We start from the raw sequence: 144,179 nt of genomic DNA on the forward strand, positions 1-144,179 counted from the left end.
AGCTCCACCCATTCCAAGAAACTGAAGTTTTGTGCGTTTTGTTTTGATATTGACAAGTCTTTGACAATATTTCTTTGGTGGAAGTTCGGCTAAGCCATACAATGGGTAGCCTAATTTAGTATCGAATTTGTCATCCATAAGATTCGAACCTAAAACCTCTCACTTTTAAATGAAGAGGAATATCATTAGACCATAGTACTGAATGATGATATATGTCAAGTTTGAGTTCCACGTATAATACTTCTATGTTTTTTGGCAGATGCGCATGGAATAGTCTAATAAGAAATGTTAAGGAGACTCTCTCAAAGTGTAATTCTTCATGGACTCTTCGCCACTTCATGTTTTTTGCACAAATTTTTATAATGATGACACGAGAATTGTGCGAAAAACATGATGTGACGGAGAGTTCATGAAGAGTCTCATTACTTCTGAGAGAGTTTCTTTAGCATTTCTCTAGTTCAATTACCCCAAATATATATGTTAAAATAAAGTTTGTATTTTTATAGAAATTACGAGCCCAAATTTACATTGACTGGCTAGCACTCGTTTAAAGTCTAACATTCCAAATTTACATTGATTGACTGGCTAGCACTCGTTTAAAGTCTAACATTCCAAATTTACATTGACTGGCTAGCACTCTTTTCTCCAGTGGTACCTTAGATTGCGGGGCTCACTCTATTTCCAATGTCCTATTTTTTCTCTCTCTTGACCACGGAAAGTTAATTAAATTAAGCCTTCTCATAAACCTAAATGTACGATGCTGCTTTGTCTATTTTTTCTTATATAATGCATAAGTGAATGCTTAAGAACTAATTAGGATCTTAGTTCAAGGGACTAAAATTTTCTGTCATTTAGTTAGTAATTAACTTCAATATGTTCCATACATCTTGTCAACTTAATAATTTTGTCAAATGACTCAAATCTACATTCGATATACGTTTGCAAGTTACAATACTTATCATCAATTAGCCGTCATCTGTTGCAGGTTCAAGTTCAACGTCACGTGATTGGAAAATAGGTACGTACGATACATATACATGCATGTGATGAATAACAAATAATATACAAGTTTCTTTAGATTTTTTGTATTTATATGCTTTTCTGTGGTCGAATAATTCATGAAATCATAACTTCAACGATTTTTTAACGTAGGTTTTTCGGTTGGTGTTCCTGGGACCACAGTGCTAATTGTTTGTGTAATATGCTTAACGAGGAAAAGAATGGTAAAGCTCTTCAAGAAATACAAAAGGGAAAGATTTGATGTTGAGGCTTTATAAGGAACTATGGATCACTTACTCTAAACCGGTATAGTTATTCAGATGTGAAGAAAATGACAATCTCCTTCAGAGATACAATAGGTAAAGGAGGCTTTGGCACTGTATACAAAGGAAAACTACCCGACGATGGACGTATTGTTGCAGTGAAAGTCCTTAGCGAGTCCAAAGGTAACGGAGAAGAATTTATCAATGAAGTTGCTAGCATTGGTAGAACTTCCCATGTCAACATAGTCACTCTTTTCGGATTCTGTTACGAAAGGGACAGAAGAGCTTTGATTTACGAATTCATGCCTAACGGATCTCTTGATAGTTTCATACGTAAGCAAGGATCTGATATTGAAAAGTGTCGCTTAGGGTGGAAGACATTATCTGAAATAGCGGTTGGTGTTGCACGTGGACTAGAGTACTTGCACCGCGGTTGCAACACAAGAATTTTGCATTTTGACATAAAGCCGCAAAACATTCTTTTGGACAAAGACTTTTGCCCGAAAATTGCTGATTTCGGTCTTGCCAAACTATGCAAAGCGAAGGAGAGCATTGTGTCGATGTTGGGCACAAGAGGAACTGCAGGATACATCGCACCTGAAGTATTTAGTCGGAGTTTTGGAGGAGTGTCTCACAAGTCTGATGTGTACAGCTACGGAATGCTGGTTCTCGAAGTGGTTGGAGCAAGAAAGAATTTGGATTCTAGAGTGTCTCATACGAGTGAAATGTTTCCGCATTACGTTTATAAAATTCTAGAGCTAGAGAACAGTGAGAATGTTTTTGGGGCTATCAGTGAGGAGGAAAATGAAATAGCAAGAAGGATGGTGTTGATAAGCATGTGGTGCATTCAGACCATTCCTTCTGATCGGCCATCGATGAGCAAAGTGGTGGAGATGTTGGAGGGACCCCTTCAATCCTTGCAAATTGCCCCCAAGCCCTTCTTGTTTTCTCCTACAACAGCTGCAGTAGACTCCACGAGCACATCCCAACAGTCTGATGAAACAAACTAGGGCAACTAGATTTGTTAGCAGCTCTTTGGTAATTAGGAATTCCAGCTGAATTTGAATTGTACGAAAACTTTTCTTTGAGAAATGAAATCTCTTTTCATGTATTATATATGAACAACCTTTTCTTAACACAAAAACCACTTAATAAGGTTAGGGTCTAGCATGATATTTTTTTTATATGTATAACATGTTTCCTTCTAATTCTGCTCAATAAAGTACACTAACTAGCTAGTCGCGATACTTTTCTTCTTAATGTCGGAAGAGGTTCATCTGATCTCCCTCATTCATGATAGATCTAGCTTGAGTTTGACTCCGCTACCGAAACCAACTACACCAAACAGTAATTTCTGTGAACGGAGTGTGATAATAGCAATATAAAAGTTACTAACACAGAAAATGCCAAGTGGCAAATGTATGTGAAGACAAGTGTCATTAATATAGAGGAGGCTTAGAAAGTAAGCTAGGCATTTATAAGGTGTATTTCCTATAAATAGCAAATGTACGGTTTCATTGAAAGGTTAAGGATAATTAAAAACTTTCCTGCTCTCTTTCTCTCTCTCTTTAAACTGTTAACTGCCATACTTTAGCTTAATGTTTTCTTTGCTGCTAAGCTTCCAAGATTGTTATGATGGTATCAAGAGCTTGCGATTCACCTGTGGGATTACGTAGTTCTTGATTTACGAGCTCACGATTTGCTGCAACGTTGTAAGGTTTCTTTGTTCTCAGTCTTGTTCTTACGAAATTTACAATCTTTGCTCTTATCAAGGCCAATTGCCAGGAATTCTGTTTAATTAGTTGTTTGAATCAGTAATTGTTGATCAAGATTTGCTATATAGTGGTTATAAGATGCGTTCACAGTTCAAAGTTGACAGTATTTTGGGGATGTTAACAATTCAGCTTGGTGATACAAATTATTCCAAATGGCATATCAATTTCCATCTATACTCAGGGGATATAAGTTGTTTGATCATTTTGATGGGACTTCAGTGTGTCCTCCAAAATTACTCATTAATACTAATACTAGAGTTACTAAAGAAATCACAGTTGCTTATTAGGATTGGGAACAAACAGATTTGACACTACTTAGTCTTTTAATAGCTACACTGCCAGATGATGCTATTGATCAGGTTCTAGGATGTAGAATAGCTCAAGAAGCTTGGTCTATTCTTGAGGATAGGTATGCTACTGTGTCTAAGTTCAGGATTAACATGTTGAAGACTGAATTCCAGACATTACAAAAAGGGGCAGATACAATTGATAACTACTTATCTCGTCTTAAGTCAATTCGAGATGAACTTATTGCTGCTAGTGAAGCGATTTCAAATAATGACATGATCATTGCTGCACTAGAAGGGTTACCAAGGAAGTATGCGGTTCTAAGAACTGTTATTTTGGCGATGGAGACCACTATTTCTCTTAAAGAGTTTCGAGCACAACTTCTCAATATTGAAAGAGATATAGATAGTCTTGAAAATTATTTGTCTAGTACTATGGCAACAATGTATATGCAAGGCTCCTATTCACATATTGGATATTCTGGTGCTTCTCAGAATGGTTTTGCCGGTTCTTCTTCTCAAAAGGGTTATTCTGGTAATTCTCATAATGGATTTGCAGGCTCATCTCTTCGTCAACCATGTATCGTGAAACAAATCCATCAACAAGAATGTGGAGCCAAAAATAATCAAGAAAATCACAGAGGTAACACGTGGACTTTTGGGTAAAGAAGACAAAATTATCCTTAAGCCATATCACAACCCCATACACATGCAACGGACAATAACGGCTCAATCGAGGTCAAAGGTGATCAAAATGGTATTCTTTTAAACCCTCTCATCACTCCTCATCAAATCCTCACCCACAAGATAACTCCCAATCATCCTTTTCAAATTAGGATTAAGGGAGATGTATTCAATTGAGATTTTGAGGGATTTTAATTCTTTTAATGATCTAAGGGTATTCAATCAGGATTTTAAGTGATTCTTTGAAATTCAATGTGTATTCAATCAAGATTTTAAAATAGTTTATTAAAATCCTTATAAATCCTGGGGTATTCAATTAGAATTTTAGAGAAGTTTATAACATTCCAGGTGTATTCAATTAGAATTAGAATTTAAAGAATTTGGAAAAGTTGAGGAATTTGAGGGAATTTGAGAGATTTTGTAGTATATTTTAAGCATCCACAAATCTCACCTCTCCTCATGAGATTTCGAGGGAATTGAATCAAAATTTTACATGAAATCTCTACAAATCAGTTAAACTCCATAAGAATCCATGGATTTATAAATCTATTAAAATCTCTCAAATTCCCAGTACATCCCCCTAATTGTCAAAATCAATTGATTAATTTCCTAATTAATTGCCAAACTAATTGTAAGATATTATTTTACATAATATCTTGCAATCAATCCCACAAATCAACCAAATGTGGCCGGTCCCAATTCTCCTAATAGGGCTGGCCACACCCCTATATATAGCCACTCATTTTATCCAAAACCTAAGTCCAATTATCTTCTAAAATTCTCCAAATTTCTCTAAACACTTTCTCTCTCAAATTCTAACTTTGGCATCAGAGATTCTTTGGTCAAAGCTGCCCCCCCCCCCACCTCCCTAATTCATCGTGGGCGCGTGAGCCTCTTGGCCTTGACCTAAGATGTTAATTGTTTTGCAAATGCATTTTCGTCCAAGAAGAAGAAGGCGGAAATTTGCATCCACAAAGAACAACCGCCGTTAGTTAATTTGACAAACAAACATAGAGGCGAAGAGGGAAGAAACTAAGGAGGGTCTATTCAATTGAGAATTTGAGGGATTTTAATTCTTTTAATGAATTTAGGGGTATTCAATTAGGATTTTTAGTAATTCTCTAAAATTCAACGTGTATTCAATTATGATTTTAAGGTAGTTTGTTAAAATCCTTAGAAATCCGGGTGTATTCAATTAGGATTTCAAAGAAATTTATGACATTCTACGTGTATTCAATTAGGAATTTATTTTAAAGAATTTTAAAAAGTTGAGGAATTTGAGGGAATTGGAGAGATTTCGTAGTGCAATTTTAAGTATTCACAAATCTCACCTCTCCTCCTGAGATTTCGAGGAAATTGAATAAATTTTGTTTTTCGTGGAATCTCTACAAATCAATTAAACTCCCTTAAACTCCATAGATTTATAAATCGACGGATTTTTGTAGAGTTTAATTGATTTGTTGAGGTTCCATATAAAAAAATTTATTTGATTCCCTCAAAATCTCATGGGGAGAGGTGAGATTTGTGGGTGCTTAAAATATACTATGAAATCTCTTAAGTTTCCTCTAATTCCTCAACTTCTTCAAATTCTTTAAAATCAAAATCTAATTGAATACACCTGGAATGTTATAAACTTCTTAAAAATCCTAATTCAATACACCCGGATTTCCAAGTATTTTAATAAACTATCTGAAAATCTTGATTGAATACAATTTGAATTTCAGAGAATCACATAAAATCCTAATTGAAGACCCTAAATTCATTAAAAGAATTAAAATCCATCAAAATCTCAATTGAATACACCCCCCTAAAAAAGGGTCACGATTTATGAAATTGGGAATTTGACTTACTTCCAATTGCTTCTGAACGTTTCTTGGCGGTCTCTTTGGGCGACGGGGGAGGGCGGTGGCTAGGCATCGTCATGAAATCTTCCTTGATCTCCTTCTTGGTGAGTATCAATGGAAACTTAGGCTTCTCCTCCTCTTTTTTCTTCTCTGAACCTGAACCCGAACCCGAACCCAAAGCCCCTCTCACTAGCCTTGGCGACTTCACGCTATTGTTACCCTCACTCCTCAACGGCGAGTAATTCGCCTTCTCCTCCTTGATTCTCACCCCTTAGCACTGTCATCACCGCCAATTGGAGACTTGCACGCCGATCACAAGTATCAATGTATGTCGGCATCAAAGCTTTCATTTCGGCATGAACAGAGGGTTGAAGATGATATCAATTTATTATTTTTTTTTTTAATTTTTAATATCCGCGTGATGCCCAGTTACTATCCGCTTGGGTGTCACGTCATCAGTTAACGGAGGTTCTGACAGAAAACTTAATGGATGTATGAAATGTTGAAAACCAAGATTGAGATTAACCCTAAATTTAAAGAAAATTTTGACAAATACTTTAGTCAAACTCTATATCAATTTATCCCCACCATGAAAAGTCTTTTAATTATTTGCATTTAATCCTTTGAAGGATAATGCTGCCAGAAAGACTAATTTTTTTTGAACAAAATATTGTGAAACATATAACGTGGTTGTTGATAATTAAATTATGACTTAAGGTATTAGTCGGTTTGCCTCCTAAATTTGTATAGAGATGCCAATTTTCCCCATAAAGTGTTACAAATAGCCAATTTTCCCCCATCATTAGATTTTAAAATTTTCATCCCATTTTCATCCAACCAATTTTTTCATTCTTTTTGCCCCCATACAGCTGTCACGTGTTGTCTGTGTGATCATAATGGATAAAAAATTGGATGAAAATTTTTAAAATCTAGCGTCAAAGGGAAATTAGCTATTTATAAAAGTTCTGGAGGGTAATTGGCTAAAATTAAAGTTTAAGGGGGAAATTGGCTAATGATAAACGTTCAGGGGGTAATCGGCTAAAGTTAAAGTTCAATAGGGGAAATTAATAGCTTTATACAAGTTCTGGGGACAAATCGACAAATATGCCTATTATTTAAGTGTTGATTAACGTGCTCAAGTGTCTTTGAAGGGTAATGCTAGAGATACCAACTTTTTAAACCAAATTTTGTAAACAATATAACGTCGTTTTTTATAATTAGATTATTATTTTAAGCATTGATTAACATACTTATTTTCTTTTAATAATGCATCATATAATTTACAAATTTAATTTAAAAAATTGGTTTACCTAACATATAATTCAATGGTCTACCATTGAAAAGTTGGCGCACCAAAAATTAACAAAAAGAGAGACAAAAATTCATGAGTCGTTCCTTAGTGATTGTGACCTATAATTTCCTAGCGGCAATTGCTGGAGTGCTTCCCTTTTTTCTGCTTTTTACTTGGCCTTGCTTATCCCTAACTCTAAGCCTTCCCCAAAAACATGCATACCCTTCAGTTTTTGCTTCCTGTCGTTTTGCTTACTTCCTTTATTTCAATCAACTTTAAGTTAAGTCTATGTGCAGATAATGAAACATACTCTAACTGCAGCGAAGCCATCAACTGCGGAGGCATCTGGTCAGACGTCGTGAATCCGTTTTGGGGTGTAAACAGACCCTATTACTGTGGTAAACCTGGGTTTGAGGTCCAATACCTAGACAGCGTTCCCGTGTGCAGCATGTGGAATATCGACTACAGAATTCTCGAAATGAATTCGAATAGTAGTCCTTGGACTATTACAATTGCTGGGCAGGACTTTTGGCAAACTATCTGTCCTCCCACTTTTGTTTCCACCAACATCAACTTCTCTCTGTTTGATTATGCTTCCGGGCTTGAAGATGTGACCTTTTACTACGTATGCAGTACAAATACGGGTACTACTATCCCAGGATTTAATTTTAGTTCCCAATCCTGCAGTAATAACATGAGTGGAATCACTAATTCAAATATGACCATCCACGGCGGTCGCGGATTTGATACTAATACGTACGTCGCAAGAAATCCCGGATTTGATCTAGTTGCGATTGGCCTATGTACGTACAGGGTCAATGTTCCGGTTTTTACAACAGCTGTTCTCGCTCTAGAGTCCAATCGAACGACTATCCAAGGCGCGATGGATGGGGGTTTTGAATTGGAGATTAAGATTGATGATGGTCAATTCAACAGTTGTGAGGTATCAGGAGGAATGTGCGGGCTTAACACTACTAGTGGTGGATTCACTACAAAAAAAGAAAAGAGCATTGCACACAATAAATTATTTGTGCCCTTTGAGGCCAAAGAGCACCATTATATGTGCCTATAGACCAATGGCAACAGTGCAACAACTATTATATTGTCTGTGCCCTTTAGAGCAACTCTACCGTAGGTGGATGCTCAGGGGACAGGCCAGAGAAAAGGAGCTCGAGGCCCTGTGGACCGGCTCCAACGTGAAAGAGCCCGAGTGGAGGTGGAGGCCTGGGTTCCGGGCCAGTGAAGAATTGCCTAGCCCGAGAGCCCGAGTGGATGTGACGCTAGGGCTGACGTCAGGCCTTTTTTTATTTTTTTCTGTCAGGACGCGTGCACCCCACTCCCGCGTGGGGGCGCGTCGCCGACACAAATTCAGAAAAATCAGTCACTTTTTCAGTTACCGTTGGGAAGCCACGTGGCTTCCCACGGTTCGTTCGATCTCAACGGCTGGCTTCCCACGGTCCGTTGGATCTCAACGGCTCTTTAACTTGGACGGTTCGATCTCAACGGTAAAAAAAATGAAAAAAGTCTTATTTAATATCTACTGTTCGATCTGAGATCAACAGTCAATATTAATATGCTTTATAAATAAATAAATAAAAGAAAAAATAGTTTTAAAATTAAGAAAAGTTACTGTTGTGACATGTGGCACAATCTGGAGTGTTAGAATTCAAATTTTTTTATATCCAACGGCAGAGATTAATTAGTTGAATAAAAATAAAAAAAAATTGTAAAAAAATTGTAAAAAATCCGAAAAAAAATCTGAAATTGTTTTTAAAAAAATTGTTTTTACTTTTCTATAAATACATTCTCATTATCATCTACCTTACACCACAATTTCATATTTTCTCAACTACTTTCAATCACATTCCTTTCTTTCTCTCAAACTTTCAATCATTTTTTTTCAACAAAATGACTACTGATGCAGGTACGAATTGGTCGCTTCTTGAAGATGTTGCGTTGTGTACTAGCTGGCTTGAAGTTACTCATAGTTCGCTTACGGATAATGAGATGCAGTTGCGAGAAATGTGGAGTCTTATCCATACCAATTATCTTGAGAAATTTGGTGGGAAAAGAACCAAAAAATCGATGTCTAGTCGTTGAAAATTACTTAGTCAATCGTTTAGTACGTGGAGAGACGCATTGGCACAAGCTAGTAGTAATATTCGAAGTGGGGAAAATTACTCGGATCAAGTAACAATATATTATTTATTTGTTTGTACTATACCCAAATTTACATTATAATTATTTGTTCGTATTATTTATTTTTTACCTACTTACATTATAATTATTTGTTTGTATTATTTATTTGTTACCTACTTACATTATAATTATTTGTTTGTATTATTTATTTGTTACCTATTTTCATTATAATTATTTCTTCTCCCGCATTGTGTAGGAACTTCAAGCACAAGCTTGGTACAGTGCCAAAACCAAAAGCAAAAATAAATCATTCAACCAGTGGGAATGTTGGAATATTGTCAAAGATTGTCCTAAATTTAGAGTTGTGCCTGTCGGTCCAGAAGTTTTTATGAACAACACCCCTTTACACTCTACACCCGATCATGTCTCGCATGTTCATGAAGATAATGTAGAAGAAGTGCCTGAAACTCCCCTCCCTGAACAAGCGTCGGGTTTGACCCGTTATCCAATTAGGCCTCAAGGTAAGAAGGCTTCAAAGAGAAAAGGGAGCGCTTCCAAGAATGATTATGCAAAGTTCATGGAAGAACTTACTCGCCAAGGTGAATTGACTTTGGCGAAGGAAATGGCGAAATATGAGGCTGATAAGGCTAGAGAGGACGCAAAAACTGCAGCTATTGAGAGATAATTTCAGGCTAATGAGAGAGAAAGAGAGCTACTTAGGCAAGAAAAAGAATATGTTAGAGAAGAAAGACGAGCTCAACGAGATCGTGAGATTATGATCACGCCTTTAGAAGGGAAGTCTCCAAATTCTAAATTTTTTTGGAAGTCAAAGAAAGCGGACATGGTGCGAATGAGGCGTTCAAGAGAAGCGAGAGCAAACCAAGATGGTCCTAGCACCACAAGAGAAGATCATCCTAGCACCACAAATTTGTTAAGTGATGATGAATAGAGTAGTTTTTGTAATCGGAGCCCATAATTTCCAATCACTTTAGGGTTGTAATTTATTATTTATTGAATATAGTACTTTATGTTGTTTCCAATTTATTGAATATTTATTCAAATGAATTTGGTAAGTTATTTATACTAAGAGAATATTTATTCAAATGACAAAAATACACCAAATAAAATTACATAAGCATACCGAATAATAAAAAACCCACTAAAGCTAAACTAAAAAAATTATATAAACATACCAAATAATAAAACACACCAATTAAAATTACATAAACATATCAAATAATAAAACACACCAAATAAAATAACATAAACATACCAAATTCAAAAAAAACACACTAAATGAACTTAATTATCTTCAGCTTGTTTCAATGCCCACTGGTGCTCTATCAAGTCAATTTGTCGGGCATTGTGCATGTCTGGCATTTGAAATGCAGTATATCGTTGAATGAACCTTTCATTGTAACGTCCATCCCTTTGTAATGACTCATGTTGCATGGGCTCATCGGTGGCATCATGAGCACAATATATACATGTTCTTGAATTGTTCATCGTGTCTGGCTAATATTCATCAACGGCTTCATAATCGTACTCATCTTCCACAATCATGTTGTGAAGAATGATGCACGTCATCATGATGGATCGAAGCGACTCTACATCAAACAATCTGGCAGCACCTCTGACGATCGCCCAGCGAGCTTGGAAGATACCGAAACAACGCTCCACATCCTTCATGCACCCTTCTTGACAGCTTGCAAAGTGTTTTTCCTTTGCACTTCATGGACATGACATTGTTTTGACAAATGTTGACCACCTTGGGTAAATGCCGTTAGCTAAGTAATATGGCCCGTCGTACATACGTCCGTTGACCTCATACGTGACTTTTGGTGCCTTTCCTTGCAGGACATCGTTGAACACTGGGGATTGGGCAAGGACGTTGATGTCATTTTGAGCTCCCAAAATCCCGAAAAAGGCGTGCCAAATCCATGTATCAAAAGATGTCACCGCCTCCAAAATGATACTTTTTGCTCATTTTCTGTCCCCATAAACGCCTTGCCATGCACTTGGACAATTTTTCCACGTCCAGTGCATACAATCAATGCTTCCAATCATCCCAAGAAAACCATACATCTCGGCCTTCTTCAAAAGCCATTCCAAGTCCATGTTTGTTGGTTTCTGGAGGTACTCTGCGGTGTAGATAGATTTGATTGCTCCGCAAAACCTCATCAGAGACTCAAGAATGGTTGATTTCCTCATCCTCGTTATCTCATCCACTTGGTTTGCAGATACTCCATATGCAAGCATCCGCAAGGCAACAGTAATTTTTTGCTGAGGAAGGAGACCTATAGCACCAAAAACATCATTCTTTTGCACAAAGTAAGAATCATGGTTGCAAACAGCAATCATGATTTTGTTGAACAAATGTTGTTCCATTCTAAAACGACGTCTAAAGTACGTATCAGGGAATGCACTATTAGGGACAAAATAATCGTCCAAGAGTTCCATACCTCGTTGTTGCCTGCTTCTATCAAGGTTTCCGAAATGGCTGGACCCGCAGATTTGAGCCACAACTTGGATGACTCGACGGGAATGTGAGGCTCTGCCCATTCTTACTTCGTTATCTCTCCTTCTACGCTCCTCATCCTCTTCCCTCTTATTTTTTGCCACCTCGAGATTGAATATTCCTTTTGATTGGTTAAACAATTCTTCCTCTTCTTGATCGAGTTCCCACATCATCCTTGAGGAAGAAGAAGACATTGTAAGAAAGAAGCAGAAATTATGAATAATGATACAGATTTTTGTGAAGAAGGAAGTAGAAACTATGAATAATGATAGAGATCTTGAGAAAATTAGGTGTGAGATTTGTGAGGATGGATGGTGGATTATATGAAGGATTCAGAAAGGATTAGGTTGTAGATAATGCCACGTGGCATGCCATCATTCGTTAAAAATCTGATGGAAATCTATCCTCAAAGATTGTAAACCAACTATGACACATGGCACGACGTGATTAATTGCTAATCTCATCAGAAATCCATCACCAATAATTGTATTTTCAGATAATGACATGTGGCAAGCCGGCATTCGTTAAAAATCTGATGGAAATCTATCATCAAAGATTGTAAACAGATTATGACACATGACGCGTCGTGATTGGTTAATAATCTTATCAGAAATCCATCACCAATAATTGTATTTTCGGATAATGGCATATGGCGCAACGAGTACGATTAAAAATCTTATCGGAAATTCATCCCCAATAATTTTCTTTTCGGATTTTATGACAAGTGACGCAACGAGAACGATTAAAAATTTTATCCGAAATTACAAATAAAATTATTTTGTATTATTTAATAATACTTCAGATAATGACACGTGGCGCAATGAGAACGATTAAAAGTCTTATCCGAAATTACAATTAAAATTATTTTATATTATTTTATAAATAAAAAAAATATTAATATTTTATTGCCTATTACCAAAGTTATTGAAGTGTAACAGTGAAGATGCAAAAAGCGATTACTGTTCATTAATGGCAGTTACTGTTCACTAGGTAGATTGAATAGTGAATAGCTTGGGAGAATGACTCCAACATTAGAATTGCTCTTATAGACGGCACCTTTGACGAAAGGGCACAATATGACTTTTTGTGCTCAAACAGTTCAGCACAAAAATAGATGTCTTTTTGTGCCTACATTCTAACCGTCTGTCAGACAATCTTACACCCACCTGCCGGGCACTTTTTTGAAATTGTGCCTAATAATCTGTATTTAAAAATAAATCAAAAATCAAAATAGGCTACAAACTGAAATTTAAGCAAAACAAAAGATTAAAAATTTCATAAAATGAAAACCAACGGCTTCAGCTGTTAGAATGAACCAAACAGTAAAAGTGGAATATCGTTAATGAAAGTATACACGTATTCCTCATAAAAAAAGACATGTGTACTCCAGCTAGGCAAAACTGATCTATCCAACAGAACTTAAGCAATCCATGCATCTCTACATATAGCCAGGCAAAACTGATTTCACCTCTTTTTTCCAACTTGGTGGATAATGCAATCATCTTCCTGAAATCCAAACCAAAGGGAAAATGAAAATAAATTGTTAAGGACCTATTTCCAGTGATGTTCAAGGACCAAAACTTTCAATCGGCATTGAGAACTCACAAGCACTGACGCATTGCTACTTTGTTATACTAAATAACAACGAACAAAACATGCAACTTAAATGAGCAGTTTAACCATCATTACTAGCAAACAAGATGTACAAAACAATACAAGTTTGGACAATCATTTAGCTTAGGTCAAATGCAGTGAGATAAATCTCAATGTTATGACATTAATTTTTAAGAAAGATAGCAAATGCTAAAAGCCTTGTAGGATCTGCAAAGCAGAGTCTAATAAATAAGTATTTTGAAATCTAACGTTGCTTATATTCCCCAGTTTTGCATCTCATCCAATCTTTGCTCCACAAACGAACTAATCTGGATGATATGTGTGGTATTTGGACCCCTTGAATCCATGGGACCTTACAATGTGGGAACCCAACTGATTTTTTAGCAAAAGAAATGTCATTTCAAGGGGCATATGGAATGTGTCTCCCACCATTTCAATGACTTTTTTTAATATTATCTTTTACATCTCTCCTCTCGCTTCATGAATTTCATTTACAAATTTATCATTAACTAAGGCCTTTAGCATCATGCCCTTTTTTTTAGTAATCAGATATTACAATTTTACACTTGCTTAAATGATGAGTTTTATTATAGTACTTATAGTTATCTAAACCTACCACATGATGACTCATACTTTTGCCTAAAATCTGATAAGACTGCCTTAATATGTAAACTTGAGTGGAAGATTTCTGTAAAGTGAACTCACACATTTATCTTTTGTAGATGAAGGAATGAATGGAAGAAGATAACCAACTTCTGCACTACCTGTATGATTTGTTCATGTGATTGATCATGGGTAGTTTAGCTAGATCACAAAACTCAATCCATCGGAGTGACACTGGATTACAGTTTAGGCCTCCCCTTACACCCTCTGTCACAAGCTGGATGCTTGCATATGAACCTTTGCCTCATTGACTCCATGGGACCTCACATTGTGGGAGCCCAACTGAGTTTTTGGCATCTTTCATTAACTAGAAAATTAAAGAAAACAAAAAGCAAAAAAGAAAAGAAAAACACTGTAATTATCCTGTAATCGTATCTTAATCTCACTGGCATTTCAAATTAAGGCAAAAAAAAAAGTTGACAACCACCTGAGTCAACGAAATATCCTGTAATCATACGACAGGTACCGTTTGGTACGTGGGACGGGACGGAACAGTGTGGGACAAGGAATTCCGTCCCACGTTTGGTGCGCCTAAAACGGGTGGAACAAGCTGTTCCATGGAATGAGTTTTTGGTGAATTTACGTTCCACCTCACCCCCCTGGAACGATTCGTTCCACATCCGTGGAACACAAAATTATAACCTCTTCGTCTCCTTCTTCTTCCTCCTCGTTTCCATCCAAGGACATCTTTGCTTCCGCTCCGTTCCGTTCCGTTCCGTTCCGTCCTGTCTCATTCCGTTCCGTCTCGTCCTGTCTGCATACCAAACGATTCCACATGGAACTGAATTTAAATAATTAAATTAAATTCAACATTTTGGCTTGATTGATATTGGTTGAATATTTCCCATCTTTCTTTCCCGGGGAAACAAAAGCGACTACATGGAATTCTATTTTATTTATTTTCCTTCATCTTCTAGGCAACCAAAACAGAAAACTTAAAACAAAAAATGCCAGAAAAGTTGATGAAACAAACTACAATAAGCTATAAACATTAAAAATTAAATGACCAATTTAAGACAAGAATATTACATGCGACTAAACTTTGAAATTCCGAGCAGTCTCCAAGCGAGTAAACTTTGACATGCATACAGAAGGGAATTAAAATTCAAAATCTAAAATGGATCCCAAAACTGAAAGTTTTTATTTTAGAAAAGAACTTACACTGGAGGACAGCCCACTAAGAGATGATCATCTTTACCTCTAGGGTCGAGGTCCAATTCTACCAGGCTTGGCTGAAAACTGGCCAAACAATCTGCGGTCACCGTTTCTTAGATTTGAAATTGAGGAAATCCGGCTATGAATTTGTAGAAATTAACTTGGCGGTTGGAAAAAGGACAGAAAAAGGATTCTGGAGGTATAATTTGACGGTCGTTGGTGATCGGGGGACCGCAAGTAAATCTAAAGGATAAAAAAATAATATTTATTTAAATATATTAAATTAGAGGGCACAAAACCCTTTTATTGTGTGTTTGTAAATTAATAAAATAATATCTATCTCTGACATTATAAGGACACATGCAAGTTGGACACCAAATTTTGTGTTCAAATTTTAGTAGGCACAAATACATGGCACAAACTAATATTTTTTTTGTTAGAGGGTACAATTGAGATATTTGGGTGTTTAATGGACCTTATAAAGCACAATTATGTATTTGTGCTCAATGAAAATGAAAAGGGCACAAATCAATTGTGTTCTTAGCCCATTTTTCTTGTAGTGATTCAGTTGCTTTTGCCATGATCAGGATAACGCAAATGCAGCTACATGCAAATCAACTTCAACTGAGTCATCAGGTACATTATGTATGCCTTTAAAATTTAAATAAAAGTCCGTTGAATTAATCCAGGGGACTAATGGTACCTTATTTTAGGGTTGTAGAATATGCATATATATATATCTCATTGCAGCCGATTAGCTACAAGGAACCAAGCATGCATTAGATTATTTGCGTTGATAAAATTAGATGGAGTTATTAACCACATTGAAAAAGGTATGAAACTATCCAAATTACAATAAAAACGAGGAGAAGAAGATAAGGTTTAGAAGGAAGGAAAGCTTGTATTAATATCTTCTAACTTGAACTGATTAGAAAAAATTGAGTGAGAGTTTACAATTTAATTATACTAGCCTATAAAAAATAACTAACTCTACAACCTTCTAACAAACTTTTCTAATAGCTTTCATTAGCTAGACCAATCTCCACCGTTCAATTATAAAGTAATCCTCATCATGCATCTGTCAATCAGAGTAACCCATAATTAAAAGGGTGCATTTTTACTCACAACCCTCAAGTGGTGGTAATGCATATCACCCTCATGCGGTGGTAATGCTCACCATCATGCTAATTATTCTAGGAAAACTAACGACAAGTCCAAAAAAACTTTTCTTTTAATGAAAAGCTCTTTTTAAAGATATAGTGAATAGTACCAGGAAAAGATATAAATGTGGTTTTTCGTTAAAAGTGAACAGTATCGGAAGCGTTTTGTTAAACCTCCCGATTATTATTGGATGAGTTTAAATGTTTTGATTTGTGTCTACCTGTTACACATCTTTAAAATTTAAACCAATCTAACATGATAAATAAGATGGTGAACATTACCGATCATCATTTGAGGATGATGAGAAAAAATATTTTCCAATTAAAAAGCGTATAAATTTGAACTTTTATTACCTATCCAGAGCTCCACCCATTCCAAGAAACTGAGGTTTTGTGCGTTTTGTCATGATACTGATAAAAGTATTTTAACAATATTTCTTTAGTGGAAGTTGAACGATATATGTCAAGTTTGAGTTGCTCTTATAATACTTATGTTTCTTGGCAGACGCGTTTGGAATAGTCTAATTACCCTGAATATATATGTTAAAATAAAGTGTGTATTTTCTGTAGAAATTACAAGCCCAAATGTGCATTGACTGCCTAGCACTCTTGTAAAGTCTTACATTTAAAGTGTAATGCTAGGAAGATGAAATTTATAAATAAATGGTGAATCATCAATAAGAATGAATACGTTTATTAACGCTTAAGTAATAAATCAATCATCAATTTCCATATCTTTTAGTTTCTAAAATTTTGTCTAAAAATTTAGTCTCTTTAACATTATCCAAATGTAAAACAAAAATATTATTCTTATCATCGACCTTACCTTTATTAAAGAAATGATATAAAAGATAGTATAAATAGATAATAAATATAACACTACTCAACCTAAAATATCAAACATAACAACTCACCAACATGGTGGGCCTTAACAACTCACAAACTTAAAGTCTCCCTAATCTGTCCCGTCGATATACATGAGAAATTGATGAAGATGATTTGCACCTTCACCCTCTGCATTTTTCCAAATTTGAGTTCAGTTGAACTGCAGCGGTGACATCCAATAATCCATTAATACTTCCACCATAGATTCAAACCTTGTTGAATAATATGCTTCAAATGTCCAAGTTTGGGTTGGGGTATCCAACAACGTCATCTGTGAAGTCAGATGAGACCAAAGTACCGATAGTCTAATAGACGACTTGATTGGACACGAGACTCAGGTTTTTTCTCCAGTGGTACCTTTGATTGTTGGCCCACTCTATTTCCTTTCTCGTATATTTTTTAGAAAAATTAATGAAAAAAATTTGATAACTTTAAATTTTAACGATAAGAATAAAATAAAGGGTAAAATAAATAGTATTAGGATTGACTTTTTAATGTAAAAATATGGTTTTTCGTTAAAGTGAACAATATTGTGAGCTTTTCGTTAAAACTCTCATATTTGTCCTATATTTTTTTAGAAAAACTAATGAAAAGGGTTTGAAAATTTTGAGTTTTAACGATAACGATAAAATAAAAGGTAAAATAAATAATACCAGGATTGACTTTTTAGTGTTAAAATATGATTTTTTATTAAAATAAATAATACCGTGAGTTTTTCGTTAAAACTCTCATATTTTTTCCTCTCTTGACCACTGGAAGTTAACTAAATTAAGCCTCATCATAAACCTAAATCTACGATACTGCTTTGCTTTGTCATATTTCCCTATTAGAACACTAAGTCTATTTTTTCTTATATAATGCATCAGTGAATGCATTAAATGCTTGGGTTACAAGTTTATTGTAAGTACTAATTAGGATCTTAGTTCAAAAGACTATCCCAATATGCTATGAGTCCACGAAGAAATTGAGGCCTCATCATTAAAGTAATTGGTAATATGGGGAGTAGCTCAACCTCTTATAAGTCCATGCAAGATCCTTCCTTCCATCAATATGAGACTCATTCTCAACATGCTCCCTCATGTGTGGTGAATTTTCAAGTTTAACACGTGGACAATACAACGGGGTGAAGTGGAGTGCGTGAGGCCGTTTGACTTCACACGTGGAACAACCTACTTTGAAACCATGAAGAAAGTTAGGGTTCTACCATAAAGTCAATTCTTTATATGGTATCAGAGCAAGTTGTCCCACATGTGAAGCCAAATTGCCACACGTCATCCCGTTGTTTTGTCCACGTGTTAGACTTGAAAATACCCCACACGTGAGGGGGCGTGTTGAGAATTAATCCTACATTGATGAGTGGAGGGACCTTGCATAAACTTATAAGAGGTTGTGGTACTCTCTATATTACCAATTAGTTTTACAGAGGAACCCAACTTTCTTCACTATACATCTCGTCAATTTAATAAATTTTGTCAAATGACTCTAACCTACATTTGATATATGTTTGCAAGATACAATACTTATCATCGCTTAACCTTGATCTGTTTCAGGTTCAAGTTCATCGTCACGTGGTTGGAAAATAGGTATGTACTATACGTATACGTGCATGTGATGAATATCAAATAATATACAAGTTACTTTGGATTTTTTGTATTTGTATGCTTTTCTGTGGTCGAATATTTCATGAAATCATAACTTAACGTAGGTATTTCGGTTGCTGTTTCTAGGACCACATTGCTAGTTGTTTGCATAGTATGCATAACAAGGAAAAGAATCGCAATGCTCTTTGACGAGTCGATATTATATTATATATTTTATCTTAATATTAGTTATAATTTATTGGTTATTTTGGTAGAATTTTAATACTTTGTTATGTATTTTCAATGTAGGACATTCGATTTCCTTTGGAGCAAAAAGTGATCAAACAGATGAATTTTGGAGTGATTCCAATTGGAGGATGTTCGTGAGTCTTTCAAGATGATTGTGTCAAAATTCCAGATTTTTCTACCAAGCCGTTTGACCGTGGCGATGAAATAAAGGCCCAGCGCGCAACTTTCTCAGATTGATGTTTATGGACGTTTTAGGTATTTTGGAGGTTAAGATGGCATATTTTGAGAAAGATTCATTCTGGGGATTTGTAGGGGACGTCTTCAGCTTTAAAAAAGAGACCTTTTAGGACCAAATCGGAGTTGATTTGGTCAGTCAAAAGTATGATTGTCTGAGAACTCCAAATTCTAGTTCAAATAGGAAACATTTTATTTTCTATTTTATCATTTAATTATGTTTCCTAGTTTTCTTCTAAGGCATTTTCAAGGTAGGATTTTATTTTCTAGTGGTATGAATAAGGCTTGTTAGCCATTAGGGTTCTCTACGCAACATTGGGGGGAGAACGTACGTGGAGAATTTAGCTAGGCTTTGACGCTTTGTATTTTCAAGGTGTTTTCCATCCTTTTTCTATCTTAATAATATTTTGTTTTATTTTTGTTAGTAACTAGTTTCGTTTGCTAGGGCGAGGCCACAAGCCTTAGCAAAAATATGTAGTTTCTTTTTAATTTTCTTATGAATTTATGCATGCAAGTTTTGGATTGTTAATCACAGTGCTTTAAACTATCTATTTGTCTTAGTGATTCGTGACCATTAGGATATTTAGAAAAGTAATTTGATGCAATTTTGGCGGAGGGCTGTCCCTAAAATTGGCGCTGGCTCCTTGTGGTTAACATGTGTAACTACTTAGGATGGACGACATGTCTTAGGAGTTACATGGTTTTTCAAAAGGTTTTCACAAAACTTAATGAGTCTTGCATGTTCACATTCGATCTGGACACCACGGACAAGTTGCATGTTAGATATACGTTTTATGCTGGGGGTTCCAAGTAGGGCATACTTTAGGAAAACCTAACCTTCAAAATATACATGTGTAATTCATAAGGAATAAGAAGAACTATGTAGGATTGTTAAGGGAACAGCGGAACCCTAGGCTTTTACAATTTGGTTTTCAAAACATTTTCTTTTGTTTTCTTTACTTTGTCAATTTATTTAATTGTTTTATTTTAAAATTCGTTTTTATTATATTAAATTCTAGAATCAACATTTTCCAAACTTTGTTTTCAATAATTAATTAAGAGTTGGTTTTAAACATAAATTATTCATTTAATCCCTGTGGAAAACGACCTTACTTGAGCTGCTATACTACGACAACCTTGTACTCTTGCAAGTATTTTTAAGTGTTTTTATCCCTACTTTTGCAAGTGATAAAATCTCTATCAAGAAATTGGCGCTGTTGCCGGGGATTGTTTTAAATAATTTATGTTTATCATATTCTTAATTGATTATTTGTGTATACAAATTTTAATTTTAATATTTTATTAATTTTTGTTTTTCTTGCATATTGCTCAAATTTGGGTTTTGACTTTGTGAATAGCGATGTAATGGCTTTTCTCATACATGAAGTTGTCGAACCCATGAAGGAGTCATTAGCTGCAAGGGATTGGTTTAGATTCTCACAAGAAAACACCTTGTTACAATTTGTTGATTATGGGAGCAATTCAACGATGGGCTGGGAACCACCACTACCAGGAGGACCACCTTTATGGGTTTCTTTCGTAAAACAGGGTTTTTATGGATTTAAACCTACAATTTGTGCCTTTTGTTGTTCGAATACCCATGAAATTTTGCAATACCCTGATAGGAAATATTTTCCAGACTATTTGAAGGAGCATATTAATATGAGGAACGAGTCACTTTGGCATTAGAATGATCCCACTTTTGATTACTACGCTCCAGATTTGAAAAAGCATCCTAGTTTTAGATGGGTAGGTACTCAGCAATCTTTTGAGCAGCCTGATATGCCACAAGATTCAAAGGAATGGTGTGTAATTCAAACACCCCAATATGCAACAAGTTACGAGTACATGCAGGAAAATGCCAGAATTGAAGAGCAGTCTGTCAGTTACTCATGCCCAATGGAGGAAAAAGTCCATGTTGATCCTGAAATTCCCACGGAACCATTTACTGCCCAAGTTTATATGCCGCACATACCACATCAAGAGGCTGCAATGCAACCCACAAAGTTGCAAGAAAGCTTTGAAACTACCAGCACACACGGAAAGCAAATTATAATTGCAGAAATAGAGTACAAGTCCATCAAGCAGGCTAAGGCATATGAGAAGAAGAAAACATTTTGTGGCAGCCAAATTCCTCGTAGACAAATTCGGCCAAAGCACAAATTGTGGGTATTAAATACAAGGTGAAAGTTAGCTCGTCAAAAACGTAATCCTCGTAGGACATGAATCTATTTCATTGCGAAGATTCATTCAAATATAAGGGTGTATACGAAGAATTCAACCAATGAATTCAAATGCACAAATCAAGTCAATCCTTACCTACTATTGCCCGATGATGCTATTAAAGATTGGTTGACTCTACAAGAACAAGTGACGTGATCATCAATTCCTTCATCAACGTTTAGCTATAGACGCTAACTAAAGTGCTAATTAGGAGGCAACCCAATTTTTCACACTCTTTTCTTTTTATTTTGTTTATTTTATTTTCCTGTTTTTATTCCTAATTACAAAAAAAAAAAAAAAAAATCAGAAAATTGAAAAAAAAAATTACAATTTTTAATTCTTGTTATTTTTCTTTACTTATCTCATTAGGTTTTTGATTTGTGATTGCAGGCTGCATTCGGTACTGATTCCGTTTAATCTCAACTACTTTGTGGATCCAAACATGCATTCAAACATCCATTCATCACAACAAAATTCATCATCACATTCATAAGAAATTAAGAATATTCATGGGAGTCAAATTCAACACAAATGCAAGCAAAGGATACAAAAGGAGCACATGATGAGGTCCAGGGATACTCATAGTGGGGATGCTGAGACGACCTCTATGCTAATGGACCCTTTTTCACTCTCTCACACTTCATTCCAAATATAATTACATTGAAGTTTGGGGGTGGGGATCCAAGCAGCACAGAGAAGAACATTCATCAGGACCATCCATATGCTTATATTTTTGCTCAATATACATCATCAGGAAACATGCACAACATCCACAAGTATCAGATTAGAGAATTTCGTCATATCAATGAGCCCATGCATTAAGTGCAAAATGGAGTTCATGCAACTTCTGGTCATGAAATCCGTAAGAAAAATGGAGGTATTTACCTTGGTGTGCGCTGGGACATTGATTCGACGGATTGGAGCTTCGTTTTGCAGCGACACGGAGATTTGGGAATAAATGACAGGAATCCAGCTATTGAGGCATGGCTGGTATTCGTTTTTCAGTTAAACAAATCCAGGACCATAGGAAGATTTTGGAATGATGAAGGAGTGCACTCATGGTGTTGGGCTTGAGGTCAGAAAAAGTTTTTAGAGGGAAACGGCAGCTGGGATTGGAAATGAAGAATGAAGTTGTTGAGTTGGCTTATAAGCTCCAGGTGTTAGGGTTTTCACACAAGTGTTCCTGCACGTGCAAGGCTCAGAGCCTCACCTTGTTCCTCCACGTGACGAGTTCAAATCCAGCCCGTAGCACTTTTGGGTTTTTATTTTTCAGCACCTTCTTTGATGCTTTCATGTCCCAGGTTCAACCCCAGGTGTGTCCACTTCCATTCCCTTTATTTTATTTGTTTTATTTTCGTTTTTTTTTATTTTGATTTTTTTTATTTTTTTCGTCTTTCTATTTCTAGTCATTTAAGGTGGTTATTTATTTTTATTTAGTTGTGTTAGTTTATTTTTGCTTTTCTTCTATTTTCCACACATTGAGGACAATGTGTGATTTAAGTTTGGGGGTGGGAATTAGAATTTTTAGGTTTTTAATTTTTGAGTCAATAAAATAAAACTTTCATTCTTTTTAAGTTAATATCCATAGTTCATTTTAAAAGTTAGAACAAATGGACATGGTGAAGGTTAATCCCACAGTAGTTACTTAGACACTAATTCATGAGTTATACTTTGAAAATTTGCACATTCACATCAACATGGTTGGTGGGGAGTGAGATTGAAACACTTACTTTTAGTCTAAGTTTAATTTTAATTTTTGTTCTAAGTAAAGCTAGTTCTTGTTATGAATAAAGTAATAATTGTTCCACCCGAGGTTTTGCCTAGTAAACGGGCCAGTCCTGCCTGATCAACAGTAATTCTCGTGTCAAACGGTAGAGTTTTGGCATGGGGTAGGGTGGTTAGTTGGTTTTGTAGCCTTTTCAGCTCGAGTTAATAAGTCTTTAGGGGTGTTCTACACCTAGTGCCCTAAAGCCTTTGTGGTTTGGGAGTCATTGACCTAAAGCTCGCTACATGAGTTGGATCGAAAGCTTAAGTGAACTGACATTGCATGACCACTACTGTTACTGAAAAAAAAAAAAAAAAAAAAAGAGAGAAGAAAATTCGAAAAAGAGAAAAAAAATATGTAAAGTTAGTACGTTTGGAATAAAGAAGGACAAGAAGTAAGAGTTTTAGTTGAGTCTCCTTAGCCATGTTGGTTCACTTTACACCAAAGGAAGTTCATGAATTCTTTTCTAATTGATTCTAAATGGCTTAGACTCTGTGGTGGGATTCGTTGGAACTTTTGGAAATATGTTTTAATTTTTAACGTTTTCTATAGATTGCAACTTGAAGATGAAAATTTTGTCTTAGTTGAGTTTTAATAAAGTTTATAGCTTGTTAGTTTTTATATTTGTTTTGCTTGAGGACAAGAAAAAAGCTAAAAGGGAAAAAATTGATGTTGAGGCCATTATAAAGAACTACGGATCACTTACTCCAAACCGGTATAGTTATTCAGATGTGAAGAAAATTAGAGTCTCTTTCAGAGATACAATAGGTAATGGAGGATATGGCACAGTATACAAAGGAAAACTACCCTAAGGTAACGGAGAAGAGTTTATCAATGAACTAGCTAGCATTGGTAGAACTTCCCATGTCAACGTAGTCACCCTTTTCGGACTTTGTTATGAAAGGGACAAAAAAGCTTTGATTTATGAATTCATGCTGAACAGATCTCTTGATAGTTTCATACATAAGCAAGGATATGATATTGAAAATTGTCACTTGGGGTGGAAGACATTATTAGAAATAGCGGTCAGTGTTATGTGAGGACTAGAGTATTTGCACTGTGGTTGCAACACGAGAATTTTGCATTTCGACATAAAGCCGCAAAACATTCTTAAGACTTTTTGCCCGAAAATCACTGATTTCGGTCTTGCAAAACTATGCAAAACCAAGGAGAGCATTGTGTCGATGTTGGGCACAAAAGGAACTGCAGGATACATCGCACTTGAAGTATTTAGTTGGAACTTTGGAGGAGTGTCTCACAAGTCAGATGTGTACATCTATGGAATGCTGGTTCTCAAAATGGTTGGAGCAAGAAAGAATTTGGATTTCGAAGTGTCTCATACGAGTGAAATGTTTCCCCATTACATTTTGTTTATACCATACTTGACCAATCTCAAAGCTACCAAGCACCGGTTAACTTCATACCTTCAAGGATCCACTGAGGGGTTTATGCTGAGACACCTCTGCAGAAGCACAAGAGTTTCCCTCTAACCAGGAGGTCAATTACAACACGACACATGTCAACTTTAGAATAAAGCTCATAGAGTCCCACATCGACTGGGGACAAAAGCTGAAGACTCTCTTCAACTATAAAAAAAGACCATTCTCCTACAATGAATCCTTAATGTCATTATTGTACTTAAACTAATAATTCGAACTCACTAGTGATGATTATGCATGAACCTATGTATTTGTGTAAACCCTTCACTATTAATGAGAACTCCTCTACTCTGTGGATGTACCCAAACTTAGGGTGAACCACGTACATCTTGTGTTTGCTTCCCTATCTTCATCGCTTTACATATTTATCTTTACTAGTGACTGGAGCAACCAAGCGAAGGTCACAAACTTGACACTTTATGTTGTTCCAAAGTCTTCACTGATTTTGTGCATCAACATTTGGCACCGTCTGTGGGAACGACACTTATCCCTAGTCTCTCCAGCTTTGTTAAGCTAGTTTCTATCATTCGTACACTCTCTTTTGATCATGCATCATTCTCCAACATGGGAAGTGAAGGATACCACAGCACGCAGAATGATACCCCTTCGTGCTTAGTGTGAGACAACGAATGAAGGAAAGAAAGAAGTTTGCTCTTCAGGCTAAGGTCGAATAGCTTAAGGCTTAGAACAACAAGATAACAATGAAGAATAAGATCCTCTAAGAGCAGTATGAGAAACTTTTCGAGTTGCTCCACAAGGTTTGGCAGACTTAATCTCACAAGCCTATTACCCTTGTCGATGGTAACCATTACCCGTGTCCCCCCCAACATAGAAGGTTATCAGTCTTCAACATGGATACTTCTAATGAGGAATGAACTACCCATCAATGTGTTGGTCAATGTGAGACTTCTCTCAACCCAACTGCTTCGACCCAAAGCATGAGAAGTGGAGAGAGGCACTTCCTCACAGAAGAAGTGGAATAATGGAATACTGTTTATCGCAACTGTCGAGACTTCTTGAGGCAGTGTCGAGAAAACCCTATCCACATAAGCTCAAGGATAAAAAAAACCCAAAGGTCATTGAAGGGCTCAATCCCCTACCACAATGTAGGCCAGCCTTCATTCCGGGAAAAGAAAGACAAACCTTGGAAAAACAAGAAGGTGTAGGAGACTCGGAGGATTTCCAATAGGTACGTCCTGGAAACGAGTATGGTGAATCCAGGGAAAGGCCACATGCCTTTGACCAAACTTCCCTACTTCCAAAGGATGAGGGAAACTTACAAAGAAGTGTTCTAATGGTGCCTGACTCCACTCAAGACCCCCTTATCTTGCAGTTCTTCGAAGAAGTGAACAGGTTGAAGGCTAAGTGTCAGGCCAAAATACCTAACTAGAATCAGCAAAGGCTAGACCTTCTAACAAGTAGGATCCTTTGCACCCCTCTACAAGGAAAAACTAAACATAAACTTGGCTTACAATCGTATACTGGGATGAAAGATCCAAATGAGCATATCCACGTCTTTGAATCTACCATGGCATATCGAAGACACAATGATGAAGAACGATGTCTTATATTCCCCTCAACTTTCTCTGGTGGAGCTCTCAATTTGTATTATCGTCTTTAACCTTGGCTCAACACATCTTTCAAGTTGATTGCTTACACTCCGCTGATAAGTTATACACTATTCGTCTGAAGTTAGAGGAGTCATTGTGTGAATATACTGGTCGTTTTAGTCACGAGTACTCTCATTGTGCTGAGGCAGATGATAAAACAACACTTAGAGCCTTCACGGTAAGCATGCATGAATGCTTTTTCAAGTACATGATCAATGTTAACACTTGGAAGACTTACTCTGAGGTGATGATACAAGCTTACAATTATGCATTTGCCGAGGCAATGACATACCAAGGGAACCCTCCTATGATTAACCCATACCAACAAGTAGGAATGAAAGTTAAGTTCTACTAAGTAAGAAGGTTTTGGCCTATTTAGACACCCATTACATCCTCTTTTACCTCACTTAGCTACTCACTAAGTCACCAAACGTATTCTTCTATTGGCAAGAGAAATGATTTTTACTCTCAACAAGCTCATTACAACAAGAAGGATGAAGGTTCATATCAAGACAACTAGGGGTGAAAGTACCTTTAACTATTATGACTATGGGGTCAAGCCTCACTCTTTCAAAATGAGGGACTAGGTGCTGAAGGAAATGCTTTTACAAGAAGACATATGCGTCACAAATGTTTTGACCTTTAACTATTTGAGATCTTTTGTAACACAAGCCATTCAACAAATATTTAATGAAGAGGGAATTCAAACAACTTCATCTGAGTCTTTTACATTCCTAGCATTGGAACACTTGGTCTATGTTGACCTACCTCTATACTCTAACTTAAAGCTTCAGCATGTGTATTTAACATAAAGTAAGTGAAACTAAGTGTTACAACCAACATGATTCACATATCCAAACAATGGATTTCTTCATCCATAGCAAAACATTCATAAGCATCACTCATGTCAATCAACATAAACTTCATACATTTCAACACATTCATACATAAGCCAACTGAGCTTCGAAGGGGTGTCAACATACAATTTGCCATTCAACACTTGCTACAATGTACCCCAGTAACTTGCCCTTATTCTCACCAACCAGGTGACGAAGGAACTTACCTTCGTATCACCAACTAAGTAATGAAGAGTTCAATCCATACTCTAATATCCTTCGACAACTTGCCACTTTGTCCACCAACCAGGTGATGAAGGTACTCATCTTTGTATCACCAACTAGGTGATAAAGAGTACAACTAGTACTCTAAGAAACAATTTTGAGTTTCGGCAACTTGCCATTCTTCTTATCAACCAGGTTAGGAAGGAACTCACCTTCGTATCACTAACCAGGTAATGAAGAGCACAACCAGTACTTTAATAAACAATGTTGAGATTCGGCAACTTGTCACTCTTCTTACCAACTAGGTGATGAAGGAACTCACCTTCTATCACCAACCAGGTGGTGAAAGATACAACTAGTACTTTAATAAACATTTTAGCCTCAACAACTCACCACTTTTCATGAAAAAACTCACATTCGTATCATCAACCAGATGGTGGAAGATACAACTAATACTTTAATAAACATTTTTGCCTCGGCAATTCATCACTCTTCTCACCAAACGGATGATGAAAGAACTTACCTTCTTTTCACCAACTAGGGAAGAACAGTACATCATGCACCTGTGGATTCTTAGCATTCGTAAGCAGTCGAAAATTTTCAAGCCTTACAACTCGAAAAAGGCATATACAAACTCAACAAAGCCTTCAACACTCTTGCTCAAGAGTGTGGAAGCAAAATCGTATTATATGGTTCAATAAACCTTCAACAGCTACAACACGTAGATTGTTTTCTACACTCTTGCTCAAAAGTGTGGAAGCATAATCGTATTATATGGTTTAATAAACCTCCTTCAACAGCTACAACACATAGATTGTCTTCTACACTCTTACGCAAGAGTGTGGAAGCAAAATTGTATTATATGGTTTAACAAACCTCAAACAACTACAACATGTAGAATGTCTTCCACACTCTTACTCAAGAGTGGGGAAACAAAACCTATTTATAGTGTTCCTCCGAACTTTCAACTACTACAACATGTAGATTGCATTCCACACTCTTGCTCAAAAGTGTGGAAGAAAAATCTATATATGTGGTCTCTTCCGCATCTTCTTGTTCCTAGTTTAGAAAAAAAAATTGCCAAAAAAAATAAAAATTCTGTAAAAAAATTTATGCCAAAAAAAATCCAAAATTAATTTGATAATTATTAATTAATTAATTGTTAATTATTATTTAATTATTAATTATGACATGTGGAGAAGGCCAACAAAGCTTCAACACATAAGAGAAAACTACAACATGTAAATTGCATTCCACACTCTTGCTTAAGAGTGTGGAAGAAAAATCAATTTATGGAGTCCTATAAAAGGCTTCCCACACTTTGAAGGGAGGAAGTTTCCCACACCCTTGAAGGGAGGGAGCTTCCCACACTTTGATGGGAGGAAGCTTCCCACATTTTGAAAGGTTGAGCTTCCCACACCCTTGAAAGGAGGGTAGCTTCCCACATTTTGAAGGAAGGAAGTTTCCCACACTTTGAAGGGAGGAAGCTTCCCACTCCCTTGAAGGGAGAGAGCTTCCCACACCCAAGGGAGTAAGCTTCCCACACCCAAGAAGGGATGGAGCTTCCCACATTTTGAGGGAATAAAGCTTCCCACACTTTGAAGGGAGGAAGCTTCCCACACCCTTGAAAGAAGAGAGCTTCCCACATTTTGAGGGAAGGAAGCTTCCCACACTTTGAAGGGAGGAAACTTCCCACACCCTTGAAGGGAGAAAGCTTCCCACACCCTTGAAAGGAAAAAGCCTTCACACACTTTGAGAGAGGAAGCCTCCCACACCTTGAAAGGAGGAAGCTTCACACTTTGCCTAACTATAAAAAATTCAAAAAGCCTTCCACACTCTTGCTCAAGAGTGTGGAAGCAAAATTTATTTATGTGGTGGTTCAAAAAAACTTCAACCAAAAAGCTTCACCAACAAAGCTTCAACCAAAAAGCTTCACCAACAAAGCTTCAACCAAAAAGGCTTCACCTATAAAGCTTCAACCAAAAAGCTTCACCTACAAAGTTTTAACAAAAAAGCTTCACCTACAAAGCTTCAACCAAAAAGTTTCACCTACAAAGCTTCAACCACTCAAGCTATGTTCCCAAAGGAAAAAAACTTTAACCACTCAAGCTATATGCCTAAAGGAAAAAGCTTCAAAAATTCAAGGTATGTACACAAAGGAAAAAGTTTCAACCACATTTTCTTTTCTCACCAAAAAGAAAGAAGGAATTGGGCTTAAGAAAAAATATATATACTTGGGCTACTTTCAAAAAAAAAAAAAAAAAAAAAAAAAAACAAAACAAAACAAAAGAAGAAGAAGAAGAAGAAAAGGAGGAGAGAATTTTTGAAGTCTTTTTTCTAATGACTCAAGAATATCAAGCCACCTCCTTCTGCTATCCTCTTCACTTGGAAACTTGGGGGACTCCCACTATATGCTACTACACTTCGGTACTTAGAAGTTTCGTGATTACTTAGCAACTTAGATTTTTCAAGTCCCAAACTGAGAAGCTAACCTCACTCGGAAACTTAGGTGAGCATTATTTGTACCATACTTGACCAATCCTGAAACTACCAAGCACCGGTCAACTTCATACATTTAAGGATCCACTGAGGGGTTCATAATGAGGCACCCCTGCCGAAGCACAAGAGTTGTCCTCCAACCAAGAGGCCAATCACAGCACGACACATGTCAATGTCAGAATAAAGCTCATAGAGTCCCACATCGACCGAGACAAAAGCTTGAGACTCTCCTTAACTATAAAAAAAGACCATTCTCCTACAGTGAATCCCTAATGTCATTATTATACTTAACTAGTCATTAGAACTCAGTAATGATGATTATGCTTAAACCTATGTATTTGTGTAAACCCTTCACTATTAATGAGAACTCCTCTACTCCGTGGACATAGCCAAATTTAGGATGAACCACGTACATCTTGTGTTTGCTTCCCTATCTCTATCTCTTTACATATTTATCCTTACTAGTGACCGGAGCAACCGAACAAAGGTCACAAACTTGACAATTTACATTGTTCCAAAGTCTTCATTGATTTTGTGCATCAACACATTTAGATTGTTCCAAAGTCTTCATTGATTTTGTGCATCAACACATTTATAAAGTTCTCGAGCTAAAGAACAATGAGAACATTTTTAGGGCTATTAGTGAGGAGGAAAATGAAATAGCAAGAAAGATAGTGTTAATAAGTATGTGGTGCATTCAGACCATTCCATCTGATCAGCCATCGATGAGCAAAGTGGTGGAGATGTTGGAAGGACCCTTTCAATCATTGCAAATTGCACCCAAGCCTTTCTTGTTTTCTCCTACAACAATTGCTAAAAACTCTATGAGTACATCCCAACTGTTTGATGAAACAAGCTAGGGCAACTAGTTTTGTTAGCAGCTCTCTGGTAATTAGGAATTCCAGTTGAATTGTAAGAAAAGTTTGCTTTGTGAAATGAAAATTGTTTTCTTGAATCCTATAGAAATTATGAAAAATGTCTTCGTCTACACATTAAAAAATCAATGTCAGAAAAATGTCTTTGTTTGCTTCCTTTATTTGGTTGAATTGTTTTCTCATCATATATGTCATCACATTCTAAGAGCCAAAAGTTTATCCCAATTCGGAATGTCCACGTGTCCATCCGAATCGTGATGTGTTGGCCGACACCCAAAGGGTGACGAAGTCATAAAGTAAGGTTGATGTGTAAAAGTGAGGATAAATTTAAACTTTAAATAAATAAATCAGAGTCAACAGCGTGATTGGGTGGTAACCCTTATTACAAAACGTGGAGTTCAAAGCATTATGCAGAAAGATAAAAGTTGTCACATCCGTAAAGGATGATTAATTAATACATAAGCAACCTACTTTGACCGAAGAAGAGTCAGTTACTTCCATTGAAACCTCATACTCCCACGAGCTCAATCTTTACGTCCTGAGGGGCGAAAAATAAGGGTGAGTGGGCCTAGAAAATAAAGTGTTCTGAAACCTTTTTGAAAACGTGTAACTCCTCGCTGTAAAATAAGTATATGATTTCCCAAAGTAATAATATAATAATAGGTAGTAGGGAACCCTGCAACATAATTAAGTTAAAGGATATAGGGTGCTACTACGAAATGTCACATCAACAACTCAAAACACTGTCATAAAATCAGTCATGAAAATTATTAAAAATCACGGCTATGAAATTCACTGCTTATTATCTATATAGGCGCACAAGTCATATAGAAAATAGTTGCATGAACAAGTTGGGTGTAGGTTTTACGTTCTAGTACTACATCACGTGAAGTTGGCGCTATGCGTATCACATACAAGCCCAAACAACAAACTTGGGGACAAGCTGACACCTAACTCTAAATCTAAAGCAAATGTAAATAGTGCATGTGAACATACACATGAAGCTAGTCCTTGGCCCAGGATAGTACAAGTAACTAATAAACACCGTGCACACATGTAACAACGAGCATATATAATGAATAAAGATGTCATGCCACACTTTATACTCGCAGTTAATAAAAATATAAAGTGTAGAAAATCTAATAAGTAGATAAACATGGCATGTCACATCAATTATGTAAAGAAACAATTATGCAAAAAATCACACACACACACACATACATATTTAAAATCAAAAGGCCCACTCACTGATATATCGTAGCTACCCAACCTATTTTTCCCACCGTACTCCACTCTTATATGGGAAATTACTATACTAATTTTGTTGTAGTTTTTCGCCGGATTTTCTAGGGAAAATTCAAATGCTTCGTTCAAAGCCATTTCAACCCAAATTTTGCCCATAATATATCAAAACGAAGCTTAGGACGAGAGGAATAAGATTATACCTATTTCAAGGCCAAAAGTTGTCAGAGGTTGTCGGAAAATGACCTAAAAGTGATGGCCCGAGTTGGAGGTCTCCATTTTCGTCGGTTTCGAAGTGGATTTGGGTATGCAAGCTCAAACCAGTGGCCTAAGGGTTGTGGGAAGTCATCATACACCTTTAAACTCAACCACATCAACAAGGTTTCTTTGGGTTTAGCTTGGAAAAACCTACTACTCGCTAGAAAACAGGTGGGTTAGGAAATCATCTATGCATTCACCAAAACATGCATGCACGCATGAAACCTTGTTAGAACTTGAAGAAAACCTTGAGAAAGAAAGTCAAAGCTTACTAAGATAGAAGTAGTTTGGTTCGTCGGTTCCGTCGAGATACATAACGAAAAGTTCATATTTTTCCCAAGCTAGCCACAACCACAAGGTTTTGGATAAGTTGCCACAAGATGGAAAATATGAACAACTTTTTCTTTAACACAGAAAGCATGTAAAGGGTTTAGGGTTTAGCATGATACTATATATAAGAAACTGTTGTAGTCCTATTGGATTAGGAATATGATTATGTAAATTCTAGTGTATATATGAGTATCTTGTATATTCCTATTAGGAGTTGATTACGTATTAAGAGATGTGATCCTAAAAGGGTAAGGATTCTACCTATCCTACTACTATAAATAAAGGCATAATGGGGTGATACAAGACACACCTCAGAATTAAATATCTCTCTTTTCTCTTGTTGCCACCTACCCCTCTCTCTCTGTCCTTTATACAGTTAAGTTAAATAGGCCTACAACACGTTATCAGCACACTCTTGACAGAAACTAAGGAACTGAAGGATCGTAGGAGGAGGTTATCTTCTACAAATTCAAAGGCTTGCAATTGTTTTCTACCAATCAGGTTCTTCTAAAATAAATTAAGATATTTGAAAAAACCTTGAAGCATGAAAACATTCCCCATGATGCATGAACCCCCCATATTTATATTTTCCTTCCAATTATATATATCGTATATATGTTCATATATTTTGTCAATATATATAATTGTACGCATATATGCTATGTGGAATTGTGAGTTAAAGAATTGAAATTAATTTAGAAGCAATTAGCGTTTTTAACCCTAGAATTCAAAAACAAAAAAAAACAAAAATTTGAGATTTTTGCGGCATCGCCGTAGCATCACCATACTGGCCTGAAGCTTAGCCGTGTGGCAACAGACATTGGGACGACGTTGCTCCGATGTCCTGGACCTTGAGCGTAGCCCTCTGGCTTGCTGCCTCTCTCAAACTCAACCATGCCTCGGCCTGGGTTAGCTGCCACACGGGCTTGCAATCCTGGTCCAAACTCAACCCAAACCCATATTCCAGAAGCATGCTGGGCCTATCCATAACACGGGCCTGAAGCCCTGGCCTGTCTGCAGCAGCTTTCTTGGCTTGCTGGACTGGTTCTTATGTCTGGTTTGGTACTGAAGTGCTTTTATAAAAAGTGGGTATTTAAAAAAGCTAAGCTCAAAAAGTTGTTTGTTAAACACTTAGAAATAGCTTATTTTCACAATAAGCTTTGAAAAAAAGCTGAAGTAGCATAAATGTTGAATTATATGTTGATGTTGGATTATGATTTCTTGTTAAACGTTGGATTATATGTTTAAGATAAAGTTTATAAATATTTTTCTTTTAAATATAAAGTATATTTACTAATTCACCATTATTTGTTAAGAAAATTAAATTAATGCCACATCTAGTATTATACTTTTTTTGATCATTTCATACAATCACAGCTGTTTTACATAAAAGTTTACCAAACATTATAATATTGCCTTTTTTTTTCAAAAGCACTTTTACAAAAAAGTTTACCAAACACTCTGCTGCTTTATTTCACATCTGCTTATTTTCACAGCACAGCAAAAACGGTTTTTTTTTTCAAAGCATAGTAATACCAAACCAGCCCTTAGTCTCGGCCCACGCTAACAACTTTTCTACTGGGCTTAGCCTTAGCCACGGCCCGCAATACCATCAGCCAGCCCATGGGGCTGGGCTTGTCCCTGCAGCTTACACCTGAAACCCAGCTGCAGCAGGGGTTTCTTTGCACACCTGTATCTGACGTGGCCCACGAAATGCCAGCATTTACATGATTTAGGCTATTCCTAGCAGCTACGCGAGCCCATTAAACCTTATGGGCCTTGTCCTACTCACGACACCCATGCCCATCGTGTTTAGGCTATGGTTTTTCAAATCCAATGCTAATTTTTACATTCTAAATAATTTTAACCTGCATGTTATAATTATTTTTGTTTCTCTAATCGACCTTGAATGGTCTCAATCTATTGAATTAATTAAAGTGACCAACAGTCCACTAATGTGACAATTAATCCAAAATTATTGGCCTGAAACTCACTTTTTGGCAATTAACGATTCAATAAATTATATCATCTCTTTAAACTGTTGACTATCTTTCGATGTCCCGAAGCACACACATTTGGGTTCTTGAAGCAATCCACAAATCCACTACACTTTATTGTATTTTGTGTTCTTGCAGATACCTCTATATATGAACTAAACGTTCATAACTAAATCAAACCTGTAGTTTTGAATTTAGTGCCTTTGAAACCCGAAGTTTTCATTCAAAACTTACCACATGAAACCTGTAGCTTTCATGCATAAATTAAACCAATACATGTCAATAAAATCATAATGTTCTACAATGTACGTCTATGGCTTTCCATATGACTAACCACATTTTGTTGTACCCTCTATTTATGGACATGTCGAACTTGAACAAGCTCGATTTCACTGCTTTGGAAGTCTTCAGAAGAAACTACCTAAAGTGGGTTCAAAACTTGAAGCTCCATCTTACTATAAAAAGTTTTAGAGCTACCATCAAGGAGCCAACCGACGATGCACTCTTTGATGAAGCTCAAAAGGCTCCTACCTTGATCTTCATTCGAAGACACATCCATGATGCACTGTAGACCGAGTAACTCGCAGAGGAGGATCCCCGTACCCTCTGGCTAGCTTTAGCGAATCGCTTTGATCACCAGAAAAACATCTTCTTGCCTGAAGCAAGACACGACTAGTAGCATTTACGCTTCCAAGACTTTAAGTCTATAAATGAATACAACTCTGAAGTTTGCAGAATTCGATCACTGTTTAAGTTCTATAACGAGGATTTAATCGAACAGGATCTCTTGAAGAATACCTATTCGACCTTCAATGCCACCAATATTGTCCTGCAACAACAATATAAGGCACAAAAGTTTACCAAATTTATGGATTTGATATCTGTTTTACTTCTCGCTGAAAAGCAAAATCAGCTTTTGATGAAGAATTATCAAGCTCGACCTCCTGGCTCGCACGCTGCGCCTAAAGCACACGCAATAGCTTCTAGCAGCCATAACTGACTGAAATCCCGTTGTGGTCGTGGGAAAAAATGGCAAGCCCTACCACGGGCCTAAGTTCCACCAAACAGAGGCCTATCCAAGGGAGGAAACTTGACCCAGAAGCGTCAACCCCTTGCCCCGAAAGCCCTAAACTTCAGGAACAAGGGAAAAGCTACCATTCGATCGGATTTCACTTAACTTGACAGGTGCTACCGCTGTGGATCAAGAGATCATTGGTCACGCGTATGCTGAGCTACCCCCAAGGCCATTGCCAAGTATCATTCATGTTGCGAGTCCAACTTTGCGCATGTAACAATCCCCAAAACTGGTATTATAACTCTAGAGGTTTCAAATTTTCAGGAGGCATCCGCTCCTATGGAAGAATAAATTTTAGACATATTTTTGGGGTGTTATACCCCTAGTGGCTGAACCCACTAGGAGTGGTCGAACACCTCTATTTTCCAATTTTATGGTTTAATTTTCGGACAATTTTTCTAGGTCTTTGGAATTATTTGTTTGGTTTGATTTGTTTTGAACTTTGGATATTATTTTATGGATATTATTTCTCGAATTGATTAATTGAATGAATGGAATTATATTTATGCATGTAACCGATTCGATTAATTTATTTCTAGGTATAACTAGTTAGGAAGTTAGTTGTCTGGTTGATAGTGCAACTACGCACACCATATTGTGTGAGAAACACTATTTTACTAACTTCGTACCTAAGAATGCACCTCTGACAACCCTCTCAGGTCCATCCAACCTGATAGAAGGATACGGAAAGACCCGTATAATGTTATCCAATAGTACTGAATTAACCATTAAAGAATGCTACTGAGTTTTAGAGACATTTGAGATAATCAATATCATGTTTCTGAATTTCTTTGTATCACTTCTTATGAATATGGCCGGAAGCATATTCACGAGAAGTTGGAACATCTCTAGAGTAGGTTGTACATAACAACCATTCGAGTCATCGAGACACACCATGTGGCCGACCCTATGCTTAGGTTCTAAGACACTCTTCTGCTTTGGCAGGATCGAATGGGACACCCTAGACGAGATATGATGCGCTGTATCCTCAAAGCATCTTATGGGCATCACTTGAAATCTTATCCTCCCAGCCTAGGGAAGTTGAACATTCAACCCTCAGTTACAAAGATTATTCACGACCCCCTAAATTTCTTCAAAGGATTAAAGAGGATATTTGTAGACATATACAACTAATGTGCGGACCATTTAGATACTTTATGGTGTTGGTTGATGCATCGACACGATGGTCATATGTCTGTTTATTGTCCACATGCAATGTTGCATTTGTGAAACTTCTAGCACAAATTATTAAGCTTAGGGCTCACCACCCTAATTATCCGATCAAGTTGATTAAACTGGATAATGCTGGAGAATTTACGTCACAGACCTTTGACGATTATTGCATGTTTGTTGGGATAGAAGTTAAACATCATGTACCCCATGTTCACACCCAAAACAGCCTGGCACACCTCAGTCTGAAACTGAAGTGCGATGCATTCTAAATCTTCAAAGCATTGCTCAAAACATGCCGGATGCTTTTACTGATCTAGCAAAGATAACGAGATCACATATACCTACTGCAAACGCACATGTAAGGATGAACGTACTGATCGTATGCTATAACACCACCTTGAAAGGCCGAACCGTCTTCGAGGGTGGGGCAGCCGTACCTTCTACACGACAAGGTACAATGACGGCTAGCCAATCATCTGCTCCTACCTTGAAGCGTGGCAGGCCTCTTGTGTCACATCCCGGCCCGAGCCCCCACCACAACCCGGGCCCGCTCCATCATCGTAGCACGATATTGTTCGCTTTGGGCCCCGACCACACCCTCATGATTTTGTTTCTGGGAACTCACACGAGAACTTCCTAGTGGGTCACCCATAATGGGAGTGCTCTCGCGCGCTACTCGCTTAACATCGAAGTTCCTACGGAACTCGAAGCCAATGAGCTCCTAAAAGGCCTCGTGCTAGGTAGGGATGAGAATATACATATAAGGATCACTCCCCTGGGCGATGTGGGATCTTAGAGGTGGTAGATTTTCTGGGGGTCCTAAATTCCAAAGACAAGGGGATGCTAGTAGAGGAAAGGCTCTGTTGTGCCACAAATGTAACAATAGACATTTTAGGGAGTATAGGCAGGGACAGCAGTGGATGATTACTAGTGGACAGTGCATTTGGTGAAAGTTTTGTGGAGAAATCACTCGGTGGAAAATGCTACTTAGGAGACAGAAGACCGGATGAGAGAAATGTTTCCACGCTTGTTTTATGATTACTAGTGGTTTGTATTTATTGTGTGAATTTCGAGGAAGAAATTTTCTTATGGGGGGTAGATTGTGACAACCCGTCCTGAAACATAATCTTTTATCTTTGCTAGCATGGAATGACGATTTTGTCCTTGGACGATTGTGGGTGTCGTGGGTGATATGTTTTGGTTGTGGTCCAATTCCTAACTTTCCTATACTTTTGGAACTACTTAGGACTTAGGTTTTATTTTCTTTTGTTTTTGTTGGCTGTCATCTGGACCACACACACCCATACCTTTACCCGTTGACCTTCTCTCTCTCTCCTTCCCTTTCGGATTCCTTTCCATTTCGGTACAATTATACGGAAAACTTCTCAAACCACTTGAGCATTCACGGATCAAGGTTTTGGAAGCCATCTTCGTGTTCCTTGTGAGCTTAGGAACACATCTATACCATTTTTAGAACGTGAACCTTCGAAAACCCGAGAACCCAAAAATCCCATATTTTGAGCATTGTTCATGTGATTATGATCGTGGAATTTTCAAGGAATTTTGAGGTCCTAAGCAGCTTTAGAACATCTTCACGAAGCTCGAGGAAGAAAGTTGGAGTGTTTTAGACGTCGAGAAGCTTAGTTTTGGAGAGTTGAAGTGGTGGCCGGATTATCATGGGTTTTTCCGGTGAGATCCCTTTGGATTTAGGTCCTAAAAGTGGTAAGATTTTGTTCTACTCATTGTAAGCTTTATTTTGGCACAAATTTCATGGATTTTGGTTAAGAATTAAGAAACATATGAAGTTTTAAAGTTTTTCCAGAAACCGACGAAAATTCAAGTTGCAGATGGCGGCGTTGACGGCGGTGACCGGTGAGACTCGCCGGAGAAGGAAACGAATATTCCGTCAAAGTTAACGGAATATTCTAACGGCATTAGGTAACGCTGTTAATTTCTATTAGGGTTTTAACAGAATATTCCTAACGGCAGTTAAGTTTCCATCAGGGTTGGCGGCGCGTGGGGGCGCGTCTAGCCGTGTCTTGGCCAGTGTGTGGCGGCAGGTGGGTGGTCGGAAAATTTTCTAAAAATATGGGGATATTTGTGGTGTTGAGTAGATCACGTTGGTATATTCAAACACCTCATTTGAGCAATGTATGAGAAGTTATTAGCTAGTTTCGTTTATGTGCTTTAAATTAATGTTTATATAGTTACTTCGCATATAGGTGAGATCTATCCTCAGGACGAGCGCAGCCAATCGAGGCTTGGGGGCTACGACCCTTCCACATACCAGTGAGTGGGCTTTTGGTTTTCCTTATATACCTATATACTTGAGATTTTTCCCAGAAAATCGATTTAAATGAAATTATGTTTTAAATGCCATGTCTATTGATTTATGCTAAGACTATGAATTTGTATGATATGTGCATATTGTGATTTGATGCGGTGGACGCTCAGGTAAGTACTAAGTGAGTTGTAGACTGTTTATGTGAATTGATGATTATGTGAGATGCGTTGAGAGCTCATAAACCTACACCCCCGGTGTTAGTGCTCCCGCCCTTGGTTAGGGCAAAGTCCTTCACGTGATGTTCACCAACCGTACCATATGTTCACCTTGGATCCAAGTTATGTGCACAGTCCTGTCGTACGGACCACTATAGGTGGTTCCGCCTCGTAAGTGACCAGTGATTATTTGCACAGTCTTCACGTGATCGTAGCACTTGAGTGTATTTATTTAAACCAAATCCTGTCGTACAGACCACTTTAGGTGGTTCCGACTCGTGTGCATGTATATTTGATGAGATGTGGATTTGAGTCGTACAGGTCACGTTAGGTGACTCCGGCTAGATGGATGAGCTCTAGATTCAGCCATATAGGTCACGTTAGGTGACTCCAGCTGACATATCATTTGCATTTATTTATATCACCTGTCTTACATATTTTATTGTTGTGATATTCGACATGGTATATTTGTGAATTTTGTTATTCTGAGCATGGTTGTGGTATCGATATATATATATATATATATATATATATATATATTCTATTTTTTGGGAAATTATATAGGTTTTATGGCGAGAGGTTACTATCTTTGGTAATTGAAATGGTTTTGAAAAGCTTTGTTTTTGCCCACTCACACTTTCTGTTTTGTACCCCTCCATGTTCTAGTTAGGAGTGCTTTTTGGTGGCTTGCGAGGAATCCACGGTAGTTTTGACAGATTATCACTTGTAGGTTTACCTTTGGTGTTGTATAATTAGTAATCGTCATGCTGAACTGCACTTAGGCTACTTATGCTCTGGTTCTGAATTCACACTTATTTTGTCTTGCCCTTATCTTATCTAGTGCTCTAATTAGTTGGGTTTTTATTTATTCGCATTTCTTATATTAATATTGCTTCTGCACTGTGCACATGGCTACGTCACTTTCACGTGACGACCAGCACGCCCTGATTTTGGTCGGGGTGTGTCATCCTGGTTCAAAAGATTTACAATCCCAGAAGAGGAAAACGACACAAACTAGTGACTCGAGTCTGAGTCCGATCATTGCTTACTCATCTGTTCTAACACATAGGGCTATTCTAGATTACGATGATGTTTTAGATGAGACATGCTGACCCCCCGAGAATCGTGAGATTTCGATCCATTACACAGTATTGGATGAGGTTTGGAATCAGAATGAGCTGATTGTCGATGATGCATTTGTGTATACCTTTGCTTCCGACATCATGCTTAGCAATGACATTGAACCATAATCCGTTGATGAATGTTAACGTAGAACAGATTGGTCAAACTAGAAACAAGCAATCCAAGTCGAACTCGATTCACTCACGAAAGGAAAGGTGTTCGAGCCTGTATCTTCTACTTTACCACATGTGAAGCCTATGGGCTACAAGTGGGTTTTCATGAGGAAACATAATGAGAAAAATGAAATAGTGCAATACAAAGCACGCCTCATAGTGCAAGGCTTCCCTCAACGCCTTGGAATTAATTACGAGGAGATGTATTCTCCCGTAATTGACGTCATAACGTTCTGCTACCTTATCAGTTTGATAGTTTCCGAAAAACTGAATATGCAGCTTATGGACTTGGTAACCACATATCTCTGTGAGGATCTAGATACGGAAATGTACATGAAAGTTCCAAAAAGACTTCCATTGACTGGTTCAAATAGTTCTAGACCACGAAACACTTTCACGATTAGATTGAGGAGGTCACTCTACGGATTGAAGCAATTTGGGTGAATGTTGTATAACCGTTTAAGTGAGTATTTGACAAGTCAGGGTTCTGTGAACAATGAACTATGTCCATAAGTGTTTATTAAGAAGTCATATTCCAGAATTACAATCTTTATAGTTTATGTTGACGACATGAACCTCATTGGAACTCCTACAGAGCATGAGGAAATTGCCACACACTTGAAATCAGAATTTGAGATGAAAGATCTTTGGAAAACTTGATATTGTCTCGGCTCGAAAATTGAGCATTGTTCGGATGGAATCCTAGTACATCAATTGAACTACACCCAGAAGGTATTACGAGGTTTTAATTAGGATAAAGCGAAGCCTTCAAGTACTCATATGGTTATTCGAACTCTAGATGCTAAACGAGATCCCTTCCGTCCAAAGGAGGATGAGGAAGAGATTTTGGAGCTTGAAGTTCCATACCTAAATGCAATTAGTGCTTTATTATACTTGGCTCAATACCCTAGACCCGACATCTCATTCGCTGTTAATCTTTTTGGCTAGATACAGCAATGCACCTACACGCAGACACTAGAATGGTGTTAAAAAATATTTTCCGCTACCTCAAAGGTACAATGGATTTAGGCTTGTTTTACACCCATGAATCCTCAAGAGGAACCGCTGTCCCCCTCGATCCTCAGGTTGATTCCTATCTCGTTGGTTACGCAGATGCTGGTTATCTGTCTGACCTATATCAGGCACGTTCTCAAACGGGCTATGTCTTTACCGTTGAAGACACCGCTATATCTTGGAGCTCTACTAAATAAACGCTAGTTGTGACGTCTTCGAACCATGTTGAGATTCTCACCCTACATGAAGCCTCGCAAGAATTGTTTTAGCTTAAAGCTATTGTGGAACATATACGAAGCACTAGTGGTCTTTCTTCCGTCGTTAACCTTCCTACGACGATCTTTGAAGACAATGCAGTATGTATTGAGCAATTAAAGAAGGGATACATCAAGGGAGACAACACCAAGCACATAGCGCTGAAGTTATTTTATTCTCACCAGCAACAACAATATCAGAACATTGAAGTCAAGCAAATCTGTTCCCAGGACAACATGGCTGATCTTTTCACGAAGTCATTACCCAACTCTACTTTTCAAAAGCTTGTCCAAGGAATCGGTATGTGTAAATTATCTGAATTGAATTGCTTGTAGTTTTATTTGTAAGTTATGTTTAACTCAGGGGGAGTATCCTGAAGCATACACACTTGATCTTGATGTACTCTTTTTCCTACAATTAGGAGCATTTTTCCCACTGGGTTTTTGGTACCTAACGTGGTTGTAACGAGGCACTCATCCTGGGATGATTATACTCCATTGAGTTCACTATTTTCGTCCTGTTTGACATTTGTTTAAGACATTCTACATACTTCTCACTTTTCTCCTTAGTCTATGTGTTTTCCCCATGCCTTGGGCTTTACCATAGCAAGGTTTTGTGAGTTTTACTACTAATGCATACTTACTTACTTGTGTTTGAGACTCGTGTTCACCCATTATGCCGACGACTTAATCAACTGTTCTACCTCATCTGCTGAAGATCTGATGCAACATTTTGTTTGAGTATTTACAAACTCAAGGAGGAGTGTTGCAGTCCTATTGGATTAGGAATGTGATTGTGTAAATCCTATTGTAACTAGGAGTATCTTGTATATTCCTATTAGGAGTTGATTACTTATTAAGAGATGTAATCCTAAAAAAGTAAGGATTATATCTATTTTACTACTATAAATAAAGACATATTGGGAAGACACACCTCATAATTAAATCTCTCTCTTCTCTCTTGTTGTCGCCGGCCCCTCTCCCTCTCTGTTCTTTATACAGTTCAGTCAAATAAGCCTATAACAGAAACATGTTTCCTTATGATTCTATTCAATAAAGTACACCAACTAGCTAGTCTAGTGATACTTTTCTTCTTAATTTTGGAAGAGGTACGTAATCCGATCTCCCTCATCCATGGTAGATCTGGCTTGAGTTTGACTGCGCCATTGATACCCACGACAGTAGTTTATGTGGAAGAACTAAAAAAGTTTCCTTAAACAATTTCCTTAAACAATTTTTAATTTGATTAATTTTTCGTATGTATGACTTTAAAATGATTATTATGATTCAGATGAATTTTACTACATGTGTTTGGTCAGTTTTGCTGAATATTCATTTATTACAATTGGGTGGGCACATGAATTTTATGGAATGAGGATCCTCTAATTGTGTCCGTTCATCGTATATCGTGCGATCAAAAATTATTTTAAATATTTTTATTTAAAATTGAACATAAATAGTACCTAATAAAAATTGGCCGCACGATATACGATGAACGAACACGATTGGAGAATCCCCAGAATCCTCACAAAGAGGATCCTCATTCAATTTTATGGACAATAAATTGGATGACCTACGGGAAGCTTCCATATCAATTATCAACACCCAAGAGGCCACCTAACCTGAAAATCTTTTAATTATATATTATTAGGAACTGTTATTAGCACTACAAAAATATTAATCTACACTTCTCATAAGTGTATTTTTCTTTCTAATTGTAGAAAGTTTGAAGTGCCAATAACAGTTCCTTATCATTAATTCATTGAATGATTCTAGGTCCTAAACTTGAAAAGTGGTCCTAAACCCACAACCATGTAAAAAAAGAGACCAAAAAATTAAACAGAATTTACAAATAAAATGATATGTCACTAACAAGAAATAAGTACGTTAATCAACCCTTAGTAACAATTCAATCATCAACATCAACATCCACATCCACATCATTTAGTTTATAAAATTTAGTTTAAAATTTGATCTTCCAAGCATTACCCATTTAGAATTTTCTCACCTTGTAAACCCAACAGTCACGGAAAGAAATTAAAGAATCCTATTTCAAATTTGCTCTTTGTTAACCTAAAAGTCAGCCTAATTATTCTAGAGTTTTTTTTATTTGGAAAATATGATATTATCTACACTAAGGAGTAGGGGATGGGCTTAGCCTCATAATGAACAAGCAATAATGTAATTCAAATTCGCTTTTGGCGAAAATCGAACTTAACCTCTCACTTAAAAGTGAAGAGGAATACAACTAGACTATAGTATTAAGTGGTTATTCTGAAGTATTTTAAACTTTGAAATGTCAAATAGAAAAGTTAACAGAGTTATCTCTCAATAAGTTAGAAGACATATGTCAAAATATTCGTAAAGAGACACATAGGAGACATTAAAAAAAAAAAAAAAAAAAAAGAGGGATAACAGACATGGAGCCGCCTGGAGTCCGCCCTACAAGTCTTTTAATTATATGTCATTAACTCGTGGAATGTTTCAAAGGTCCTAAAACTTCAAAAGATGCCCAAATCCCGCAATCAGGGGAAAAAAAAGTGAAGAATCCTATTTACAATTTTCTCATCTTGTAAACCCAACAGCCACAGAAAGAAAGTAAAGAATCATTTCGGATTTGCTCAACTTGTTAACCTAAATTTCGGTCGGATTTGTCATATGATATTGTGATCTAGTGATATTTTTTTTTACTTATAAGTAAAAGATCTTATATTCAATTCTCGCCAAAGACAAATATGAATCACATTATTGTTAGCCCATTATAAGTTTAAGTTTACTCCCTCCTTTTAGCGTAGATAATATCATTTGTTCAATAAAAAATAAAAATAATCAAAACGGTTGGATTATTTTGGATTTTTTTTTTTTTTTTTTTTTAACTTTGAAATGTCAAATAGAAAATTTAATAGAGTTATCTCTCAATTAAGTTAGAATATATGTGTGAAAAGAGACATACACAAGGAGACAACAGACCTGGAGCCAACTGGAGGCCCCCCTGGAAGCCTTTATGCCATTAACACATTAAATGTTTCAAAAGTCCTACACTTGAAAAGTTGCCCTAAACCCACGACCACGGAAATGTATTTTGAATAGTCTCACCGTGTGAACCCAACTACTACAGAAAGAAAGTGAAGAATCCTTTTCGATTTGACCAACTTGTTAACATAAAAGTCGGTCTGATTATTTTGGATATTTTTTTTTTTCAACTTTACTACGGTTTAGTAATATTTATTTTCATTTATAAATGAGTGATCTTAAGTTCGATTCTCGTCAAAATCAAATTTGACCACATATTCTTAGCGCACTGTGAGGTTTAGCCCATTATGAGGTTTAACCCACTCCCCCATCCTCTCAGCGCAGAGAATATCGTTTGTTCAAAAAAAAAAAAAATTATCAAATAGAAAAAGGCTTTTTTCTGTTAGCACCCCCACATTAAAATTAAATATTAAATGACTCATTTGCCTTAATATGCAATAACTATTGCGACCTCATATGGTGATAAAAAAATTCTAAATACACCTCAAATCACACATTCCATGATTATTATCTTCTTCAACTCACAAAACTGCTTTCACTCTCAATTGTAGAACAAAATCATAACCAATAAAACTACAAAAACGTTGATTGAAAAAAAAAAAAAATATTCATAAGAGAATCTTAATCCAAAACCAAACACACTTCACATCGATAATTGATATTAATCAATTAACCCAACTTTTGTCCCCATTTTCGTACTCCTCCTTTGGCAATTTCCATCTTTCTGAACCTAATTCCTCCAATCAAATCAATTAACCTCTTAATTAGTCTGATTAGTTGGTTGTGCGGCTAAGAGAAGCAATACAAAGGCCCTCATCTGCAAACCTTGTTTCAAGGATGTCTGGTTTCCCACCTATTTTCGAGGAGAATAAATTACATTCCGGTGAATATTTAGAAAAAGGGAGCTCGGAAAGATTGTCCCTTTCTTTCGCGTTTCTTTCACATTTCGGAGCATTGTCCCGCTTATCCTGGGTTGAAGTCTAAACAAAAAGAAATAGAGGAACTGAAGCACTGTCTTTCCTTTAAATGTTGTGACCTCAAGTTTTTAACCAACGCAATGCTACTTCTTTAATCAACATTTGGCATGGCATGAAAGAAGAAGAAGAAGAACAATTGTGGTTGGTTCTTGTTGGAGAAGGTGGTGGGGCGGTGGGTTAAAATTTTTTTTTAAAAGGATAATGTTAGAGAGACTAAATTTGTAGACTAAAATTGCAAACTAAATGATATGTTATCAATAAGAATTAAGTACGTTAATCAACGTTTAAGTGATAATCCAATCATCAACTTCTATGTCATTTAGTTTACAAACTATATAGTCTCCCTAGCATTATCTATAAATATAAATAGTGTGGGGGTGTGTATAGAAAATGTTGGGTGTATATTGAGGTGTGGGGTGTGAGGGTATTATGAAAAGGTATATGGAGTGTATTAGATAAATTTTATTTAAAGTAGCAAATGTGGAGTGTATTAAGTATGTCAGATATATTCAACAATATGTGAAGTGTTAATAAAACAAGTCATAGAAAAAAGTTAACATAGTTATCTGTAAATTAAGTTGGAGGATATGTGCCAATATTAGCAAAAAGACAGAAATAAGACATGTACAAGGTCAGCAGACCTGGAGTCACTTGGAGCCCACCCTGAAGCTCTTTTAATTGTATGCCAGTGATCACAAACCCTTAATTTCCTAGTTGAAATAAATTATCCTGAGCTGGAATGCTTCCCTCTTTCTATTTAACTTGGTCTTACTTTGTCCCTCACCTCACCATCCTAAAATCATGCATTCCCTTCTGCTTCGGTCTTTGTTTCCTTTCCTTTTGGTCACTTCCTTTATCTCAATCAACTTTGAGTTATGTTTGTGTCAACCCTACTCAATCTGCAGCAAAGCTATTAGCTGTGGCGGAATCAGAGACATCTCGTACCCCTTTTGGGGTGTAAACAGACCCAAGTACTGTGGCCAACCTGGGTTCGAGCTCCGATGCCTAGATGATGTCCCGGTGATCAACATGTCGAATATCAACTACAGAATTCTCGAAATGAACTCAAGTAGTCCTCGGACTATTAAAGTTGCTAGGCAGGACTATTGGAATACTCTCTGTCCTTCGAGTTTTGCTAACACCAGGATCAACTTCTCTCTGTTTAATTATAGTTCCGGTCTTACGAACGTGACATTTTACTACGGGTGCGAGGTGGATGTTCCGAGAGTTAATTATAGTTCCGATATATGCAATGTAAACAACGGATCTGATCAAGTTGACACCCGCCTCTGTAAAGTCAATGTCACTGTTCCAATTTTTAGTACAGCTGCTTTCGAAAGCAATCCAACGACTCTCCAGGACGCGATAGACGGTGGTTTTAAATTGGAAATTAAGATTGATAATGATCAATGCAATAGTTGTGAGCGATCAGGAGGTCGCTGTGGGCTTAACACGACGACTGGTGGATTCACTTGCTATTGCAAAAATCAGGCGTCTGCAACCACATGCAATTCAACTTCAACTGAACCATCAGGTATGTCATGTATGCCCCTAACATGTTATTCTGAAATGATTTCTATGGATCACCTTTTCTTTTCATACACACCCATCTTTATTTCTAGCAGATCAGGATTGTGAATTAAAAAATGGCATACTGAATCCCGAACCTATCCGAAAACCTACACATAACCGAAATTTCGATTTTCCAAAAATTTTGTATTTCGATACAATTCGGGGCTAAGTCTTCAACCCAAATTGTTGGGTTTTTTTATATTTTTTTTATTTTGGATTTTGGGCTGAAATTTAGTCTGCTTATTATTTTGGGAAAGTGTAACAAATTGAAGACCAGTTTCAAATTTCAAATCCAATTCATAATTTTATACCAATTCATACTAAAGCCAAATTTATACTTCTATAGTACTATGAAACTACTTAAATTCCAAACCTAAAAGCAAAAAATTAGGATACAAACCAAAATTCTAAATGAATTTTACTTAAGTTACAAACCAAAAGCAAAAAATTAAGCTTAAGTTCATGAAGATTGCGCCCTTTTCCCTTGTTGATGGTTGACCCCTTCCCCTTGTTGTAATGCTCTTGCAATGGATGGTCGTAGAGGTAGTGATTAGGGGTGTGCACAGGTCGGTCCGAGCCCAAAATTGAAGGAACTGGACCGAACCTGTTTGTTAATAACACGGGGCAGGGCGGGGTGGGTTTTGGATTTTTCAAAATGAGATTCGGACCTAACCCCACCGTTTTGAAACGGGCTGGTTCTTACAATAGCGAGGTAACCCAAGAAGAACAAAGAGGCTGCTCATGGAGATTGACTGACCCCCGACGACTCATCGGCGCTACTAGTTGATAACAAGCAACTCGACTGCTACAACCACTACAACACCACCGACGGCTACGTCTACAACGGCGTCGCTTCCTCATGCCTCTTCTACCTCACATTCCGCTCCCTCCCTCCTTTCTACAACTCTCCCTTCTTCATCGCCTACCTTATCAACTCCTTCCCCACCCAGATCGCATCCACAAACAACGTGTCCAACGTCGGCCCCATCCCCACCGGCACTCCGGTCATCGTCCTCGTCAACTGCTTCTGCTTTTCCAACAATAATTACAGTTAGACAACCAAGCCCCTCATGCATAAACACTCAACGGCCAGTTAATAAATGGACGAAGCTAGGAGAATTCAAGATCAAGGTCGAGAGGAGTCAAGATTTGGAGGCTGCTGTGAATCAACCTCCATGACGCTCTTGAGCTTGGGAGCATAGAGAGAGTAAATAACAGCCTGCCGCTTGGCAACCTCCAGCTCCATCTGAGAACGCGGCGGAAATGGCAGACGAGTCTGAAAGGTTCCGATTCTGACAAAACGCTTCGACGGCTCTACGTTTCGTGTACTCCCTTATGTTTTAGTCGATGAATTTGCGAGCCACTCACCTCAGCCCGAGAAAGAACTTCGGCCGCTGCACTCATGGCGGTTGTTATAACGCCTCCTCTGAGTTTTCTCAAGAGCAGAAGAGAGGGCGAGAGAGACTTAGAGAAAGTTTGTGATCGAAGTCAGGATTTCTCTAGAAGTTTGGAGAATTCTACATAACCTAAGAAATAAACGGTGGAGATTTAATCTCCCTATAATGAACGGTGGAAATGGTTGGGGCCGGGGGCCCGTTTTCTCTTAAATTTGTACTCGCCCCGCCCCACTAATTAAATGGGCATGTACCGCCCTGCCCCGTTTTGAATTTACAATATATGTACCCGCCTCGTACTCGCCCCGACCTGTGAGTCTAAGACCCATTTGCCCTGCCCCAGTAGTGATTAGTGTTGTTGAACTTGAACTTGATGTGGTGGATGAGGTGGGCATTTCTTCTCCTTGAGTTGGATTCTCCTCACCTCCTAAAGTAGGCGTCCCTAAAACAATAAACCCTCAAATTATTTTGATAATTCAATACATAGAATAATAAATACTCAAGTGTTGATTAACGTGCTTATTTCTTAGTAGTGACACATCATTTAATTAGCAAATTTAGTCTACTTAGGATTACTCTATATTCTAAAACGATTTCTATAGATCATTTTTCTGCTCATACACACTTATCTTTATTTCTAGAGGATCGGGATCCTGAATCGAAAATGGCATACTGAATCTCGAACCGATCCTTTTCAAGCTGGAATTCCGAAAATCGAAACCGAACCGAAATTTCGGTATTCCCAAAAAATTTCGGTATTTTGATACAGTCGGGACTGCGCCTTTAGCCCAAATTGTTGGGTTTTTTTTGTTTTGTTTTTTTTTTTTTTTTTTTTTTGGGGATTTTGGGCTGAAATTTGGTCAGCCCAATTTTTTTGGAAAGTGTAAAAAATTGAAGGGATGACAATTCTAATTGTTAAACCTGATAACCGTGGATAACCGCCCGAATGGATTGGATTTTGGTACAAAAATTCGGGTATATTTGGGTATGGGGAAAGACTGTGAATATTATTCAGTTATGGTTTTGGATATAGTTATAAGGGTCCTCAATCCGTCTCTGTCCCCAAATCTGAACCGAGTTATATATATAAATAATATATATATGTATATTTATTATTCATCGAATCCATTACCTTGAGAATACAAAAATTGCATTGTGTGAGTTTCATTTTGTGGGAAAGTTCAAAAGTTTTGATATGAATCAATCTATGAGAATTCAATGGTACTTATGGGATTTCAAAGATAACATTATCAATGTTTAGCTTTAATTTTTATGCTCCACAAGATCCATTCATTAAATCATTTTATACATCAAATATTTAATTTTGAATTAATATTTACTAAATTATCATGCGTCAATTGAACGAATATATTTTTCGTATTGACGAAGATGGATATAACCGTTAACCAATGGAGAATCCGTTACCTGATGGGTATGGTTATGGATAAAACCCGATAGTTAATTTGTGATTATGAATATAGTTAATTTTCATGGTTATGCGAATGGATATAGCATTTCAGTCCCTAAACTGAACTGTTGCCATCCCTAAATTGAAACCTAGTTTCAAATTTCAATTCCTATTCATAATTTCATACCAATTCATACTAAAGCCAAATTTATACTTCTATAGTATTATCTAACTACTTATAATGCATACAATCAAATGAAATAAGTTACATTACAAACTCAAAAGCCAAATATTAGGGTACAAACCAAAATTCCAAATGAATTTAACTTAAGTTACAAACCAAAAACAAAAAGTTAAGCTTAAGTTCATGAAGATTGCCCGTTTCGGCCTTTGCCCTTGTTGATGGTTGAACCTTTCCCCTTGTTGTTGATGGTTAACTTCTGCCCCTTATTGTAGTGCTCTTAAAATGGGTGGTCATGGAGGTAGTGATTGGCGTTGTTGAACTTGAACTTGAGGTAGTGGAGGAGGTGGCATTTCTTCTCCTTGAGTTGGATTTTCCTCACCTCCCAAATTAGGTGTCCCTAAAACAATAAACCTCAAATTATTTGGAAAATTCAAAGTATAGAATAATAAATACAAAGAAAATAAAAACATAAAATTAAATACTTCCCTTACTCTTCTCTAAGTCTTCAAGTTCCTTGTCATGTGAGTTCATCGATTGTAGGCTCCTTATAGAAACAAATGTTGGATAAAAATCAACAATCAATGATAATTTATATATGCTAATAAATAATAAATGTGAAAAGATAAATTAACAAAGTATGAACAAAACAAAAAAAATATTAAACAGACAACTTGAAGATCAAGGCTTGCGTATCGCAACAGAAATTTCGTCCCTACTCAGTGCTTGTAGTTCTACGAATGTCTGCTTCACCAGGATTCAACGATCCAAGTCAGAATTCCAAAACCGGAAAACTTGACTTCTAGCGAATTTCGATGTGGTTCTCTCAGTAAGAATGTTTAGGATTGTAGAAGAAAATTTTGATTTTTCTGTGTTCTAAATGCCATGCAGATGGATGTATATATATAGTAGGTTTATACATGTTCGCAATATGTATGAGAATGGGGTGCGTTTGTTAGAAGACATCTTTCTCAAAAGGGTGCTTTGCTCTGCGTTCTTTCATCACTTTAGACTTCATCTAAAAAGCTGAGTTTGTTGATAATTAATTATATATATTAATTATCAATTAATTAGTACACCCCAAAGCCCAACTCCAAGGTTGAGCCCAATTTCATTCTACATGGTCCATCACTCCAATTACTATCTATAAGGACAAAACCTTATAAAGTGAGAGAACCTTTTGGCAGTGACCGATGTGGAACAATGAAATTTCTACTCAAAATTTCCTAATCCAATGACTAGTACACACTAAAGCCTCAACCATTGTAGGTGTTAATGATCAATGCTACAGTTGTGAGGAATCAGGTGGTAGGTGTGGGCTTAACACGACGAGCAGTGGATTCGCTTGCTTTTGCCAAGACCAATCGTACGCAACCATATGTGATTCAACTTCAATTGAACCATTAGGTATGTTATGTATCCCCTAACATGTTATTCTGAAATGATTTATATGGATCATTTTTTCTCCTCATACGCACCCATCTTTATTTCTAGGTGATAAGGATCCTAAATCGAAAATGGCATACTGAATCTCGAACCGATCCCTTTCGAGACGAGATTTCGAAAACCGAAATTTCAATATTCTCGAAAATTTTCAGTATTTTGATACATTTCAGGATTGGGCCTTTAGCCCAAATTGCCAGGGTTTTTTTTTTTTTTTTTTTTTTAAATTCTGGATTTTGGGCTGAACTTTGTTCAACCCAATTTTTTGGGAAAGTGTAACAAATTGAAGCCTAGTTTCAAATTTCAATTCCTATTCCTAATTTCTTACTAATTCATATTGAAGCCAAATTTATACTGCAATTGTACTATCTAACTACTTAAATTCAAATGCATGCAACCAAATGAAATAAGTTAAGTTACAAACCCAAAAGTAAAAAATTCGGGTACAAACCAAAATTTCAAATGAATTTTACTTAAGTTACAAACCAAAAGCAAAAAGTTAAGCTTAAGTTCATGATGATTGCCCGCTTCGACCCTTTGCCTTTGTTGATGGTTGACCCTCTCCCCTTGTTGTTGATGGTTAACCCTTTGCCTTTGTTGATGGTTAACCCTTGTTGTAGTGCTCTTGAAATGGGTGGTTGTGAAGGCAGTGATTGGCATTGTTGAACTTGAACTTGAGGTGGTGGAGGACACGGCATTTCTTCTCCTTAAGTTGGATTCTCCTCACCTTCCAAATTAGGCATCCCTAAGACAATAAACCATAAATGATTTAGAAAATTAAATGTATAGAATAATAAACACTGAAAAAATAAAAACATAAAATTAAATATTTCACTTACTCTTCTCTAAGTCTTCAAGTTCCTTGTAGAATGTGAGTTCATCGATCATAGGCACCTCATAGAAACAAAATCAACTCCCCCTAAGCCAACCACTAGTACACACTAAAGCCTTAACAAGACTAAAGGCATTCTCATTAGCATCCTTAGCAACCTTACTAAGAGTTGGATATGTACCACAATTCCTTTTCCACCAATCCAAAAGGTTGAAACCCTTATATGATAGGCTTTGATATGGATCGTTAAAGTACATATTGACTTCATTGGCTATCTCACCAAAACATCATCTACTACAACACTTGATCTTTTCTCCACACTTGTACTACTACTAGGGGTTGCTCCCTCCCTATATGCATTATACAACTCGGTTATATTTCTTTTAACATTTTCTTTCACCTACACTATTTTTTTTTCATCCATAGTCGAGTATCCCTAGGTTTGTTTCCACCATTTCGAATTTGTACCTCGAGTCGAGTGCTTGGGCTATAAAAAGTATAGGGTTAACCTCGTCAATGTCACCCAATATTTGCCAAATTTTAGTTTCATGGAAGTAGCACACTTTACAAAGTGACATTAGAGATGTTTAAAATTTGCTCTTGTATCTCCACTTGCATCGCAATCACCGTGCCGAGTATTAAGTTTGACATTGGAGTTAGGGTTGCATTAAGGGTCAAGGTAGCATCATAAAACTTTTTATGAAAGCAAGAAAAACTCACCAACCTCTCTTAATCATCCACCTCCGGAGGACCCACCCGCTAGGTCTTTGTTGTCACTCCCTTAACCTCTTCAAAGAACATTCTTTAAAGTAAGAGATAAAAGTGTCACACTCATTGGCCATTATAAAAGCACTTCCTTAAATTTGAAAGCACTACTAAGAATTTCGTAGGTTCGTTTTTTGTCAACTTTTTACGGATCGGTTTGTTGGCTTTTTATGGATTGGTTCATTTTTGGTTCAATTTTATTAGGTTCGGTTTGGGTGTTTTATTTTTTAATAAAATATGAAAATTGGTTATTTTATTTAATATAAAAAAAAATTAAAAAATGGAGATGAACTCAGCAACCGCAGATTAATTATCCAGCAAACATATATCTTAAATGTTAGAAACCTGGAAATTGGTTTGCCCTAATCTCAGAAAGCCCATCACCCTCAAATCTCAAAAAACTCAGCAACCTCTTCTTTCTTCTTATTCCTCCCCTTATACACCAAAACCACAACTTCCCAAATCCACTCACGTCACGGGCGACGTTTGATGCATCAAACTAGTGTGCTCGGGATCTGACAAAGGCACCGGCAACAGTATAAGTAGGGTGCACAATGACGAGGTTATGGAGAGAAGAGAGAAATAGAGAGAGAAAAGATGAGCGAGAAACGAGAGAGAGTAATTAAGAGGAGAAGTTGCAGAGAAAGATAAGAGAGAGAAAGAGGAGAAGTAGGGCGCACAATTACTTCACCTACAATTTTTTTTTTTTTTTTTGTATAAACTAATTAGAATCCTAGTTCAAGTGACTAAACTTTTCTGTCATTTATTTCATTATATGGTAATATAAACGTAACCTATGTTCTATGTACTTCTTGAGATGATTTAATAAATTTTGTCAAATGAATCTACGGATGTAGAATTACAGGTTTACAACACTTAACACATAACCTTTATCTGTTGCAGGTTCATTGTCGCCTAGTTGGAAAATTGGTAAGTACTACGTGCATGTGATGAATGGCAAATCGTAGAAGTTTTTTGGTCTTTTGCTCAGGAAATGATAATCATATAATACGCTTTTCTCTTTCGTACATCTTTCTAGATATCATGAGATTAATCTCCATCGTTGTTAGACTGTTGATGATTATGTGATAGTGCTAAAGGAGAAATAACACATCAAAAGAACGAAGAGATTATTTTCACGTCGGAGGAATGAATCTTTCATTTATAGACATTCATTTTACCCTTTCTAAAGAGTTATAAGACTTTTCTGGATTGTCTATCATTATCATTTATAGAAGAGTTTTAACATCCTATGATAAGTCATACTTTTTGGTTAAGTTTATATAAGTACACCAATCTTATAGTGCACCTCCGCATATCAAATACACACATAATAAAGTCAAGAGCATTATGATCATATTCGAACAGTTTAATTATGTTTATTATTTCTGTGAGCAAAGGAGAAAAAAGAGTGGTTATCATTTCCCTTCTTTTTAATATGCTTTTATGTGCTCGAATAATTTAGGAAATGCCTAACTTCAACAATTTTTTTAACATAGGTATTTCTGCTGGTGTTTCGGGGACTATAGTAGCAGTTATTTGCACAGTATGCATATCGAGGAAAAAAAAATTAATGTGCTTCTCAAAGAAGGATAAAACGGATGATTTTGATGTCGGGGCTTTTATAAGGAATTATGGATCACTTACTCCAAAGCGGTATAGTTATTCAGACGTGAAAAAAATGACAATCTCCTTCAGAGATAAAATAGGTAAAGGAGGATATGGCACTGTCTACAGAGGAAAACTACCCGACGGCTGTCTTGTTGCAGTGAAAGTCCTCAGCGATTCCAAAGGAAATGGAGAAGAATTTATCAATGAGGTTGCTAGCATTGGTAGAACTTCCCATGTCAATGTAGTCACGCTTTTCGGATTCTGTTACGAGAGGGACAAAAGAGCTCTGATTTACGAATTTATGCCTAACGGATCTCTTGATAATTTCATACATAAGCAAGGATCCGATATTGACAATTGTCGCTTGGGGTGGAAGACATTATCCGAAATAGCAGTCGGTGTTGCGCGAGGACTAGAGTACTTGCACCGCGGTTGCAACACGAGAATTTTGCATTTCGACATAAAGCCGCAAAACATTCTTTTGGACAAAGACTTTTGCCCGAAAATCGCTGATTTCGGTCTTGCAAAATTATGCAAAGCGAAGGAGAGCATTGTGTCGATGTTGGGCACAAGAGGAACTGCAGGATACATCGCACCTGAAGTATTTAGTCGGAGCTTTGGGGGAGTGTCTCACAAGTCTGATGTGTACAGCTACGGAATGCTGGTTCTCGAAATGGTTGGAGCAAGAAAGAATTTGGATTCCGGAGTGTCTCATACGAGTGAAATGTTTCCGCATTACATTTATAAAGATCTAGAGCTAGAGAACAATGCGAATGTTTTTGGGGCTAGCAGTGAGGAGGAAAATGAAATAGCAAGAAAGATGGTGTTAATAAGCATGTGGTGCATTCAGACCATTCCTTCCGATCGGCCATCGATGAGCAAAGTGGTGGAGATGTTGGAAGGACCCATTCAGTCCTTGCAAATTGCACCCAAGCCTTCCTTGTTTTCTCATACAACAGCTGCAGAAAACTCTATGAGTACAAACCAACAGTCTGATGAAACAAGCTAGGGCAACTAGATTTGTTAGCAGATCTTTGGTAATTAGGAATTCCTGATGAATTGTAAGAAAAGTTAGCTTTGTGAAATAAAATTTTTTTGCATGATATATATGAAACATGTTTCCTTCTAATTCTGTTCAATAAAGTACACTGACTAGCTAGTCTAGGGATACTTTCAAGAGGTTCGTCCGATCTCCTTCGTCCATCGTAGATCTGGCTAGAGTTTGACTGGGCCACCGAAACCCACCGCACCGAACAAAAGTTTCTGTGGACGGAATGTGATCGGTGTAGCTTCCATCGCGTTTTCTTATGTTTCCAGAGTGCTATAAACACGTGGATAGCGTACGGTAGCTCCAGCTGCAGAAGCAGACTACAAACCACCAAAAGGTTTTCCACGTGGGGCCTTCCAAGGTATATATTCTATACAAAAAATTAAGGAACAAAAAGAGGTCCTACCGGGAGTCGAACCCAGGTCGCTGGATTCAAAGTCCAGAGTGCTAACCACTACACCATAGAACCAATACGTTAGCGAAGGCCAAAACAAGCTAATTATCCTTCAGTACTATTATATTTGTAATATATTCAATTTTTTTTTTAGTCTCATTAAAAATAGTCAAATTCATAGCATATTCATCTTTATTTATAGGTAAGAAATTTTAGACTCTCGAATAACAAGCTAAATACCAAAAATAAGCTTGATGCATAAGAATTTTTAATTCACTAAAAGATAGGAAAAATCCTCAAAGTTTATTGAATAATTTAAAACCCTAAGACCATCTCCAATGGTTAGGCTAAAAGCCAAATTTTTTAGCCCAGAAAATTTAGCTTTTATTCCAGAAACAGCTTTTTTGTTCCAACCGTTCTAGCCTAAAATTTTAGCCCGAGATTATTAAAGAATGAACTTCGGCTATTTTTTTTTTGTTAAATTAAATGTTTTAAAAAAATAAATATGTAGACCATCGTAAATTAATTTTATAAACATTTTAGTCTAAAAAAATTTAAATTCTGATAAATATTGGGTGGAGTCCACTCCGATTTCTGGGCTAAATTTTGGGGAGAATTTGGCATTGGTTTAACATTTAGCATTTAGCCCAAAATTTCCCCTTGGGTTGGAGTGGGTTTGGGGGGAAATTTTGGGGGGTAATTTGACTTTTAGACCACCATTGGAGTTGGTCTAACACCACAAAAGAATATTTTTAGTCTACTACAACCCTAGGCTTTGTAGGAATCTATAGAAAGGAAAATGCCAAATGAAAATACGAAAAATACCCTCAAAAGTCAAGACTTAGAATGTTGTTTAGGGTTAGAAAACAAATTTATAATTCGGCTAAAATTGTCAATAGGATTGGACTAAGATTACAAAGGATTTGTTCGTAATGTCGTTCTTTTCGAAATGACAGCCATGAGTCAAAATCTACAAAAATTCAACTTTGTTATCGAATTTACGCCTTTCAATCTGATTCTTAATCCTCTCCTTCAACTGATTTAGATCAATAACTTTGTTCAATGATCCCTCCCAAAAAAGAAATAAAGGTACAAACTTAAGTGAAATTATGTATTGAGATTGAATTCCACATTAGGGAAAGGAGGAACCTTACATGTTCTTATAAGTAGTTGGACTACTCTTCATATTGTCAATTGATTTTATGTTTGAACCTCAACTTTCTTTATGGTATCAAAGCAGATTAGCCTACATGTGAAACCCAATGACCACACGTATTTCACGTCACTCAATTTGTGATGTCCAAGTGTTTAGCTTGAAACTTCATCTGGATGGGTTAGTTTAGTTTTACTTTGTAATCTACCATGCTTGAAGTACAAAGTTAAGTAAAATAAAATACATTACCCATATCTCGGGTAGATTTCTGTTTTTCCTTTTTTAGTAAAATAAAATACATTACCCATACATTACCCATATCATGATAATATCATCAAGTTCATAGTTAGCCAGCTAAGGTAGAGAAAAAGTTGGAAAGGATAAGAGGTCGTCATAGTTGGCAGTTGGTACATGATTTATATAATAGAAATCTACCTTAATCCAATTATTAATCCTAAAAGTGTATGACATAGGCGCATTGCAAATACAAGCCAAAAGCCCTCCTCTGATAACTCTCAAGCAACCATGTAGCTAAAGAAAGATAAACAGATAATGCATGCATCATGCAACCCCATAAACACATTTAAAACTTGAAACAAAATCAAATGATATAAAATATATCTAAAACAGCATTTTTATCCAGATTTTTGTCGAAGTCGGAGATTATGGATGGGGATCAGCTAAGAACTCTTCACGGCTCCTTGTTTACCCTAAAGCTAATTAATCACTCTTGGACCCTCAAATACTTAGTTGGAACACACCTCATAACGCACAACACCATCAATATCTTAATTTCAGTACTCCAAAAAATAACTAAAAAAAATAATTAAAATTAAAAAGAAGAAGAAGAAAAATAAGATATAGTACCAATTAACATTATCTATTGTCACAAAAAATGGAAATTAAATAGTATTATTGTTAACCATACAAGAATATTATTATCAACCGTATATGCATCAGTTGTTCAAGCAGTCCAACCTTTTATTGTTAACTATACAAGAAAAAGAAGGCACTTTTGTTAATCTTTATGATATTATAATTAGTGGTATTCTTGGAGGGGACCCCAAGTTTGGTATAATTTGTTGGCCGCAGGTGTCTCATTTTTACCATACAGATTATCTGCATATTGACGGCTATATAGTCAAAAACCAAAATCAATGCTCTGATCTGCTCGATTAGGTAATAAAAATTAGGTTTAAAAGTGAAAAAGAAACAAGGGTTCATTAGATATTGGTCTTGAAAAATCATGATTTCTAAACATAAACCCACATATAATTAAACATCTAATAAAAATCCAAAAGTCAAATAAACTACCACATAAGAATATAAGTAACTTACTAATACAAATTATTTACAATTTTTGCCACAACCCACACTTGAAAATTAGCTTCAATCAAGGGCCTTAAAATATAAGGCGTTTTTTCTATTTATTTATTTTTAATTTCTACAACAATCTAGTGCATTACTTTAAATAATGATTACATTATTATTCGGTGTAATTATTTTCCTTATATATAGTAGTTAAATGTCCCTACTTTACCTATATAAAGAATATCGCCCTAGAGTCTGTAATTTACCTACAGTATATAAACAAAATATTCTCATATTTCTTTTGGCAATTTACCTATGATACATGCAAATAATAGTCTCATGTTTTGTCTCTTCAACAAAAAAAAAATATTCTCATGTTTTGTTGGCATTATTCCTAAATTATGCAAGTAGGTAAATTAATATAATAGTAGGTAAATTATGCAAGTAGGTAAATTTCAATAATAGTAGGTAAATTATGCACACGTGGTTTACCTACATTTTTTATGTGAATCAAATACCTAGACTATATATGTAAATAATTTACCTATAGTTGGTTCTTTTCTTTTTCTTTGTCCTAAAATTAATTTACCTGGAATTTTTATCTCCTTTAATTTATATATTTTTAATTTGACAACAATTTTTTTATATATTTTAAAGTACAATAATTTACCTATATATAATATGGACATGTTGTAATGGTAAATTGGAATTTGAAAGCCAAACTAACCAACAAATGCCTACATTTATATGCAAAATATTATTTTTGTAAAATCATTAATTCTTCTTTACAATTTGCATAGAATTAATTGTGTACATTAAACATTCAATAAGGGTGTTTTAGGCATTCAAAAAAAAATTTAAATGGGTAAAGTCAAACATAATTAATGAATTTTCTTTTGTATAATCTAGTCAATGAGTTTTATTTGAACAAAAAATTTACGTTAAACTTTAGGTGGAGAAAATTAAGTTCTAGAAAATAAAGTCGTATAAGCAATACAGATAGAGGAATGGAAGAGGAAGGAAACTTGCACACTACTCGTTGAAATCGACATGCATGCGGCAAGTAAAAGCAACTTTTGGTAGATTTCACGGGATCTAATTATTTACTAATAATTTGGAATTAATCGTTCAGAAAAGCTCTATCTGTGTTTGACTTGTACAGGTGGCTTATTTTTGCGTGTCAAACTCAAAATTTCATGAAGGATATGGATTGCTCTTGTTATATAATTGACCAATCATATAGGAAACGAACATGCATGATTTGAAACCAGCTGTTTCCCTACAAACACAATATCAGATGAATTAAAATATTTATATATAAGACAGGTGGCATACCACTAGCTAGAGGTAAGACCAAGACGGTTTAGAGATTTTAATGTTTTAAGAACACGGTCTCCTTCAAATTGCGTTACAATTTTATACAAATTATAATATGTACAAATGTACAAATAAAAAGTATTTCATGTACATATAAAAATTTATCTAAAACTTTTTGCCTAATTAATCGTTCACACACAACGTACATCAAGCGAAATGCAATCAACCAGAGTTAGTGATATATAGCAGATTCTGTGGAATATTAGTAGACGTGCGGCATGCTTGCAGATTTGACCGATTACAGTGGCAAATTAAAGAACCAATTGTATAATTAGCTATTAATTAGGGTTTGGCTATGACGTGAGTTAAACGCTTAGTGCTTTGAAACGATGACGGATGCCCACGTATCAGTTTTTCAAGAACACGAAGATGACAGGAGTGGCCCCAGTTAAAGTGAGATTTTTTTAGTGTGTTTGGAACGAGACGAAACAACAAATGTCATTATATAATTGGAGAACAAATGTCATTATATAAAAGTGGTATTATACTCACCACACAACATTATTTTTCCACCCTCTTTTAGAGGAAAATACCATATTTAACCTTTTGTGAAATGACCGTCAACACCTAAACGTTAACCAACCTTATTTTGCCACATAAGTATTAATTAATTTCCTTTAAAAACACCAAAAATATAGTAAATGTAAAAAGGGCAAAAATAAGATACTCAGAATCCCGAAAACCCACACGCCATCCCTCACGCCGGCGGCCCCACCTCCTCTCTCACCCTCTTTTAAACTCATCTGTTCTCTCTCTCTCTCTCTCTCTCTCTCCTCTCTCTCTCAGTTTCTACTTTCCTCGCGACGCGTCAATACCGAATCTGGTAAGGAGAGAGATTGTGTAACGGGAGGTAGATCTGTGGAGGTGGAGCGTTTTATGGGCCATGGTGGTCCTCCGATGAGTAGAACTGGGGTAGGAAGTTTGGGTTTTCATGCGACTGGGATTTTAGGGGTGGTTTATGGCGGCTGAGTTTTGGGAGGTGCTTCACAGTTGTGCGGCTGGGTTTTAGAGGGAGATTCTGTTAATGTCGATAGTCTCCCAACCAAAGGAAGAAGTGGTCCGTCAATTAAAGTTTTTTTATTTGAAAATATATTTATTTAATGAATGAAAAAAACTAAAAGAAGAATTAAAAACGTGTAAGGCTATTTTAGGTATAATGGTGGGTGGACAAATAGTATTCTTACATTTTTAACTTTTGGTGGTGAGTGAAAATATAATGCGGGTAAGAAAATAGTATTGATGGGTAGGTCTATCACTACTCTTATATAACAAGAGAAAGAATTAAAATAAAACATTTTCTAATAATATAATAATAACATGTGGTATACACCTCTGTTTCTTTGCACACTGAAATATCTCTCTTAGCCAAGGTTAAATGCTGTCACACCCATTTTATCACCTCACCCCCATTTATATCTTTTGGGGAAATTATATTCAAGGAAAATATTAAAACAAAAACAAAAGTGAGTGCTATGGCCTTTGCAGACATGCATATAGAGATGGCAATTCTAACCGTTAAATTCGATAATCGTGGATAACGACTCGAATGAATTGGATTTTGGGTATGAAAATTTAGGTATATTTTAGATATGGGGAAAAAACGTGAATAATATTTGAATATGATTTTGGATATGGGGTTCCCAATCCGTATCCATTTCTAAATCCAAACCAAATTATATATAATATAATAGTATTTATATATAATTATATATAATATACATACATATAATATATATATATATATATATATATATATTATTCACTGAATCCATTACCTCGAGAATACAAAAGTTGAAATGTGTGAGTTGCATTTTGTGGGCAAGTAAAAAAGTTTTGATATGAATCAAAATATGTGAGAATCCAAACTAATAGTACTTATGGGCGATATCAAAGATCAACCAACATTATCAATGTTTAGCTTTAATTTTTATGCTCCCAAAATCCATTCATTAAATCATTTTATGCATCAAATATTTAATGACGAAATTAATATTTACTAAATTATCATGCATCAATTGAATGAATATATTTTTTGTATTGATGATGATGGGTATAACCGTTAACCGATGTGGAATCTGTTACCCGATGGTCATGGTTATGGATAATACCCGATGGTTAATTGGCAGTTATGAATATGGTTAATTTTCATGGCTATGAAGATGAATATAGCATTTCCATCCCCAAACCGAACCGTTGCCATGCATGCATCCATGGTGGAAAAAAACCCATCTATACACTATGTACGTACAATGTAGACATGATATTGTTATAGAAATCTACTTAAATTATAAGATGTGTACAATCAGTATTAACTAGGTATACTCTGGAAGATGAACTTTAAACTTGAGCATACCATATATATATATATATTAATTTATAATTGTACATGTGTTATCGACTATAAGTGAATCTTAACCATTTCACCAAATAATTCGCTCTAGCTTTGTGTTTTAAGATCTTGTAGGTTTTGAGTACATTTTTGCTCACCACCATTTATGTGGTGTATACTCATCATCATATTTATCACTGTTAGCTGAGTTTGAATTTTGAGATTTATGCTTATCCACTACATGAATATCGAAATTCAAACTCATCTAACGATGATAAATATGATGGAGAACATACACCACACTAAATGGTAGTGAGCAAAAATGTTCCCATAGATTTTCATATTTGTCTTTTTCGTACACAATGATCAAGGTACTAAGTTTAATTTGGATACGATTTGGAGTGTTATTCAAATCCATTTCGTCGGTGAACCCATAATTTGATTCATTGTGCATGCTTTACTAATTATGATGTACATACAATTAAAAATTACGTTCCATATCATGTTTTTTTTCTTTTTTTTTTTTTTTCAACAAGAAGCAATAGTGATTTTGTTAACAAACAAGAATAATTACAAGAGTTGCTACATGGATACTTTCTTCAGTGCTGAAGATAACTCGCATAAGCATAAAGATAATTCCTTAATTGACTACCACAACCACTACGGTACTAGCACAAGCGCACATGTTTAGATATGCCACAAATACGGCAAATGCAACGAGCCTAAACTAGGCACACGTAATTGTCGCCACGAACAAGTGAGACAACAACACTTGCTAAGTAAGACATTACCTGTTAGAGGTAGTTCCCAAAAATAAAAAATAAAAAATAAAAAAGAAAAAAAAGAAAAAAAACCTATACTAATCACAATTTGTATGTAGATTAGACAAGGAGGTCCATCAGAATTTGAAGATTGTGCTGAGGCACTGTTTATACTTCGCAAAAAAGGTACTCTTAAGGACTATGTTGCTGAGTGATGTAGATTAGCCAATCGAACTAGCGATGTGGAGCTATATTACTTAAGAGTTGTTTTCTGGGTGGATTAAAATGAAAATTAGAGTTTGATGTGAAGCTGTTACGCCCTGCAAATATGCATGAGGCTATAGCTATTGCAATCCAAGTAGATAATAAGTTCAATGACCTAAAGGCTAGTTACCCCAAACCACCTGCACCTTCCAAACCTCATTCTAATCTAATGGTTCCTCATTCTTATCCTGTCACTCGAACGGGTAATTTTCCTGTAAATAAACTTACTCCTGAGGAAATACAGCGCAAAAGAGATAGGGATGATTGTTGGTTATTATGTGATGAAAAATGAGTGAAGGCCATAAATTTAGACTTGGTTAACTTGATGACGAGGTTGAGGATTCTAATGATGAATTGTTGCTTTGTTACAACAAATGGAACTCAGTAAGTGTGCATTTTACGACACCAATGCTGAACAAACAGTGCAAACCATGAAAGTGGATATAGATTAGTTGGAAATCATCATGTGAGGATTTTACCGGACTCGGGAAGTACACACAACTCTGTTGACTCTAAATTGGTGAAAAGGTTGGGATGGCAGTTGCATGACTCCAAACCTTTTGATGTCATGATTGTTGATTGGGGTAAAGTTAGGAGCCAAGGGTGTTATAGAAATGGTTCTCTTGAGTTAGGAGGATATAAGTGTGCACTTGATTTATATTCTCTACCACTTGGGGGTTGTGGTGTGGTTCTAGAAGTGCAGTGGTTGTCCTCAGTTAGTCCAATGCTGTAGGATTTCAATTACTGACTATGAAGTTTGCAATAGGATCTGAGAAGTACATACTCACTCACAATGCTACTACACCACCACCTCTGCAAGAAATTTCATTCCACAAGCTGCAACCTAAGTTCTATGGTTCTTTTGAAGTTTTGGACAGAATTGGATAGGTTGCTTATGGACTGAAATTGCGTGATGGAAGCAAACTTCACCTTGTATTCCATGTCAATTGCCTTAAGAAGAATTTGGGATCAAATGTAACACCTGCGGCCACTCTGCCTACAGTCACAGATGATGGTTTAATCAGCAAAGTCCTTCATCAGTGCTTCAGAGGAGGATTTACAAGAAAAGCAATGTAGCGTGAGTTCAGTTGCTTGCTTGTACAATGGGAGGGCAGCAGCAAAGAGGAAGCTACTTGGATAGACTAGGATGACTTCATGGCTGTTCGATTCCCGGAATTTAAATTTTAAGTAAACCTTGAGGACAAGGTTGTCCTCTAAGAAGGGGAAAATGATATGAACTGTGATTATTTGAAGGGTCCCTTAGATATAAGCCCATGCAACACTTATTTCTTTGACAAAAACCAGCCTCATTTTAAACATCCAAATAAAACCCATATTTGAAGTAGACTGCCATGTAAAGAAATAAATACCTATTATTTTCAAACTGTCTACAATTGTGCCACAACACTCTAATTATGTTAATGAATTTCATTATCCACCATAATTGTGGGAAATAAGTGCCTTATTATTATAAAATTATCCACTTTATACTTCTCTTACCATCATATGTTTCATTTCTTTTATTTGTTTGACAATCATTGTAGGTAAATTATTTTGCTTGTATGTATTAGGCACATTGTCACATCCCCGCCCCACTACCGTAGCACGATATTGTTCACTTTGGGCTTACCATTCCCTCACGGTTTTGTTTTTGGGAACTCACAAGCAACTTCCTAGTGGGTCACCCATCATGGGATTGCTCTAGCCCTCTTCTCGCTTAACTTCGGAGTTCCTACGGAATCTGAAGCCAATGAGCTCCCAAAAGGCCTCATGCTAGGTAGAGATGGAAATATACATTTAAGGATCACTCCCCTAGGCGATGTGGAATGTTACAATCCACCCTCTTTAGGGGCCCGACATCCTCGTCGGCACACCACGACCAAGGTTAGGCTCTGATACCAATTGTCACATCCTGGCCCGAGGCGGATCACTTCCCGGGCCCGCTCCACCACCGTAGCACGATATTGTCCGCTTTGGGCTTACCATTCCCTCACGGTTTTGTTTTTGGAAACTCACGAGCAACTTCCCAATGGGTTACCCATCATGGGATTGCTCTAGCCCCCTTCTCGTTTAACTTCGGAGTTCCTACGGAACCCGAAGCCAGTGAGCTCCCAAAAGGCCTCGTGCTAGGTAGGAATGGGAATATACATTTAAGGATCACTCCCCTAGATGATGTGGGATGTCACAATCCACCCCCCTTAGGGGCCCGACGTCCTCATTGGCACACCACGACCAGGGTTAGGCTCTGATACCAAATTGTCACATCCCGGCCCGGGGGGGGACCACTTCCCGGGCCCGCTCCACCACCGTAGCACGATATTGTCCGCTTTGGGCTTACCATTCCCTCACGATTTTGTTTTTGAGAACTCACAAGCAACTTCCCAGTCACCCATCATGGGATTGCTCTAGCCCCCTTCTCACTTAACTTCGGAGTTCCTATGGAATCCGAAGCTAATGAGCTCCCAAAAGACCTTATGCTAGGTAGAGATGGAAATATACATTTAAGGATCACTCCCCTGGGCGATGTGGGATGTTACAATCCACCCCCCTTAGGGGCCCGACGTCCTCGTCGGCACACCACGACCACGGTTAGGCTCTAATACCAATTGTCACATCCCGGCTCGAGTCGGATCACTTCCCGGGCCCGCTCCACCACCGTAGCACGATATTGTCCGTTTTGGGCTTACCATTCCCTCACGGTTTTGTTTTTGGGAATTCACGAGCAACTTTCCAGTGGGTCATCCATCATGGGATTGCTCTAGCCCCCTTCTCGCTTAACTTCGGAGTTCCTACGGAACCCGAAGCGAGTGAGCTCCCAAAATACCTCGTGCTAGTTAGGAATGGGAATATACATTTAAGGATCACTCCCCTGGGTGATGTGGGATGTTACACACATTTTGTTAAAATTATTTATATGTGTGCAAATAATTTATCTATATTTTTATGTAAAATAATATGTAATTAATTAATTTTGAATCAATTGGCTAAAAAGATTTATTTATTTTGTAGGTAAATTATTTTTCATGTGATAATACATATATATACTAGCCATATTTTGTTATAATTATATAGAGTGTGCAATCAATCAACATTCTTTTATTTTGTAGGTAAATTATTTTGCATGTATCGTTACATAATTTACTAGGAACTTATATTGTTAATTTACCTATGTTATATTTAAAATATGGATAGTTTGAATAAAATAAATTTTTTATATTTGTAGGAAATACTAATTTACTTGGTAGCATCATGTGAAAACAACTATATAAGAAACATTGGTATCATGTAAATTTTTGTTATTAAATGCATAAGAATCATGACATTTAAATTTTTTTCCAAATCCCCATAAGTTATTTGAAGATATTTAATTGAATGAAATAATGTAAAATAAATGTAGATAATAAGTGAGAGATCCAAAGTAAGTGTTATTAAACATCCAAAAATACAAATTTTGCAAAGTCAAACTTAATTATGAATATTGCTTAGTTGGAGCCTAATCATTAGATTTTTTAAATAAAAATTTACCGTGATGAGTTTTAGTTAAAGAAAATTGAATTCCTAAGGTGTACTCATATTTTCAGTTATTTTAATTACAGTTAGAGGCTATTAGTTGTGTGGGTTTGTTTCTTGTCTTTTTGTGAGTTTCTAGTAGATTGCCAGCTGGCAAGTGATGTAAGGAGTGGCATAAGAGCACACTTTGGGCATGAAAGTTGTAACGGTCAATTTCATTAAAGAAATATTTTACAAAATTACGAAATGAAGCTCAGCTCCTTCATCATCATCTTCTTCTTCTTCTTCTTCTTCTTCTTCCTCCTCTATCCCTCTCGCCATTGATAACCTTGCAGCTCCTAGTTAAGGTCGAATTGGACCTTATCAAGGGGCCGGCGGCTGAGCTTGGTTGCAGATTTACGGTTTTCTTTTGTTGAATGCGTGAGCTTGGTTCCATATCATGTTTTTAGCAAAGCTAATGATGCGGCTCATCGTTTGGTTCATTAAGGTTTGCCACTGAACACTGATGAAGTGTGGCTAGCGGATCCTCATGCTTTTCTCCAGGACATTATGCTTGAGGATCTTAGTACAATTCAATAAGGTTCTTTAATAAAATTATCGTCTTTCAAAAACTTACACTCATGTGCAGTGCAAACAGCTAAGGTAAAACAGCGTTGTTCTTAATTGGGACCTTTTAACATCTCTCTCCTGTTCGTGCGTGCTCGTGTATGTATTACATTAGGATCTCGTTAAGGTTTGGGCCCTGGGACTGAAATTAGCTTGGAAAACCTAGTGCAGGTCAATTAGCGCAGTACTACTACCTCGGAATTTATCAAAGCATTGCTATAATTATAAATAATAAAAAGAGAAATTTTATTTGAACCCACTTAACCTCTTTCTACACCAAACTTAAATTATAAATGAAATTTTTTTTTTCCTCTATTGCATAATTATCATCAAGTAAAAGATGAAATTAACATTAAAACTAAATTTATCAATAAACGCGCCCCCAATAATCAAACCCTATCACCATTTTTACAAAACACTATCAATTAATATTGATAGTAAACATAGACAAAAACACTAAAAAGAACCTTCAAATGGTGGTCCATAAAGGATCTGAACTATTGAGCAAGTCAAAAGCCAAGCTAATCGATATCACGAGCCATGCAGATTTGATGTCCCAAAACCAGGCCACTCCATAATATACTAGGAGGGCAAAGGATAAGTTGAAGAGAGAGTTCTTTGTGAATGTTGTAGAAAAATGGATGCAACATTTTTGGATCATGGCTATATGGTCTCGAGGAGAAGCAATTCAATCCGGCCTCTTGAGCTTCGAATTGTGGAGAAGGGAACTTTCAAGAAAATTTTGGAATACTTCAAGTGAAAAACTGATCAATTTTTCAAATTATTAACATTCAATAAGCCAATAATATATAGAACATTTTTATATGTACCCAAATTCAAGCTAGTTATCTATAAGGGGATTTTTTTTTTTTTTTTTTTCTGTTAGGTCCAATTTAATTTGAGATTTTATTTTATAAATGGGTGTAAAGATAATTTTACACTTTGAATTGAGTTTGGAAGGGTAGTTTGGGTAATAAATTTGAGTTTAAAGAGATACTAATTCTTTAATTGCAAATAATATGGATGCAGAGAATAAATTAAATATACAAAGATATTACATAGGTTCAAATAAAATTCTCCTTATAAAAAATGACGATCATCTCACATCCTAGCAGCAACAGTAATCACCTGAACTTGTCATAAGATATCTTCATCAATATTTTATAAAAATTAATAACACGATGGGACAATAATTCTTTTACAAATCACAGATATAGGAGGTACAGTAAGCTAGCTAATCTTAATTAATTAACCGTACCAAACCATCATCGATATACTTGGAAATCTTATCCTTTATTAGGCGGACCATATTCTAAATCCCACACCTACCACTTCCCAGTGCTTCTTTACTATTTAAAACCACCAAAAAGCAATCACACAAACATCTTATTAAATCTAAATTTCCAATTTTTAGATTTTTTCTGTATTCAACCATTCACAAACCCGTACTTACAATAAGATTAAACCAAAGGAAGGAACTCAAAGGGGGTTTGTGGTTTTTTAGCAATATACTTATGTAAACAGGTAGATACATATACTTGTCATGGGATCAATGCTGCCATTTGTAGCAATCAAAACATGGTCACTTTGAATCCCCTGTTCACGCGTGATGGTCAAAAACTATATAAGATAGAGCGCAATACCCTTTTTTTTCTATGCTATAATCGCCCACCAAATATTAAGAAGTAAATTTTGCTTCACAGATGTCATGACTTGAACTCCTTAGGCTTGAATATTTCCCCAGCTGTGGATTTCTTGTATGATTAAATTATTATGAGTAGTTTTACATGTATCATATATATTTATTATTTATTTGTATGTAGCTTAATATTCTAGTAAATAGGGTATTGAGTTTTTACTCATGCGTTTCGGGTTTGAAACTCCCTCTTTTCTTAAATTATTGTAATTGTTTCGAATCATTCCCTCTTTTCTTACTAATAAACAAATAAAAAAGAGAGATGTATCATATCTATTTATTATTTAATAATAGATTACGTCTCTCGTCTAAATGTTGATAAAAATTTCTTTAAAAAGGCAAGTTCGCCTTTCTCACTTTTTTGAGAAGAGAACTGCTAGGGACTTACATCAAAACGTACAAAAATCTAAAATTTCATATTCCAAACTGTTATGATGGAAATAATTGATTTTTTTAGGAGATTTTAAACCTAAACTACATATTTAAATTACATATTAATAGAATATTTTTTGTCAACCAAAAGAAGGTAAAAAGATTATTTAGTGTTCTATCATATCAAAAAAATTAAGGGCAGTAATGTAATTTTGCAAAACAATTTCTTTTTTTTTTTTGTTAAAGCATCACCTACAAGTGATTTAATATCTTTAATTTTAAAAAATAAAAAATAAATATCTCTTCCTCTCTCTGTCTCTCGCCGCTCCTACGTTCTTTCTCATTGTCTTCTTCTCTCCTTCAATTTTAAAAATTAAATAAAAAATTTCACACACTTTGTGTGTGGGCATGTACTAGTTCTATTTATGACATGTACAGGGTGAAAATTTCACTCCCAATTCTACAATAGTTTTAATAAAAACCTTTCATTTGCTTCTCTTCGAAAGTTTGCGTATCATAATTAATTTTGCCATAATTCCTCTTTTGGTGATCGATTCAACCGCTGATAAAGAATATTATCTGTAATTTTGTTATATTTCATCTCTTCAATAAGTTCGATAATTAGCATAACAACCATATTGCTCCGATTGAGTGAAGAACTTATGATTTGCTTTTCGGAAATATCTAAATGAACAATTTTAGTGAAAACTACATCCATTCATATTTGGACATGATTACAACCTTCGTCACTGTTAACCAGATACAAATTTTTAATGTCATATTTCATATATAGTTAATCCATTAATGAATAAAACTTGAGAATCCTTTTGAGACCATTATATTACTACTATGAAAGATGCGATCAATATAGAATCAACAAGCATGATAGAAGAAAATTTATTGAGAAGTTTTTGGAAATATTGTTAGGGTTTGGGGTTGAACGAGCATGAAAGTACTGCCAAAGGCCAAAGAGCCGGGGGTACCCCAAAAGAAACAGCTAAAAGCAATAGAAAGTGATAAATCGAAAAAGGAAGTTGCTTAGGAAGGTTTCACGTGAAAGAGGTGCTAAGGAAGGCAATCTTTCTAAATATGTAACGTAAGTGTGTAAGTGTGTTGCACAATAGTTAAAAATACCGACTCACCTTTGCTGAGTTGGCACTCACATATATGCTTATTGTACCTAATGCCAAACGCTAATAAACTAATCATCACAATTCAGCCTTCATGCAACAACATAGCCCCAACTTCTTTCTATATAAATACCAAGGACTCTTTCTATTCATGATCTCGTGGCAAAGACTTGGAATATCAGAGATATAAAGAAAGAGGATATAGAGCTAAGCTATATAGCTTCGTATATAACCCTCTTCCTTCACTCTCAGTTTCAGTTTCATTTGCTACACATCTCCAAAGAGAGAACTCTAGCCAGCTACCATGTCTGCATCAACTTCTCACCATCCATTGGCTTTTGCCTTTGGCGTTCTAGGTATAACAATATATTAGCATTGTCATTGGTTTCGCAACTCTTTGTCTCTCCCTGCACGCCAAGCCCTACTTATCTATGATCTTTGAATTGAATAAGAGACGAAATAAACTGAATTGTGCAAAATCGTTTCCCTTTAGTTTTCCTGATTTTACTTTATTTGAAGAGAAACTAACTTTCTTTCTTCTTACCATTTTCAATTAAACAGGCAACATTGCCTCGTTCATCGTTTTTCTAGCTCCGCTGTAAGTTTCTTTTCTTATTAATTTATTTCAGGGATAATGAGGAATTACAATGAGGTTTTTTTTTTTTTTTTTTTTTTTTGGACTAATTTTTTGGGCGGTGCAGGCCGACATTTTGGAGGGTGTATAAGAAGAAATCGACGGAGGGATTTCAATCAGTTCCATATGTGTTTGCACTGTTCACTGCAACGATATGGATATACTATGCATTCCTCAAGTCTAATGAGATCCTTCTCATCACCATCAACTCATTCGGTTGTGTCATAGAGACCATTTATATTGCAATTTACCTTACATATGCAACTAAGCAAGCGAGGGTGAGTAGTGTTATCTTCTCTCTCTCTCTCTCTCTCTCTTGAACAAATCTGCATATTAAGTTTAAAGGAATTACTGCAGAGTTGCTAGAGCAGTGTGCGTTTTTCGCAGTTTGAATTCCCCTCCCATTAGTCTAGCTGAATTCAAGGTAGGATATGACTTGTATAAAGGACTTATTTAGAATTAATAAATCAAATTTGTGTTGCAGGTGTCCACTCTGAGGCTGCTTTTTCTGGTGAACTTTGGGGGATTTTGCTTTATTCTTCTACTGGCTCACTTCTTATCACAAGGGCCGACCCGCGTCGCAGTTCTAGGATGGGTTTGTGTGACTTTCTCTGTCAGTGTCTTTGCAGCACCTTTAAGCGTCATGGTAATTGATTAAGCAAGTACTGTTTTCAAATATTTAAAGGTTTAAACAAAATCTCAAATTTTCTATGCATTAAGATTTAATACATGCACGATTTTTTATTTTGTGTTGTGCAGAAAATGGTTATCCACACCAAGAGCGTGGAGTTCATGCCGTTTAATTTATCCTTCTTCCTCACCCTAAGTGCCGTTATGTGGCTCAGCTATGGCTTACTCCTCAAGGATCTCTACGTTGCAGTAAGTCATTTTATTTGTGTACGGCTATTTCTGTTTAACTAATTAGCTAGGTGTGTACGGTTAACCTGTCCTTAATTGTGGACTTTTCCTTTGCTGATTTTTAAAATAATAATAAATAAAAAAACTGGTAATTATATGTTAATGTGTGCTACGATGCGTTTTTATCACATCAACCTTTAATTGATTTATATTGTGGCGAAATAAAAATAAATCCATGAAGGTTAAAAGTTAATTAAATCATAGAATAATTCAATTAAAAAGCATGATTATAAGGAAATGGAAAAAATCATTTGTTATGCAAACACTATCCCCTAATGGACCACTCTCTTACGCCAAGTTTAATTTAGTGACATAAGAAAGCAACAAGAACTATTTAAGAAGCTCCAAAATATTGTTCGGAAAATTTTGGGCTCATCTAGAAGTACTTTTAAGATGACTGAAAATATTTTTAGATTCTAAAAGTACTTGAAGTGCTTTCTTCAAGAAGCACTTTTAAAATAAATGAAAGCGCTCCAAGATTTTCTTGCATTTTTACTAAAGATTAATTCCAAAAATATTTTCACCAAAACCACTTTCAGCCATTTTAAAAGCACTTACAAACTAGCTCTTAATTAGAATACGTTATGGCATTTATTTTGATATTTTGCATGGTTTAGCAGACTTGTCGGCTAGAGCAGTATGTGCTCTCATCTGCACTTAAGTTTGAATTTTACTCCTTACATAAATTTAATGTAGAATTTCCTCTGTATAAGAATATATTAGCTAGCCTTAATTAACTAATCACATGATCATTTCACTTGCAGACCCCAAACATTGTTGGTTTCTCCTTTGGGTTGGTTCAGATGGCCCTCTATGCAAAGTACAGGAATAACAAAACAAATGTGGAGAAGAAGCTACCAGAACAGAAAGCTGATGTTGTGAAGCAAATGACAATTTTGACTACTACGCCTGAGGTGGAGGTACAAGTCCAAGCAGCTGTAAGCTCCCATGACAATAGTACTGATGCTCATCCAAGCTCTGAGCATAACAATGACCAATATATGCATGCACAAACATGCCATAACGAGAAAATCATCGAACCCTCCATGCCCGGCCAACTTGTTACATGTGAAGTTTGAATATTTGGTCATCTGCTGCCTGCTTAATTGTACCTGAATCAGTCGAGATCGATCGCTCTATATAAATATTTTAGACGTCACGATGCATATGTAACGTAGTGTACATATGCCCTTTTGGTGCATATTTACTTTCCGTGATGTTTATTTTTCCTTATATTTGTGTAATCCTAATGAAGGTATAGACTAGCCTCCTCTTGTTCTTGCCCATTGTAATGGTTTCTAACACCTTTCGAGGGCATAACGGTCTTCAACAGTGTATATATATATATATATTGTCTCTAATTGTTTAATAACATATGACGTATTGTATCATATTCCGGACACATTAAAAAATCTCGAAGAGAAGAAGGGATTTTGGTTCATTCGCACATTAATTAAAACCTTGATTTTCATCATTTGGACAAGATTGCTTTACTATTTCGTTAATTGAAACAAAGCCTGAGATTGAATTTTGGTTTTAGTCCTTCGATTTGGTACATTAGTTTGAACAGGTACACAATTTTCACGAACAAAAATCCAATTTAACACTCAGTTTAAGAAAATAATTTTATTTAATTTAGGACGCAAATAATTTTTTAATCCCAAAAAACAAAAAAATAAATAAATAAATAAATAAAGTTTAGAGTTTTTGTAAAATATAATGAATTTATGGACCGGTTTATTCAAGCAGTATGTGCACTATTCTAAAAATCTCCTCCTAACACCGCCTAGGCACTGGGTCACCGCCCCGATTAGTCCCTAGGCATTGGAAAATTAAGAATGTGCTCCTAGACCCGCTTAGATGTCCGCCTAGCCTTCCTAGGCACCCACCTAAACCTAGTTTGCAAATCTCACATCAATAGAAAATCGATAACTTTTATTTTGCATTTTAATTTTTCAATAAAATGTAAGAAACTTGTTGAATAATTGGATGAACACTCATTATATGCTTATTCTCCATGTTTTCAATATGTTCTAATACTTTATAATTTATGTGTCATTTTATGATGTAACTTATGTATCTCAATATAATTATGTGTGTTTTATAAGTATAAATATGCACTTATTTATACAATATATAATAAATTTATTTACATCCGTCTAGTTCGCATAGGCCCCCGACTAATCGCCTAGGCACTAAGCCCAGCCCGTCACCCGACTAGCGTCGAGTTTTTTTTAGAACTTTGACTATGTGACAGTCAAATAATATTTTAGTAATTAACTTTCCTCAAATCATACAACCTAAATTCTAGTTTAACATGTATGCTAACCTATAATACAATTTAACATGTATATTTAAAGATCCAGATAAATCGAATCTCCTTTGCAATCTTTCTCGTTCTTTCGAATAAAAAAAAAACGTTTAGTTTAATCTAACGGATGCATCGAGACCAATTGAAGTTGCATAATAGAGGTAGCACTAGACTTTGTTTTTAGGTATGCTTATGTATGTGTATGCACATATTGGCATATATTGGTAGTGCTTGTTGCCACGTTTACGTGTGTGCTACCTAGTTCACCGCTATTCTTCCATTGACGACAAGTAAGACAATATGGTATTCTGCCTTGCATTACGTAAGAGGAAATTATAAACAATGGCTAAATACATATATAACAAAAAAATGGAACTTTTAGATTTTAAGTCTTTTTAATTAGATTTTAACCTGAGTGATTTTTAAAATATAATATAAGTCCTTATTTTTAAAACTTACCATATAAGTAATTATAGCACATCTATTATTTATGGTACCATTCTAAATTCTTTACCCATCCATAATAAATGTATTTTTTTGTGCTCCAATCATTTTAATAGATACAAATTTAATAAAAATTTAATTTCTTATTATTAAAAAAAATCAACAACAAAACAAAAACAATTTATACATAACTTTCAGTGCCTTATTTTATTCATAGGTACGGAAGTATCAGTACATAACTTTAAGTACCTTATTTTACTCTCAGGTATAGAAGTATCGGTACAAATGTATTTGTACATAACTTTTGGTACGAATGTGTCGGTACAAATATATCGATACATAACTATAGTATCTAAACATACGTATGTACGTAATATACATATACATAAATATTGAGAAATTTACGCACGATGAAAAATATATGACAAATAACATTTTTATTATTTATGGGAAATCAATGTATAACCCACAAACAAAATACCCAATAATTATCACAACCTATTTAATATTCAAAAATTACAATTAAATGCCAAGGATTAAAATTAGTTTTTAATCTTAGAAAAGGTTTTATTCAAAATGTAATCTTAGACAAGGATTAAAATAAAATTTTCTGTAAAAAATTGGCGACCGATAATCCTGGTTTCAAGTTGATTCTGATGGGTCTGTAATCTTGGATGGGTTTGTAATCGATCTGGTGATTGGCAATAACTATCGTAAGCATCTAATTGTGGGTTCGTAATTTGGGATCATGCTGGATTTCCGATTCTAGCTGGCGCTAGGAAGGGTTAGTGTTGTGAATGTGCTGGTTGCTGAAGGCCAAGCTCTGCTTGGTGGTCTTGAAGCAGCCTATCAGAAAAGTCTAAATATCCTGCAAGTGGAGGGAGATTCAAAGGCGCTTAACTATTGGTTCGATTACTGGAGTCATTTGTGCTCCTTGGAGGATACGCACAATCTTGGTCAATATTCAGAGGTTGGTCTGCAAGTCTCTTCCGTCTGAACTCTTCTAGAGATTTGAGGTGGATGCAGTCTCTTCCGTCTGAAGCTTGGTTAGCGTGGCGTTGCGATTGCTTCTCTTCTGTGTGTCCTAGAGGCTTTTTGTTGCCAGTTGTTTTTTCTTATCCAAGGAAAAAAAAAATAAAACCAATTGTTAAACTTCTGGAAATCTATATAGTTGTCTTCTTCGAAATATCTACTGTGCATAACGATATTGTACACTCTTGGGCATTTAACTCAATTTATACAATATTCGAAAGTTTTAATTTGAATTGTATTCTATAACTATATAAGATAGACAAGCATGCAATAACTATTTTAAAAAATAAAAAATTCCATCATTCTCAGTAAAAATAAAAAATAAACCATTTCATTTGGATAGGATCGAGAGTGGGATATTTTTGTAGTGGGATCTTTCCGTGTTTGGTTTTATCAATGCTTCCAGCATCCGAGCAATCGTGTCCTGGGTCTCTTTTAATTTGATAGTGTTTGAAAAAAAAGTTGAAACTGACCATAAAATAAAATTACAGTATGGGAGTAATGTAATTTATTAATAATCTTATGTAAGGTTTCTTTTTTTTATCAATTTGAGATTCATTTTCAACACATTTAAATGCAGCAATTTATCAAGTCAAACATGTAGATAACACAATAGGATGACGTGAAACACGTGTAATCATTAGGCTTCACACATGAGATAATATGCTCTGATACTATAGAGAAAATTGAGATTCTACTATAAAACTAATTGGCATATGAGGATGAACTCAAATATTGTTGAGAGTATGAATACCACATTGAGGATTTAAAGGATTTAAACTTCTATTTGCTTTGGTTTGTAACTTCCATTGGAAATTATGGTTACAATCCAAATAGAAGTTACAAACCAAATCAAAAGAATTTTACAATCCAAATATGGAAGTTAAAAGTTTCAAACCAAAAGAAAATTGAAATTGGATCTAAATTCTAAAAATAAAAATATATTGTATATTACTTCTTAAACACAAATTATGAGTTTTGTAAAATCAACTCAACGGTCTAGATTTTATTTTAAGTGTGATCAAATCTTAAAGGATAAATTAGATCATCATCCCTTATTTCGCCTTTTTATTAATTGAAACCTTATTCCTTTTTCATTTTTGATCAAGGTCTCTTAACTTTTCTTCATGTCATTGTTTTAATATTAAATTATTTACAATCATTATATGTAAATTTAAATATAATCTTTTTATTATATGCCTATTTGACTGAATTGTATTTAGAACTAGAGAGGGAGAGAGGTCGTCGGCAAGAGAGAGAAGAGAAAGATTTAATTGTGAAGTATGTGTTGTATCACCCCATTGTGCCCTTATTTATAGTAGTAGGATAGGTTAAATCATTACCCTAATAGGATTACAACTCTAATAAGATAATATCTACCAAGGAGAATATTTCAAGATATCCCAAGATACACTAAGATTTATACAATCACATTCCTATTCTAAATATGACTGCAACACTCCCCCTTGAGTGTGGAAATACTCAAACAAAACATTGCATCAGATCTTCAGCAGTTGAGATAGAACAGTTGATGAAGTCAGCGGCACAACGGGCAAATGCGAGTCTCAAATTTAAAGAAAGTATGCATTGGTAGTAAAACTTAGAAAACCTCACTATGGTAAAACCTAATGCAAGTGAAAACCCATAAACTAAGGAGAAAAGTGAGAAATATGCATAATGTCTAAAAACAAATGTCAAACAAGACGAAAGTAGTGAACTCAACGGAGTATGATCATCCCAGGATGGGTACCTCATCAAAACCTCGTTAGGTAGCAAAAACCCAGTGGAAAAAAGGCTCATAATCGTAGGAAAAATAAAACATAAAGATCAAGTGAGTATGCTTATCAAGATACTTCCCCTGAGTTAGACATAACTTCCAAATAAGAGAACTACAAGCAATTCAACTCAGATAATTTATGCATACCGATTCATTGGACGAGCTTCTGAAAAGTAGACTTGGGCAATGACTTGGTAAAGAGATTGGTTAGGTTGTCCTGGAAACGGATTTGCTTGACTTCAATGTTCTACTGTTGTTGTTGCTGGTGAGAATAAAAGAACTTCGGCGCTATGTGTTTGGTGTTGTCTTCCTTGATGTATCCCTTCTTTAACTGCTCGATACATGTAGCATTGTCTTCAAAGATCGTCGTAGGAAGGTCAATGACAGTAGTAAGACCACTAGTGCTTCGAATATGTTCCACGACTGCTCTCAACCAAAAACACTGATGAGATGCTTCATGCACGGCAAAGATCTCAGCATGGTTCGAAGAAGTTGCAACTAGCGCTTACTTGGTAGACCTCCAAGATATAGCGATGTCTCCAACAGTACAGACATAGCCCATTTAAGAACGTGTCTTGTGTGGGTCAGACAAATAACCAGCATCTGCATAACCAACAAGGTGGGAATCAACCCGAAGATTGAGAGGGGTGGCAGCTTCTCTCGAGGATTCATGGGTGTTGAATAAACCCAAATTCGTCGTACCCTTGCAGTAACAGAAATTATCTTTAACACTATTCTAGTATCTGCATGTAGGCGCATTGCTGTATCCAGCCAAAAGATTAATAGCAAATAAGATGTTAGGTCTAGTGCATTAAGCTAAGTATAATAAAGCACCAATTACACTTAGGTATGGAACTTCAGGCTTCAAAATCTCTTCCTTATCCTTCTTGGGACGGAAAGGATCTCGTTTAGCATTTAGAGTCCAAACGACCATAGGAGTACCCGAAAGCTTCGCTTTATCCTCATTAAAATGTCGCACCACCTTTTGGGTGTAGTTCGATTTATGTACTAGGATTCCATCCAAACAATGCTCGATCTCCAGGCTAAGACAATATCGAGTTTTCCCAAGATCTTTCATCTCAAATTTCAATTTCAAGTGAACGACAATTTTCTCAAGCTCTGCGGGAGTTCTGATGAGGTTCATGTCGCCGACATAAAATGAAACGACCACAAATCTGGAATGTGACTTCTTAATGAACACACATAGACATAGTCCGTTGTTCACATAACCCTAACTTGTTATATATTAACCCAGACGATTATACCACATTCGCCCGAATTATTTTGATCCGTAGAGTGATATCCTCAATCTAATAGAGAGAGTGTTCTGTGGTATAGAACTATTTGAACCAGTCAATGGAAGTCCTTATGGAACTTTCACGTAAATTTTCGTATCTAGATCCCCATAAAGATACATGGTTGCCATGTCCATAAGCTACATATTCAATTTTTTGGTGATAAGGTAGCGGAACGTTATGACATCCATTACGAGGGAATACATATCCTCGTAATCAATCTCACGGTGTTGAGAGAAGCCTTGCGCTACGAGGCGTGCTTTGTATCGCACTATTTCATTCTTCTCATTGCACTTCCTCACAAAAACCCACTTTTAGCCCACAAACTTTTCATGTGGTGGAGTAGAAGCTACAAGCCTAAACACCTTACGTTTCGTAAGCAAATCGAGTTCGACCTGGATTGCTTGTTTCCAGTTTGACCAATCTGTTCTATGTCCACATTCATCGACAGAACGGGGTTCAATATCATCGCTAAACATGATGTTAGTAGATATTATGTACGCAAATGCATCGTCGACGATCATATCATTCCAATTCTAAAACTCATCCAATACTGCATAGTGGACCGAAATCTCACGATTCTCAAGAGGCTGGGTTGTCTAATCTAAGACATCACTGTAATCTAGAATAACCTCATGCGTAGGAACAGATGAGTAAGTGATGGTCAGATTCAAACTAAGGTCACTAGTTTGTGCCGTTTTCCCCTTCCGGGGTTGTGATTCCTTTGAACCAGGGGGTCTGCCACGTTTCAGGGTAAGAGCAGAAGATTGGTTAGCTGCTAATGTACCGGGCCGCGTGGAAGGTGTGGTCGCCTCACCCTCAGGGACGTTCCTGCCTTCCCAGATGGTATTATGGCGTACTTTAGGTACATCGATCTTTGCAGGTGCGTTTGCAATGGGTATATGTGATATCGTCACCTTTGCTAGATCAGTAAAAGCATCCGGCATGCTTTAAACGATGTTCTGAAGATCTAGAATACATCGCACTTTAGTTTCAGATTGGGCAGTGCGGGGATGTAAATGAGACGTACTGAGAGCATACCACAACAAATCGCGGCGTTTTACATGAACGTTAGCGTTATTCTATCCCCCTAACAACGGGAAGATTGTCTCATCAAATTGGCAATCCACAAAATGTGTGGTAAAGAAATCTCCTGTCAAAGGCTCTAAGTAGCGAATAATTGATGGCTAATCATAACTACATAGATTCTCATTCTTCTCTGATGACCCATTTTGGTACGTAGTAGTGGCGCTATTGGCACATAGACTGCACATCCAAACACACGTAAATGGGAGACGTCAGGCTCATATCCAGTAACCAACTGTAACGATGAATAAGGTTGGTTAGAGTTGGGCTTCAGGTGAACCAACATAGCTGCGTGCAATATTGCAAAACTCCAGGTAGATACCGGCAGTTTGGTTCTCATAACCAAAGTACAAACTATCAATTAAAGGCTCTTTATAAATGCTTCTTCCAAGCCGTTTTGAGTGTGAACATTAGGTACGGGATATTCAACTTCAATCCCAACTAACATGCAATAGTCGTCAAAATTCTATGACGTAAACTATTCAGCAGTATCCAGTCAAATCGACTTGATCGGATAATCAAGATGATGAGCCCTAAGCTTAATAATTTATGCTAGGAGTTTCACAAATGCAGCATTGCATATGGATAATAAACAGACATGTGACCAACGTGTCGATGCATCAACCAACACCATAAAGTATTTAAATGGTTCGCATGTTGGTTAGATAGGTCCATAAATATCGCCTTAAATCCTTTGAAGAAACTTAGGAAGGTTGTGAATTAACTTTGTAATTAAGGGTTGAGTATTCAACTTCCCCAAAGAACAAGTTTTGCATGGCGAGAATCTAACATAGGGAGGTAAATGATTCTCATGTGATGATTTGAGGATACAACGCATCATGTCAGGTCTCAGATGTTCCATACAATCATACTAAAGTAGCAAAGTGCTCTGGAACCCGAGCTCAGGGCCGGCCACATAGTGGGTCTTTATGCCGCGAATGGTTGTTATGTACAACCCACTCGGGCGACGTTCCAACTTCTCGTGAATACGCTTTTAGCCATACTCATAAGAAGTGATACAAAGAAATTCAGAACCATTCTCTTCAGTGGTTTCAATATGATATTGATTATCTCGAATGTCTCTAAAACTCAGCAACGTTTTTTTGGAACGTGGAGAATAGAGGGCATCTTTAATGGTTAAGGCAGTACCATTAGACACATTATACGAGCCATTTCATATCCTTTATTCAGGTTGGATAAGCCTTAGAGGGTTGTCAGATGTGCTATCTTAGGTACGAAGTTAGTAAAATAGTGTCTCGCTCACGCAATATGGTGTGTGTAGTAACATTATAAACCAGACAACTAGCTTCCCCATTAGTCATACCTAAAAATAAATTGATTGAATTGGTCATATGCATAAATATAATTCAATTCATCAATTAATCAATCAAAAAATAATATCCATAAAATAATTCAAAGCAAACCAAAACCAAACAAATTATTCCAAAGACTTAGAAAAATAGTCCAAAAATTAAACCATAAACCTAAAAAACAATAGGAAAGGTTTGACCACTCCTAGTGGGTTCGGCCAGTAAGGGTAAAAACACCCTAAAAACATGTCTAGAAGAATAAAACTTATTCGTCCATAGGAGCTAATGCCTCCTGAAAATCTGATATCTCCATGGATGTAGTAGCATCTTCAGGATGTTCCACATTGGCAAAGTTAGACTCACAACGAGAATGATTTTTGGCAATAGCCTCGGGGGTAGCTCTGCATAAGCGTGACCAATGATTATTTGATCCACAGTGGTAGCACATGTCCATTTCAGTGGAAGCCGATTGAACGGTAGTTTTTCCATTGTTATTGAAGTTTGGGGTCTTAGGTGCAACGGGTTGGTGCTTCTAGGTCAAATTTTTTCCCTTGGGTGGGCCTTGGCTCTATTGACCTTGGGCCCATGGGTGGGCTTGCCGCCCATTGCCATGGCCACGACGATGTTTTCATCGTTTGTGGTTGCTAGAATTTGTCGCATACGTTTCAGGTAAAGCATTTAAGTCAATAGGTCGAGCTTGATTATTTTTCATCAAAAGCTGGTTCTGCTTTTCAGTGAGAAGTAAAACAAAGATTAAATCTGAACATTTGGTGAACTTATGTGCCATATTGTTACTACAAGACAATATTGGTGGCTTAGAATGTCAAATAAGTATTATCCAGGAAAACTGCATTTGTTAAGTCCACGTTACAGAACTTAAGCAATGATCGAATTCTATAAACTTCAGAGTTGTATTCATTCACGAACTTAAAGTCTTGACAGCATAGATGTTGCCAGTCGTGTCTTACTTCAGTCAAGTAAACGTCTTTCTGGTGATCGAAATAATCGGCCAGGGCAAGCCAGAAGGTGTGTGGGTCATCCTTAGTGAGGTACTCAGTCTGCAATGCATAATGGATGTGTCTTTGAATGAAGATTATTGTAGTAGCTTTCTGAGCTTCATTGATGGGTTTGGCGTCGGTAGGTTCTTCAATGATAGCTCTAATACCCTTTGCAGTAAGCTGGAGCTTCACATCTTGAACCCACTTCAGGTAGTTTCTTCCATATACTTCTAGAGCAGTAAAATCAAGCATGTTCAAGTTCAACATGTCCCTAAAACGGAGGGTACAATAAAACGTGGTTAGTCATGGTAATCTATAGACATACATCTTGGAACATTCGGGGTTCTATATACATGTATTGGTTTAATTTAAACATGAAAGCCACGGGTTTCAAATGCACTAAATATAAAACTATAGGTTCAATTTAGTTTTATGAATGATTACTTCATAAAGGAGAGGTTCCTACAAGAACACATAATGCAATATGCTTATTTAAGTGTAGTGGATTTGAATTGCTTCAGAACTCAAGTATGAGAGCTTCGAGACTACGAAAAGATGTCAACTGTTCAAAATAGAAAAATAAATTATTGAATCATTAATGTCCAAAAGTGATCTTCAGGTCTATAATTTTGGATTAATTATCAGATTAATGGACTGCATGTGACTTTTAATTAATTTAATAGATCGGGACCAAATGAAGCCGATCGTGGAAGCAAAATAATGATAAACGAGTCATATTAGCTTCAGTTGGTGATAAACCAAGTGATAATTAAATTAGAATTAATTAGTGTAAACCAAAGTACCCCAAAAAAATATTTGGGCATGATTTATGATGCAGGGATACCAAAAACTGGTATTGGGTTGAAAAAATAACATGGCCCAACCAAAAGTGGGCTGACTGCGATATGGGGACAGGCCTTGCAGTACAGCTGTAGGCCATTAGGCCATGAGGAGGACTGCAGGCCTCTGGGCCGTGTGATCTGGGTAAGCCCAGTAGTAGGTAATGCTGGTTTGGGCCTAAAAAATGAGCACGAGGAGCAAGCCCAACCCAAGGCTGGCTTACAAATGGGTTTCGGTTTTTGGGTCGGGCAGGTCAAGCCCAGCAGCAGAAGCTACTAGCGAGTTAGGCCGAGGGTTAGCGAAGCCCATCAAGTAATGCGGGCTTATTGTAGGCAGGCCAATGATGTAGGACCAGGCCCAGAAACATACGAGTTGCTGGTGAAGGGCCATGGGTGCAACGGCAGAGCCCAACAAATGACTATAGGCCGTGTTGGTAGGTAGGTTAGGGATGCTGGCCCAATCCGAATCGATCCCAAGACAAAAAGGCCAAGTTGTTCTCGCTCGCAGAAAGCCCAAATGACTGTTACTTTTCTAGGGTTTTAAGAATCTTAATTGCTTCTAATTTATTTATATGCTTTGACTCACAAATTCCACATAGCAAATAATTGTGTAATGCATAAAACGTGTGTGTGTGTGTGTGTGTGTGTGTGTGTATCAGAAAGAAAATATAAATATAGGGGGTTCATACATCATGGGGAATGTTTTCATGCTTCGTGGACGTTTCAAATATCTTACTTTATTTTACTCGTACCTAGTTGGCAGAAAACAAATAAAAACCTTTGAATTTTGTAGAAGAAAACCTCTTCCTACGATCATTTAGTTCCTTAGTTTTTGGTAAGAGCGTGCTAATAATGTGTGGTAGGCCATTTTGACTGAACTGTATTTAGGACTAGAGAGGGAAAGAGGCCAGTGGCAAGAGAGAGATGAGAGAAAGATTTAATTGTGAGGTGTGTGTTGTATCACCCCATTGTGTCTTTATTTATAGTAGTAGGTTAGGTTAAATCCTTGCCCTAATAGGATTACAACTCTGATAATATCTACCAAGGAGAATATTCCAAGATATCCCCAGATACACTAAAACTTATACAATCACTATTTTTAGTATTTTATTTTCATATATTTCTATTTATAATTTGTATCCTTTTTTTTAATTTGTACCCATAATCTTGAATTTTAATATGTACCCATAGTTTTGAATTTTAATATGTACCCATATTTTTTAATTTGTACCAACATTTTTTTTAGGAACATGCCTATGCTAATTATATGTGTTTATTTTATGTTTTAAAATGGGAATTGTTATTAGCACTCCAAAAATCTCATTCTATACTCCAAACTTTCTATATTAGGAAAGAAAAATACACTTATGAGGAGTGTAGAATGAGATTTTTGGAGTGTCAATAATACTTACCTTTAAAATATATCAATAGTTATTTCTTGCACTTTACGTGGGTACATTTTTTTTGCTAGAAATATGTGAAGACCAAATTACTCTATTATTGATTTTTAAGTAATTGTTATATTTGTAACAATATTATTTAGATTTGTTCAAATTGCATAATTTGTGGGATATTGAATGCATAAATGTATGAGTTAAATCCCTTAAATGATGCTAGGCACCTTGATCAAACTATTTAAACAAACAAGGTTTTATTCTAACAACTAGGTTGATTAAGGACCGGAACCAAAATGACTCAATATTAAAACAGTCTACCAAATTCTAGAGGCCAAGCAGAAGCACTTCTTCAAAGGTAAGCTAAGGGTGATAAACTAAGTACAGATATAGCATTCATATTGTCACATCCCGGCCCGAGCCCCCATCCCGGGCTCAACTCCACAGTAGCACAATAGTATCTGCTTTGGGCCCCGACCACACCCTCACGGTTTTGTTTCTGGGAAGTTCCAGTTGACATACTATTCCATATTGATTTATTTCACCTGGGTTACTTATTCTTGTTGAGATATTTGACACGACATAGTTGTGAGACTGTTATTTTGGTTATAGTTTTGAGTTATAGTCATGCCTGTTATTTTCTGGGAAATTATACAAGTGTTACAGCGATGGGTTACTGTCTTTGGTAATTGAAATTGATTTGAAAAGTTTTGTTTCGCTCACTCACATTTCATATTTTTGCACCCCTTCAGGTTCTATCAGCAGAGTTCCGTATCGACGAGGATTCGTGGCACTTCTTAGTACAAATGTCTTCTTACCCCGATCCGAAATGTCCACTAGGACCTCGAATTGAGCCGTGCTGGCCGACACCTGGAAGGTGACGAAGCCATAAAGTGTGATAATGTATAAAATGTGAATAAATTAAAATCTAATTTGCCCAAGTACACGAGTGCATGGTGAGCGGGTCTGGACCCATGTCACGCATGATACAAAGTATAGGTATAGTACAGTAAGGTAAGATAATCATTATACCATCATAAGAAGACATCTGTATTGAAAAGTGCCACGAATCCTCGTTGATACAGAACTCTGCTGCTAAAACCTGGAAGGGATGCAAAAATAGAAAATGTGAGTGAGTGAAACAAAACTTTTCAAACCAATTTCAATTACCAAAGGTAGTAGCCCCTCATCGACACACTTCCGGCCAAGGATTGGCTCCATTCGAGATCTAGTGGACATTCCAGGTCAAGGTGTGTCACATATAGTGTGTGTGTGTGTGTGTGTGTGTGTGTGTGTGTTATATCATTTATAACTTTTATATAGATGTTATATATTTTTTGTATGGTATGGTAATACCATAGTAACAGTATCGAATACCAATACCATACCATAGAATTTCATTTCGGTACAATACTATGCCATTACCGATCAGCACAAAATCGGTATAGTATAGTTGGCATGGTAATTTGGCAAAAAAGATCCACCTCTAAGTTTTATAATAGAACCTCAACTTTCTTCATGGTATCAGAGCAAGTTGTCCTACATGTGAAGTCCAACGGTCACATGTGCTCCACGTCACGCCGTTTGTGTCGTTCACGTGTTAGGCTTTAAATTTCGCCACACGTGAAAGAGCATATTGGAAGTGAATCCTATATTAATGTGGGAAGGGAACTTGCATGGACATATAAATAAGTTGGGTTATTCCCTATATTGCCAATTGGTTTCATTGTTGAACCGCAAATTCTTTTGTAGTATCAAAGTAAGATTTAATGTCTGATTCATTCTTAACAGGAAAAGTGTCAATGAACAAATGGACAATTTTTAAAATCTATAACCGGCAAAAAAAATTTTATGTCGATCAAAGTACACAAGACATTGCTTATATATGAACCAAAGCAAGTTAGCCAATGGTGCCTAATTTATGCATACTGGAACGCTAATTGTGTTCACTTAATTGGAGTGGTTTTTTACCACTTAGTACTACAATCTAATAGTATTTTTCTTCATTTGTAAGTGAGAAGTTTTAGATTCAATTCTCGTCAAATGTGAATTTGAACTACATTATTGTTAGGCCATTATGAGGCTAAGCCCATTCACCTTTCCCTTAGTGTAAACTAGCATATGGGCACACACAAAGTGTGTGAGGAAATTTTTTATTTTTGTTTTTGAAATAGAAGGAGAGAGGAAAAGAGTGATAGAGAATGTGGGAGTGGGAAGTTTTTTTTTTTTTTTTTTTTAATTAGAGATATGTTAGGATTACATGTAGGTGAGGTTTTGAAAAAAGAAAAGCAAAATTTGGTTGTATGAAATTACATTTCTACCCCATATTTCTTATTCATGTTCTATTTTAATTAGAGGGTTAAAATGGTAATTTCATAAGATTTTGGTTGACAATGATTGTTTTATTAATTAGTAGAGATAATATCTTTTGTTAAAAAAAAAAAAAATGGAGGGTCTTTTTTTGTGAGGATGTAAAAATGAGAGAGTTATGTTGTCAATTGATGTTATGGTGGAATTTCAACTTCTTCATGGTATTTGAGTCATGTTGGCTCACCTATGAAGCTCAACAGTGTGATATCCCACATCGCCCAGGGGAGTGATCCTTAAATGTATATTCTCATCCCTACCTAGCACGAGGCCTTTTGGGAGCTCACTGGCTTCGGGTTCCGTAGGAACTCCGAAGTTAAGCGAGAAGTGGGTTAGAGCAATCCCATGATGGGTGACCCACTGGGAAGTTGCTCGTGAGTTCCCAAAAACAAAACCGTGAGGGAATGGTAAGCCCAAAGCGGACAATATCGTGCTACGGTGGTGGAGCGGGCCCGGGAAGTGATCCGCCTCGGGTCGGGATGTGACAATTTGGTATCAGAGCCTAACCCTAGTCGCGTGTGTGCCGACGAGGACGTCGGGCCCCTAAGGGGGTGGATTGTGATATCCCACATCGCCCAGGGGAGTGATCCTTAAATGTATATTCTCATCCCTACCTAGCACGAGGCCTTTTGGGAGCTCACAGGCTTCGGGTTCCGTAGGAACTCCGAAGTTAAGCGAGAAGGGGGCTAGAGCAATCCCATGATGGGTGACCCACTGGGAAGTTGCTCGTGAGTTCCCAAAAACAAAACTGTGAGGGAGTGGTAAGCCCAAAGCGGACAATATCAGTGCTACGGTAGGTGGAGCGGGCCCGGGAAGTGATCTGCCCCGGGCCGGGATGTGACAAATAGCCACAAGTTCTTCACGTCACTCAATTTGTGTCCATCTGTTAGGTTCGAAAATTCGTAAAATAAAAAAAAGGAGAAATTAGGTTCTCATCCTTCCTTTTGCTACTCCATTTATTAAAATCCTATTCATTTTCAATTTTTGATCAAAGTCTTTGAGTATTATAACATCATTAATTATTTCAATAATAAAATATTTTTTTATTTCTAAATATATTCATTTAATGTTAAAAATGTTACAATTAGTATATTTATATTTATGACTAAATTTTTTATCATATATTTTTAGCTTTAGTTTGTATCCATTTTTAATTTGTAGTTCTTTTTTAATTTGTACCAATTTTCTTTTCAGTTTTAATTCATACCCATATATTAATTTATTTTTGTGCTCATATTTTTTAAAGTTTATTTGTATTTGTACCCATATATATTTTTTTATTTGTACTTTTTATTTTGTTAAATGTACCCATGCTAATTATATGTACCCATTCATGTAAAACTTTTTAATCTTAAAATGAACTCATTCTTAAATATACCAATTTGTTATATGTAAAATGTACCCTTTTTTTTGGGAAGTGTTATTGGCACTCCAAAAATCTTATTCTACACTCCTCACAAATGTATTTTTCCTTCCTAATATAGAAAGTTTGGAGTGTATAATGAGATTTTTGGAGTGCTAATAACAATTCCTTTTATATATATATATATATATATAATCTATTCAATTTTTTTCTAATCCATTTTTAAACTTATATGGGTACATTCTTTTTTCTTTGATTTTAAAATGTATCAATGTCAAGTTTAATCGAAGAAATTTACTAATGTTATTAAACCTAATATCTTTTTCTGTTTTTGTGATTTTGAAGAATGTACCCATGTTTTGATACAATAATTTTTTTGGTTAATTTTGTTGAATGTACCCATGTTTACACACACACACACACACACACACACACACACACAATATATTTATATTTTAATATTTTTAATCCCACAAATTATGGTTTTTTTATTTAAAATCTCATTTATATAAACAACTAAAATTTCTAATTTTTAATTTAAAAAATATAATAACATACATTGAAATAAATTATCACATTAATTTCAGGGACTTCGATCAAAAATTAAAAACCAACAAGGTTTCAATAAAAAAATATTCATAGCTAAGGACCGCATCCAAAGTCTCCCTAAAAAAAATTAGAAGAGGTTGGCCTACTGTAACATCCCACATCGCCCAGGGGAGTGATCCTTAAATGTATAATCTCATCCCTACCTAGCACGAGGCCTTTTGGGAGCTCACTGGCTTCGGGTTCCGTAGGAACTCCAAAGTTAAGCGAGAAAGAGGCTTGAGCAATCCCATGATGGGTGACCCACTGGGAAGTTGCTCGTGAGTTCCCAAAAACAAAACCGTGAGGGAATGATCAGCCCAAAGCGGACAATATCGTGCTACGGTGGTGGAGCGGGCCCAGGAAGTGATCCGCCCCGGGCCGGGATGTGACAATTTGGTATCAGAGCTTAACCCTGGCCATGGTGTGCAGACGAGGCCGTCGGGCCCCTAAGGGGGTGGATTGTAACATCCCACATCGCCCAGGGGAGTGATCCTTATATGTATATTCTCATCCCTACCTACCACGAGGCCTTTTGGAAGCTCACTAGCTTCGGGTTCCGTAGGAACTCCGAAGTTAAGCGAGAAAGAGGCTTGAGCAATCCCATGATGGGTGACTCACTGGGAAGTTGCACGTGAGTTCCCAAAAACAAAACCGTGAGGGAATGGTCAGCCCAAAGCGGACAATATCGTGCTACGGTGGTGGAGCGGGTCCGGGAAGTGATCCACCCCAGGCCGGGATGTGACACCTACTCTGCCTACTAGTAGTGTATCACTAGCTCTTTTGTTAGCTAAAAACAACACAACCATATCTATATGTTGAGAGATTTTTCAGTATAACCGGCACACGATGTGGTACACCACGTATCATTATACAAATGATAGGATATATGTATTAAAATGATAATAACTTAAAAAATAAAATTTCTCACTACTTACATAAAAACACGTGATGTATCACCTATATTCCCATCACAATGAAAATTTTCTCCTATATGTTGTCTCTCACCTTGCATTTCAAACATGTACAAGTGTGAGAGTCCAGTCATAAAAGACTTCCATAGAATTTAAAATTAGAACCACGTGGTTGAGGGGATGATTAATATCATTTCTCGCAATTGTGGGGATGGTTCTACCCCATACATTAATACGAGTGGTCCTTATACAGTATGAGACTTAAGACGAAAACGCAATGATGCTTTTATAATTTAATACTTTAGTATACTATTCTTAATCAATTAGTGCAATTAAAAAGCTTTCTACTAACTATCTCCACAATAATATCTACGAGAATAAGTGAAATTTTTAGTACGACGAGTTAGTGGGATTTCTTGCTTTTCCTGGTTTTAATGCTTCCGAGACATGGGGAATCGTCTCCATGACTTTAATTTTTTTTTTTTCTTTCTGAGGACAACCTTAATGTACTTTTCGAAGATAACAGACGCTTTTTGATTTGAAAATGCTTGCGACCTATAAAATATACATATTTTGTACAAATTTCTTTCATATAAAAAAAACTGCGCAGATTTTTTAATTTTAGTGTTCTTTTCCGCCTGGCCCAAAGTGTAGGGTGATCATATGTCACAATTTTGCCACTTTTATTTTAGCTCAAGGTTTAGGGTTGAATTGGGAGTTTAAAAATCATTAACCAATTATTGTTGTTGTCCGTGTTGCCCTAACAACGTGCTTTCGCACGTAGTGTTCTTTAAAAATTTTATGCATTTCATGTATCCCTATCGCACTCCAGCTTGATATTTTTAAGAGAAGAGTTTGCTTCTTAAGGTTGAGGATGAGTTCCTTATGAACATACTTCGTGGCCTATTTACATAACTTTGTACTTATAATAAAAATCATTCATATTCAAGGTTCAAAAGGTGCTAGGCTTTAGTAGGACGGCGGGCAAGGGCTTAGAGGGGTTTTTTATTTTAATTAAATTTGTTAGATAACAATAAAAACATATAAATAAATGACTAAAATTGATTAATACTAAATTTGTCCATCTATTTTTATACAATTCAATAACTAAATAATCTTAGTTTTAATTGATTTGCAACATGAAACACATGTACAGAGAACTTTGCTGCAAATTATTTGGCTAATATGGCTTATTCTTTTGATCTGGACTTACATATTTTGGACAGTGCTCCCAGTTTCTTTCTAGTATTTTAGATGATGATAATTAAGAGGGGGTGTGGGCCAACACTTTAATAGATAGTGTGTTGAGTTTTCATTCATGCGTTGCAGACTCTCTATTCTTAATATAGTATATATATTTTTTTTTTGAATGATGATAAGACGGGCAAAGCTGATGTTCGGGCTGGAGTCTGTTAGGGTTTGTTGTTTCTTGTTTGGTTTCGGCCTGCCTATTACCAAAAAAAAATGACTGGGATTTGACCACTGACGGTCTTGTAGCATTTTTGTCTAAAACTAATTTGAAACATGACTCGTAATGACTCATGATTGTGGCTGCCGTGGAGATTATTTGGGTTTTGATCGTGATACTTGATCTCATCCTAATTACGTTTTTGGATGTTCAAACCCACTGAAGGATATAATTAATCCCCAATACTTTTCTTCTTTTTGAAAACCTTATCAAGATAAACAAAATTAGTGTTTTGGATGAGCAAATAGGGTTTCTTGGCAAGGTGAAGTTTCCTTATTTAATTAATCAACTTTACTAACAAGGATTAAATCGGTGCACATGACTGGCACGTGACCTTAGAATATTTCTAGACATGGAGTACACAGGAATATCATAGAAGATTAGGGTTTTAGGGATTAAGTATGGTGGCAGTATATACAGGGTCAACTAGAAACGTTGTTTCTTCTATACATAAGAAAGCATGGGATCCATTCTAGGCCTGGCAATTCCTAACACAACCCGATAACCCGACACGATACGACATGAAATTAATAGGTGTTCGAGTCGACACGATAACTAATCGGGTCGTTATCGGGTAACCCGATAAGCACCTGTTAAGCTAACGGGTTGATTCGGGTATACACGTGGGTAACACGATACACAATAAGCAGAATATTATTTTTATAATTTTATAACCCTAAAAAAATACTGTAATAATTATATACCTTAATTTAACAATTTTATACCCCTAAAACCTATAATATATATATATATATATATATCAAATTAACTATAAAGTCTATAATAATTATATATACTAGAATAATTATACCCCCAAAATATTAACTATCTATAATAATTATATAATTATATATATATATTAAATTTTGAATTAAATTTGATAAAAACTATAATAATTATTAATTAATATGCATGATGCATCCATTGATTTGATTCCATTCCATTCCTGTTGCCCTTTTTGAAGAAAAATGGAGGGAAAATGAAAATGATAAGAAAAGTTGAAAATGAAACAAAAAAGTGAGGGAATTAGGGAAAGATGCTGGAGGGAAAAGTGAAAATTATAAGAAAAGTTGAAAAGGAAACAAAAAAGAGAGGGAAAAATGAAAATTAATAGAAGTGGTGAGAAAAAAAAAATTTAAGTTATTAACTTTTTATCACACATATGACATATCTTACTATTTTTATAATGACACACGTGATGTACTACTCTGTGTACCAGTCAATTATACGTACAAAATAAATATATTTAAATCTACTTAATAAATAAATATATATATGTATGTGTATATATATACACACCATTGGAACTTGATGGGATACGAATTCTCCGAAACTAATTTGAATGATCCTAACCGTCAAACTTGTTTGTATATGCTTTGAGATCACATTAGCGAAAAATCGCAAAAAACAAACATTCAAAGATCAAGTAACGTGACAAAGCTTTTCGACGGTTATAAACGAAAAATCACGATTTAACGGTTATTTTAACTTCGATTTTGATGATTTTTTATAGCTACACTCCTTGATCCTATATGAATACAATGAATGAATTCGAACTTCAATTTAAAATATTTACACAAGTGGATACTACAAAATCTTATGTTATACTTGATGAAAGTATAAATAAACTCTAAGTGTTAGTTAATCTATTGTTTTTATGGGATACGAATTCTCTTAAACTAATTTCAACGATCCCAACCGTCAAACTTGTTTGTATATGCTTTGAGATCACATCAGCAAAAAATACAAAAAACAAACATTCAGATATCAAGTAACGGGACAAAGCTTTTCGACGGTTGTAAACGAAAAATCACGATCTAACGATTATTTTAACTCCAATTTTGATGATTTTTTACAGATACACTCCTTGACCCTATATGAATACAATGAATGAATTCGATCTTCAATTTAAAATATTTACACAAGTGGATACCACAAAATTTAATGTTATATTTAATGAAAGTATAAATAAACTCTTAAGTGTTAGTCAATCTATCATTTTGATGGGATACGAATTCTCCAAAACTAATTTCAACGATCCAAACCGTCAAACTTGTTTGTATATGCTTGGAGATCACATCAACAAAAAATCACAAAATACAAACATTCAGAGATCAAGTAACGGGACAAAGCTTTTCGACGGTTATAAACGAAAAATCATGATTTAACGGTTATTTTAACTCCGATTTTGATGATTTTTTACAGGTACACTCCTTGACCCTATATGAATACAATGAATGAATTCGATCTTCAATTTAAAAGATTTACACAAGTGGATACCACAAAATCTTATGTTATACTTAATGAAAGTATAAATAAACTCTAAGTGTTAGTCAATCTATCATTTTGTTGGGATACGAATTCTTCAAAACTAATTTCAACGATCCAAACCGTCAAACTTGTTTGTATATGCTTGGAGATCACATCAACAAAAAATCACAAAAAACAAACATTCAGAGATCAAGTAACAGGACAAAACTTTTCGACGGTTATAAACAAAAAATCACGATTTAACGGTTATTTTAATTCCGATTTTGATGATTTTTTACAGGTACACTCCTTGGCCCTATATGAATACAATGAATGAATTCGATCTTCAATTTAAAATATTTACACAAGTGGATACCACAAAATCTTATGTTATACTTAATGAAAGTATAAATAAACTCTAAGTGTTAGTCAATCTATCGTTTTGATGGGATACGAATTCTCCAAAACTAATTTCAACGATCTAAACTGTCAAACTTGTTTGTATATGCTTGGAGATGACATCAGCAAAAAATCACAAAAAACAAACATTCAGAGATCAAGTAACCGGACAAAGTTTTGCGACGATTATAAACGAAAAATCACGATTTAATGGTTATTTTAACTCCGATTTTGATGATTTTTTACAGCTACACTCCTTGACCCTATATGAATACAATAAATGAATTCGATCTTCAATTTAAAATATTTACACAATTGGATACCACAAAATCTTATGTTATACTTAATGAAAGTATAAATAAACTCTAAGTGTTAGTCAATCTATCGTTTTGTTGGGATACGAATTCTCCAAAACTAATTTCAACGATCCAAACCGTCAAACTTGTTTGTATATGCTTGGAGATCACATCAACAAAAAATCACAAAAAATAAACATTCAGAGATCAAGTAACCGGACAAAGCTTTTCGATGGTTATAAACGAAAAATCACGATTTAACGGTTATTTTAACTCCGATTTTGATGATTTTTTTACAGGTACACTCCTTGACCCTATATGAATACAATGAATGAATTCGATCTTCAATTTAAAATATTTACACAAGTGGATACCACAAAATCTTATGTTATACTTAATGAAAGTATAAATAAACTCTATGTGTTAGTCAATCTATCGTTTTGTTGGGATACGAGTTCTCCAAAACTAATTTCAACGATCCAAACCGTCAAACTTGTTTGTATATGCTTGGAGATCACATCAACAAAAAATCACAAAAAAAAAACATTCAGAGATCAAGTAACCGGACAAAGTTTTTCGACGGTTATAAACGAAAAATCACGATTTAACGGTTATTTTAACTCCGATTTTGATGATTTTTTACAAGTACACTGGTAGACCCTATATGAATACAATGAATGAATTCGATCTTCAATTTAAAATATTTACACAAGTGGATACCACAAAATCTTATGTTATACTTAATGAAAGTATAAATAAACTCTAAATGTTAGTCAATCTGTCGTTTTGTTGGGATACGAATTCTTCAAAACTAATTTCAACGATCCCAACCGTCAAACTTGTTTGTATATGCTTGGAGATCACATCAACAAAAAATCACAAAAAACAAACATTCAGAGATCAAGTAACGGGACAAAGCTTTTTGACGGTTATAAACGAAAAATCACGATTTAACGGTTATTTTAACTCCGATTTTGATGAGTTTGTACAGGTACACTCCTTGACCCTATATGAATACAATGAATGAATTTGATCTTCAATTTAAAATATTTACACAAGTGGATACCACAAAATCTTATGTTACACTTAATGAAAGTATAAATAAACTCTAAGTGTTAGTCAATCTATCGTTTTGTTGGGATACGAATTCTCCAAAACTAATTTCAATGATCCAAACCGTCAAACTTGTTTGTATATGCTTAGAGATCACATCAACAAAAAATCACAGAAAACAAACATTCAGAAATCAAGTAACGGGACAAAGCTTTTCGACGGTTATAAACGAAAAATCATGATTTAATGGTTATTTTAATATATTTTTATATGGTATAGTATTATTATTTTATTTCTTTTCATAATTATTTTGGTAAACTTCTCATAATTTGAATGATTTTTAATGTTTGGTTTTTCTATACTTAGTTTATGCGAAAGAGAGTTCTGACGTGGAAAACCTTACTGAAAACATCTTCAACATAACTCTTCAAGGCAATAGATCAAGCCAAAGTTTCAATACAATTTCATGATGATCGATGTAAATTAAAGATTTTGTAGATATAGGTGTAAACTTTTGAGAAAGACTTACAATCTTGAAAAGAAAAACTCTTTCATTTTGCATATCCTTGCACATTTAATATTTGTAATAGATTAGTAGTGTATGTATTATTTTTTTATTAGGCTCTTATTTTCGAGTGTAGATATAATACTTAAACGACAAATGTTTTAATGTTTTGAAGTAATATTTATGTGGTAATGTGTGGTATATGCAAATTTGAAAAAAATATTTTTTTTTTCTTAATAGGTCATAACGGGTGTGACACGACACGACCCGTTAAGATAACAGGTGTTACACAAAAACGATACGAACACGACAGACACGACCCGTTTGCCAGGCCTAATCCATCCTAATTCTGAGCTTCCTTCTTCACCGTTGGAATTTTTTTTTTTATGTCAAATGAGCCGTGATCTGAATAGCCCTACATATCAAGTGCGATTACACATCAAAAAGCTCCTTAGTGCGATTCTGGATGAATGAAATAATTTCAAACCCTCTGGATTCCTACAAAGGACGGAGCAAGTGGTCTTGATATGCAACTTCAATCCAGTGTGTTGCAGTACATTATACATTTGTTCAATTTTGAAGTAAAAAATGGCAGGGAAAATCTAGACCAACTATTTTACCGGGTCTAATCAGTTAAGTCAACAATAATTTTGATTGGTATAATTACCTCTAACATTCTTAAATTTGATTGGTGAATAGTGTAAACCGCACAAATAATTTGTGTGTTTGAAGAAGCACAGGAGCCAAACCCTAAGAAAGAGCGCGGAAGTCCCTAGAACTGAACTATGAGTTGTAACCATTAAACCACTTGGTGGGTGACACATCAGAAAGAAGCTTGGGTGGGACCCCAAGGGTTTTGTGCATGTACTAGGAATAGTACTTGCTAGGGTTTAACTGGTGTGAGGCCGTTCTTGTTGAGGAGATAAAAGACCAAATAGGGAAAATATAGGATAATAGGGGCTAGCTAGCTAAAAAAACCTGTATGGATTATCTAAACGTGAAAGCTCAAATGAACAACTGGAAAGGCTAACCCTAGGGTGTTACATTTTTTATATTGCTTCACACATTCTTTTGCATGCAACTTGATACCTCAGATTCGATCGTGAGCCTTCCTCCATTATAAATGGCTCACACCCTATGCTTCTAATTAAGCATGTCATGTATTGAAGTATGAGATAGCAGCTGTGTATTGTTATCACTGCGTGAGCAAGGGATCATAGAGAGTGAGTGATACAAAGAGTGCCTTCCAATCTTTTGGTTGTAATCCAAAGATATGGCCCTTCAACACACTTTGAGTTTGGCCTTCGGCCTCTTAGGTATTGTAGCTAATTTCCCTTCTACCTCTTTTGCTTCATCACCATTAATGCGATCATAGAAGCTAATTATAATTAACCCATTTTTTAATGCTGAATGGGAACTTCTTTAGTTGTATTCCTTTATGCCTAATTAAACCCTCTTTTATATGCACGCCTTCACAAAAGGATCGATGGTCACAACTTAATTTATGCACACTACATTACTATTTCTTTGTAGTATGTGTTAATAAGTTGTGTTTAAGATTTCACGTTCATAAACTGATTTTTTTCTTTTTCTCTTGTCCCTTGTTCAATTCTTTTATCATAGGCAACATCATCTCCCTTTTGGTCTTCCTTGCTCCAGTGTAAGTGGTTTACTTTTATTTTGATTAAATGTATTAATTAACTATTTCATGGAAAATGTTCAAATATTCATATGCGTCCTAGCTAACGAGAACAATGATTTTTGCAATTGCAGGCCAACTTTTTATACAATTTACAAGAAAAAAACAACAGAAGGTTTTCAAGCACTTCCATATGTAATAGGGCTGTTGAGTTCAATGCTGTACATATACTATGCCCTCCTTAAGGAAGAGCTTAAATATGATGCCAATCTTCTCATCACAATCAACTCGGTTGGCGGCATCATAGAGACTCTTTACATTTCCCTCTTCCTTTTCTATGCCCCCAAGAAGGCCAGGGTATGTATTGATCGTCAAACTCCATCATTAACACTAACAGTCTTCAAATTATATGTATCACGCACATATGGGTTTAATTTGCTTCTTGCAGATCTCAACTGCGACGCTTCTGCTCTTGCTGAACTGTTTTAGTTACGGAGTGATGGTTGTTTTGACTCGCTTTCTAGCCACAGGTGAAATGCGTATTAAGATTGTGGGATGGATTTGTCTTGTGTTCAGCCTAAGCGTATTTGTCGCGCCTCTTGGTGTCCTGGTAATAAGCAACTTCGACTTAAAGCAAATCTTAACTATTTGTAACATCTCAACTAACTGTGTGTTAAATATCTTATTGGAAGAGACGGTACTATATAATTGGTTGGGATGATACAAAGAAGGTTTTAGTTTCTTCTAGGATCAAATTAATTTCTTAATGTGACGGTGGTAAATTTGTGCAGAGACAAGTAATACGGACCAAGAGTGTTGAGTTCATGCCATTTCCGTTATCATTTTTCCTAACATTAGGTGCAGTCGCATGGTTCTTCTATGGTTTTCTGATCAAGGACTACTACATAGCTGTAAGTGTACCTTAGTAGTTTACATATATAAGTTACATGCATGTAACATGAAGAAGTGTAAAATTATATTTCAGGAAACTTTAACGAAAAGTTCCCGATACTGTTCATTTTAACGAAAAACCACATTTTTATACTAAAAAGTTAATCCTAGTACTATTCACTTTACCCTTTATTTTGTCCTTATCGTTAAAACTCAAAGTTTTCAAGTCATTTTCATTGGTTTTCCTTATATTTTATGCCTTGATTTGAAACTTGCTGTAAAAATTTGTATATTAATCTTTTGTTTTCCTCTTGGTTTATTGAACCAACAGTTACCAAACATACTGGGCTTCTTCTTAGGGGTTGTTCAAATGGTGGTTTACGTAGTCTACAAGAATGCAAAGGAAGTTCTGGAAGATCAGCCAAAAGGTCAAGAATTATCAGAACACATTATTGATGTGAGGAAGATCAGTACTTTGGTGCGTCCAGAAATGAGCCCTGCGGTGATTCTGCAACCAAATGTGGACATTACAAGTGACATGATTGAAGTGGTTCAAAATATAATTATCATGGCTGAAAAGACAGAAGAAACCAAGGAAGCTACCATGGATAATGATGCCTCCACCAAAGTTTGACCCAAAAACTGAAGGAACATGCACATATGTTATAGAGTTCTTTAAGTCTTCAAGAGCATAGTTCCTTCAGTTTTCATAATTAAAGTTTAATTTGTGTATTGGATTAACTGTACTCTAATTAATTAGGGGTAGTGTCATGGATGTGTCTGTATTGTATCTCTATCTAAGCTTAGTCTTTCAGTATCTGCGTCCCCTTAAAGCTACGTAGCTATCTGATGTAGTTGTGTCACTAGCTTTAAAATAGTTAAGTTTATTTCAATGTATCAAGGAAAATATTATTACTAGTTAATTACATGCTATATATTCTAGATTCTTTTTCTTTTTTCTTTTGAGGGCTCTTCACAAATTTCTCCTTAAAACTCCAACTTACAGGCAAAAGCAAAACAAATGAACCCAATTGTATCGCACTCGTCAACATTAACAATTTAGATAGGTGATAGATATTTTCTGTAGTTTAATTCTCGAAATGTTATTCGCTAAAGTATTTCCTAACAAACTTTTGAAATTCTTATCAAGAAAAACCAAAACAATCGGAAAAAACTTATCAAGTACAATATAACTCAATTTGACATGGCTGTTGCTGGAATAGATATGAATCTGGTCTCCTTCTTACAAATGAAAATGACACTTAGAATAAGCTTGACGAAGAAAGAACGCATCGTAGACTATAACTTTTGTCACTTTTATAATTATTCCAAGTATGTCAATTGCGATCATGGATAAAAAAAAGTCACTAGCTAACACAGAAAAGAGTCTCACTGCTACATATAAACTAAAAGTAGGCAGAGAATTTTCTTCTTACAAGCCTATGAGGTTTAATTTTTGCCAATATTAAGTTAGCTAGCATTTTCAGGAAATTCCACTGGGAGAGACGAAGACAAGAGAAACCTAGCAACCAAAACGAAACAACACAATTAGTCTTCCTAAATCCAAGTAGTGGAGAATCCCATATTTTCTCTTTCTCTACATGCTATCTAGCTAGTGTTGAATGACTCGAAAACTTGCAGCAGGCCGATCTGAATGGATCCACCTTAATTAACATATCAATATGCTAGCTATAGCCAAGGCAAAGTGGAAGAAAATCATCCATCTACATAAGTTTGGAACCTGCACACTGCACACTTAAGAATATTCTTCCTAGCAAAAAAAAAGTAGGGAAAACTTGATATAAATCCAATTTTTTTGGCCAATAGTAGGAATAGTCCAATTTATTAAAATAAATCCAATTCCTTAAATTTAATTATTTTATTATCAATAATTATCTATTCAATGATAAGATTTATTATAAAAATCAAATTTCTTCCTAATTATCTCTTTCATTATTTCTTTTTATTTTTATTTTTTGTTATTTCTTGTTCTTCCTCCTGCTTTAAACCTCATTTATAGATTTTATTTTTAATTTTTATAATCAACCTATATCACATGTTAATTATTTTTATGTATCTATATGACAAATTCTTTTTTATAATCAACGTGTCACAAATTCACGTGTCTTGCTTGTAGGTATATTATGTTTTTTCCTACCTTTTAGTTCGGTTTCATATCTCGCTTACAGGTATAATATATATTCATATATTTGTTACTTGAGTTAAGGTACAATGTTTTGTAGATAATTGTTAGTATATTAGGTTTTTTTTTTGTTGTTGTAAGATATTAATTAGATTTTTTGGAGTTGAAAAATGCATAATATTAGAAGATTTTAATTGATTTTTAATATTTAAAAAATATAAAATGAGTATAAAAGAAATAAAAACATGTAATTAGATAATTGGACTCACTCCTAAAAATCATCTATGTTTTTGGACATAGATCTAAAAGCCCCCAAAAAGTAACTCACTATAATTGGGGCAAAGGCTTGACGTTTCCCCACGTGAGGAATACATCACCTGTAAATTTGAAGGGGTTCAATTAATTAAACTAAGCCAACATACTAACCTGGATTGACTGAGTCGAACGACATCTTCTTTGAATATTGCTCCACGAGCTAGTAAGAACTCTTTTATTGGTTTCTACTCGGTAGGTTATACTATTAAATGAGAAATATTACGTGTAACGTGTGTAATGCATTGATAAGAATCTTTACTTGTACAAAGTGCGTAACCGTAATGAGATACGATCATTATAAGCCCATTAAAAATCCTTATGCATTTATATTATATAATTCCCTTAATTAAGTTCATAATAGGATTTGAAATCCCTTTTGCTACTCAAACTCAGTAAACCTTAGTGGGAAGATGACATGTTTGGTTAATTAAAGACTCTTTTGGAAGCGTTTTTAAAATAGTTGAATACGCTTTTTGTGAAAATATGTTAGAACCAATCCTTAATAAAAATGCAAGTGAATCCTGAAAAAAAAAAAAAAAACATTTAAAGTGTTTCCTGCAAGAAGCACATAAATATTGCTTCTTGCATAAAGCACTTCAACGAAAATAATTAGTATTCCAGATCCTAAGAATAAGATTTGCAAGCAATTAAAGTGACTAGGAACACATTAAACCCCATAAAAATTCTCCCAACAGGTGCAACATAAGTAGGAAAAATATTCCAACATGTTCTCTTGCATCTAGTGTATTTTGTGCCGTTCTCAACGTATATCTGTTAAGTCGAACACGTGAATTAGCTTGATTTGTTATCATCTATTTTTAGTACAAGTAATATTCTTATCTTAAATTACACTAATAAGTGAAGAGAAAGAGTTTGAACTCAAAACGTGATGAGCTAAAGAAAGTATATATCCTAATCACCAAGACAACCACTACTTACAATTTAATATTGTCTTAGAATTAAGGTATCCAACCGGCCAAAACCAATAAAAGGGCCCAATATATTATACATTGATGCCTAATGTTTATACTAATTCCTGATGCGGGATCTCTCAACACTTTCAAACTTCACACTATTTTATACATCAACTACTTTTGTGGTTCTTGATGTCAAGAATTCGTAGAAATATGCTAGGGGTTTTATTTTAGTAATTATTCTTGTGGCACTAGTCACTGTCAGTGAAATTGGAGTCAGTCTGATCAGATATGTCATCCATATAACAAAAACTTTAGGACACATTCCACCACAAATTTAAGGATTGCTTCCAGATATGACCACCATGCATGATCAACTTTTCATGTCAGATAATCAGGTGGATTCCACTGTACTTGCCTGCGGAACATTCTTTGGTAGTTCAATTCCCTGATGTGATAGATGACTCTCCTTTTTAACAAGTTGGGGGGATTCGGTTTCTGAAGAACTTGTGATTCAAATTACACGCCTGCTGGGCAAAAGTTTGTGTGTAGATATCCAGCATTGTTTACAAATTAAAAATCCACCAATGAGTTATATTAGTGATGATTATAATTGCACGTTTTCTCATTGTTTATCTTTAGTTTTGAATACCAAAAAAATTAGGTTTCTCTCTTTATTATAAGACTAAAAAGAAATAGCTTGACGCAAGTTAACGTGACTAATTTTTATTGCATAATTAATTATGTACGGTTACTAACTAACTCATCATAGGTGACTCAATAGTTCAGAACGAATTCCAAGTTTATATTCCACACCTCATGTAATGTGTTCGATTTCTAGTGCGTGTAAATCATACGATGGTGGTTAGGAGGAGGCTGAAATGCCTTAGTGAGTCTTCTCGAACCCTGTAAGGGTAGACTGCAATGGTGAGACAACCAGTTGGTCTCCTTCTAAAAAAAACTAACTTAGACTAGAACTGCTTAATCTGAAAAAGGTTATATATAAGTTTGAATCTTGATCACGTGTGATAGAGCATTATCATAGTTGACCTAATAAATACACAACGATTGTAACATAATATGATCAACTAATGGTTTCAAGTTCAAATTCTCCATTTGTAGTTAATCTCTTCCGGGCCTAGAATAGGTTTCAATCGAGTCCTCGCTCCTCCAATGACAAAACATTATTAGCTGATTATAACAATCGATCTAATATGATCAGCTAAGGGTTCGAAACCATAATCACGTTTTCACACTTTGCCGATGTTGTTTCTTATAAGATGTGTAAAATGAAGGGCAGTGACCAAAGGTCATTTTCAGAAGAAGCATGCCAAAGTTTAGGTGGGTATCCATGCTTGACCCTACCCTATGACTCTATATGCAATGCATCAGATGAGGCTGATGAAGTACCCCCACTAATAGTCTACTACTTTGATTGATGCTCTGAACGCCTGAAGCTACAGATCAATTATTAAAGGTTTACTGTCATCATCTTGTGCTTTTTGTTTTGCTTGTCCCATTTTTTATTCCAATTTTGTTGAAGATTCTTATTCTTTCCTTCTGGTCAACTTGTTGAAGGTGCTCAAGTTACATACGGTTTTTAGACCAGGTGGTGTCGTGATGCAACTTTCAGCCATGATTATCCCATAGGGCAATCACTCGAGAAATGTTTTTAGGATGAGGATCCTCTTTATGGGAATTTAAAGAATCAATCAATTGTGTCCGTTCATCGTACATCGTACGACTTGTTTTTGTTAGATACTATTATGTTCAATTTTAAATAAAAAATCAAAATAATTTATAACCGCACGATGTACAATGAATGAATACAATTGATTGATTGCCCCGGAAAGAGGATCCGGATACGATCCTAATCATTGTTTTATTCATTTCATCCGTAAAATTTGAATGTGAGACATCTTCCAACAAAATAAAGATCGGAAATGTAACGGAAAATAAGTTAATTAGGGTAAAATTGCATTTGTATACAATTCTTCAAAAAAATTATGGTACAGGGCCTTACATTCTTGTCAAAAGGGGCTATTCGATGACGAATACAAAAGGCTTAGGCTTATGGATTACACGAATAGTTAAGTGAGTGATGCCCAATCCGGATACGGGCATTCATAAGTCCATCCGGGTGCAGAATATCGAACACAGTGTAGCCACAAAGCCTCTTCATGAACATCGTATCTGCAACAAATATAATGGAAGTTGATGACAGTCGAAATCAAATTTTTACGGTTATAAAGTATATGCATCAAGAATATTTTCATTTAGACTCTGACGAAAATAAAAATCTTGCCCTTTTGGAACCAAATTCGGACAATTTGTACACATGGGATCAATGCTGAAATCTTCATTGGGGTCTACATGTCCAGTGGATAAATTTTCACAAAACCCGGATGTCAGAAAGGGCCTGGAATTTACAGCGGTTCTATCAGCACCCATTCCTTCAGTTGAACGACCATTAACATGTTTGGACAGATAAAGCATGTCATTGGCTATCGGATAGCCTACATGTTGCAAATGGACACGTATCTACATCACAGAAAAGCAGAAATCATTGATGTTTTAGTCGACGCAAATCTTGGCTTCAGAATTCAGATCATTTGGAATAAAAAATGTAGAGCTATGTCTTTGGAGTTTAAAGGATATCGAAATTCAGAAAACAAAATGGAAGGTAGAGTCGTAAGAACAGAAGCATAGTAGTAAAAGTTCAGTGAAATGAATAGCGAATGGAAAACTACCACAGGGAACCAAAAGTAAAAGCATATGCTGCATTTTGCAAACTTCACCGTCGAGAATTGAAGGGGGAGATAATTTTCTTTTTCAAGAGAAAACAATTCAAAATGTGGTGTTACATTGCCCATATAATCAGTGCATGGACTTACTTGATGAGTTCGGCCAGTGACCGGTTCACACAAGACAAGACTGTGAATTCCATTGGTACTGAGTCTAGTAAACTTTGTACAGGCAGTCTTCCCCTTGATGAGCGTATCATCACATAAATCACTAACCTGCATAAACAAGAGACGGTTATCATCCAGTATGGGCACTTTGTACAAGCAGTCTATATAATTCCAAATATCAATTGTAGAAGACCAGTTAACAATGGGGTTACCCATGGCAGGAAGTTTCGGACAACCAACCTTAACAACAACAATCACAGAGAAGTTCATAGAAACTACTGAAAGACCCTACGGTTTAAGCAGAAACTACTAGCATCATGCACATGATAACCCACCTCTGCTGTGCTCCTACATTCTCGAGGATCATGAATAACGTTAGCATCTACAAGTTGCTGGTGGGAGAGAGGAAAAAGAAAAACAATCTGTCAATCCTAACATTAAGACCAGCAGTTTTAACATCCAGCTTTAACAAAAGCAAACCTCTTGCTCAGGAAATTCTCCAGCAACTCTTGCAATGTACTGTTTCTGGACCATCCCTCCTTCAATCTGCAACAATTGCATTTGACATCAGAAAATCGAGAGTGAAAAAACTTCTTATCCACAAAAGCATGAAAGGCACACCATCTAGTCATCAAAACAGAATCTCTTAAAACACAGTGGAACAAGATAAACTGATTGCTCAACGGTAGTCACATGTGCATGTAACCAATACCAATACTTAGACAACGTGAACATTACCAGCCAAATAATTGGGAAAACCCCAAGCTTAGTAGTCATATGTACTGGTATAAAAGGTACACGGTTTACTTTATATGAATATAGACGATACACCTAAAGAGACAGTATACTTTATATTTGACATGTAGCACATACCCAATCAGATGAGTGTACCCCTGCTTACATACAGGGATAAGCCCGTAATGCATGTAGCTCCAGGACTATATGGAACTGTATTGTGACAGAAACCAACTCACTATTAATTTCTGCTACCATAATACACAGGCATTGGCCATGATGATGACTCAAAGTTTTCGGAAAAAGTTAACTAATACATTGTTTGCTAATTATCATATAGTCACTTATAAAGATAAAGCTTACCTGTTGCCTAAAATAGTTGGCTTTTGAAGAACTTTTGGCCAAGATAAGGAGTCCTGAGACAAGGCGATCTAGTCGATGAATCGCTAGCATGATCATGTCAAGGAAAGTATAATAAAGAATGTATAAGATTTCACTGCAAAATATAATTATATTAAAATACGTGCTGCCAAAAGTATAATGTTTAAAGCTTTGGATACGGAACAGAGGTGCCAGGCCATGCTCAGCCTCAAGGATCCCAACAACGGTGTTCTTACGATATTGACCACATGAATGCACCTAGAAAACAGCAGATACTAACAGGCATAAGACTCCGTAATAAGGTTATAGGAGATGAGGAAAATCTTTCATCCCCAGCTAGGCACACTAGGTCATAAATTCAACTCACCGGAACAGATGCAGGTTTACAAACGACAACCACATCCGGTTCTTCTTGGAGAATAGATATGTCACAAGTCACCACTGGCGGCTCATGCCTACAACCCAAACCAATTACATAAATTTGAAATACGAATTTGAACCAATCACAGATAGAAAAAAGCAATCACCAAAAACCATGAATGTAACAAGAAGAGTGAGAGCCATCAACCACAACACAAACCTGTGGACGAAGTGGCTTATCTTTTGCGACGTTTTAACAACGTAGGAAACCGGCACCATCACTCCCTCAACCTGTATCCTTCCAGATTTCACTGCACTAACCTACATTGCACAACAAATTAAAACCTCATACAAAATCATAAACCCAAAACCTGAACTAATCGTCATGAAATCGTTTCATTAAAATGTAAAAGAAATTGAAACAAGAACAAGAAAACGAAAGCGGAAACTCATACATAGTAATCATAAGGCCGGCCTTGAACTCATCGGTGAACAAGTCAACGATGGTCTTCCCCGCCCACCGTTTCTTCACCTAAAAACCCGGAATCACAGAATTAGGGTTTAATCACAGCAAACTGATCACGTTACCAAATTCATGAAGTAAGCTTACATGACAGATGAACTCGAAGTTGTAGGGTCTGACATGGCGCCTCCCTGCAACATTCCCGCCAAAGACATTTTTATTTATTTAACCGTTTAATTTGTTAATATTTTCGAAAAATCGGAAATTTTTTCAACGGCTGAGAACTTACCGTCGCGAAAGATGTAATCTTGCCGTTGTGGCCGAATCTCCGGAGTCTGCCACACGATCTCCATGGCCTTCTCTTCCTTTCTACTCTTCATTTTTCGGCTTTGTTTCCGACTTTCGGATCAAATTTCCGGCTTTTGGAAGCGAAATCACAACCCCAGACCCCAAACTCCTCAAACAATATCGTCAAATTGAATTTAAAATCTTTATTTATTTATTTATTTTGAACAAACAATGTAATCTACATTAAAGGGTTTAAGGGCAGGATTCAGTTAAATCTCATAATTAGTTAGTAATGATTTGGTTTAAATTCGTCTTTAATGAGTAACAAACCTAAAATATCTTACTTTCAGGTAATAAGAATAATCACTAGATCGCTATCAAAATATTAGTATTCAATATGCTGACAAAAACGTTGTCGTAAAGAATGTGGTTTTATTCGAGTTCGGATTTCAATTGGTTTTGGACCTTTTTGAGTTTGAGTTTTCCAACTTTATTGAAATTATCTTGTAATACTTTATTTTGCAAGATTTTTTAAAAGAAAAACTAATGAAAATGATTTGAAAATTTTGAGTTTTAACGATAAGGACAAAATAAAAGGTAAAGTAAATAGTATCATGATTGACTTTTTAATGTAAAAATGTGGTTTTTCGTTAAAATAAACAGTAGCGGAAGCTTTTCGTTAAAGTTCTCTTTTTTAAATTTTGAACTAAACAACGCATCAAATATACACACATCATCTATACAAAAGTTAATTAAACTAAATAGCGTAGAGACCACTTCTAATGTTTCAACCATACGAAATTTTAACCGAAAGAAACTTAAAAGCAACAATATCAATTATTGTTCAAATAGAAATCAACAACAAACTTCAATTGTAGATATACTAAAACTTGTACCTAGCTTATATTATATGAGCGGAATAGATAATATGTTGAACAAGGGAATTCGGGCTAAAAATCAAGTTGCATTTGGGTTAATATGGTTGTACAAGGCATTTATCCAACCCACATCAACACACACACACACAACTTAATAAATAATCAGATTGAGGTCGCTTTGGGTTTGAGTAGACTTTTAAATTAATAGTTCATATACCAATAACACAACTTAATCTCAATAATTAAGTGTGGTTTCTACACAACTTAAAAATAAGTCATACGTATTCATATAATCAATTTAACAAAAAATCGTAGGCTCAAAAACATTTTTAAACATAAATTCGTATTTTTTTTTAACAAATAATATCATTTATACTAAATTAATAAATTTTTACAATCTCACGATGCAATGTAAAAAAAAAAAAGAAGAAATTTTTGCCTTATTTTTTGAAAAGGAAGAGGGTGTAAATGTAATATTATTATCAATCTGCCGCCTGAAACGACTTCGTATTGGAGCCGATATACCTTCTGGTGCACCCTCTTCTCCTTCAGCTCGTCAACAACCAGTACCAACCTCCAACCACCAACCACCATTAGAAGAAACAAAGAGAAGAAGGGAAAGAACACCTGAATTGTTCGGACCGATCGGGTGCTGCGCAAGGAGAAAAGGGTCGCCGTTGGGGAAGCGGTAGAGTGACACGTGGAAGCAATCAGTCGGTGTATAGGCGTAAGAAGTCAAAAGTCAAGAGCTTGACTGAGAGAGATGCCGGAGGAGGATTTGGTGGACATAAAGTTCCGGTTGTACGACGGCACCGATGTCGGTCCGTTCAGCTACTCATCGGCCTCAACCGTCGATATGCTCAAGCAGAGGGTCGTCTCTGATTGGCCCAAAGGTTTTGCCCTTGCCACTCGTCCCTTTTTACTACTTTAATTTCCATGTAATTTTGTTTGCTATGAAGTTTTTCGATTTAATTTGGTTCGAAATTTCGGAATTTTGATTCTGATTTGGGGGTTTATGTCAATCTGGGTTTGAAATTTTAGTTATTGGCAATCAGAATGTTAGCAAATTTTGATAGAATCTGTTCTATTAATCTTGAGCTAGATTTATTAATAATTAGATGAAATCTCAACACAATTTTGATTTGGGCAATCAGAATTTTGGTAGAAGTTGTGGATTCAGTCACAAATTTGTAACTTTGGCTCTTTTTTTTTATATGATTTTCACTGTGTTTTCAGCTTTGTTTGATTTTCCTGGATTGCCCTTTTGATTGTTTGGTAGGCAAGACTATGACGCCGAAGACGGCAAATGAAGTGAAACTGATGAGTTTTGGCAAGATTTTGGAGAACAACAAGACAGTGGGTCAGTGTAAATTACCTTTGGCTGATATTGGTGGGGGAATTATCGTAATGCATGTTGTTGTACAGCCAGCTATCGAAAAAGCTAAAACAGGTAATGTTTCCATTACGATCTTAATCTCGAAAAATTACTTGTGGTTTGTGAAAATTTCATCAGTTTGATTTCCGTAAATGAAACTCTATGTTGGAAAATGATATGCTTCTGGTCATTTCGATATCTTATTTTTGGGTGGAAGTCCTGTTCATAGACGAAAAATGAATTCTAGTTTGGGTAGAGTGGGTACTGGATTGATAAATGCAGCCTTTATACCTCGAGAAATTAATTTCAAGAGGAAAATATGTAAAATAAAATTGGAACAGAAAGTTAACGTGGACGTGGTCATTAGCATTTGGTTTGAGCCTATGAGAAGGTTTTGCTTTCTTTATTCTGCTTCATAAGATGATATACCTTCAGTGTTATTGGTGACGTGTGTAATGTCCCTGAAAGAAGAGTGACCCAGGCTATGGTATTAGAGCAGATTCCAGTTTAAAGAAGGTGTAATGCAGACAACAGTCGACGAAAGATAGCCATTTTGATTATGACCTTATTTCTTCCTTAGGATGCACAATTAACATTCCGAGAATGGAGAGGTGCATATAGTATAGCATCCTTACTGGATATAGCTACCACTGTGTTCGTTGTTCTTCATTTACTAATCTTAAGAGTATAAGAATAATCGGGAACATTTTATTGGGATTATTTAGGTTAAGTTGTGTTGTGTTACATTCCTTTAATGATTTTCTGAGCATGAGATTCTAATAAAATTATCATCGTTATTTTCTGAACAGAAAAGAAGATTGATGATCTGCCCCGGAAAGTTGTCTGCTCGTGTTCCATATTATGAAAAAACTGTTTGAGGTTGGGATTTGATGACCTGGGTATCAATCCCTTGGTACAGAAACCATCCTCGGGTCATACGCGTGTTCATTGTTATTGTAGCATCAACGTGTACATGTTGTGATGTGTGTACAGAAAACCATGTTGTTGGTGATTTCAGTAGTTTCAAGGCTCTTGTGTTCCACCACACGGGTTGCTCGCCTTACTTGTTTCCGGTTTGGTTCTTGCCTTGTTCCTCTGCCTGTCTCTGTGTAAATTGCTTGAATGATTGTAGCAGTAATGGAAAGCTGTATAGACCTTGTTAATGCAAATAACAACATTTAAACTACAAGTAGAAATGCCTAGAACTTTTCTCCATGGCAGCTATTTCGGATATCTTCATGAGTATGTGCCAAGCTTGTCGATCCAACCTTCCTCTAGCAGTCCCCTGTGAAATCTGGCAAACTCTGAAACTGTATACAGGCTCTTCGGTGAAGAAAAACCCGAAAATCGCGCATTGCATCCCCTGCCCTCTTCCCAGCATCTAGGATACCTTGAATGAGATCACCTGCGATCTTATTCAGGCATTCGTAAATCGTAACTTCCCGGGCTCCTGCAACCTCTTAAGGTTTGAATCCCGGCTGTCATGGTCAATGGATTTCCGATGAAGGTCCCGGGAAACATAAATTCAGTTCACTTGCATTAAGTAGTGTGCACGGAGTAAAACGTAGAAGTTGTATCGAGGGAGTTTTGGCATTTTATATGAAGGTTGTTTTGAATGCTTTCTATTTTTATTGGGGTGTGCTATCCACACATCTCATTTTACTTCTCACACACCCCTTGATAATTTTTGTCCGTTGATCTTCTTCAATTCATTCGATCCGACGGTCAAAAATTAAAAAAGTGTGTGAGAAGTAAAATAGAGTGTGTAGATATCACATCCCTTTTAATTAAGCATATTTGAGTAGGGATAGATTTTTTTTTTTTTTTATTGATTATTTATTTGATTAGTTGGAACATGTGATTGGAAGATTATTAATTATCCAACCTGAAATAGGCTGCTGGTCTGCTGTCCTGTTTTAGTGTCTTCTCTATGTTTTTTTTTCCAATCACTTGACACGTGTCTACCCACTTAGGGTTGGTTTATGATTGCGGTGCTTTCAAAAACAGCAGCTAATTAAAAAATTTGAAACATTAAATGTTTTTGGTAAAACACAAAAAACAAAAAATATTTTTAAAAAAAATTGTTGTCAATAAAAGTAAAAAAATATAGAATCTTTACCCCCATATATTTTACAAAATTACAATCTTTACCCCATCAATGCTTGTTTAATGAAATTTTCAAATGGCAAGTATACCCCCCACATATTTTACATATTTGACAATTATTATATCACATTAAATATCATATCATTTTTAATCATTTAATATATTCAAGGCAATTTATAAAAAAGTTTACTAAACACTCAGATATTGCTTTTTATTTTATTTTATTAAGAGTACTTTTACAAAAAAAAAAAGTTTACAAAACACTCAACAATTTTATTTTACAGCTGTTTATTCTCACATCACAGCAGAAGTAGTTTTTTTAAAAACACAAAAATATCAAACTAGCCCTTAACCAATTAATTAACACGGTTAAGTTTTAATAAATATAAAGGAAACTTGATAGAAGTCTAATTTTTTGAGTCAATAGTAGGAATAGTCTGGTTTATTAAAATAAGTCCAATTTTTATATTTAATTATTTAATTATCAATGTCACATCCCCGCCCAGGCCCCCACCACATTCCTGGCTTGACTCCATCGTAGCACGATATTATCCGTTTTGGGCCCCGACTACACCTTCACGGTTCATGCCTTGATTTTAGTCGGGGTGTGTCAATCAATAATTATCTTTTCAATAATAAGATTTAGTATAAAATTCAAATTTCTTCCCAATTATTCCAACCCCATTTGATTTTATTTTTAATTTTTATAATCAACATATATCACAGGTTAATTGTATTTATCTATCTATATGATAGATTCATTTTTATAATCAACTTATCACAAATTAATGTGTCTTACTTGTAGGTATGTTATGTTTTTTTCTACTTTTTAGGGTAGACTGTTCTGCAGATAGATTTATGTTAGTATATTAGTTTTTTTATTATAAGATATTAATTAGACTTTTTGGAGTTGGAAAATACATAATTTGAGAAGATTTTAATTGATTTTTAATATTTTTAGAAAATATAAAATGAGTATAAAAGAAATAAAAACATATAATTAGATAACTAGACTTATTCCTAAAAACATTTTATGTTTTTGGACCTGAATCTAAAAGTCCTTTAGACCATTTCCAAATGAAATGTCAAATTATAAGAATCAAATTACAATTGATGGTTGATGTGGCAATTTGAAGTCTTATGTCAAATTTTGTATTTATCCAACCGAATTGTCAAATATTATTTTATTATTAAATAGAGCTTTAAATGATTGTAATTATTAAAAAAATGTTGAAACAAAATTTTTATTGGTTGAAATGTTAGTGGAATAAGGAATCCACTATTAAAATGAATTAAAAATAAATTTGACATTGATGTCAAATTTGAGATCAAATCACTAAGCCTTCAAATCTAATCAGCAAATAACATTTCGGTTGAAGAAACTTTTGATGTCAAATATGTACAGTGACATTACACCTAGGATTTTAGCATCCCGTTCGAAGATGCTCTTAATACATAAAAAATAATACACATTGATTCCTTCTTTTTTTAATAATTAATGGCCAAGGAAGTAAAAGAATCTAATCGAACTAAACTGGAGTCGGACGAATCCAATCAATCGCACTAAATCAGAATCGACGAATTGAATCGTCTCCAATTCAAACAGTCGCCTATTGAAATCCAATTGAATAAATATCTGTTCTTTTTCCATTGACAAGGTTGGAGAGACAAAAGGAGGGAGAGGAGGCTTGCCGGCGACGACGGACACAGCGACGACGAGAAAAGTGGTCGATGCGGATGAGTTGGTGGCGAGGAGGTTTGGCATCTGTTAACCAATCTCAAATGCAATCAAGCACATAATGTAATGCATGCGCGAGAGCGACAACATGAAAAATGGATTAGGTGAACGCAGATTGAACAATTTGCCGCTCTCCCATTGAATGGGAAACTTTTATTCCAATTTTTTGGAGAAGGTTTGATTGATCAGCATACAAGATCGCCCTGAGTGCGTAAGAGTAAAAGAGAGTACAGAAAACCGTAGATAACGAAGAAGTCCGCGATTGTATAACGAAGAATTCCGAGATTGTTTCCTAGCTTAAGATTCGTCATGATGAACAGTAAAGATTGGTTTGGTATTGCTTTGATTTGAAAAAAAAAACTACTTCTGCTGTGTGTGAGAATAAACAGCTGTAAAATAAAACAGCAAAGTGTTTGGTAAACTTTTTTGTAAAAGTGCTTTTGAAAAAAAAAAAAAAAGTATTATAATGTTTGATAAACTTTTATGTAAAACAAATATGAAAAAAAGATAACTTTTCAAAGTTGGGTTTTGCAACTTTGTGTTTTTGGCTTTTTTTCATCCAAAATTGTGAAAAAATGTTGAAGCTGGATGTTTACCAAATATAAAAAAGCTCTAAGCTTTTTTTTTATAGCCACTTTTTTCAAAATCACGTACCAAACTAGGGCTAACTAAGGTACGAAAAAGTTCAAATGATAAACAACTCTCTCCAGATCACCTACAACTTTGACAACCCTGCAACAGGGGAAAATAAACAAAACGAAACGTGAAAAGAGGAAAATAATAGTACAGAGAAACGACTTGGTTTCTAAATCTGCCTAAAAACTCTATCAGCAGCAGCTATCGTGTTTTGGATGTCCTCCGGAGTATGTGCCAAGCTTGTAAACCCAGCCTCGAACTGTGACGGAGCAAGGTATACACCTTCCTCCAGCAGTCCCCTATAAAACTTTGCAAACTTTGCAATGTCACTCTTTTTCGCGTCCTCAAAGTTGTACACAGGCCCTTCAGTGAAGAAAAACCCGAACATGCCACTTATGTACCCACCACACATTGCATGCCCAGCCCTCTTCCCGGCTTCTATGATACCTTGAATGAGTTCACCTGTGATCTTATCCAGGTATTCATAACTTCCTGGCTCCCTCAACCTCTTAAGGGTATGAATCCCCGCAGTCATTGCTAATGGATTTCCACTCAGGGTCCCGGCTTGGTACATCGGTCCTGCTGGTGCCACCATTTCCATAATCTCCCTCCGTCCACCATATGCACCGACTGGCAGTCCACCACCAATGATTTTCCCGAGTGTTGTTAAATCAGGAGTAATGCCAAAATACTCCTGTGCTCCACCATAAGACAAGCGGAATCCAGTCATCACTTCATCAAATATGAGGAGAGTATCATTTTCTTTGGTGAGCTTGCGGATACCATTAAGGAAATCGGATTTGGGAGTAATGAAGCCAGCGTTCCCAACAACGGGTTCAAGGATGACTCCAGCAATTTCTCCTTTGTGATTTTCAAAAAGAGCTTCCACAGCCGGCAAGTCATTGTAGGGGGCTGTTAGAGTATCAAAAGTGGCTGCCTTCGGAACACCAGGTGAGTCTGGAAGTCCTAGTGTGGCCACTCCACTACCAGCCTTGACAAGGAATGGATCAGCATGACCATGGTAACAGCCCTCGAACTTAATGATCTTCGGTCGGCCAGTGTATGCACGGGCCAAGCGGAGCACACCCATGCATGCTTCAGTACCTGAGTTCACAAATCGAACCATTTCAATGCTTGGAACAGCCGCGATCACAGTTTCTGCCAGAACATTCTCTAGAAGACAAGGTGCACCAAAGCTAGTTCCCTTCTTCATCGTTTCAGCCAGAGCTGCAAGTACCTGAAGGTAAGTGTCAATCCAAGATAGTGGAGCATATATAATAACAATTTCTGCTGCTACCAGAGAGGCATCCGAGTCAAACAGCATACGAATGAGGGTTCAACAGACATCAATCTGTGGTTCTTTTCCTTTCTATTTTCTTCCTGAGAGAGGATTTCTAACTTGAGATCATCTAATACTAAGAAATCTATTTCAATTTACCCTTTCTGAAGTAAGATATTTTTTTCTTCTAGTTATCTTGTTTTCTTCTCAACTGAGTTCAATAAATTTGAAGTAAGACCATTGTCATAAAATACGTAAGTTCCTTGGGACAAATGCATACGCACTATAACAGAAACAAAATTTCTATGACAGTCAACCAAAATATACTCCAGAACAAGGACACGGACATTGTGAACTGATAACAGAATCAAGACCCGTCAACAGAATTAAATGTTTCAAGATATAGTGAAATACATGATAGATTACACAGATAGAGTGAAACCTCATCATCTGCATGCCCGATTATAGCAGGTCCCCACGATCCCACATAGTCGATGTACTCATTTCCATCTATGTCCCACATGTGAGATCCCTTAACAGAATCCATCACAATAGGTTGTCCACCAACAGACTTAAAAGCCCGAACAGGGGAATTTACACCTCCAGGCATCAACTCCTACAAAACAAAAACAATTTCCATCAGCTGAAACAACATTCTCTATTAGACATCAGATGACAAATGAAAAAGTTCAAATGCCGCATATGACGAACAATAACCAGACATTGAATGCATGACTACAAGTGCATTTCCGAGCAGAAAGAACAATACTTGGCTACTTAAAGATGAGTAGGAACTCCTACTCAATTTCTTAAAATTGTTCATTGTCTATTTGTAGAACTTTGTGTTTATAATAAGAACTGTTCATATTATAAATCATCCTATAAAGATCGCCTCTGCAAGAAATCAATTAAAACTAAGGTCGTTTAGTCATCCAACTGTTTAAAAACAAATGAACGGCATTGGTAAAAGCATTACAAACCGTCTATGTATTTGCTACAATAGATTAACTAAACGAACTTGATTATAATTTATTTTTTGCAGAGATGATATTTACATTGTGATTCATAGTATGAACGGTTCTGGTCATAAGCACAAAGGTTTGTGATTAAAACACTAAGAGTTTTGAGTAGGAATTCCTACTCATCTTTCAGTAGCCAAGTATTGTTCGAGCAGAAATACAAACAACAAAGCAACATGACACTGAAAAACTATATACATTCTAGATCAGAGGTGCAAAAACCAAATATAATCATCCATTCAACATGAACATTAGTGTACCGATCGCCTTTCTGATAACTAATAGATTTGATTTCAGAACCTCAAACAGCTCGAATTGAACAGTCCAAACTTGAATTCCACAGCTTTTTAAAACATCATCAAGATTAAAGCTTTCAGCACGTTCCTGTGTAATCTCAAATCCTCTAAATTTCTATATTTCTAAGACAAACCCACATCTCCAAATCATCCAAAATCCAACCATTTCAAACCAATCCAAACTTCCTCATACTCCAACGGTTCACTACAACTCCACAAACCACTCGCTCGAAACCCACAACAACTATTACAATAAAGCACAGATTGGGTAAAATGGTAATTGTACCTTGGCGGCATTGAAAGCCTGCTCGGATTTTTCGAGAGTGAAACTCTTCTTCTTCTCATCGAGGGAGACGGCCATCTTGACGGTGCAGAACCGCCGGGACGATTGCGAAAACCGCGAGGTGGGTCTCTGAGAGAGCTTCGGAGTCGAGCAGGAAAGCCCGACGGCTGCCCCGGGGATTGTGTTCGCCATGGTTGCTCTGAATCTCTCTCTCCCTCCTCTATCTCGTGGAGTTGTTTGGATGAAGAAGATAAAAGTGAGAGAAGAAAATTAGACCAGGACTTTAGACAACGGATTACGTAGGAGATGCAAGCCATGCGGGTCGGGTTGGTTTTTCGGATTGTTAGAAGTTTACTTGGGCTTCAATCCTAGCCGGCTGACGGGCTAACCCACCAACCCCCCAACCCAACAAAAAAAAACCCAACTAGGCAAGTACGACCTTTTTTATTGGGTTTGGTGGAAATTGGAGATCAATGAAATGGAAAATCCAAGTCCAACAAGTAAATAAGGAATAAAATAAGTTGCTTCAAAATTAAAATCGAGTCATCTATTACGATATGGCGATATTCCTTTTCTTATAGATATAACTTACTTTTATAAGCCATGCAATGTGTTTTTTTTTTAATGACTTTTTAATTGTTCAATTTAATTTTGTGTAACGGCACTTAGTTTTTGATAAGTTATTTGTATCTGTATGACTATATATACGTTAGTCAAATACTAAAACTTCTCATCACAACTCCAATTTTATTACAAGTAAACTTCATTTTTACATATTTCACAGTAATAAAAATAAAAACAAAATGCAAATATTCCATGCCTAATCTATAGGGCTTCACGATCCTTATAAATGTGCTTGCAAATTAATCTCATATGACGAAGGCATCATAAACAATTATTCCAATCATCCAAGGGAAAGTAAGGCCATTTCTAACAGAAAGCTGACCAGAGGGTTCGTTTTAGCCCTCTAGCCCTCCAAGAAATTAAATTTTAATGAACAATACAGGGTCATATTTGCCTCAATCTCCAATCGAGGACCAAAAGTCATAGGACTCGTTTTAGCCCTGTCACAAAAAACAGTTTCCAACCGAGGGCCAAAGGGTCATAGGGCCAAACATAATTTATTATTTTAAAACTACAACTTAAATTCAAATCCAACGGCTAAGTGACATCAACATGGAGTAGATGTTTAAGGTTGATGTTGTTAAATGTTTTTAAAAATGTTGTTTAAGTTTCATGTTGTTAAATGTTTTTTTTTTATGTTGTATAATTTTTATGTTGGTTAATGTTACTTAATGTTGTTTCATATTGTTTAATGTTGTTTCATGTTACTTAATTTAATTTAATGTTGTATAATGGCTTAGGAAGTTATAGGAAAAAAAATAGAATTTAAAAAAAAATATGAAACAAATTTTGTTAAATATAAGTTATAGGAAGTTATAGAAAAAGAAATAGAAGTTATAGGAAAAAAAAAATTTGTAAATAAAAAAAAATTCAAAAATAAAGGCTAGCTGATGTCAGCTAGCCGTTGCATTTGAAAATTTGGCCTAGCATTCTTGTCGGTTATATCAGACAGGAATGCTCACATTTCTGGCCAGCCCGGGGCTGGCTGGATTGGGCTAGCCCTTTGGCCCTTTCAGACTCCGTGGGACCCACGAGCCCTCTGGCTTAGCCCTTTGTTGGAGATGGTTTTCAGGCGTTTTTCAGCCCTTCTGGATCCTTCGGTTGGAGATGGCCTAAGGAATTGAAGAAGAATGAGCCTTATAAAAATAACGAATAACCAAAGTAGAATTAGTTTCTATCCAAATATGTTTTCAATCTTGAACCCAAGCAACTCGAATTGCCGCAATGAAAGTTAAAATTTCAAGAGGCATTTTGATATAGATGCCTCAAATTTGAATTTTTTTTTAATCAAACATCTATAACTTTTAAACTTTTGATCAAACATTCTTCTACTAATTTTTAATTAAAAATTATGATTTTTATTGTATTTAATTAACCAACTAGTTCAAAAAATATATCACAAATATCTAAAATCACCACAACATCCTATCTTATCATATCATAATTCGTTATTCAAAATGAATTTTTCTTATTGAAAAATTGTTGTTTTAAATTCTAAAAACACATAAACATCCTATTAACATACAATTATGAAATATAAAATGCACATATATTAAATATAACGTACTAAACAGATATATTAAATATAATGTACCAATCATTTGGACGTTATTGGTACGTTATATAAATTTAATCTGGGTACGTATTAGTATTTTGGTATGTTATAAAATATTGCTTTTGGTACGTTATGCAATTCTTTATTTAGTACGTACCAAGTTATTAGTACGTTCAGATCCTTATTTTGGTACGTACAAAACTTATGGTACGTTATGTGTAAGTTGTGTAACCCAAAAAAAAGATAACTTTTCACTTTAAAACATTGCACTAAAAATTATTTTGTCAACTCTTAATAATTAATTATTGGAATAAGGACTCATTTTAAATAAAATAAAAATGTGAAAACTCTTTGTCACATCCCCGCCCGAGGCGAATCACTTCCTAGGCCCGCTCCACCACCGTAGCACGATATTGTCCGCTTTGAGCTTACCATTTCCTCACGGTTTTGTTTTTGGGAACTTACGAGTAACTTTCCAGTGAGTCACCCATCATGGGATTGCTCTAGCCCCTTTCTCGCTTAACTTCGGAGTTCCAACGGAACTCGAAGCCAGTGAGCTCCCAAAAGGCCTCGTGCTAGGTAGGGATGGGAATATACATATAAGGATCACTCCCCTGGACGATGTGGGATGTCACAATCCACCCCTCTTAAGGGCCCGACGTCCTCGTCGGCACACACGCGGCCAGGGTAGGCTATGGTACCAAATTGTCACATTCCGACTCGAGGCGGATCACTTCCCGGGCCCGCTCCACCACCGTAGCACGATATTGTCCGCTTTGGGCTTACCATTCCCTCACGGTTTTGTTTTTGGGAACTCACGAGTAACTTCCTAGTGGGTCACTCATCATGGGATTGCTCTAGCCCCTTTCTCGTTTAACTTCGGAGTTCCAACGGAACCCGAAGCCAGTGAGCTCCCAAAAGGCCTCGTGCTAGGTAGGGATGAGAATATACATATAAGGATCACTCCCCTGGGCAATGTGGGATGTCACACTCTTAGTTCACGTTTCTACTATAAATAGTTGTTAAAAAATTCAAATTTATTTTCAGTTGCATGAAATTAGGCAGTCTAGTCTACATCTCAATTTTAATTATAAACGACTCTTGTTTTTTTATAATCTATAAAAAAATGTTGAGTTGGAAATTGGAAAAACTATATTTCATCTAATTAATCTTGAACCCTAGTATTTATAATTGAATCCTTAAATTGAGGAAGGGATGAGATTCCATAAAAATAGCAATAAATTAATGAATATTATTGAGTGCATTTTTTTTTTTTACATAGAAATGCATTTAAAAGAATTTATAAAATACTTAAATTAAGAATATACCTGAAATATAAAGTTTAATTAAAAGTAAAAACACTTTAATCAAAAGTTGAAAAGTAACAGATGTTTAATTTAGAAAAATCTAATACGAGACATCCAATTCTAATTTATCCAAATTTCAATAGCCACATAAACTAACAAACTTCTTATTTGAGGCAAAAGCACCAAGTACATGCCCCTCCAAATTACGAAAAATACCCCAAAACCTGCTCTACCATTAGCACAAGAACCATCAATTTTATCCTTCAACCTAATCTACTCCTAGTTTACACAATCACAGTTTAATGTAAAAACCATTTTTAGCGTCATTCCCTCTATGATTATTATGTAGTATCATAACATTTTATATGAAAGATTACCAAATGCTAAGTTTGTTTTTCGCACTTATAACGCTTTAAGATTACAATTTATCAGATCATCAATTGCTTTATTCACAGTATGAATAAAAGCATCCAACAGTACATTATTTTTTTTCTTCATGATTTTGTGCTACCCAATACCCATGGTGAATAATATCGAAATCATAAGGATGAAAGTAGATACAAGTTACAATTTATTTTTTTTTTACTAGCAATTTTGCATTCAAAACTCACAACCAGTCATCACCAAAAGAACATTCACTTTTCCAATCCCCTATAACTACTATTTTTACTATACACAAAAATACACCCAAATATTATCCTCCTGTTCGTCACCGTGACACTGTCGTGACATTTTTACCCATATATCCAGCTTCAGAATTCAGAAACCTCAACTTTTGCCACTCGAATCCGCGACCCAAAGAAAGATACAAAGCAAAAACAGAGAAAGGGCAATTTGGGCATTTTTGATACCAGGCCAGGTACTTAATCTTGCTTTGGGTGCTTTATATAATTCTGCTTTTTTTGTGTTAACTATTGTAATTAGGCGATTGATTGTTTTATTAATACCATTTCTAAGAGCACGTGACCGAGGAGACGGAGAGCTTGTAGCTGAAAGTGTTGGCGTACTGAAACGACACCGTGCCGCCGTTGGCGAGGGGCTTGCCGTCGTTGACGAGGCAGTCGTTGTAGCGGAGGCGCTTGAAGATCTTGGGGTTGACGAGGCGGGCGGAGCTGAACCAGCCGCAGGTGAGGTGGATGTGGGAGATGTCGCAGCCGGTGACGCACATGTTCATGATCTCGACGGTGTATGTGGGGATGCCACTTGGCAGCGGGGGTGTGGGGCCCTGGTTTATCACTATGTCCGCCTTGCTGCACTTGTCTCCCCGAATCCTGTTTGGTTCCTCCATTGCTGTCGCTGTAAAACAAGAGAGCGAATGATATGAATATATACGATTTAATATAGAAAAAATGAAAATGAGACCCAAAAATGATAAGGGTCTTTAATCATAACAAATTTCAAATAGTGAGAGGTTAAACACTAGAATGTTCGTTTAAGAGAAATTCTTGAGCACGACTGGATATGCCGCGTTACCATCTGCTCGTTCGAGTCCTAAACATTACAATATGCACATTTCCCAACTTATCAATAGGAGAATTTCTTGAGGGCAGGTAATTCTGTCACGGAACTTGTCCGCCCAACAGGACCTCTGTATTTGAGTCTCACAAGCGCTTATTTGGACGGATTCAAATACCAAGGAGTTCCGTTTACAAGTACTTTGGACGAACAAGAGACCGTGCCCGCAAGAATCTCTCTTCATGTAGGGTTGAGGAAAGCATTTGTAGACAAAAGACACTTTTTCTAGATGATTCACAGGAATTATACAAGAAAAGTTAATACACAGACAAATCAACCCAAAAGGCAAATGGAGATGGGACCTGTCAAGGCTTCTACTTTCAATGTATCACCTATTCATGTTTTGCTTTTCACCGATGGCTCATAGGCGTAGCCTTTTGTATTTGGCAAATTAGCATTCAAAAAAGAGCCAAGACTTTTGGTCAACACGCTGTTTCACTTCAGAGAAGGGCATTTTCCATGTGTCAACATTTACTTGCAGAAAAATAGAAAAAGACAAAATGCAAATGTCATTCATCATACATGCAGAATTGGCAGACAGCTAGGAAAGTGAAGTAGGGCTTATTTGTATGAGAAATGATTTCCAAATTTCTCTTTTTTCTTGTTTCAAGTCACATAATTAAATAAATAATTTACAAGTTAAAAAACAAGAGAAATGTTAACAAGATTCTTTAAAAGTGAAATTTTCTACAAACTTTTTGACACTTTGTAATTTAATTTCAATTCCCATGCTAAAAGTATAACGTGACAAAGAGTTCACGAAGAGTTCAACTTTTGAAAAAGCCTCTTTAACATTTCTTTAAAAACGAATAGGAAAGTGCGAGGGAACCCTATAGAGTGACCAAGAAATTATGGTCACTTGTTATCAAATCCAACAACGGATAACTATGTATTTGTAGTCACATGGTAATCAAGAGTATGAAACTCGTAATTTACATATAATGTTAACATAATATGCACATATTTCAAGAGACAAATTGTAGACATTAAAACAAGCCAATAGGGTTGTGCAATGTAACATAAAACAGTGTGTATTTCTTTGCAAAGACTTTGTTTCAAATTTGGTTACACCAAAAGAGGGAATGGTGACCTATTGGGATGTTTGAGATACCATTCAAAAGATACCCACATGGGACAGCATATACACCTAGAGCAGGGGGGTCAAAGAGCTAACGGTGCACGTTAGCATGCACCCCTTATGAGCTTGCAATTCTGACACCCATTTCCCACCCCTCTGACCAAAGAACGCCAGTTATTCACTTGCGAACAAATGGGTAACAAATTCTGGTTTGCCTCACCATCACCATTTTAGAAATACCAAAATTACAGAAAATTCAAATTAAATCATAAGGACTCGACCTAAAAACGGAATGCCTGCAAACGTCCTGATAAACTTATTTTGCAGGAGACCGGCTACATAAGATCAACTTACACACGCAGAGTCAAATTAAATAAAAAATAAAATTTATCTAGACGCTTCCATGCATTCAATTCTCGTTTCTATGGCTAATTCGAGAAACTAAATCAACTAATACGAATAATATTAATTAATCGGAAATTGATCACTTACCACGAACAAGCAGCTTGCGGTGGATTGCAGTGAGTGTGGAGTTTGCAGCTTCAGACGATTCAGGCTTCAAAAATCCATCTGCAAATAAAATTCGTAAACAAAATATCATCAAATTAAAAATAAAAATAAAAAATTATAGGGGAAAGTGTGAAAAATAACACGGAATTGGACAAGAAATTAAGTAATTAATTAATTAAAAATTAAAATTCAAAAGATGACAAACACATGGACCCCTTGTGTTTGCGAAAGAGGTACCAAGAACAAACAAAAAGCAACTCGATAAAAAAGCGGATTAAATTATAAAATTCATAAGCAATAATTAGATACAGGATTCAATGGGGAGAAAGAATCTAAGCACAAAAAAAGAAAAAGAAAAAAAGAAACAAATAACGGCGTGCGTCGCGTGAATCTTCGGCGGTAAGATCCAAACGACAAGTCGTCGTCCGTACACGTACCTCGGTCAAATCCAGGCGCGAACAGCAGCACCACTAAGGCCACGACTCCGAAGAGAAGCAGCGACGCCACGACCGCAACGACTCGCCGTTTCGTCATCGCGCGAGTGAGTCGAGTTGGAAACGAACTCGGTTCCGAGAGAGCGAGTGCTGAGCCGACGAACGAGTTACTGAGCAAGCTTCGAAGCTCTGCAGTGAAGAAATACTAGTGAGAGGGTGAAGGAACCGATGAATTTATATCACATCAAAAATCAGTCAAAAAAAACAATAGCCGTCGATTTAGAGAGAAAGAAGAGAGGAGAGAGAGGGCTGAGATTTGACTTGCATAAAGTGGGAAGGACTCACGGGGAGGACGACAGAGATAGAGAGGCTACACGCTAGGCTTTTTCTGTAGAATCAAAACAGGCAAAACGACGGCGGTTTGAAGTTTTGAGCGCCAGAGAGCTAGGTATTTCACAGAAGAGGAAACCGCGACTTTTTCCTCCGAATTGTCGAGGAAAACGATGCGTTTTGGTGCCGAATCGCTGCTGCGAGATACAATTGCGTGTGTGGGAAACTGTGGATTTTCCGGGAAAGTTTTATGCAGCGAAATTAGAGGAGAGAGAGAGAGAGAGAGAGAGAGAGAGAGAGAGAGGGGAGTTAGAGAGAGAAAACAAGCAGGCTGTAAATAGTGCTACAGAGAGGTACAAGGACACAGAGCACACAAAAATGGCAGACATTGTTGGCTGTGCAGAGAGAAAAGCTCCAAAAGCGAGACAGAAATGGCAGCACAAAATCGCAAAAAGGACTGAAATATCAGAACACAAAAATCCTCCAAAAGCCGATCGCATTTATTGTTTCTCTGCGAATCTCAAAACCTATACATATAAACAGAGTGAGTGTATCTATAGAATTAGACGACGTCGTACCTGCTCGGCGGATTAGGGTTTCGAGGACCGGGAAAGAGGAGGAAGACGAGGAGGGGAATGTGGTCAGTTGCTTGGTTTTGGAGGTGAGTGTTTATAAAGTGATTATTTAATTAATTAAATTGAATGATTATTAATTAATGAGGGATTAGAGCGCACGTGGGGGAGTTAATTGTTTTAACTAAGGGGAGAAATGAATGATTAGGTCATTTATCCGGTTTAGAGGGAGGGGGGAATGTTCTGGTACGGGTGGGGGGACCGGGAGGTCCGGGACCACACGGAGGACGTTTGGGCATTCTGCGATAACACGTGCGTGTGCCTGTCAAGATATATATATATATATATATATTTTTTTAATGATTAATGTTTTATTTTGTTTTTTTGCTGTTTTAGGACATGGACAAGGATAAATTGGTAGGAATGTTGCTAAAGATGGAGATGGATTATATTGTCATTTTCTGTTTGTTTTGGGTAAATAGATTTGGTCATTGCAAGTTTGATGGAGACCAATAATTCCAACATTGACAAGGTGAAACTTTTCACACACAAAAGAAGCAAGGTTGTGATGATGTGTAAACGTTAAGTCATTTCCATTCGAGAGTTTTATCCTATTTTTAGCAGTCGGAAATGATAAAACCAACCTCTAGCCGAAAGGCTAAAAGAAATCACGCTTTAGAAATCAAGGCACATTTAGCCCCAGGGCAGGCCATGCGTACCCAACCCGCCAGCCCTTGACTTATTTTTTTCCACGAGTCCCATTGGGTCGGCCGTACAAAAAGCGGCTCCAACACATTAGTAGTCCTTCATGTCTGAAGATGGTCTTAAGAATTGACATAATGAGTCTCTTAAATCCCACATTAAAATCCTACACCACGAAAATAATAATATCACACAACTAATAGGCAAGGAGTAAGCACGATTTGGTTCAGTTCGCTTTATTTCGGAACCAAAAACTAAATCGAATGATAAACCGGTTTGGTTCAATTTTGTAGGGATACATGGCATACCCCGAAAACTGAAGGCATGAGATAACCAATGAGGAGTCGCTTTTATCCCATACTCATTCCTTCTCATGCCCATTTTCTAATTCGTTGCGTAAAATTTGACATTTTCTAAATCAAAGCCCTCCAAACCCAATTCTTGGTATGCAAGGAAATTGACCCAATCAGAGACCGCAAAGACCCGTGTAATAGTGGATATGAAACCCAGTGTACTGTTTTTACTATATTTCAACATCGCATCCTACCGATTCAACCCAACACATACTGATGCTCATAGTTCATATTATCACTCTGATTTCTCTCTTTATACATGACACCATTTACGTCGCATAACTAGCGAGAAAGAAGGCCGGCGTGTTCCCCGACCGTCCAACAAATGGGTCCCAATCTACGTTTGAGTACTTCTGAAATTTGGGTCAACTACATTTCGCCAACTCCTAAAGATCACTACTGAATACAGTGGCGAGACCGCTATCTTTTGGATTTCAAGTTCCCGGACTTCTTCGCTTCCAGTTCCCTTACCTTTTCAAGCAATAATTGAATGGTACTGGATGCATCCTGCAAAAACAAGCAAAATAAGGGGGCGTGGGGGGAGTGAATCTTAAAAGGTAAAAGGTACAAACAAAGAAATTGCGCTGACCTGCAGCTTCTTTCTCAAAGTGGCCTCTTCATTGTCTCGTCGCTCCCTCTCCTCGGAGAATATGCGAATTAGAGTCTCTTGTTCCCTGCTCATTTCCTCAATTTTTTCTTGTGCCGTTTGGACCTGGTGATCACAAGAACAGGCAGTAATTGTCAAATTCTATCAAATATTCAAAGAGATCAATCGCTTGCTTATTAGATCGACTTCCCACTTTCTCCAACAATCTCAGCAGCGAGAATTAGATAATGGGCACATACCTGAGTTTCAAGTAACTTGGATCTATCCTTTTCACGCTGCAAGTCCTGCTCCAAATCAGCTGAAGTTGCTCTGTCCTTTTCCGCCTCCAACCTGTACAGAAGGAAAGAGTTGAGGACGATTCGCATCCAGCATGGTGATAAAGTACTGAAGCGAACATTAAGTCCATACGAATGTTTATATGGTGGTGAAAAGGACAGAACAAGTACCTTTGCTTCAGTTCACGATTCTCTTTTCTCAATTGCTCCAAAACGCCTGAATCACCATTGGCATCATTCCCCTGCTAATTGAGCAACACCCTAACTTTAGAAATATAACAACCCTCTAATGCAAAAAGTAATTTGAAGCAAAGTCAGTAGAAGTAACCTTTGACTTGGAACTTGGGGTGTGTAAACCGGTTCCTCCACGTGTTGAATAATCTTGCTGAGATTGAGTACCGTCCATACATGAAGATAACCGAGTCACCGGGATACCTTTTCCAGAGTATTTCTTAGCAGAAAATGCCTTACTACTACTGCCATTCACTTGTTTATTGGTAACATTGACTGCTGAAGGTGATGATGGTTCAGACGAGCTTGACGATCCTTCCCCTGATTTTGTGGGCGATTGCACTCTATTTGTGGCTTTATCAGACATGTGCACATTCACATGCCCATGATAAGTAGAAATATTTTTTGAAGCTTTAAAACGAAGCTTGCTGGAAACATTAACTGGTTTCTTGCTGCCTGATGTATTACCATTCGTTTCATAGGGAGGACCCTCTACAAATGAAAATATGAATATTTATGACTTTGTGAGGTTGACAAGGGTAAACCAAAAGAATGTATGGTACACAACATACCTTTATCTGCAGAGCCATTCTTATTCCGTGGAGCATAGCCGATTTTATGACAATTGTCTCTCCTACATAGGCAGTGGCGAACACCCGTTTGTGAGCATCAAAGATTAAAAACAACAAAGCAACTCATAAAAGTGAACGCATTGTAAGCAATTAACCCAAAGACCACAAACCAGTAAGTCTTTTGCATAGCTATTAATTTTCCCTCAAGTCTTTGAAGAACTGTTGTACGCTCAAACCCCTGCTTATCATGAGCTGGTTCAACAAAATTAGCTTCTAAAAGACCTACAAGAACAAAATGTCTCAGAAACAACTCACTTTCAGCTAATTAGTTAAAGTCAAGGAACTTGAATGAAGAAACAACACCTATAACACCACGGCCGTCACTTCCTGCAGCATTCCAAAGCCTCCAAAATGGCTGGAGATAAAAATGAACATCATAAATAAAATTTAAAATTTATCAACTTCTGCTTAATGACCGATGAAAATTCATTGCTTAAACAACATATTCAAAACAAACTCAAGAAATCCATAGGTTAAAACTAAAACACCTTAATCAGTCGATTCTTGTGATATACATTAAACCCTTGAACATCAATATGATGCTTTGCGTCCTTCACAAACCCAATGGTGACAACAGCAACCATCTGATGACAAGAGTTGCATGTAGTTAGAAAGACAACAAAATTATGCAAGATTTTCATAGTAAAAATTTGTAGTGAAATATTACATTTGAATCCTTTGTAACCCCATCAGCACCAGGCTGTGGCCGATATGTGACTTGCTGGGACATCATCATATCATTGACTATGTTGTGGTGCTCAACATCCTTCCCGCGAAGAATAATTCGAAAGTTATGAGGAATCCGCAAATAGAGAATTGATACATAGCTCTGGAGTCAAAATGAAGAAACGTATTAATAATAAATAATAGATGAACAGATAGACAGATTCTGTCTTCAAGTTGGACCAGGAACTATGACACAAATCATCTTCATCTGTCTTCATTTCATATTATCATCTCTCTTTGTTCTTTATCATTTTACCATATGTAGCAAAACCGTTGTATTTTACTCCAACTAGACAGTACAGCCAACCATGTAAATATCCAAAATAAGCAATGCACACAAAGAAAGCGACTAGCAGAAAGAAGAGGGAGGGGGGGGGGGGGAGCGGGGTTTTGACTTATTAAAGTTAAGATTAAATACATGAATTCCTCTGTTCTGATACAGAACCAAGACCCACCCAAACCACTGGAAATTTGATAAGTGAGCAAACAGAACGGTGAAGTTTAGTTTTACCCTCAATGAGTGCTGGTAGGTTAAGAAAAAACGAGAATTGGGATGGTCTTTTGCCATTTGTATACTCTTCTCGTCTCGATTGACACCTCGAATTTGAATATCCTGCAAAATATGCACCATATAAAATTTTGCTAGAATCACAACGCCACTTAAGTTAAAAAAATTAGGAGGCAAATATCTTGTCAACCAACATACATGTGGATCAGCTTCAAAATCAAGCTCCAGCTGTCCTTCATCATCCTCCCAAAGGTTGTAGATGATTATTCGGGTTCCATGGGTTTTCATCATATAGAACTAAACAAAAAATAAAATTAACAAAATTCATAACAAAATCTGTATCAAATTTACCAATTTGGTATAAGCTCTAAAACACAATTACCTGATGAAGCAGTTCTTCTTCATCAAAAAATGGGGACCATTGGATTATTGTTTCCAAATTTTTATCCCAATCAATTGACGAGGATCTTAACATTTTGTTCCAAGCCCCCTGTCCTCTCTCATAGTCAAGCTTTTCATTCATGTACACAACAAAACACATCATTTAGATGAAGGACCAGCTTGTGATTTTTATGCAACAATTTATTTTTTTCTTGTTTGTGGGATTTGGATAAGTTTGCTGAAAATCCAAAATGCAAGCATACAAGTAGTACTTCATTTAGGAAACGAATACATGTAATATACAAAAAAAATTGCATAGTAACATCTAACATTAATTAGAAAAAAGAATTAGTCATAAAAAAATGGTGTACTCGAACCTCCACCCCTAAATCCAAATAGTCCACCCTGTCAACATCCTACAACTTTCTTCTCTCCAAACACGCCAAATAAAACCTAGTGGATCAAATCATAATACAGACAAACAAAAAACTCAGCTAAGGTACTCAACACAACACCCTTTGTTGCACAGTTTTCTTCCTAAGGCAGTTAAAGACTGGTTTCATGAGTGATGCAAATCATCTAGGCCGACACCTAAGATTTACCCTCTTTTACTAGCATAATTTTTTTAGTTCCAATAAACGTTAAAGCCCAACCTTCCTCACCGATGTGACAACTGACAACTGTCTATACACATTGAATCAACATAAAGACTTGAAGAGAATATGTATAAATTCCAATAGGTAGAGGAAGACAATTTAAATGCCATACCATGGGAACTACAATATCTTCCTTTCCCGTGCTCGTCAAAAATGTGTAAGACAGCAATCCAATGCTCTGTGTAGCACTAAAAGCAATGTGAACATGTCTCAATTAGTTTCGAGAATAGAAAAAATAAATCTGTCCATTTTTTCCTATTCATAATAGATAATGAGAAGAGGCGACTGGGTACACCAATAGAAGTCGTAAATATGACCACACACACACACACACACACACACACACATTGGTGACAGTACTGATTTAACTGATACTACTTCAACAATGAACAAAAAGCATGGGGTATAATTCCACTATCCAAATTAGAGCAACAAGTAATACAATTTCTTAATAGTTCCAGATGATTAGTTGCACTCATTTTATTCAGTCACTCTTTATGATAAAGTGCATGTAAGTTAAGTTTGTATGGCTTCTCCATGCTAAAGTGGATTCAAGATATGAAAATAGAAATTCCTGCAACAATAATGGTTTCTGATCAGAAGCAACAGACAAATCTAAAATCTAGCGTTGATCCCATGAGCTGAAGAAAATAACCATTACCAACCCAACATGAAATGCTCTACAAAAGAAACAACGATAGACAATTGTGACCAGCAAGACACCTTTTTCCATCTTTTCCACTAGAACGAGAGAACACAATTACATCTGCTCCAAGCCTCATGGTACTTGTCTTAAAGCCATTTCCATCTGTATAAACAAGCAACTTACATGATTCTTTGGAGATTACAGAAAACCAAAAACACTATAGCTAAATACTGGTGTCATACATTGTCCAATAGTGTTTGCAACTTTGCTTTTCGCAGAATACCCCAACGACAGGCAATGTCGCATCTTATCTGGATCCATCCCACCACCATTATCTGCAATGTACATCAAATGAATTTCCGAACAAACAGAATATCAGAATTTGAGAACAAAATTAAAACATCTTAGCATTCTTCAAACGACATCCAACAATAAGGTTAAGTTGCTGGAGAACTAAGAAAGTTAAAATACCTTCAATCAGCAACATTCTGCTTCTGTCTTTCTTATTTTCAAGCATATCTATATTAACATATGTAGCACCACTGCAAACCTAACATTAAAGTGAAGAAATAACTCCAATCAATGATTAAATAGAAAACACATGTAGAAACATAACGGAAATATAGAACGAAAAACTACCTCGTCCAATGCGTTGTCTAAGAGCTCGGCGAAAGCTGTAAAACATCACAAGGTCACACTCAAGCATTAACCACCAAAGACATAAAATCAAGAACTACACAGAACATCTATTAAATTTACCTCCAAGGGCCCACTTATGGCTCGTAGCATTCGAATGCAGAAACTTTGGGTGAACCCGGACATGGTCTATCCCACCTGCATATTCAACAGTAAATTTGTTAAAGATAATATCCCTTGGTGCATGTTGCATGTTTTTCGCAGATGATATAGTGCTAATTGATGAAACGCAAGACACAGTAAATGCGAAGATTAGCCTTTGGTGGGAAGTGTTGAACTCTAAAGATCTTCACCTAAGTACGTCAATGACAGAGTATATGGAGTTTAGGTTCAGTGGGAATGGGGTCCAAATGAGATAGGGGTGAGGATTGAAGATCATGAAATACCAAAGATGAACACTTTCGCTATCTTGGAATGAAGAATTGGATGGAGATTTCAACCATAGAATACATAGAATACAAGTTAGATGGATGAAGGGAAAGAGCGCATCGAGTGTATTGTGCAACCTGCGTATGCCACTAAAGAGGGAAAATTTTATAGGATGCCAATAAGGCCAACAATGTTTTATGACATAGAATATTGGGCGGTTAAGTATCAACACGTGCAAAAAATGAGTGTAGCGGAGAAGAAAATGTTTTGTTGGATGTGTAGGCACATGAGAAATGATAGGATTAAGAACAATGATATCCGAGATAAAATAGGAATGACCATAAATGAAGATAAGATGAGAGAAAACAGATTAAGGTGGTTTGGACATATGAAACACAGAACTATAGATGCTCCGATTAGAAACTTCGATAATGTGATTATGAGGCACGCTTAGGAGAAAAAGGATAGAGGACCACCTAGATGACGTGGACAGAGACTTTAAGAAGAGACATGAAATAGTCAACAGAATAGTGCAAAACCGATCGCAATGATATTATAGGATTCATACATCCAATCACACTTAGTGGAAGCTGGCTTTGTTGTTGTTTTTGTTTGTATGATAGTCTGATCATGTTAGAATCTCCAAATTAGGCAACAGACTCCATTTGTAAACAGAATCCACTCATGCATGTGAAAAATGAATCTTTTCAATAGGTGAAGCAGTAAACTTCCATCACATTGCGTCCATAACTTGAAAAGATCGAAAATTTTCTCGGCAGCCGAACAGATCTTAGTAAAAACAAACACAAAGAAAACAATGTAGATATTTTGAAGAGCAAATAGAGAGTTTAAGATTACCGGCAGAAGAATCCCAATCGCCACAAGGAGCTCCTTCATAATCCCCGGCCTTCCAAAACTGCTTAAAGTGCGACCGACTCATCACCCCGCGCTCTTCCCTTCGCGCAACCGCCGCATCCGGCCCGGGAAGCAGCTGCCCCACCTCTTCCGGCGGCAGAGGCCTCAAAAACCCAACCGGAAATCTGACTCCCAGCCCGTCCAACTTCCTCTTCTTCGTCAAAACCCCCGAAGCTCCGCCGCCGCCGTCCACTGAATCGTCGGAGTCGGAGTCGCCGCTGCTGCTGTCGCTACTCGTGCTCAGGCAAATTACGGAATCCGGCGGCAACTTACAACTGACGCCGCTTCGCTTCGGCGTTGGAATATACGAAGCTTCCAGGAGCTCCTGCTTCACCCTCGCGTCCATGGCTTTGAAAACAAGAGATTCAAAAGACCGAATCAATTTTTTGTTAAATTCCGCTTTCTTTTCTTTTCCCTGCGGCTTTGAACTCTCAGAAACCAGAGCTTTCTTTTCTTTCTTTTTTCTTTTCTGGTTTAAACGCAATAAAATTTCCTCTACTCTGTAATATTCCTTCACTTATACGTGAGCGAGATGTATTAATTTTAAACCTATTATTATTAGCCCATTTTAAAGTTAAGCCCACCTTTTCTTTTTTAAGTTTTATGAGGAGGTTAGTAAGTTCAGTAATACTCATTTTCGTTATTAGCATAATATTTAATGATTTTTTTCAAGTCTCAAGTTCGGTTTTTAATATCAGATACGACACATAATTATGACTAATACATCATGCAGCTTGATTTGGCAAAAGCCTTCACTTTACCAACTTCGTTTGTTAAAAAGATGGGTTATGGTTAATAAAATAACTAATAAAATAAAATAAAATAGAAAACGGTGCTGTAGCTGCTGGAAAGTGAAACTACACTGCGAAGTGGATCTGATCTGTACTTTACTATTTCACCTTCTTATCAAATGAGTGGGTCCTACATTTGTTCTGCAATTATAGGTACCTCATCAATGCGAAGATGTTTTTTTGTTTTTGTTTTTGGAGTGTTGCTATTCTTATTATAATTTTATACTATATTTCTTTATCATCTTAAATAGTAGATGAATTAGACAAGTTACATCATTTAATTTCAATCTTTTTATTAATAAAAATACTTAAATAATCTTAGGTGAAAGAATGAGACTACTTGTATACCACAATCATCATTTAATTAACAATCTTTTTATTAATTATTGATTAACATTTTGATTAAATGCTAATTAATTTAGATGATGTGGCTCTCCAACTCATCTGCCATCTCAGATGGTAAAAAATGTGGTATAAAATTGTGGTAAGAATAGCATTATTGTTTTTTTTTTTTTTTTGTCATTTTGAAGGATTAAATATTAGATTAATTATTGATGGATTTGAACCTACGCTGTCATGCAAGAATTTAACATTTTCTCACCATTGTAGTAAATTGTAGTAAAGAGTTACTTGCATCAATGTGAAGATGTCGAAACAAAATAAATTGAGGAAAGAATTGGAAGTGTTTCCAAACCCAATGCTACTTCAAATAAAATGAAGTTTGATTCCTTTTTCTTCTTTTTAATGTTGAACACTTTTTTTTCTCAAATAACAAATTATACGGTACACTTATTGAATTATTGAAATAATGCTTGCAAAGATATGACGAGTGTAGTGTACTATGATTTATATGGACTTTTATTGAAATTTTAAAGTGATAAACTTTCGAGTTTAGTATACTTTTGCTTAGACCATCTCCAATATTTAGCTTAAAATCTAAAAATTTTAATCCAGACAATTTAGGTTATAACATAGAAATAGTTTTTTTGTTCCAACCATTCTGGATAAATTTTTAGCCCGAGATTATTGAAGAACGAATTTAGGATAATTTTTTTTACTTAAAGTAACATTTAAACAAAATTATGCAGACTATATTGATTTAATTTTATGAACATTTTTACCTAAAAATATATAGATTTCAATAAATAATGAAAAATCACTAAACCGTCACCATGAAACTCATGAAACACTATGAAAGAATATGAAAACACATGAAATATTATTATTTTTTAATTATTTTAGTTGAATTTAAATTTGGACCATTAGATCTTCTGTTTTACCGTTCAATTTGATCATATTAAATTTTAGCCATTGGATTCCATGAATCATATAAAACCTAAAAAAACATACACATATATCGTGGGCCAACCTACTAACCTAGATGGAATTCTCACAGATTTGCCCCAAAATTTGGCTCAAGGGTTGGAGCAAGTTAGGGTAGGTTTGGAACCTAAAATTTAAGGTTTACTTCAAGATTTGGAGTATGTCTTACTATTTTAAACTCCATAAAAGTTCATAGGTTTTTAATGATTTACTTTCGTGGAAAATAAAGAAGTTAAACGCCTAACCATATAAATGGTCTATGTGCAGTGAAAAAAATTAAGATTTAAACCTTAGTGGTGCCACTTAATATTACAATGTAGTGATATTCCTCTTTACTTGTAAGTAAGAGGTATTAGGTTCAATTCTCACCAAAGGCAAACTTAAACCACAGTCATTGCTAGCCCATTATGAGGTTTAATCCACTCTCCTATCCCCTTAACCTAGATAATATCGTTTGTTCAAAAAAAAAAAAAAAAAAAAAAAAAAAAAACCCTCCTGGTGTAATCGGTTTCATGGTATAATCTGTCAGCAAATTTAATCCAAAAATAATTTTTCCGTTAAATGCAAGTGGGGAGTTGAAGTTCACCTCTGATGGTTCGCTCAGTACGAGTTTCAAGGTTAGGTTATGCAATCCTCTCTGGCTCATCCTCAAGATCTGGTAACTTCTATCGCATACAAGACAATTGATTCCTTGTTATGTTATTCATTCATATGAATGTGGGATTTTCTGTCTAAAATTTCTAAATTACAATGAGTTCAACGTGAAATGGGATTTTTTTTTTTTAGAACTAAATGAATTAATTTAAAGAGAAATCTCGAGAACATTGGAGGCCTTTAGAGTCAAATAAAAGAGCATTTTTAGCTTTGAGGAGGGATCATCCAATTCCAAATACACTACCACTAACACGGTACCCTAAAGAAGTAATGGCATCCGTCGTGAAGTTTGCTTATCTGAAAACATGATTCCACTCTATTGATTTAAATGAGGAAGCAAGTTATTTGATATCTTCAACAATAGGTCTAATTCTCCAATTCCAAAAAAAAAAAAAAAAAAAAAAAAAAAAAAAAAGAAGATTATCGATTTCAAATCCATAATTCCCTAAACTTATATGTCGATTCAAAATTTTCAACAAATGAAAATGTCAAAATCATTAATTTCGAAATTTCAAAGTTCACATATTTACTTATATTCAGAAGTTTTTTAGTTTTCCTTTAGGGAACTGTTATTAGCACTCCAAAAATTTCATTTTACACTCCTCACTAATGTATTTTTTTTTCTAATTATAAAAAGTTTGGAGCATCAACGTTACCAAGCAACCCGAAGTCCAGAAAGGTACATAAAACAACACAACAACAAAAAAAAGACCATACAACAATAATCAAATTTGATGAAGACATAAATCAGAACAAAAGGCATAAGCAGTGATCATAAAAAGACAATTTCAAAGCTTTCCAGTAGCCCTACACGCATATGCATTTTAGTTTTATCAATACACTTTGATCATTTGCAGATGACGCTTTATCACAGTGGCGGAAAATAATAATACTTATACACTACTAGTTCCTTCCCCCCTAACATTTAACAATTTGCACTGTTGCATTTAACACTTTTAGCGACAAAGGACAATTCGTCGCGTAAAGCCTAATTGGGCAACTTATTTGGGGCTTTACATTTTGTCCGACAAACATGCGCGACGGATGCTTTTATGCGTCGCGCAAACTACTCTTGTGCGATGTATTGCTCTTCGTCGTATAAAATTTGTCGCGTAAATGAATTTTTCTACTAGTGTTGTTAATTTTTAATGTCAAACTTATATATTTTCATCATGAAAGCTTTACAAGATTACAAGACATATATATGATATTGGGATTGAGTGAGGGAGTGCATGGACTGCCTAGCAACACCCCTCAACCTTCTCCTCAAATCAAGCCCTAAAATAAGGGTATATATGGAGCACTAGTTACAAGGCACAATCACCCTAAATCAAGGAAAAAAAGGTAGTAATCACAACTCATCACAAAACAAGGTGATGAGGAGTGGTAACTACAACCTAATCTAACCTACTAACCTGTTAAATTTTCCAATACAGTTTAACTCACTAATGCTATTATTTATCGGGAAAAAAAAAAACACTTTTGTCATCTTTTTATTTTTTTATTTGTCTAGATGGTTTCATCTACTAAGGGTCAAAGACCAACTATCTCACCTTCTTCAAACCTCTCTATCTACATATTAGAGCTTCTCCATGAGAGGTAGCAAAGTTAGATTTGTTGTGTCACGTAAATTCTATTAGCAAATTAAAGAGTTTAGCAACTTACCTTGTATTTACAAGGTCAACTATTACTTCTTTAAGTTAGCAAATTGGGTCCTGCAACATATTTGATTCAAAGGTATTGTTTAGTAAAGAGTTTGAAAATAAAATTTGAGCCCCACAAGATAAAATAAAATTAAGATGTTAATATTGTAAATAATAATGCTAGAGAAACCAAATTCGTAAACTAAATGACATGAAAATTAATAATTGAATTATTACTTAACCATTTTTTTTTTCCCAGGACCACAAGCCAATCATGATGGACTGAATCGAAAATCCATCAAATATCTGCAAATAGTTATTTTTTCTGTTTAACATCTCATCTAATCCCAGGACCACAAGCCAATCATGAGGGACTGAATCGAAAATCCATCAAATATCTGCAAATAGTTATTTTTTCTGTTTAACATCTCATCTAATATACATAACCATAATTTAGTTTCCATCAGTCGTTGGGGGGCTTGAGCCCAATGCCAAGGCTATTAATAATTAATTTTTTTGGTCAAAATATTGATAACTAATTAGTTCTGCATTGTTCTATTTTTGGATAAGAGTTCTTCATTGCTTTAGTCATGCAGTGGGCTCTGCACTTTAAATAAATTCATAGAACCTCCCAATATTCCTGAGAACGTTCAAGTTTGGAACCGTTTACACAATCCTCTTCTTTAAAATACAAACATGCATATGATTCTTGTGCTAGAAAGGGATCGTTTAACAATATTTGTATGTGTGTGTGTCTGTGTGTGTCTATATATATATATATATATTCAGAAAAATATGCCATTGGAGTTTTCTGGATAAATATATATTAAGGATGGAAAACGTCATCGAATGATCTTTTATTTTTCAGTGGAGTCTCCATCGCAACCAAAAAGTTCAATCATATATATAAAGTTTGGAGAAAAACAACTCTCGAGGTGAAGTAGGAGTTACTCCAATTGAAGATATGATGAGGAAAAATCGGTTAAAATGATTTTACGTGTGAACTGAAGACCTACATATGTTCTGGTTAAAGGATATGATTAATACAAAGGCTCGGTGAATAGATGAAGACCTATGAAGACTTGAAAAGAGACTCTAAGAAAAGACATAGAGTACTTGAAGCTAACGAAAGACTTGGTACAAACCAAGTGCAGTGATGTTCTAAAATTCATACAATCGACCCCACTTAGAAGAATAAGGCTTTGTTATTGTTGTTGTTTGGATGAAAACAACTCCGTCATTTATGACGTCTTTACTCAATAAATTGTAACTAAAGATTTCTTGATTGAAAGTATAAATTTCACGTCCGGAGTAAAGTCTTGCAAGATAGGTTAAATGATCTTGAGTCTGTCTTGAACCATTGCCAAATGTTTTTGGGCGTTTAATGTTTATATTTTAACGTGATATCAGTGTAAGATATGAGTATGAATACTTCTTCGGAGAACCAAATTGCATTGCTAATTTGTTTGTGGTTCGTCTTGAAAATGCCTAAAAGGTTTTTTTTTTTTTCTTTCTTTCTTGAAAATAATTGGGATCGATATATGTATCGTGAGCAAGTGGTGAAAAATATCGATAAAATAATTAAGAATTCGAATTTGCGGAAACAATTTACATGTCAACGAGTGCATGCATACTTCGAGATTTTTGTTGTTTTCAGAATACATGCATGAGTGCCAAAACAACATGTGCCTTACTGTAAAATTAATATTAAAGCAACTGAAATCCCAGAAAAAGTCTTTGTTTGTCCAAGCACGCGAAGCTTAAATCAATCGGAGCTTGGTCCCTTCAATAATTCTTGTGTTGTGAATAGTGTGCTATACATGCTTAATTGTTATAAATAGCAAAAGCTAAAGAAATAATCTTTGTTAGGGATAGAAACGAGGCTGTTGTAAAATATTACACAAAATGATTGCAGATTAGAGAGAAATAAGATGATACTGAAAATATTCTAACCTATCTTTCTTTTCTTATTGCTTTTGTATCATATATTTTGAACACTCGTAGTGCTCTATTTATAGAGCAACTACTTTGAAAACTTACAAAAACTTCACCATTTAGCATACGAATCTTTACTATATACATGTGGACAAACATACCCACTGTTTACAACACTCCTCCTTGGATGCCTACATATCAACATCAGTTGCCTTGTTAAAACTTTGCTTGGAAAAACCCAGTGGGAAAAAACCATAGCGAAGGAAAAAGAGTACAACTTTACCTAGGTTTGTTGATATGTTGTTGAGCATGCTTATGTTGCCTCATTAAAACCTTGATAGGAAAAACCCAGTGGGAAAAATCATAATCGAAGGAAAAAGAGTACAACATGCATGTATTATGGATGCTCCCCCTGAATTGTATCTCCCCCTGATTCCGCGTTCTTCAAATTTGTAAGCCGACGTAATCCAATTCCCTGCACTAACTTCTGAAATGTGCACTTTGGTAGAGATTTGGTGAACAAGTCTGCCAAATTTTTATTGGAATGGATTTGTCTGACCTCAATCACTTTGGCCTTCTGAAGCTCATGTACACTGAAAAATCTTGGAGATATATGTTTAGTTTTATCACCCTTGAGGAATCCTTCCTTCATTTGGGCAACACAGGCTGCATTATCTTCATGGATGACAGTTGGATTGTTTGTCTTTGAAGGTTGACCACATGAATTTCGAATGTGATGGATCATTGATCTTAACCAAGAACATTCACGACTTACTTCATGAAAAGCAATTATTTCCGAGTGATTGGAAGATGTAGCAACTAATGTTTGCTTTGTTGATCGCCATGAAATTGCAGTATCTCCATTAGTGAACACATATCCATTTTGTGAGCGGGATTTATGCGGATCAGAGAGGAAACCAGCATCTGCATATCCAACAATAATCTGGTCATTTGTGGATTTCTTTGAGTAAAAGAGACCCATATCTGTTGTTCCACGAAGGTATTGCAATACATCTTTGATTCTCTTCCAATGACGAATTGTTGGAGTAAAGTTATACTTTGCTAACAAGTTGACTGAAAAAGCTATATCTGGTTTAGTACATTGTGCTAAATACAATAAAGCATCTATTGCACTCAAATATGGTACTTCTGGACCAAGGACCAGTTCATCATCTTCATTTGGACGGAATGGATCTTTCTTAATGTCCAAAGAATGAACGATCATTGGGGTGCTAAGTGGATAAGCCTTGTCCATGCCAAATCGCTTCAGTATTTTTTCAATGTCAGCTGATTGATGGACCAAAATTCCATTAACACAATGCTCGATCTGCAGGCTGAGACAATATTTTGTTTTCCCAAGGTCTTTCATTTTAAATTCGCTTTTTAGATATTCAGCTGTTTTATTGAGCTCTTTAGGGGTTCCAACGAGATTCATATCATCGACATATACTACCACTATAGCAAATCCAGTATTTGATTTCTTAATGAACACATAATGGCAGATGACATCGTTGGTATATCCTTCTTTATTCAAATACTCACTGAGACGATTATACCACATTCGTCAAGATTGTTTTAGCCCATATAATGATCGCCTTAATTTGATTGAAAACATACCTCATTGTTTGTCAGTTGCTTCAAGCAACTTAAGTCCTTATAGGACTTTCATATATATGTCAGTATCTAATTCTCCATATAGATAAGCGGTGATGACATCCATAAGTCTCATGTCAAGTTTTTCTGAAACCACCAAACTTATTAAGTAACGTAACGTAATTGCATCCATTACAGGAAAGTATGTATCTTCATAATCAATTCCAGGTGATGCGAAAATTAGCTTAACACACAAATTAACCCTCTTTTGACAATTGTAGTATATAAGTAAGTAGGGATCGTTCTTAAACCGGGGATTATGAGGGATTGCTAAACACTTTAAACTGACTCAAATAGATAAAACAAAGCTTTTAAACACTTCACTCAACTTGAAAGACTCAAAACAAGTTCACAAGACTCAAAATAAGCTGAAAACACTCAAAACTGCGTAAAAAACACAAACTGGCAGATTTGACTCTAAACACAAAATTGGACGAAATTTGGTTCTAACTTGACTCAAAACTCTTGAAAACACAATCTAAACACATTCTAACTAGTTAGACACTCTAAAATAAATGGGGATTTGGTTTTGGAAGAAAATAAAATCAACAAAACAAGAATTTAAAACTAGGCAGATTTCACGAATTTGATGGAATTAAGTGGATGATGGTTTAGCTAAGAGGTCTTTCTCCACACATGACATACTTGCATACAAAACAATCTCCAGTTGCTTATTCAATGAATCATAACCCTCAACACCCCAAGCTAATTAGGTACGCTTAAATTAACTATCAGATTTCCCTTAGATAATTGAATTGAATGGAATTAGCGCATTGCAATCAAATTATTCCTCAAAAGTTCTCTACATGAAAGCGCATAATAGAGAAGCAATCAAAGATCATTAATTTCTATGAAAATCATAAGTGTTGACGAGGCATTCGTAACTATAAAAGTGCATGATACTTATGCCAAGAATTTACTTAACATGATTGTGACTAACAACCTTAACTACTCATGAATATAAGTTCCCAACGATTAGGTGAAGTTTCCTTATATCCTAGCATCAGATTTATGCATGCAAATTAAGTGTACACTCTCAACCCACATACACAAACAAGTTTTAATTCAAATAGATAAGTAAATTGAATTCACCATTCATGAAATCACAATTAGAAGTAATCAAATCATAATGCAAATATAACCATGGTTTCGAAATTCCCCCTAGCAAAAGGGGGATTAGTTCCTCATACTCGCAAAGCAAAGATTCTTGAAATTAAACATTGAAAAACACAAGAAAGATTACACCTAAACGTTTCAGCAATTCCAGGTTGAATGGCATGCACGGCTAGGCTTCCCTTCCTCTTCCTTGCTGCGGCACAAGTTGTGGGTGGTGGATTTGGGGGTTTTGAATGGTGTGTTCTTGTTTAGGATGATAAATAATTGCTGATTATGGTGGTAGAGTGCGACAGGTTGTGTATAGAGGTGTATGGAGTGAATGAATGAAGGAGAATGGAGGCTAGGGCTTGCGGCTATAAGTTTCTGAATAACATAAGGGGGTGATACGAAATTGTGGCTGAAATTATGTTTATATAGTCCTAGGGTTAATTAGATTAGGGTTACACTTAGCAGATTTAGTGGATTAGGGCCCTAGGGTTCGGTAATAGGTCATTAAATCCACTCAGGAGGGGGTTTGGCCCAATTAGTTTCATAAAAGGATTTGTGTAACCCAAATCCACAAGGAATGAGGCCCTAAAAATTAGAATCAATCAAGGATAGGGCCTAGAGGGTGCGGCACATATTGGAGGGACGGAGGGAATGGCTTGCAAGGCAAGGCCTTCTAGAAGGGAATAGGCGCCACCTTTGTAGGGATTCTAGAAAGAATGAGCTTTGTGGTTGATTTCGGACTTCTAGAAGAGAATGCTTATAGAAATAGGTTCTAGAAATATCTATTTAGGTCCCCTTGCAACTAGGATTAAGGCATGATAAGGTTAAGATAGGATAAGACAAGATAATGTTTTGGATAATGTTGGATAAGGTTATGAATAATGTTGGATAAGGTTGGATAAGGTTTTGGATAATGTTTCCTCTTTTGAGCTAATTCCTTATCCACTTTGTCTTGAGTTTAGTTCCTTCATCTTCTCATCAGATTTCTAGCCTTTTGAACTCCAAATTCGTCCGTCCATGTTGGCTCATATACAAGTGATCCACTTAGTGCCCAAAACTGCTCCGAAATGCACCAAAATGCACTTTCTTGGTACTTTAATCCTGTGGACCTATAAACACACGAAAATGAGTTGAAATACGACATTAACTAAGAAATAATAGCACAAATGCACAAGAATAAGCTAGCTAAGTCGTCTAAATATGCTCCTATCATCAGGTATTTGTGAAAAACCTTGTGCAACGAGTCGTGCTTTATATCTTTCAATCTCGTTTTTCTCGTTGCGTTTCCTTGTGAATACCCATTTGTAAACCACAGGGTTTACACTAGGCGGGGTTTGGACTACCAGTCCAAAAACACTTCGCCTTTCCAAGGAATTTAATTCTGCTTGGATTACATCTTGCCACCTATGCCAATCTTGTCTCTGTTTGCATTCTTTAACAGAACGGGGCTCAATGTCATCGTTTAATATAATTTCAGTGGCTATTGCAAATGAAAAGATGTTGTCGATGATTATTTCATTTCGATCCCACAATTCATTAGTACATGCATAATTTATAGATATTTCTTTGCTTTCATGTACTTATGTCTCTTCAGGGACAAATGTCTCATCAAGAAGATTTTCTTTTTCTGGAAGTACAAAATTATGAATTGTAGATTTATCATTCATTTTCTTTTTCTGAATGATTTCATTTGGGTTCAACTGTGCCCTCATCTTTCTCTTTCGAGGGGCTAAATCTTTTGAATTTGGGGGTCTACCTACGCTTCAAGCGTGCACTAGATGAATCATTCACTGCCACTTTATTTTGTCCAACAGGGACATCAATTCTTGTAGGTGCATTTACAGCTGGTATATGTGACTTTGTCACTTTCAAAGCATCATTAAATGCATATGACATTTGATTAGCAATATTTTGAAGATGAATGATCATTTTCACTTCATTTTCATATTGAATGCTTCGCAGATCAAAATGAGACAAGGTGGGAACAACCCATGTCAGCTCTTCTCATTCTTCTGAAACGATCTTTTTTCCCCCTAACGACGGAAAGACTGTTTCATCAAAATAACAATCAGCAAAACAAGCTGTAAATATATCACATGTCAAGGGTTCCAAATATCTAATGATAGATGATGAATCAAAACCCACATAAATTCCCAGTTTACATTGAGGTCACATTTTAGTACGTTGTGGCAGTGCAACAGGCACATAAACAACATAACCAAAAACTCGTAGATGTGAAATGTTTGGTTGATATCCAAACACGAGTTGTATTAATGAATATTGGTGGTTGGCTATGGGTCTCAGTCGAACCAATGATGCAGCATGTAAGATGGCATGTCATCATGCAGAAACTGGCAATTTCATTTTCATGAGCAGAGTAGAGGGCTATTAATTGAAGCCGCTTGATAAATGCCTATGCTAAAGCATTTTGAGTATGGACATGAGGAAT

At 36.0% G+C, this 144,179-nt stretch overlaps 9 protein-coding genes, 1 non-coding gene and 1 pseudogene across 12 annotated transcripts; 6 read left to right on the plus strand and 5 right to left on the minus strand.

Moving 5' to 3' along the window:
- The first annotated feature begins 1,315 nt into the window (after positions 1–1,315).
- On the plus strand, positions 1,316–2,272 carry LOC103939472 (PR5-like receptor kinase). The gene has a single exon (XM_018645543.2). It carries the CDS (start codon positions 1,331–1,333, stop codon positions 2,270–2,272), a length of 942 nt encoding a protein of 313 aa, XP_018501059.2. The 5' UTR covers positions 1,316–1,330.
- An 18,433-nt stretch (positions 2,273–20,705) lies between these two features.
- LOC108866603 lies at positions 20,706–30,797 on the plus strand (annotated as a pseudogene).
- A 15,839-nt stretch (positions 30,798–46,636) lies between these two features.
- Positions 46,637–56,267, plus strand: LOC103939465 (LEAF RUST 10 DISEASE-RESISTANCE LOCUS RECEPTOR-LIKE PROTEIN KINASE-like 2.5). 2 transcript variants are annotated; one of them, XM_048589812.1, is made up of 3 exons: positions 46,641–47,493; positions 54,458–54,484; positions 55,054–56,267. In XM_048589812.1, exons 1-3 carry the CDS (start codon positions 46,761–46,763, stop codon positions 56,172–56,174), a joined length of 1,881 nt encoding a protein of 626 aa, XP_048445769.1. In that variant the 5' UTR covers positions 46,641–46,760; the 3' UTR covers positions 56,175–56,267. The 2 variants fall into 2 exon arrangements, with proteins under 2 accessions (XP_048445770.1, XP_048445769.1); XM_048589813.1 differs by lacking the exon at positions 54,458–54,484 and having other exon boundaries at positions 46,637–47,493.
- A 343-nt stretch (positions 56,268–56,610) lies between these two features.
- Positions 56,611–56,682, minus strand: TRNAQ-UUG. The gene has a single exon. It is a non-coding gene; the product is annotated as a tRNA-Gln (tRNA).
- Positions 56,683–71,292: 14,610 nt separating this feature from the next.
- LOC103939471 (bidirectional sugar transporter N3-like) lies at positions 71,293–73,944 on the plus strand. Its single transcript, XM_018645545.2, has 6 exons — positions 71,293–71,472; positions 71,678–71,714; positions 71,818–72,028; positions 72,235–72,396; positions 72,510–72,629; positions 73,433–73,944. The coding sequence occupies exons 1-6, from the start codon at positions 71,421–71,423 to the stop codon at positions 73,745–73,747; spliced, it is 897 nt and encodes a 298-aa protein (XP_018501061.1). The 5' UTR covers positions 71,293–71,420; the 3' UTR covers positions 73,748–73,944.
- A 23,938-nt stretch (positions 73,945–97,882) lies between these two features.
- Positions 97,883–99,763, plus strand: LOC125479586 (bidirectional sugar transporter SWEET10-like). The gene is made up of 4 exons (XM_048589086.1): positions 97,883–98,350; positions 98,442–98,603; positions 98,785–98,904; positions 99,216–99,763. The coding sequence occupies exons 1-4, from the start codon at positions 98,063–98,065 to the stop codon at positions 99,516–99,518; spliced, it is 873 nt and encodes a 290-aa protein (XP_048445043.1). The 5' UTR covers positions 97,883–98,062; the 3' UTR covers positions 99,519–99,763.
- A 4,439-nt stretch (positions 99,764–104,202) lies between these two features.
- On the minus strand, positions 104,203–107,606 carry LOC125479631 (RNA pseudouridine synthase 7-like). Its single transcript, XM_048589188.1, is given in 13 exon segments — positions 104,203–104,449; positions 104,562–104,797; positions 105,151–105,276; positions 105,504–105,560; positions 105,649–105,714; positions 106,267–106,349; positions 106,464–106,542; positions 106,652–106,739; positions 106,865–106,965; positions 107,100–107,122; positions 107,125–107,176; positions 107,255–107,298; positions 107,397–107,606. Coding segments are annotated over 13 exon segments (1,149 nt in total). The 5' UTR covers positions 107,488–107,606; the 3' UTR covers positions 104,203–104,346.
- A 1,364-nt stretch (positions 107,607–108,970) lies between these two features.
- LOC125479599 (membrane-anchored ubiquitin-fold protein 3-like) lies at positions 108,971–110,837 on the plus strand. The gene is made up of 3 exons (XM_048589118.1): positions 108,971–109,166; positions 109,553–109,723; positions 110,458–110,837. The coding sequence occupies exons 1-3, from the start codon at positions 109,037–109,039 to the stop codon at positions 110,511–110,513; spliced, it is 357 nt and encodes a 118-aa protein (XP_048445075.1). The 5' UTR covers positions 108,971–109,036; the 3' UTR covers positions 110,514–110,837.
- A 3,246-nt stretch (positions 110,838–114,083) lies between these two features.
- Positions 114,084–117,268, minus strand: LOC103936176 (glutamate-1-semialdehyde 2,1-aminomutase, chloroplastic). Its single transcript, XM_048589784.1, has 3 exons — positions 117,009–117,268; positions 115,850–116,023; positions 114,084–115,365 (listed from the first exon to the last, which is right to left on the minus strand). The coding sequence occupies exons 1-3, from the start codon at positions 117,195–117,197 to the stop codon at positions 114,298–114,300; spliced, it is 1,431 nt and encodes a 476-aa protein (XP_048445741.1). The 5' UTR covers positions 117,198–117,268; the 3' UTR covers positions 114,084–114,297.
- Positions 117,269–121,049: 3,781 nt separating this feature from the next.
- Positions 121,050–125,011, minus strand: LOC103936180 (TPD1 protein homolog 1-like). Its single transcript, XM_048589729.1, has 4 exons — positions 124,937–125,011; positions 124,032–124,217; positions 123,577–123,654; positions 121,050–121,787 (listed from the first exon to the last, which is right to left on the minus strand). Exons 2-4 carry the CDS (start codon positions 124,126–124,128, stop codon positions 121,444–121,446), a joined length of 519 nt encoding a protein of 172 aa, XP_048445686.1. The 5' UTR covers positions 124,129–124,217; positions 124,937–125,011; the 3' UTR covers positions 121,050–121,443.
- Positions 125,012–126,103: 1,092 nt separating this feature from the next.
- LOC103964021 (protein MICRORCHIDIA 7-like) lies at positions 126,104–133,122 on the minus strand. 2 transcript variants are annotated; one of them, XM_009376898.3, is made up of 20 exons: positions 132,571–133,122; positions 131,407–131,481; positions 131,287–131,321; positions 131,119–131,197; positions 130,890–130,982; positions 130,725–130,809; positions 130,114–130,189; positions 129,347–129,475; positions 129,163–129,261; positions 128,968–129,069; positions 128,398–128,559; positions 128,219–128,314; positions 128,034–128,085; positions 127,841–127,952; positions 127,671–127,732; positions 127,196–127,590; positions 127,039–127,112; positions 126,832–126,922; positions 126,575–126,697; positions 126,104–126,492 (listed from the first exon to the last, which is right to left on the minus strand). In XM_009376898.3, the coding sequence occupies exons 1-20, from the start codon at positions 132,971–132,973 to the stop codon at positions 126,406–126,408; spliced, it is 2,430 nt and encodes an 809-aa protein (XP_009375173.2). In that variant the 5' UTR covers positions 132,974–133,122; the 3' UTR covers positions 126,104–126,405. The 2 variants fall into 2 exon arrangements, with proteins under 2 accessions (XP_009375173.2, XP_048445685.1); XM_048589728.1 differs by having other exon boundaries at positions 127,039–127,109; positions 132,571–133,121.
- Positions 133,123–144,179: the final 11,057 nt, after the last annotated feature.

This window comes from the organism of the source record quoted next, unplaced genomic scaffold, assembly GCF_019419815.1.
Source record: "Pyrus x bretschneideri cultivar Hongxiangsu unplaced genomic scaffold, Pyrus_bretschneideri_v1 Contig3, whole genome shotgun sequence".
NCBI lineage: Eukaryota > Viridiplantae > Streptophyta > Magnoliopsida > Rosales > Rosaceae > Pyrus > Pyrus x bretschneideri.

What these genes read in the sequence shown, in the direction of transcription:
- LOC103939472 (XM_018645543.2), top strand. Translation starts at nt 1,331, where the DNA reads ATGACAATCTCCTTCAGAGATACAATAGGTAAAGGAGGCTTTGGCACT.
- LOC103936176 (XM_048589784.1), bottom strand. Translation starts at nt 117,197, where the DNA reads ATGGCGAACACAATCCCCGGGGCAGCCGTCGGGCTTTCCTGCTCGACT. An exon ending in AGGCTTTCAATGCCGCCAAG is followed by an intron (nt 116,024 to 117,008) that starts GTACAATTACCA and finishes TTTGTTTTGTAG; the next exon opens with GAGTTGATGCCTGGAGGTGT. An exon ending in TCGGGCATGCAGATGATGAG is followed by an intron (nt 115,366 to 115,849) that starts GTTTCACTCTAT and finishes ACTTACCTTCAG; the next exon opens with GTACTTGCAGCTCTGGCTGA.
- LOC125479586 (XM_048589086.1), top strand. Translation starts at nt 98,063, where the DNA reads ATGGAAAATGTTCAAATATTCATATGCGTCCTAGCTAACGAGAACAAT. An exon ending in ATGCCCCCAAGAAGGCCAGG is followed by an intron (nt 98,351 to 98,441) that starts GTATGTATTGAT and finishes TGCTTCTTGCAG; the next exon opens with ATCTCAACTGCGACGCTTCT. An exon ending in TCAAGGACTACTACATAGCT is followed by an intron (nt 98,905 to 99,215) that starts GTAAGTGTACCT and finishes TTGAACCAACAG; the next exon opens with TTACCAAACATACTGGGCTT.
- LOC103939465 (XM_048589812.1), top strand. Translation starts at nt 46,761, where the DNA reads ATGCATTCCCTTCTGCTTCGGTCTTTGTTTCCTTTCCTTTTGGTCACT. An exon ending in AACTTCAACTGAACCATCAG is followed by an intron (nt 47,494 to 54,457) that starts GTATGTCATGTA and finishes TATCTGTTGCAG; the next exon opens with GTTCATTGTCGCCTAGTTGG. An exon ending in GTCGCCTAGTTGGAAAATTG is followed by an intron (nt 54,485 to 55,053) that starts GTAAGTACTACG and finishes TTTTTAACATAG; the next exon opens with GTATTTCTGCTGGTGTTTCG.
- LOC103964021 (XM_009376898.3), bottom strand. Translation starts at nt 132,973, where the DNA reads ATGGACGCGAGGGTGAAGCAGGAGCTCCTGGAAGCTTCGTATATTCCA. An exon ending in GGGTTACAAAGGATTCAAAT is followed by an intron (nt 128,315 to 128,397) that starts GTAATATTTCAC and finishes TCTTGTCATCAG; the next exon opens with ATGGTTGCTGTTGTCACCAT. An exon ending in CCCCAAGTTCCAAGTCAAAG is followed by an intron (nt 127,113 to 127,195) that starts GTTACTTCTACT and finishes TTGCTCAATTAG; the next exon opens with CAGGGGAATGATGCCAATGG.
- LOC125479599 (XM_048589118.1), top strand. Translation starts at nt 109,037, where the DNA reads ATGCCGGAGGAGGATTTGGTGGACATAAAGTTCCGGTTGTACGACGGC. An exon ending in CGTCTCTGATTGGCCCAAAG is followed by an intron (nt 109,167 to 109,552) that starts GTTTTGCCCTTG and finishes ATTGTTTGGTAG; the next exon opens with GCAAGACTATGACGCCGAAG. An exon ending in TATCGAAAAAGCTAAAACAG is followed by an intron (nt 109,724 to 110,457) that starts GTAATGTTTCCA and finishes TTTTCTGAACAG; the next exon opens with AAAAGAAGATTGATGATCTG.
- LOC103936180 (XM_048589729.1), bottom strand. Translation starts at nt 124,128, where the DNA reads ATGACGAAACGGCGAGTCGTTGCGGTCGTGGCGTCGCTGCTTCTCTTC. An exon ending in CGCGCCTGGATTTGACCGAG is followed by an intron (nt 123,655 to 124,031) that starts GTACGTGTACGG and finishes TTTTATTTGCAG; the next exon opens with ATGGATTTTTGAAGCCTGAA. An exon ending in CCGCAAGCTGCTTGTTCGTG is followed by an intron (nt 121,788 to 123,576) that starts GTAAGTGATCAA and finishes CTTGTTTTACAG; the next exon opens with CGACAGCAATGGAGGAACCA.
- LOC103939471 (XM_018645545.2), top strand. Translation starts at nt 71,421, where the DNA reads ATGTCTGCATCAACTTCTCACCATCCATTGGCTTTTGCCTTTGGCGTT. An exon ending in ATGCAACTAAGCAAGCGAGG is followed by an intron (nt 72,029 to 72,234) that starts GTGAGTAGTGTT and finishes TTTGTGTTGCAG; the next exon opens with GTGTCCACTCTGAGGCTGCT. An exon ending in TCAAGGATCTCTACGTTGCA is followed by an intron (nt 72,630 to 73,432) that starts GTAAGTCATTTT and finishes TTTCACTTGCAG; the next exon opens with ACCCCAAACATTGTTGGTTT.